Consider the following 144,179-nt stretch of genomic DNA (forward strand, 5'->3'; position numbering starts at 1 on the left):
CTTACCTACCATCTGACATGCATTTTTTACCCTTACTCACAGTCCAGTGGAGCCAAATATGTTCATCCTAAGATAAAGGAAAGCAGCCTGAAGTACAGATGTGCCATGTGCTTTACCCAACACTCTAGTCATTAACATCCAACTATTTGATTAGCCAATCCATTGCAACCCATCAGCGTGAACCAAAAGGATGCCGTGTTGTCTGAGTTTTTCACACTTTGTAAATGTCCTATTGTCTGAAACCTCTGCTATCATCAGGACTCTAAATTAACCTTATTGGACTTGTTCTTTGAGACAAGGCCTTCTGTATATCATGCTGGCCTTCAACTTACAACGTAGTTAAGGATGGTTTTTGAACTCTTAATCTTCCTGCCTTTACCTCCCAAGTGCGATTTATGCAATGATAAAATTGAACCCAGGGCTTCATACACACATGGCAAGGACTATACCAACCCTGCTGCATTCCTAACTTTGAATTTCTTGGAATTTTTAACAATAGAGTTGAATTCCCTGAATGTAAAATACATACTGTTACCATCAAAACTGTAGAAAACATTGTAACTCCTTGTATCTTAATTTCTATTGTTATAAATGTAACTCCACAATTAGGGAAACCCACATAAAATAATATAAATAGACTTGTAGTTTCAGAGAGTTAGAATCCATGATGAAAGAACAAAGGCACGGTGGCAGGAGCAATCTAGAGTTCATATCATGATCCAAAGTCAGGAGGTAGAAAAAGGAACCACACCAGCCTTTTGAAACCTCAAAGTCCACCCACAATAACACACCTCCTCCAAGGCCACACCTCTTAATCCTTCCCAACAGTTCCATCAAGGGTGAACCAAGTAGTAAAATATATGAGCCTAGGTGGCCATCCTCATTCAAATCCCACACCTGGAGTCAATATTAGGGATCATAAACTTTCTTTTTTTTAATTCATACATGTATTATTAAAATTTGTCAATAAACATGCGTGATTTTCATAACTTAAAATTGCTAAGATAAATTACCTTCTGAATGTAGATTTAATGCCTATTTGAACTGATTGCAGAGAGAGAAAGAACTACAGCCACAAAGTATCTGAAAGATAGCTGGGCTAGAGGCACTTGCACTGAGTTAAACATTGGTGTAGCTAACCTGATGCAAGTTGGTCCAGGTGATTTCAAAGTGGAAAAGAAGCTAGGACTTGCAGTTGACTTCTGGGGACACTAAGATGTTTGCTTTTACCATGAGTGCATCACAGTCACCACTCCTAGAAACAACCAATTAAAGTACTAGGTGGCCCAGTACACTTTGAATGGAGTGGGGTCTAAGTAGAGACAATGAAGTCCATTTCTTGCTTCCATCCCACTTGCAGAACCTACTCAAATTATCTTAGGTTCATAGGCTGTAAGTAACAGAGCATTCCATGGGTTCCTTTATTTTCTCTTTATTTGCAACACAGCTACATCTTCTGCTACTGTTCCAACACCTTTGAATCTCAGTCTACTTTTTGCAGTGTGGAGTAGACAGTCATGTTTGGGGCATTAGCCAATGGCTGTGTAGTCTATTAGTTTAAAATTTGGTGGTAAAGCATATTGGTTTTCATATGTGTTAAAGTAACCGTGCCAGCCTGTAATCCCTACAGGCATGACCAGGTGATAGAATCTTTGAATTAGTATCTTTGTATGTACAAACTAAGCACTATTTACATAGGTTTCCTTCAGATACTTTTTTTTTTTGGTTCTTTTTTTCGGAGCTGGGGACCGAACCCAGGGCCTTGCGCTTCCTAGGTAAGCGCTCTACCACTGAGCTAAATCCCCAGCCCTCCTTCAGATACTTATCAACAGTGTGTTGTTCCACAGTACTGGGTTTGGGGTTGGGGCTTGTGGGTATCTGCCAGGACAGTGAAATATCTTATGATTTCTCATGACTTGTTCAATGTGTATCTGTAATAAGCCTGTAGAGGTTCCAGTAGGACGCTAAGAAAGATGTCACTTCCTAGCTTCTTTGGATATAACAATCTTAGGCCACTTGAGATACTGATTGCCAAGGTATGGGGCTTCTAATGTAGTTTGTGAATTATCTGAATGGGTCTTTTGTCTAAGTTCCAGTCTCAAATGTGCAGTTTAATCTCAAGAATAATGAAAAATCTGGCAAGAAATAATCAGCTAATATTTTGGCTTTAGCTACATTAGCTTTTGAGAATTAGGTACTTTCTACCAAGAGATCGAAACTGGCCAGGCGTGTTAACTAGAAGCTCATTTGTCTCCTGGGACTTATCTCAGTGTAGGGAGATGAGAAGACATGATGCTTAAATGGCCTAAGCCAGGGAGAAGGGTTTCTCAGAAAACAACTGATCTCAATAGGCTGGTGGAAAATACAAACCGACTATTGTCTTCTTTTTCTGAAAATATCCTCATATGTTATTTCTTCTGAACCTTACAAAGTTCCCCAGAGTCAGGTAAAGAAGGAGCAAATGTTCTCACTTGACCAGTGAAGAAACTTACCCCCAGAGAAGTAAGATAATTTTTCCCAAACCCCAGCAAATTAATGGCAGGTCTTACAGTGAAACTGAGATAGTCTGACTCCCAAAGCTGCATTCTGTCAACCATATGCTATTTTGTTTCCTGTGATAGTTTCCAGTCTTTTTTCTAAATATTGATTGAGTGCCTCCTACATAACAAAGATTATTGTAAGAACTGAAGATGGGACAGTAAGCACTATGACATTTCTTCCCAGACAGCTCATGTTCCGGTGTGAGGGGACAATCAATAAACTACTAAACATAAAGATGTCATTGTTCAAGTGTCATTTGGGCACCATAAAAAGAAACAAAATGCATGGGAAGTGCTTTTCTTGGTAAGTAATTAAAGAAAGTATCCATCATTAAGATGACATTTGAGCAAAGACTTGCAAGAAAATAATTATAAAACAATATGGGGATAGAGGGAACTTCACACACACACACACACACACACACACACACACACACACAAGCAGGGATGTATATAACATATTTGAGAAAAATAGCAATGAAGCCAAAATCCATTAATCCATTTTCTGTATATACATATAGCCTATTTATTTTAAAGGAAAAAGTAAAATAAAACACAATAATAATTTCATTATAATTTCATCTTTCTTTAATGCTCACGCTCTCACATAACACAGGTGGGCTTATGACTTGTATAATCCATAGATTTTCATAGCATGAGAGAAATTGAGTCACTGCATCAAGGCAGAGGCAAGCTCTCGAAACAGGAAAGCTCTGATTTTGTGACTGAATTTAAAACCACATCTCAATTGAATTCATGTCCAATATTGAGATTACCTTGAGAAGCTCTGAGTTAGTTTGGATTCGCTAACTACAGAAAACAGATGGCATTGGCTCGAGTTTGGATCAGTGTACTCTATTATAGGGCAAGCCCAACAACCACACACATGCACTGAGGTCACAGTTCAGTGAGAGTATTTTGCTTCAATTGGTCTGAAGTTCAGCAAAGGAGTGTGGCAAGCTCTAGTGTTTGTTTCCTAGTTTGGTTCTGGTCAAATTCCAGTGTTCAGTGTTTATTACAAACCTTTTCTGAAGCAGAGGTAGACCTTCTCAAACCATAGGTGGTGTCCTTGATATGGCACTTAAAACAAACAAAACCCAAAAATCCTGAGTTGGTAAATAGGTTTTTTTCCTCTGTTGAGTATTTTAATAACAAAACTTCTTTAAGAGGATGAAACATAAGCTAACCTCAACGAGCTAAAGCAGTTTCCTCTTACTGACTTCATTTCAAAATTTGAGAAAACGTTTCTCTTACCAGGTACACAAAGCACAGAGAACGCACATTCTGAGTCAGGTTGCTGAATATGCTTCTTCCAGCCATTTTTTTGTTCTTCAGTAGCTGACATAGCCATCAGGCATCTATTGGACCAAGCTTCAGAGATAGAAAACTGTTCTCTCAGAATTATAAATGTGCCCATACCATTATGGCATCTGCAGTGAACATGTTATACTAGTCCCCGTGGGCAATATTTACATCATGTAAGTATAGTTGAATGAGATGGGAGTCAGGATATAGATGAATCTGCCTTTGATTTTACTTGCCCTACGTCACCTTTATAGCCTTGAACAATTTGCTTAGTTCCTGTGAACCGCAGTTTCTTTGTTTGCAATTTGGCAGTCATAAGAGATCCCAACCTCCTGCATCAATGTTTCAATCAGAAGATATCACTCACACACACACACACACACACACACACACACACACACACACACACACACCACATGCACATAATTTCTGTTAGTTAATGTATTGAATGTTAATCAGTGGAACAGTCGATCAACAGAAAGCCTAACCTACCATCCACCTAACTGCTAACACTTTGCAACAAATTGTCTTCTAGATATTGCGTCATACAATTATGGTGATGAGGAGGAGGACAAGGGATAATGGCAAAAATGATGATGAGGATGATGATTTTCTGCGAAAAGCCACAGATTTAGTAGTGGGATAGTTTAAAACTGACATTTATTGACTCTTCCGAAAATTAATGATACTTGGAATTGACAGCTGTGGTTAATGTTTTTCCTGCAATGATGAGCTAAAAAGAAATAAATATTTAGAAGTTCCACAGTTGCTTGGTTTCCCATAGACAATCCAGATCATTTCAACAGCCCTACAGCAAACAAACTGCACTTGGCACATACTTTATCTGGTTTGGTTTCTCCTGTGACTGACCAGAGTGAGAGTTAGGAAAAAAAAATCCAACACTTGCCCTTTTGTTACTACTTCTTTGACACTGTGATTTAAAATCCAACACTAGAAAATTTCCTAAGCCCATAACAAAGATTATCAAGCAGCATTGAACTCCTCTGGTTTCACAGCAGGAAGACTTGCCAATGGATTTGGATGAGTAGCACCTTAGGCAGAGTCTAGAGGACACTTTGTTACAAAATGTGCAGTTGCAGTTTGTTATATGGATGGTGTTTGGACTTTCTGTTGATTGACTGTTCCACTGATTAGCATTCAATACATTAACTAATTCTTTTGGACACCAAAAATTACCATGAGCCTCTGGAAGCCAAAGAGGCAGAGAAAGATGCCCTGGGGGCATCTGAAGGAGCCAGCACCTTGATTTTGAACCTTTCAGCTCTATATTTTTTGAGAAGATAAAATTTCTAATGCTTTAAGCCAATAAATAAATATATAAATCATCCTATCATCCATCTGGAAGCTAAGCTTATCTCTATGGAACTGAGCAGAGAAGGATTTGAGACCACATCAGAACCGCAGAGCCTCTGAACAGTGTTTCCATTGCCTATTGTTCTCTTGGAATACATTCAATTTCCTCTTCCAAAGACAGAGGACATTGCTGCGAGGAGTTTCACAATTCAGTGAATTAACATTCACTACTATAAATACCATATGGAATTTTGATTACTTAATATCAAGAAACATAATTTTATGAAGTTCATCTGAGTCTACGGGTACACCAACCACCCTAACACATCTTATTTTATCTGATCTTGTAAGGAATGAATCTGACAAGATAGAGGATTTGGTAATTTTTCAGTTGATAGTTATCATAATTGTAAATTTTTATACTCAGTAAAACTTGGATTAAATTACCTGAAAAATATCTGCTTAATATGAGATCATAAACTGATCCATAGATTAGTAATTTGCTTCTCTCTTATAGAAGAGAATAAATCTGTTATTCACAGAAATGCAATATACTTCACTGTAAAGTCTAAAGACTAAATCTATTTAGAAAGTGTAAGTAAGGACATTCTTAAAACCATAGACTGAATGAAAATTTGTGGTCTTTCCTTTCTACTGATGTGGTATAACTAGGCAACTGAGTTTGTCCAAAACTTTATACTAAAGATGAAGGGAGAATATGCAACATCACGGGCAAAGTTAGAAAGGACAACAATTAAAATGTAAATAAATAAAATAAACAATAAAAAAGACAATGCCACACAAAAGATGCAATTAATCACAAATAATTCATTGGCCTCATAATGAAAGGGGTCATACTATACTGAATAGAATGGCAGACATTACAGAATTAAGGATACAGTACAGTTTCAATAGTGGCTTGCTTGCTGACAGAATTTGAATTTAATAGCTATTATGTACCTGAAACAGAGGAAAATGAAATTCTAGTCCAAGGCTTGCCAATTACCAGCTGAGCAAAATCAGAGAAGTTATTTTCTTTTTGATAATTACTTCCCTAGTCTATGAAATTAAAATTATGAAGTCACAGACATGTAAGACCCTCCCTGCATTGAAATTCTACAAAGGTATTTATTGAAACCATAAAAAGGAACAAGGAACAAAACCAAAATATTTGGGGGGGCAATCAATGGACATTTGGGTACATAACAATGATGTCTATCATTGTCATCAGCTGTTGTGCTTGACCTGATTTCTTAATACATGCAGAGCCATTGCCAAGCAGTTGATACATTGTCCCCAATATTGCTATGAGTCACTGAGTTATTTTCACTGCTGTGTTTATGCCAACTACTACTTGTCATATCTATAATCAGAGTGCACCCTATCTGGTTTCAGTGCCCCAGAAGTTACATGAAATGATAAAGTTCTGGTAAGCACTGTGAAGACACAAAGAAATTTGGAGACATATTCTTCTCTACATTTTCTATGTTATAAAGAAGCTGGTATTTCTTTTACTCAACAGCTCACACTTTAGGACCACAAATGAGAAACTGTAGGTGTTATCCTCACATCCTTTCGGTGCTTTCCATACAATGTCTCGTAGCCAGAATTGCCATCGATAGAGAAGAGTAGTAGGATCAGTCATTGAAGGATTTATATTTAGCTTTAAAATTTAAAATTGGTATTGAAAAGTGTGCTTAGGCACTTCAGTATTGAAGCATACCACATAAGCCGAGCTTAGAAGATGTTGGAAAGTATATAGTTATCAGAATGATATACAGGGAAAATCCAAGAGGAACTGCCGACATTGATATCTTTTCTGACCACAGTTACTACCAAGTTTTTCTACAATTAAAACTTTGTTTCTGTGGGGCCTTATTTCTTATTTCTATGAGGAACCCTAATCTGTAAATTGAAGTGAAGAAAGATGAAATGAGTTAATAGTAAAAGGAGGTAAAATTAAGTGGTTTTGGTAATCCATCTGCCTATAACAAAGAATTAACTATAAACTCTGTTCTAATTTGATGAAGTTATTAAGATATGTGTGATAAAGTTCATAACCTTCTCCTCTACCAAAGAAAGACTGGTTTTGGTTTTCTCAGAGTCTCACCATTCTAAGAACCTATCTTTGGCAAAAATTGATATTTGATCTTTTTTATTTTTTCTATAGGATCCAAAAGAAAAAGCAAGAGTACATGAGGGGGAAGGAGGAAACGGGAAGGGGGTTACATTGCAATCTATGGCAATGACATAAAACAAAGTTCTCAGGGAAAGGAAAATATTGAGAAGAGTGAGTTATCTATGTGAATGTCTAGGATTGGTTGTGGAGTGGTGATATATTAAAGGGAGAGATACCTGAAACCTGTAGAATTGGAAGTTTTTTTTTAAAGCAAGAAATGCCAGGCAGTGGTTGTACATGCCTTTAATCCCAGCACTGATGAGGTAGAGGCAGGCAGGTTTCTGTGAGTTCAAGGTTGGCCTGGTCTACATAGTGAGTTCCAGAACCACCAAGGCTGTTACACAGAGAAACTCTGTCTTATACAAAATAAAACAAACCATGAAAAGAATTGTAGTTTGGTGAGCCATTCTTAAAGTACAGTGTGGCCTTTGATTAATACATTACTTTGAAATTATTTTCAATTACTAGATGCTGTTATACTAGTCATGAAAGTCCTCAACTCAAACAATTTTCAATAATTTCATAAGATCATCTTTCACATAGGTTGTGTGCCTTGGCCCTGTAGATATGCAATGACATTTCATAACAGACCTGAAAAATTGGCTTTTCCCAGTAGCTAAGCACCAACGTCCTCCCTGGGGCCTTAGCGGTCTGGTGACAATAGCACTATTCCTCATCTCTGACATTTGTTTAAAAATTGTAACTTCTCCCATAATGCTTTGGAATCAATTTTCTCTTTGTCCTCTCTCATGGAAACTCTGTGGGATTGTTCTATGGTTCTCTAGTGTAGAGTCAACATATATATTTTTATTGTCTTTTGCCAACAAGTAAATGACAGAGATCACAAATACTTTCTCTTAATCTCAGTGCTCCTTGAGATAACCTTCACAGAATTGGCTACAAGTTTGTCACCTAAAGGAAAACTTGATATAGAAGATGCTTGCAAGTAGACTAAGGTTGTGTTAACTGGCTATTCTAGATTTTCTTTTTTTTTTATTCTAGATTTTCTTTTTTTTATTCTAGATTTTCTTAAATCAGATTATACTATAATAGAAGAATAGAAAGTGACTTATCTAAACCCAAATAATTTTGCTTTCTTGGAGGTTAATGTAGAGAAGATTCATACTGACTTAACATGTGATTTCTATACTCCTTTCCATCCTTTTGAAGAGCGAATAGATTTCCTACTGAGAATTATTTCTACACACATGCTGGCAGGGATGTGGAAAAAGAAGAACACTCCTCCATTGCTGGTGGAATTGCAAACTGGTACAACCACTCTGGAAATCAGTCTGGAAGTTCCTCAGAAAATTGGAAATAGATCTACCTGAAGACCCAGCTATACCTCTTCTGGGCATATACCCAAATGATGCTCTAACATATAACAAAAACACATGTTCCACTATGTTCATAGCAGCCTTATATATAATAGCCAGAATCTGGAAAGAACCCAGATGGCACAGAACAGAAGAATGAATACAGAAAATGTGGTATATTTACAAAATGGTTGTACTACTCAGCTATTAAAAACAGTGACTTCATGAAATTCATATGCAAATGGGTGGAACTAGAAAATATTATCCTGAGTGAGGTAACTCAAACCCCAAAGGACATGAATGGTATGTACTCTTTAATAAGTGGATATTGGCCACAAAAGTACAGAATATCCGAGACAAAATCCACAGAACTTAAGAAAGTTAACAAGCAAAAGGGCTCAAATGAGGATGACTCAATTCCACTTGGGAGAGAGAAGAAAGCAATCATGGAGTCAGGGGGTGGGGGGCAGAGGGAGGGACCTGAGTGGGAGAAGGGACAGGAAGGGGAAGGCAGGAACATTATCAGGTATTGGGGAGCAAACAGCACTGACACCCTGAGAGCCAGTAGAAAGAATGGAAAGAGGTAAGGGAGGTAGGAGGTGAGGGTACCCTCTAGAATGTACTGGAGACCTGGGAGATGAGAGACTCTAAGGACTCAAAGGGAGGGACCTTGGACGAAGTGCTCTACAGTGAGGAGAGGGAGCTTGTAGAATCCACCTCCAGTGGAGGGACACAATATCAAGTGGATTGCCATTCCACAGTCAAAAGCTCTGACCAAAAATTGTTCCTGTCTGAAGGGACTGCAAGGACAAAAATGGAGAAGAGCCTGAGGAAGAGGAGGTCCAGCTACAGTTCCAAATAGGGATTCAGCTCAACGGGAGGTCTGGGACCATGACACTGTTAGTGATGCTGTGGTGTGCTTGCAGACAGGAGCCTAGCATAGCTGTCCTCTGAGAGGCCCAACAGGCAGCTGAAAGAGTCAGATGCACATACTTAGATCCAACCAATGGACGGAAGACAGGGACCCCTATGCTTGAATTGGGGGAAAGCTGGAAGAAGCTAAGGAAGAAGGCGAGCAGTCTCAACTGATCTCTCAAACACTGAGCCAGCAACCAGGCAGCATACACCAGCTGAGATGAGGCCCCTGACACTTATACAGCAGAGGACTGCCTGGTCTGAGAAGATGCACCTAACCCTCAAGACTTGAGGCTCCAAGGAGTGGGGAGGTCTGGTAGGATGGGGGTGGGAAAGTAGGGACATCCTCTCAGAGACTGAGGGTGCGGGGAGATATGGAATGGGAGCGGTCAGAGGCAGACTGGGAGGGGAATGAAGACTGGACTGTAAAAAAGATTAAAGGAAGGGGCTGGGGATTTAGCTCAGTGGTAGAGCGCTTACCTAGGAAGCACAAGGCCCTGGGTTCGGTCCCCAGCTCCAAAAAAAAAAAAAAAAAAAAAAAAAAGAACCAAAAAAAAGATTAAAGAATAAAAAAAAAAGTCTCTGAATTTTGTGAAACTACACTTTCATAAAGAAAATATCAATTATATAGAATCACACAACCAATTCCTCCTTAAATTAAACAGCAGGAAAAAGATCTGTCCACATAGAGAAGCACATATGTATCATTTTACTCAATAGGAAACTACATGACCCACTTAGAAAGAAGTTGTGTCTTCTCACTTATTTATTTGTTTATTTTGAATTTGCATCGATTTGATTTTTTCTTTTATTTACTTACATCCCAAATGTTGCCCCTTGCAGTCTACCCTCCTAGAGTTCTTTTCCCCATCCTCCCCCACCTTTGCCTCTGAGATGGTCCTCCTCCCTGTTCCTTATCATCCCCTTCCCCATTCCCTGGGGCATCAAGTCTCTATAGGATCCCACTCCCACTAAGGCCAAACAAGGCAGTCCTCTGTTACATATGTTCCTAGGGCCTTGGACCAGATCATGTGTGCTCTTTGATTGGTGGCTTAGTCTCTGGGAGCTCCCAGGGGTCCAGGTCAGTTGACACTTCCTAAGGGGTTGGCACCCCCGTAGTTCCTTCATTCCTTCCCCTAACTCCTCCATGGTGGTCCCCAACCTCCCCTCCATCCAATGCTTGACTATGAATATCTGTATCTGTCTGAGTCAGATGCTGTTAGAGCCTTTTCAGAGGACAACCATGCTAGGCTTCTGTCTGCAAGCACAACATAGCATCAGTAATTGTGTCAGGGATTGGTGAACATTATAGGATAGATCCCAAGTTGGGCCAGTCACTGGCCAGCCATTCCTTCAGTCTCTGCTCCTTTTTTGTCCCTGCATTTCTTTTAAACAAGTAATTTTAGGTAAAAATATTTTGAAGGTGGGTTGGTGTTCCCATCCCTCCATGGGCACCCTGTCTAACTACTGAATGTGGTCCCTTCTGGTTCAGTAGTTTCAGTAGGAAACTGCACAACTCACTGGGGAAGGAGTTCTGTTTTCTCACTTATTTCTTTAACTGATAAGAAACTTAGGGTGAAATTTAATGAGCAAATACAATATTTTTGTCACAAGATCTGTCTGAGATTTCTAATACTATTTTTGCCCATCTTTGCTCCTCCTCTGCCTCCTCCTCTTCCTCCTCTTCCCCTCCTCCTCCTCTTTCCCCTCCTCCTTCTCTTCTCTCCCCTCCCCCTCCTCCTCCTGTTCCTCTTCTTCTTCTTCCTCTTCTTCTTCTTCTTTGTTTATTTGTCTGAACTAAGCTGTTTAGTGGGGTTTTAATATTTGAACACTGCTTACATTGTTCTAGGAAGGTATGCAAGGGAGTTATACACCCAAGGTTTCTCAGTAGAAAGATATACTCACATAATGCCTGAAATATTATCTTTCTTACCACTTGATTATTTATCCTCTGTTTGAGTACTTCCTGATAGAGAAGTGAAACCTCTCTCTCTAAAACTCAATCAATCAGTTCTTGACGAGCGTAAATACTAGGAAGTTCTTACTATTTATAACCCTAGATTTTATAATTTGATACAGATTCTTCTGCAAACACATGAACCAAACCAAAAGTTATGGTAACCAATGAACATATTCTTTTCTATGTATGAATGGCAGATGTTTCACTATCAAGCAGTAGCCATCAGAGAAAAAAATAGGTAACAAATTACAACCTAATTTGGCTACTTTGAATTTTATTTGGAGAATATGAAAACAGCAATCTGCTTTGCAAATGTAACTTCCAATAAATGCAACATATACAATAGAATTTGCTTTTAAATAATAAGCATGAAGTTTTATATACAAATATGATGATGATAGAAAGACACATGGATGGAAATACAAGAAAATACTAAGTCAAAATGGAAAAAGTCACAGAGACTAGACATATAGGGAGACACGTAGAAGGACCCATTTATTTCATACAGTCAAATACATACCGAGTGCCTCTTAAATATTATCAGGCATTGCATGAAATAGAAAGAGGAATCAAACATAGATCTAGCCTTCAAGAAGTGTGTAACATTTATTTTTTTCTCTAAATCAAAATGTAATACAAGATGACAATTGTCCAAACACTTACATAAAATCTAATGGGTCCTAACCACTAAAGAAGTACACATAAAATTATTAATAGGAGTCTAGAAATAAGGATACATGCTTAGAAGAAATAAAAAGAGCTTGTTAGAGGGAGTGATATTTAAGTAGACTTTCTTTGAAGGATGGGTGGAATTTGGACATGGGAAGGCAAGGAGACAGAGTATGACTTTTACATAGAAGGAACAGCATGAGGAAAGGTATAGGTGAGAGGACCAGGTTAGAGGAAGCAATAGGTCTGGGGTAGAGTAAAAACTTGGAAGACAGGATAAGGAAAGCTAAGTGAAAGCCAAGGAATCGACGAAAATAAAGAAACACTGAGTTTTTTTAAAGTAGAAGAATTATCAGATCAGTAATCTAGTGCCTCCCCCAAACTACGCTGAAACACGGAGAAAGATTTCCACAGAGAGAAGGGAAGCTCCCTGCAGGAGCACAACCATGTCGTACCATGCTTTTGGAGCGCTATCCCTGAAAAATAATTAAACTAATGCTGCAGTTTCAAAGTATAGGCATAAATGGAGATGATTCACACAAAGGTTTGTCCTTGAAGTAAGTGACTAAAGCTATCCAAATCTGATCGAAGAAGTTCTACATATTAGAAAACATTCTTACTCTGTGTCTAGATGGCTCCTAGATCAAGAGATGCCTAAAAGAACAAGCCGCTCTTGATTCTAAATCACACCAACGACTAAATTAAAATACTGTCGCTGATAAAGAGACAAGTTCCAACAGGCAGTTCTCTAAGTTGTTTCTTTTTATTGCCAATGTGACTTAGAACAATTGCTTTTCCTCTGATTTATAATCCTGGGAAACATGGTCATGAAGAGTTCAACTGAGGCTAGTTCCCAATCTGGGCCCAAACACCTCTGCAACTGCTGGCATCAGTGAGAACAGGAGCAAAAGCTCTCTATTGGCAACATGACCATACTGGGTACACAACTGTAGCCACAACTTAGCCTCTTTCATGGCTCTGATGGATAAAAGTGCTGTTTCCAAGTAGTAATCATATTCAGGGTTTAATCCTACTTTAAAGCATGAAGGCTTGGTTTTCCTCCGTCTTCCCTCATTCAAAACTGTAGCCTTCGTTTGTGTGACAGGCACCTTGAAACTGTTCTTGACATCTGCAGATGTCCAGCCATAACCTCAGGGATTTTTGAGACTCTAACTCTGTCAGACATAAACCATGTACCATAACCTGTGAGTGAACCCATAGGATGAGGCAGAACTGGCGATTGTTTTAGCATCTGTTTATGTCACATCAGCTTAGTAATTGCTGTGCATGAGATTCTGTGTGTGTGGTAAAGACAATTGGTTTCCAAGGACTTCTCCATCTTTTCTTTCTTGCTGACTTGTGATGGTGTCAACAGTTGCACCATCCCAGGCTAAAGTATTCCTGTCAAACTCATGTCTATATATAAAGTTAGAAATACCATCCTTAGGATTTCTATCAAGTAGCCTCAGATATTAGTAGCTGTCTTGAGTAAGTTATAGCTTTGCTTTGGTAAAAATGGCTGATTATCTGGTAACTAAATGGTAACTTCAGGGAAATGGCTTCTCCTTCCCTAAGTCCATTAATTTTTTTCTCTAGTATGGTAGACTTGACACCTCCAAAGGCCCTACCAGGTCTGATTATCTGTGCAGTTTAACTGGGATTAAACACTTTGGAATAGAGTTAGGGACATTTCTAGCCAGTCTAATTTAGAGGAAGCCAGAGTAAGTCTACAAATCAGTGATTACTTAGGCCCTTTGTCTTTCTTTTGAATGCGATTCATTATTGGTTCGCTTATAGCAAATCCAAACTGAAAAAAATACGGAAGACATCAGGGTTTCTGTAAACCACTCCAGAAGAAAACTAACGAAGTACAATTAAATGACATAAATGTTTTATAAAAGCTAGTTTATGTCTATGCCCGAGCTATACCTATCAACTCCTTGACCTGCAAGAGGACATGTGGCAGGAAGACAAAAAACTTTATTGTGTAGACGCTGTTACTTCATTTTTCCTTTTTTTATATTTTTTGTAAAGCTTGCATGTATCACAGGCTATTCTCAAGCTCACTAACTAGAGGACGATGACCTTGAATTTCTGAGTCTTACTTCCGTCTCCTTAGGGCTAGGATTATAGTCATGTACCACCACGCCTGACTGGAGTACGGGCGGGGGGGGGGGGAGGTTAGACATAGCTAGGGCTATGTGCATGCTAGGTAAGCGCTCTACCAACTAAGCTACATCCCAGGTCAGAATCCATTATTTTAATGATCTAACGATCAACCCAGTGGGGAATATTCTTGATTAGACCACCCATGGTTACCTGAAGAAGTTAACATAAATGGTTAAACCTTTGTGCTTTTTCAGCTAATTAATACCGACTTGATTCAACTAAGTGCTTAAGTTATATTCTGTTGCCTGATTATCACATGGACACAAGCACCTAGTGTTGCGCTTGGCTGTTTGCCACTTCCTACTCCTTGCAAGTTGATTCCATTTGAATTGAGGACAACCCAATTGATACGATTAGAGGAGATTCAAGTTAATCAAGTTGTTTGTATAATAATGGTAAGTGTAAGACTAGTCAGTCATGGGAGTCCTTAGACTAATACATCTTGATGGGCTAAATTCATGTAGTCAAGTTGTAGAGCTCAGAAGAGGTAGTCATCAGTTATCTCCTTCTACTCTGTTATACCAAGTGAGAGAAAGAACAAATGGATCACTGAAATCTGCCGACAATATACAAACATCAACTTGTATCATCAAAATATTAGAAACATTGCTGACAGGAAAATACAAGCAAAACAGAATGGTTTGAGAATCGGCTGATTAAGGCTGGATAGATGATATTATAACATGTCATAATCTATTATGCCAAGCCAAATGGGAATCACAAAATAGAATAAATAATCTAAAGTGATGTTGAGCAATTCTAACATCACTTGTGGCTTTTAAGTTTTCTACATTTAATACAAGAAACATATACTGTTACTGTGATCTATAGAGGAAAAGAGCAAAAAAAAAATCTATATAATTCCCAATGGATGATCATTGCAGCAAACAATGTTTACAATGTACAGTAAAACTTCAAATAAAAGTTAACTTGTACTTCATTAGCATTTTGACTTCTTTTTGCAGCAATCCATTTTGAAAAGAGACAATCCACAAGAAAACAAGAAGATAAAATGGTTAGAATAAAACTAACTTAAGTCTCCATTGGAAAAGTCTTAGGTTTCTGAATATTTTTGTCTCATACAGGTAATACAAGCTATTTAAAAATAGTGTACCTGACAGGGACTTAAGTCATCAGCAAGCCTGTTTGAGTCTGACTGAGACCCTCTGAATATACGTTGTGTAGCTCAGTCTTTTGTGGGATTCCTAATAGTGGGGTTGGGGACTGTCTTTGATTTTTTGCCCACCTTTGGGACCCTTTCCCTGCTACTGGGTTGGCTTATCTAGCTTCTGGAATATGAGAATATACACCTGGTTTTACTGTAGCTTGTTATGTTGTAATTAGTTGATGTTCCTGGAAGAACTGTGCTTTTCCTGAACCCACACACCTATGGTCACTTGATTTTTGACAAAGGAGCCAAAACCATCCAATGGAAAAAAGATAGCATTTTCAGCAAATGGTGCTGGTTCAACTGGAGGGCAACATGTAGAAGAATGCAGATCGATCCATGCTTATCACCCTGTACAAAGCTTAAGTCCAAGTGGATCAAGGACCTCGACATCAAACCAGACACACTCAAACTAATAGACGAAAAACTAGGGAAGCATCTGGAACACATGGGCACTGGAAAAAATTTCCTGAACAAAACACCAATGGCGTATGCTCTAAGATCAAGAATCGACAAATGGGATCTCATAAAACTGCAAAGCTTCTGTAAGGCAAAGGACACTGTGGTTAGGACAAAATGGCAACCAACAGATTGGGAAAAGATCTTTACCAATCCTACAACAGATAGAGGCCTTATATCCAAAATATACAAAGAACTCAAGAAGTTAGACCGCAGGGAGACAAATAACCCTATTAAAAAATGGGGTTCAGAGCTAAACAAAGAATTCACAGCTGAGGAATGCCGAATGGCTGAGAAACACCTAAAGAAATGTTCAACATCTTTAGTCATAAGGGAAATGCAAATCAAAACAACCCTGAGATTTCACCTCACACCAGTGAGAATGGCTAAGATCCAAAACTCAGGTGACAGCAAATGCTGGCGAGGATGCGGAGAAAGAGGAACACTCCTCCATTGTTGGTGGGATTGCAGACTGGTACAACCATTCTGGAAATCAGTCTGGAGGTTCCTCAGAAAATTGGACATTGAACTGCCTGAGGATCCAGCTATACCTCTCTTGGGCATATACCCAAAAGATGCCCCAACATATAAAAAAGACACGTGCTACACTATGTTCATTGCAGCCTTATTTATAATAGCCAGAAGCTGGAAAGAACCCAGATGCCCTTCAACAGAGGAATGGATACAGAAAATGTGGTACATCTACACAATGGAATATTACTCAGCTATCAAAAACAACGACTTTATGAAATTCGTAGGCAAATGGATGGAACTGGAAAATATCATCCTGAGTGAGTTAACCCAATCACAGAAAGACATATATGGTATGCACTCACTGATAAGTGGCTATTAGCCCAAATGCTTGAATTACCCTAGATGCCTAGAACAAATGAAACTCAAGACGGATGATCAACCCATTCAGAGCCTGCCCCACATGTGGCCCATACATATACAGCCACCCAATTAGACAAGATGGATGAAGCAAAGAAGTGCAGGCCGACAGGAGCCGGATGTAGATCGCTCCTGAGAGACACAGCCAGAATACAGCAAATACAGAGGCGAATGCCAGCAGCAAACCACTGAACTGAGAATAGGACCCCCGTTGAAGGAATCAGAGAAAGAACTGGAAGAGCTTGAAGGGGCTCAAGACCCCATATGAACAACAATGCCAAGCAACCAGAGCTTCCAGGGACTAAGCCCCTACCTAAAGACTATACATGGACTGACCCTGGACTCTGACCTCATAGGTAGCAATGAATATCCTAGTAAGAGCACCAGTGGAAGGGGAAGCCCTGGGTCCTGCTAAGACTGAACCCCCAGTGAACTAGACTGGTGGGGGGAGGGCGGCAATGGGGGGAGGGTTGGGAGGGGAACACCCATAAGGAAGGGGAAGGGGGAGGGGGATGTTTGCCCGGAAACCGGGAAAGGGAATAACACTCGAAATGTATATAAGAAATACTCAAGTTAATAAAAAAAAAAAAAAAAGAAATACTCACGTTAATAAAAAAAAAAAAAAAAAAAGAACTGTGCTTTTCCGAGGGGAGACAAAGAAGTTGGAATGATAGATCCAGGGAAAAGAGGAGGGGGGCTTGGGTGAAGAGAAAGAAGGGGAAACTGCATTCAGGGTGTAATATATGAGAGAGGAATAAATAAAAATAAAAATATCTAAAAGAAAAAACCCACCACCAACATAAAAACAAAACAAACAATAGCAGTGCTTGGAAAAAGTCATTTGGGTCCCTACCAGCTCTACCCGCTGTGCTAGCAAGCCACAGGCTGATAATCAGTTGTGTATAGAAATCAGACTACACCTCACTAAGTCAATCAAATAGGAATGGAGAATGTATTCCTTCTTCTTATATAATTAATAAATACCAAGGCAAGTAGAAAAAAGTTTAGTTTTGGTTAATGGTAAAGGCATTTATGCAAAAGAAACCAAGGTGAATGGAACAGCTTTACCTAGGAACTCACTTATGATTATATCAAGGAAAGTAAAATGGGATGAGGAAGAAAACAGGCTCGAAAGGTAAATTTGGTTGACATACTGAGACAGCTAAAGGGAAAGAAAGGAAGTAGAGAGAAGGATCAGGCAGACAAGAAGGGGGCATTCGCCTTAGGTCTTGTTGTCCGATGAAATAATTTGACCAGATCAGTGGGCTCAACCTTCTTAATACTACAACCTTTTAATATTTTTAATACTTTCTTCTGTGATGACTTCAACAATAAAATTAGTTTTGTTGCTACTTCATAGCTGTAATGTTGCTACTGTTATTGGTCATAATATAAATACCTGTTTTTCAGTCGTCTTAGACAAGCCTTGTGAAAGGTTCATAGGACCTGCAAAGAGGTTATGAGCCACAGGTTGAGAAGCACTCGGTTAGGTTGTAATTATTTCGAAGGCCTACACATAGGGAAGCCCAGATGGGAACGTGTCTGCGATGATCCTGATCCATAGAACGCTGTACCCAGCATTCTATGCATTACTTAGCACTATTCCCTTCCTTTGCCTCCAATGCTCCATCCATTTTCATAGTAGAGAGCTGTGTTACCTTTTCTGAAAGAGAACCACTGCATGGAATCATCTCTTACTCTAGAAGTAGAGTCTTAAAAGCTCAGCTTCTGACTGACACAAAGAAATGATGACATGTTTGTGTCTCCTTTTCCCTAGAACATCCATACAAAGAATAAGAAACTCATCAGAAGGAAGTAAAGTCAACACTGGCCTTTCTGCATCCTCCTGCATAGTAAGTCAACCACCTGAGGCTGTGACAGCTAGTAATATAGGGCACTTGGATTCAGCACTGGAGGAAAAAGAACAGCTGGGGTTGGCTTTTTACTCCAAACACAGATTTGGGGTAAGTTGGTTATGGAAAAATTAAACAGTGACAAAGGTATCAAATTATACCTTAGGCATTTCTTCCTTTCTAAGGGGTTGTTCTAGGGGTTGGGGATTTAGCTCAGTGGTAGAGCACTTGCCTAGCAAGCTCAAGGCCCTGGGTTCGGTCCCCAGCTCCGAAAAAGAGAAAAAAGAAAAAGAAAAAAAAAAGGGGTTGTTCTAAAAGTATTAACTTCTTTACTGGCTTACGTGTTTGGGTTCGGTTTTAATAGATTATTTTTATAATAAAAGGAAAGAAAAGCTTGCTTAACCATTTTGAACACGCCTATGTCTTAAGCCTTACTGTTTTAGTCCATGTGATGATGGCAAGCCGGTGCCAATAGCCTCTTGAAAATACAACCTTGAAAACTAAAATTATAAAATCACATCATGTATTGAAAGAGATCCCTCTTAGGAACACGCATAAGGGGTTGAAGGCAAGGGAAATATAAGACTTCAAAGAAATTGCTCCCTTGCTTCTGTGATTTCTATGTCTTTTACCCTGACAGTGTCCCTTACATTTATTCTGTCATGGTCAGCGTATGTCCCTGAGGCCCAGGAAGACTCTCACTTAGCAAGGAAAATTCAATTCTATTGTCTAGATTCTAGAAAAACACAATAAAATTTTTGAAAAGATTTTGAACAATAAGTTGTGAGAAGAGAAATTTCTTCTTAGCCTTCAGTTATCCAGATAACACAGTTAGCTAGGCTCTTTTCCTCCCCTCCATTCTCTATGTATTCCAGTTACCTAATATCATGGCATTACAGACATAGGCTAGAAGTCAGCTATCCCTTTCCCTGGATCTCATCTCATGGTCTCTGAGTTATTAGTTATGCTCACTAAAAAATTTATAGAAATTCAAATAAAATTAAAAGGAAAACAAAGTAGTGCCTTCTTTCTGTGAAAATAGAGACCATTTTTTCTTCATCCAAGTTAACCATGCTACTTTGGAATGACTAAACTGGGAGATGGGTGTATACCCTTTCTGGGTCTTCACATCTATTTCTCTTGTATTCAAATAGTTTTGGGGTTTTCGCTTTGCTTTTGTTTGGTTTGGTTTTGGTGACAGCTTGGTAATGAACAAAACCTAGGAGCAAATTTCCTTCTCAGGAGACTCCGTACACTAGGCTTGACCCATCCCTGGACATTAGGCAACCTCAGAAGAACAATCATTCACTAATATCTTGCTCAAGAAGAAGAATATCTTGATCTGTAATGAGCTTCAGCGTTGCTTTGTCAAGAGGAGATTCAAATGCTGGAGTTCTTTCCATCTAGGTAGGAGAAAGAGAAAATAGTAAGCATACTTTCTCTATCTAGCCCCTTCAACAGGGTTTTAATATGACCAATTCTATCCACCACCATTAGTGAATTGCTAAACTTTCCTGAATCCTTAAATGAATATTTCATTATCACATTTGTCAGATTTGCATGAATACAGGATTTATTTTTCACAAATATTGGACAAAGGAAAAAAGACAAATATACAGGTAGTTTTAATTTGCTAATGAATAATTTAAATGAGTTCCTCTATAGACACTGTGATACACACACACACACACACACACACACACACACACACACACACACACACACAGCTTAGATTTCTACCCAGTCTGAAAAGGCTAATTTAATGCACATGGAGCTCCAATCTAATTCTCCTGCTGAAAGCAAAGGATAAGAAAACTTTCTCCCAAAGGAAAGGAAAGGAAAGGAAAGGAAAGGAAAGGAAAGGAAAGGAAAGGAAAGGAAGGGAAAGGAAAAGGAAAAGGAAGGAAAAGAAAGGAAAAGGTTTAAAAGGCAAAGTATAAAGTGATTTTCCCACCATTATACTCATTCCACCCATCTCTCAGAGATTCATGTTTGCCCTGTTGTCCCAATCCTGCCTCTGTGACTCTGTTCTTCAAAATTGCCAGGTTCCTCAATTTCCCTGTCCCAATCAAAACGAAGCTGTGAGGTCCTTCTAAACATAGAGTTCAGTTCACGTCTATGATGATAGTTATGAACAACTAATTTCTTTTTACTCTGCAAAAGGTGGTCCAGGAATAAAAGAAGTGGCCTGTCAATCTCAAATTCACCACAGTTTTTGTAAGGAGGTAAGATGAAAAAGCTGGTTTGGGAAGCTACAAATATTTAAGGATACAAGATGAAAGATATTGAATCAACAATACCTGTCAGGCAGCCCCTGGAACCAATCTACTGAAGCTGTGACCTCTTTCATAACTTCTTTCCATCTTTAGTGACTGACTGATCACACAAGGCTTAATTAAAATTTGTTTTCCCTCCATAGTACAGGTGATGTTTGGCAGCAAGTCAGAACATTCACAGGCATTATGGGACTTTTGTACATTGGGTCTCTTTTGATAAGCCTGTAAATTCACAGAAGTGTGCAAACGTCCTAGAGAAAGTGATCTCATTGGGTGGCATTAATATAAGACATTTAATGAGAAATAAGTGTGATACCTGGGAACTCTTGAAGCCTTCCAGAATTTGTCAAGGGTACTGCCCTTTCTAGAGACTTTTTGTAAATTTCACAGGCAACCAAGGTCAGAATGCTCAATTAACATTATAGTTAAAGCACAAATACAAATAAAGCTTGGATCAGAGGTGGGATCCCCTCCTGGGCCTGTGGTTTCAATGTTTTATATAGCCACAGTGCTGGCTACCCACCAAGGATCCAGATGGGTAAGTTTTGTATACAGTCTAAGCTACATCTGTCTAAGGCCAGAACAGCACCACCAAGCACTCAGCCAATGGTGATGAGTCAGCTGCACTGTGTTCTGCTGCAAAATCCAAGACATCTTTAGGAGTAGACGGGTTCTTCTCTAATGCCTTCAATGTCTGTAGCACTGTTTCAGGGGGAAAATCTTCCAAGAGTTTCCAACCTTTCCTGCGGTGTGAGGGGGAAAGGGGGAAGAAGCAAGGGGAGGGGGCAGAAAAGAGGAAGGAAGAAGGGAGAGACTGAATCTGTGACTGGTGGTATCCTTGTTTCCCAACCCATAGGAAAGAATGTTGCAGAAGTTGGATGACTGTGTGTCCCAGCTGCTTATTTGCTTATGTTGGTCAGCAGGAAAGAAGCAAGCCAGACCCCAGGCGGTTGAGAATCAGGAGGTGGTACTGAAAGGCCAAGATCAGATGCTTGTCAAACAGAACCTTTTTGACTAGTACATAGTACTTGTGATTGTGGCAAAAAAAGAAGATATACTGTGGTTTTCTTTTGACAGAAACCGAGAGTTGACACACTCTAGATGCTAACATGTGGATGCCTTTTGTAGATTTTACTATGATTGTGATTATTCTGGAACATTCTACAAAGCAAGAGATCAGAAGCATACAGAGATACTCTAACATTTTCTTTAGAATCTTCTGATATCTTTAAACTTTTATGACTTCCTAAGGACATGTAGAGAGGGCAGTGGACTTTCGGGGCAAAGATTCTTCCCATAAGAAAGAGAGAGAGAATAAGAAATCGATATACAGAAAAGAAGGAATGAGAGAGATGGCTTCAGCAGTAAAGTGCTTGCCATTCAAGCAGGAGGACCTGAGCTCAGATCACCATTACTCATGTAAGAAGCTGAGGGCAGTAGTTTGCACCTCTAAACACAATGCTAGAAAAACAGAGACAGGAAATTTTCTGGTGCTTGCTGGCCAGCCAGTCTAGCTGAATTGACGAACTTGTGGTTCAGTGAGAGGCCCTGTCACAAAATAGAAAGTGAGGAACAACTGAAGGAGACAGCCATCATCAACCATCAACTGCTGGCCTGCACATGTATATGTGTGCATGTGTACCTGTATACGGGTGTGTGCATAAACACACAAAAACAGTAAAAAGAAAAGATGGTGAAGGAAATATAAGAAAGTAGTATATCCCTCAGATGTAATTTTGTGGTCATGATTATTTTGCTGTTACACCTACAAATTCATCTCATCCTAGAAGGAATGAGAGTTATCCTGAATTCAAGCTATTGAACATATATAGTCTTATTTTTGCTTAGAAATTCCACTTAGAAATTTGCTTAGATCAAGCAGTGTTTCCAGAGGAAATGATGTAAGTATCTCAGGCAATATAGCCATGCCAATGCATGGGTCCACGAAATGGGGGCTATTGTTGTATGGCTTAGACGGATGTAAATCTCTAGAGACCTGCACTGGCTAACCACATGACCCATGTGCTTAAGAATGGGAGACAGGTACACCTGCTTGATAACTAGATAAAAAAGTCACAGTTGTTAGTTTTCAAACATGTTATCAATGTAGAAGACAAAAGGCTCTCTCAGACCATGGCAGCCAATATCCCTCGAGTATAATTCACCTCTGCAAACAGGCATCTCCATGATAAGTTTTTCACCCAACTCAGTGCAGCTTGGAAATTAACCAGCTGTGCTACCTTCTGCCAAAAAAAAGTAAGGTCTAAGACTGGCACACGTGCCAAAGGGAGTCCCAGCTTGGGAAATCTGTTTCCCCACTGGCCATTACCTTATGGCTTGTTTCGCACCAACTGCCTTTCTGCTTTTCTTCTTTGGAATGCTGCAATCTCCGCTGGTTGCAAGCCATGACCCACTTGCCTGCAGGGGCAGGAGACACCAAAATAGGGATAAAGAGAGGATGCCAAAGTGGGGCACAGGAAAGGAATCTGGTGATTAAGTATGAATTCCACTTACCCATCTTTGCCCACTGGTGGGGGTACAGGAAGAGGTTTGGTGAAACCCTTTTTTCCAACAAGCCAGAAGGTCTCCTCTGTGCCTTTACCCTTATTGAAAATATGGAAACATTTAACCATGTAGTGGCCACTTTTTCTAAAAGCATCATTTGGTCAGTAGGATATAACCATTCATTTCAGCTCAAAAATAGTCTCTGTTCTCCCATTGTTACCATTTCTTTACCCACTTTTCTATATGGCTTCCTTACCCAAGGCAAGACGAGCTCCAGATTCAAAGTGAACACCATACTGAGCTGTCTGTCATTCAGGCATTCTGTGTACTCATCACTAGGCAGCTCCGTCTTTGGCAGCATGTGGATTTTTTACTTCAAAGCGAGCAAACATCTGCATGGTCATCTGAGGGTCCTGTTTATTATTTTGAGACTGATCTTTTGGCATTAAGCAAGCCACTGTCTTTTCCATTTAGAGTACATGCATTCTCTATGCTCTACAATCCAACAGCTAGTATTATAAAACCCCAGAGGAGAATACAAATGTGATTTACAACTTTGATTTTTAAGCCTGGGGCATCTCGGTTGCTGTGAGAAGTCTATATGTCTGCAGCATAATTTTTAATGACAAGGTGTTTTTCTAAGTAGAGTAACATCACAAGTATGCCTCCATTTATAGGCAAATTGGTAGGTTGTTAAGAATCACAGATCTTAGAAGACAATGATCATAACTCTACGCTAACCACCACAGGAGCATGTCTTTGATGACTTTATCTCCTCCCTCTATTTTCCCCCACTTTTCTAGTAAAACTTTTTCTTACTGTGCTTTACACTCCTCCTTTCAATTGTTTTTTTTTTTTTTTGGCTGTCTTTTCATTTCCTCTAATTCATTTGGAAAAAAATTATTTAGACAAAGAGCCATATCCATTCCTTCCTTAATAATAATGACAATTGCCATATAAAATAAGCATATATAATTAATATTCTCTAAGCAGATTGTAAAATATATGGTTCAGACAAACCCTTCATGATGCAAGTAGGAAAAACGTACTGCAAATCCCAAGTTGCATTAATTGACAAGCAACCAACCCTAACTTTCATACAGTAAGGCTGTTTGGTGGTCTTCTGATTTCTAAAGAGGACTAAAATGACAAGAATGTACCCTATCACTCATTCTTTTATTTACTATATCCTTCCTATACCACAGTTTTGAATAAGAAAATGGTTTTCTCCTTAAACAGATCACAAAATAGTTAACAGAAAACAACTACCAGGTCACCTTTTCTAAAACATTAGACACTAATTGTCTGCTTTCTTTTTTTTCTCACTGTGGAATGTCTTATAGAATAGTTGCTTAGTAAATGATCAGACAGTTTCATTAACGGAAATTCCTAACCTTTGAGCACTTACAGTTCCTAAGGTTCATATTGTTAGAACTCACACTTGAGGACCCAACCCTTAGCCATTTAATTGTTTCTCTTGAGATCTATAGGTCACTAGGACAGCACATTAACTTCTAGAAAAACTATGAAGAGGTTGGGTGGATCCAGAGTCATTCTGCAATGCCCAAACCATTACTTGGAAAAGAATATGGAAGTGTACAGACTCGGGCAAGCTTCCAAATTAAAAAGGATGTAAAGGAGCTCCGGGGGTACCCTGAAGTTTGGGAGCTCATCCAAGAATCTTATTTTGGAATCCTGGCTCCCTGCTTAAATACCCACTTCCACTAATCTGAAGAAAGAGAAAGAGACAAAACAGTAGAGCAACACACCTCAACACACCCCAAAGCCAGAAGCCCCAGAGGATCCGCCCCCTCCACCTGAAAAATAGCATCATGCTTTGACAATAATACTTTTAAGATACTTGACATCTCCTGTCTTATTTATTCTTTACAGAAATCCTTGAAGGTATCCCTTTTAAAAATATTTCTTTTTTAAGATTTATTTTATACACCGTAGCTGTTTTCAAACACACCAGAAGAGGGCATCACATCATTACAGATGGTGTGAGTCACCATGTGGTTTCTGGAATTTGAACTGAGGACCTCTGGAAGAGTGGTCAGTGCTCTTAACCACTGAGCCATCTCTACAGCCCAAAGGTTTTCTTATTATCAATCTTATTCTACAGTTTGGGACACTGATGTTCATGACACTGAGTGGCTTGTTAATAATTGAATATAACAGAATTGAACCCAAGGCTATCAGATTGAAAATTATCAATGCCCCTTCCCTCCACACTACATGGTACATGGATTTTCCAGTGTACAAGAGTCACAGGGCATACATGTCTGAGGCCAAAAGACAGTTTTTAGGATCTTACAGGTGTGAGACTAATGAGCTTTCTGGTAATCTTAGGTAAGAACACACCCCTGTGTAGACAAGTAGAAACACGGAAAGGATGCAGTTGATTGTCTGATGTCACTCAAAAATTAGAGAACACACCTTGGTCTTCATAAATCTAACAATATTACATCTACATTTCTTAGATCATCTCTCTCTCCCTCTCCCCCTCCCCCTCTCTCTGTCTCTGTCTCTATCTCTGTCTCTCTCTCTCTTTGTCTCTCTGTCTCTCTGTCTCTCTCTCTGTCTCTCTCTCTCTCTGTGTGTGTGTGTGTGTGTGTGTGTGTGTGTGTGTGTGTGTGTGTGTGTGTGTGTTATCGGTTAAGAGAAGGAGTAAAAGATATTGGAAAAGAAGAAAAATCACAAAACAATACTAGTATTTATGAACCAGAGACTCAAATACTATGTAGTGCCAGAAACAAAGTCTAAAAAGGTCCACCTGTAGCAATGAAAACTTACATTTGCTGAGGGAAATCGTTTTAGAATGCACGTTTATGTAAAACTCTCTGAGAAATGGAACTGATATGAAAAAGTCTCTGCAACACGCTCCAAACTTGTCAAGGAAACAGTGACTTAAGTGAACTCAGCTGAGGGAGGGCTTAATAAAAATGTCCTAAATTTTAATAAAGCCATCAGGAAGAGAATACTGAAAATCCAGAACTGTCTATTTAGGCATTAGGAAAATATGGTGCCAGTATAATATGGCAGGAATTTACGTGGGCATTGGGACAACTCTCCAAATAGGCCAAGCTTCTCAACTTTAAATGATTCCTTTCCCAAGCAACCTTAGTTTTCTCATTTGATCTCTTTCTTTTTATAGTCACCGAATCACTATGAGTATCCCATGTAATTATTATATTCTATTGTCTTGCCCAATCTAAGATACTGTGTCGATTCCACTAAGAAAAACAATATAGAAAAAAAAATCATCACTCCAGAGAAGGTAATGTAGTAAGGAAAGAACATAGCTACTGGATTCAAAGGTGGAGTTCAAGAAAAGAGGCTATAATGGAGGGATTTCAAGCTGGAAGGAAAACATGTTTGTAGCCATCAGCTTTGAAATCACAGCTTGCATACGGCAAGCAACAACAGAGTGGATGAAGAGTGGAAATGTGGAAGGAAAACATTCTGAAATGGATTGGCTATGTGATATAGTCAGATTGGGCATATATGGTATCTGTCTCCGATGTACTCAACAACTCCTTTGCCCATCTCATGCTTTACAATGTGTAATTTCTGACTCCAGTGGAAGGTGGAATGAAGAGAAACCAGGGGGCAGGGGGGCTTTCCTTTTTTTTTTTCGGAGCTGGGGACCGAACCCAGGGCCTTGCGCTTCCTAGGCAAGCGCTCTACCACTGAGCTAAATCCCCAGCCAGGGGGGCTTTCCTATGCTCTTCCTTTGAGTCTTCTCTTCTTTTCTTTCAAAATGCCTTCCTTTCCTCTGCTGTCTTTTTTCCTTCCTTTCACTTTCAACATCTCACTCTTACTATGTCTTCCTCATGAGGCTCCTGCCACTCTAAAAACCAGGTACTAGTGTGGCATTTAAAAAGCAGTTCTTCCTCACATTTACTGTAACCATCTTCCAAAAATTCCCAGAGATGGGGGAAACTTCAGGTTACAAAGGGCTCTTTCGAAGCTTAGCCTCATCTGTGTACTTGAAACTCCTAAAGATGTGACTGCTCCTGTCTAGAATCTATAGGGCAATAAAACAAACAAACAAACAAGCAACCAACCCATGGAACTATGGCCAGTATTTTTTCCCCCAGTTTTAAAAGTGAGAGCTCTTCCGTTCTTAGGCTTTTAGGTGAGATTTCTGTACCCAGCAATACAGAGAAAAGTGCTTCAGGGAACCAAGCTGCCTTTGTGCCTCACGGCTGGGAAATGACAGACTGTACAGTAGAATCACAAAGGCCTTGAGCGATCTGATTTGCTGCCCATGTAATAACCCTACCCCATCATGTCATTGTGTGAGTTCTCTGCAGAAGTGAGGAAAAGCTTCTATCCCTCTGTAAGTGCACCATCCTACTTGCCAGAAGGTATTAACCATCTATTGGAAGAGCTGATGCAATATGAGGTAGAAAAAGAGGTGATTGACTAGCATTAAGCCCTCCTATCTTTAACTCCTAAAATCTACTTACATGACAATCACCACCATTAGGGGAAAGCATGCCAATGAGAGGAACAAGCTGAACCCTCTTACTGCCCATTTATGCTTCTTCCCATGAATAATCACTTTAAAATCATCTTCATATACCATGGTGTCATGGAAGCAGTTCAGACTTTTTGAGATCTGGCCTGGTTCTGCTAGTCAGGGACAATGTTATCCTGTGAAAAGACTTTTGTCTTTCTGGGTCTTGACTCTTTTTCTTAAAATGAGCAAGTTAGATTATCAGATTCCTGGAGTCTCACACCTAAGACCTCAAAGCTAGAAGGAAATGAAGAAAATCAAGTAGAAATTCCCAAAGGGAGGGTGAATTATCCTCATGCCAATTTCCAGGTCAAATAATAATAGCCTTGGCAGAGAAAAGATCATATTAAACGTTTGTCTTTCATAGAAGCAGAATCCGTACCAACCCTTCCCCTCTTTGATAACCCCTGGCCTTGGAGAAAGACCTGTGTATATGCTGGGCCAATGGTGTGACTTAAAAATAAGTCATCAAAGGCAGTCACTGAGTGGGCTAAGTGAAAAATCTAAATTTACCAATACTGTGACTATGTTCAGCAGTGCCAAATAGTAAATAAAATGGAAATTAGGCAATCAAAATAATAGCATAACACATTACTAAACCAAATTCTCAACAGTTTTTCTGAATAGAAAAATATAACTTACATTCTTAAAAAAAAATAAAGCAGATTTTCAAGTCTCTCACATCCCATTTGAGGTTAATATTTAAAAAAGAAAAAGAAGAACAAAGAAACCTCAAATGGAATTCCAGAATCTGTCCAACATGTACCTCCAAGTCTCAGCCTCCCTGTGAGCTTTTTCAACAGACCATGACCTCTCAAGGCACAGGTGTGTCCAAGAGGTTTGGCTCCTCAAACAAAAGGTGTTTCTACCTTGAGCTCTGTTCTTCCACGAAGCTCTACTTCATAGCCTTCACTCAGAGTCCGAAGAATTGTTACTGTGCTGAGACTGACATGAATTCGGTATGCTGTAAAAGAAGGGGAAGCATCGCTTTGGCTCCTTTCTCACTGGTAAAGTCAACAAGACATGAACCGTGTGATGAATGTCCCCACTTCAGAATATAGGAAGCTCTCAGAAAAGTTTAGAAAGAGAGAGGCTGGGGGCGGGGGGGGGGAGCAAGAGCTGTAGTCCTAGTTGAGTAAAAGGAGGAGGGGGGGAGCGATGACCTCATCAGCCCCAAAGAAGGCATTAACAGTAGCATTGGTCAGCCTTTTAGAGGTCATCTCAGATGAAAGGTCATGCAATAGTAAGGTGTTAATTTAACTCAAAGCTTGAGAAGGAGAAAGCAACAACCTCCACTGTGCTCTCAGCTACAATGTCTCTTCCTCTGAGGGAAGTTTCCCTTCAGCAGCTTGTTACATGGGTTGTTCTTAAGGCTGAATTCTCCAGATCTATATAATCCTACTTTATATAAAAAGGTGTCTTTTCCAAAAGAGGTACACTGACAGCCATCTCTTAGTATTATCACATTTAAAACATCAGTGAGAAGTATCCCAACTTCTTTCTATCAGTCAGTATTTTGTGCGTATCAGACAATGCTAACATTTTTTAAATGAGCAGTAAGTGCTTCCAGACATAAATATGCATGAGTATTTTTATTCTAGACATGTATTCCAACATGAGCTAGGAGACTTACGTTTGGGTAACTAGATCTTTCAGAATTCATTTACGATCGAATTGTAATTCTTTTCTGAAAACTAACCACTGGTTCTCTCAGATAAGGTCCTTGAGCTTCCTGACAATTGTCACTGTGTGACCTGACAACTTGTTGACATTGAGTCTTAAGTAAAAGTTCAAGATCTGTTCTCATAGGTATTTGCAGAAGCTGGCTACAATCTGAATAGGAAGACATAGGTGCACAGAACAGGACACCTTCATCGCGTATATTTACAGGATATTCCTTTAACAGCTCAGTAGCATTTGTTTCTCTTTTCTATTGGTGCACATTCATCCAAAGCCTCTGCTCAAAAACAGTTGTCCTGTTCCTTAAAACCACATCCCTAGGAAGTGTATCCATTCCCCCTGTGTGTCATTCCATTAGCCTCAGCTCTTCAGGAAGTATTGAAGTAGGCTAACCCTGCCTATGCAGTGGAGCACATAGCTTTAAAAAAAAAAGGTGATTCTAACCACTGTCTAACATGTTAAGGAGGATCCCTTGTAAGTCCCTTATTACCTCCATTCAAGAATCCCAGTCTATTTCATTGGATACAAGGGAGAGACTGACAAAATTGATTTTTTTTATTAAGAACTAGGTAACACACCCTAGTGTCACATCCAACAGGTCAGAGGCTACCTCTTAACAGACCTTCACTAGTGGTGGAGCTTACTGCATATTCCATTCAAAGTCATAAGCCTTTAGAAAAGCACAATGACCAGGTTCCGATGCACAGACATCACGAGAGCATGCTTATTTGTATCCCACACAATGCCAAGCCTGGGCTCAGGAAACACTTACTGTGGGTGATTCAGTGCATTCACTTTCTCTTCCTGCCTGACCACTAGACAAGATGCTGCCCAAATCTCAGCATTCAATTTCTGCTCTCAGCTCTCCATTTGCAAAGTGTAATGTGTGGAGTCTTCCCAAGTGCAGACCAGAATGTGACTTCAGCCTTCTACAAAGCTTACATCAGTCCTAAGCACTGTGCCAGCTCTGCATTGCAGACCCATGACCATTTTCACTCTATATTGGGTTGCGTTTCAAGATAAAGTCATAGGCCCAGTCATATGCACACAGTGTCCCTGGATGACCACTTCCATGGCCTCTGCCATATCTGGGGAGGGGTGGGGTGTTAAAGACTTTCCCAGATGCCAGAAAATTTATTTTGAAAACAGTTTCTAAGTTCCGTGCTGCCTCATAGTCATGGCTGCACAGCCTAGGTTGATCGGTTAAGACTGGACCCATTGTATAAACCTGTTTCTGTATGTGAATGATGTGGAGTGGGGTCGTACAGGGCACTGCCAGCTGTGCTCCAGGCCACCATAACATCAGAAACTAGGGTCAGTATGATGCTGAAGTTGGAGCTGAAGGAGAAGCTTGTCTTGCTTCGTCATCTCAAAGGCCAGGGCTGCTACTGATTTAAATGATCTCTTTCATTCACTTAAAAAAAAAACTCCAAGAACTGTACATAGGGTTCAATTCTATTCTCTATGTTTTTCTTATAACAGCGTGGAGAATTTGCTTTCCTCAACCATGATATAAATAAAAAAACATTATGGTGTTGACTGTATTTCAGTAGAGACAGTGAGTGGTCAGGAAATAGTTGATGAGGCATCTTGCCCGTAGCAGACAAGTGACGGAATGATTTGTACAGTTTTCTTTGCAAATAAAGGAGGAAGCAGAAGTAGAATCCTTGTTACTATGACCATTTTTGATAGAAGCTAAGGATTTTACATACAGGCAGGTTGGAATTAATTATTTTTGAACCTCAAGTTCCTTGGATTGTAGAATTATCACAAGCTAAATTCTAGGGGCTTATTTGATAAAACCAGGAACTCCTGGAGACCTAACCAGTTCAAAAATTAGACTCGAGTAGCAAGCAGCAGTAGCCAGCTGAGAGGCAGCTGGCTCGTGTGCTTTTACAAACTAGTTGAAAACTGAAAATGTCAGTCTGTTACCTAGTTCTCTTCTCTACATGACTCCCTCACACCTACCAGGCTGGCCAATTCTTTCTTTTGCCCAAAAGTCTTTTTGAAGTTGTTTTGATCAAATTGACTGGTTGTTTCAGTGGCACTTAGCTACAGCTTTATTTCCAGAACAAGCTAAGGGACATGTTCGGTCCAACATCACCCCCTACTGGTTTGCTATTAGAGACCAGGGAAATGTGTGATAGACCTTAATTGTCTCGAATTATCTTTCCTTTTTCTTAAAAAAAAACATTAAAGCACCGAGTACCCAATTTTCTTTCTCCACTCTTGAAGAATCACTATCCCAATGGAAAGATGGCCTCACCCGAGCTATCTACAATACTCACGTAGCCCCGTTGATTCCATTCGAGAAGCTGTATTCACAGTATCACCAAACAAGCAATATCTAGGCATGGTAAGGCCCACCACTCCAGCAACAACAGGCCCTGTTGAACAGCAGAAGAGTGGGGCTGGAGTCAGCAGGTGGACATTCAATGCTAATAGGAGAGCCACACAGGCAGGTGGCTGGCTTAGTAGATGAACCAAAGCCTCCATCAAACCATTGCTCTAGAATCTAAAGGAAGACTGGTGATTGAATAATGAGCGCTGGTCTACAAGAAAGTGAATTTACTATGTTCTAGACATGACTGATTTACACTTCTATTCCTGTAAGAGTTCTACTCCAAATGCTGATATCTGTCAGCAAGGATAAAGAAACATCAAAATCAAACCAGAAAAGTCTGAACAAGGACTCCAGATCCAAAATAAGTTTGTTGTAGGGGGAAAACGTGACCATTTCCTGGGCATACGAGTGAGAAGACAGCCCACCTCCCAACTGTGTCAATGAAGAGAATTATTGCTCAGAGAATCAGAAAATGTGTAAACAAGCAGAGCTGACTTTTCATTATCTGTGGTAGGGGTGTGGAAGAACAGTGTACAGAGATGATCTAAAATTATTTCCCATTTGCCCTTGCAGGAATTTTTGTTCTCACACTAGTATGGCTGTGTTACATGTTCAAGATAGCTGAGGAAAAAGACAACTTCAGCAGGTAGGCAGAAAAATGAGCTCAACAGTCAATAGAAAGACCCTAATCTGTACCTTGGTGATTTTTGCTCTTTCTATGTTTAAATTTTTCATTATATCTATGCTGTTTCCTGAATTAAAGTCATTGTTTTGCTTCCAAAGTTTTTTCTACTACTAATAAGAAAAATTGATATATATATATCAATATGCACATATATCAATTATATATATATTCATTTTATTCATGTCTTTCTCATTCGGTAGCAACTACTAGGGTACCATGGTAGGCACTATGGGGACTCAAAAATAAATAATGTATGGTCTAAATTACATCAGATATTCACATCTGAATGAAGAGAAGAGACTGCCAAGCAGAAGGCAAGGAAGCAACAGTGCAAGACAATGTGGCTGAGGCCAAGCAAATTGTAAAGTAAGAACTGGAGTATGAACTGAAGATGTGGAGATGGTTTTTCGGACCTGACTCAGTGCAGAAGTTTCCTATAGACAGGCTTGCCCAGACTCTTGTAAGGTGAGTGGAATTCAGTTACGGGGGAAAGAGCCATACATCAAAGGTTTGTGATTGGGATTTCAACATACGTGGACATTTGGGGAACTCTTAGAGAAAACATTCTACCAATTCATGCATCTGGGGAAAGGTATCAGGTTGAGGTAAATGGGTTTTACAAAATAAGGGCCTTGGCCCACTAGAAAATTTTGAGCAACGGTGATATGAAGAATATCTGTGTCTTTTTTTCCTCTCTAGTCAGTGTATTGCATGCATTGAAGGGGATGGGTAACCTTATAGAAAAGCTTTTAGGCATATGCTGTCATAAAAACAAACACAAGGCTTTGGAAAGGAGGTGATGTGATAAAGTAGGCAGCCAAAGTGGGGACCTAAAACACTTACTTTATGAAAGAGACCCAACGGACCTGTCGGCAGTCCATGACTAAGTTGGCATGGGGCTCTAAGTTTGTGTTGGAAAAGAGAGTTTGACAATTTAAATGTTATATTTGAAATAATTAGGGTACCGAATGATGTTTTTCATTTTTGTTTTGGAAAAAGAGTGATCAGTTGCTATATATGAAGCTTTCAACACAAATATATGAATAAGATATGGTTCCGGCGGCAAACAGCTTAACGAGTTTTGTTTGTTTGTTTGTTTGTTTGTTTGGGTTTTTGGGGTTTTTTTGTTTTTAGAGCTTAATGTTTAATGGCTATACAAACAAGGCAATGTGGATTCCACTGATGCTATGGAAAGGATAAATAGAGGCAAATGAGGAAGCAAAATGATGCTAGTACAATGTTCAATCTAGGAAAGAAATGCTGGTGCCTAGACTTGAGGAGTCTTTGACAAGGTAACACAAAACAGTCTCAAGAAATGTTTAAAAGGACAAAAAGTTTTTAAAAAGTGGTAGCTGGGGCTGGCAAGATGGTTCAGAAGGTAAAGGCACTTTCCACCAAGTCTGACAACCTGAGTTTGTGTTTCAGAACTGACATGATAGAAGGACAGAACTAAGTGTCATAAATAGTCCTCTGACCTTGACACAAGCACTGTGGCACAAACACCCATACAATAAATAAAATAAAATAAGATAAAATAAAATAAAATAAAATAAACCAAGTAGTTGATTCAATACTGAAGTTAAGAGGGAGGACAGAGTCAAGAATAACTTCTGAGATTATAATTAACTCACTGGCAGTAACACTAAATTAAATATAAAACACAGGAGAGAGGGCATTGATAGGGAAAGAAAATCATTCTGTTTTAGACTTGTTGAGTCTGAGGACCAAATGAGACCCTCCTGTGAAAATGTCATCAGAGAAGCTGACACACATATTTTTCTTAAGGGAACCATAGTGTTAAAAAAGAAGCGGTATAATTATATTTTAAGTTCTAAAAATATGTTTATAAAATAAAGAAACAAATTGCCTACAGTCACCAACAGGTATACAGTAGTTCAATTTAAAAAGATGGGGGGGAAGGGCTTGAAGACATTTATTTAAGAGGGGATGAGTGCAGGAGGAAAATGCTTTTGAATAATTATATTATCTTAAACATCACAAATATTCGGTGGTCTTCTAGCATAGCACAAAGAAACGGTGATGCGGAATGAGGTTAGGCTGCAGCATCTGTGGTGCAGTGGTTGAGGGAGAGGAAAGAAGAAAGTCTGGCTAGGCAGAAAGAAGTGGAGCATTTCTGGACAACAGGATAATCCAGCTGTCCACTATCAGAGGACATCTGCATATTTCTTCCTCCTCTTCTAAGTCTTCCTTGAGGCATATAGAAATGGTTTCTGTTGCTTTCACTAGCTTCTGTTACCTGTGTGCAGACCTATTCGAATCCGGACTGGCACCTCTGGCATGTGTCGCATCTTAAAGGTACCCACAGAGCTCAGAATATCCAGGGACATGTTTGCAATCTCAGCTGCATGCCTACTGCCGTTCCTCTTTGGGAGGCCTGAGGCCACCATATAGGCATCTCCAATGGTCTCTACCTGGGAATTATAAAAAGTAGGATTAACAAGCAAGTAACATCTTCATGCTACCTTTTCCTCTGTGGGGTTTTAGGAGTTTGATAGAAGCCACATGTGTAAAGTGAGGGAGGCAGGGTGGGTCTGTCAATAATTCATTGGCCTAGCTGTCCACCAGAATCATTTAAGGAACTCTACTAAGATACTGATGCATAGGCCTCACAACCAGGGATCCTGAAGTAAATATAGCTACTTCAAAGGCTATTGATTGACTCTAGGAAAATATCAAGGTCAATGAATTTCTGTATGAAAAAAGTGGCACTGCCCCTGAGATGCCCCAGGCAAATTATTCGGGGAAAAAGTACCCAAAATACTGTCAGAGAGAGAGCCTCTTCTCCAGCTAATTTTAGGTAAATGGGCAGCTCTGGGGGAAATACAGGGAAGGAAAAGGAAGAAAAAAAGGGTCTGGGCCCTCTACTTGTCCATGCTAATATTACAGTCAATTTCACAAGTCTTTTGTGTTAGGAAAACTGAGTCTCTCCGCACCAATCACCCCCTCGTCTCCAATTGCTATATCATTGAGGGATGATGTGGAGGCTTGAATATGATTGGCCCATGGGAAATGGCACTATTAGGAGGTGTGGCTTTGTTGGGATAGGCGGGGCCTTGTTAGAGGAAGTGTGTCACTGTGGAGGTAGGCTTTGAAATTTCCTAGTGCTGAAACTCTGCTCCATGAGGAAGAGACCCTCCTTTTGGCCACCTGCAGAAGACAGTCTACTCCTGGTTTGCTTTGGATGAAGATGTAGAACGCCCAGCTCCTTCTCCCGTACCGTGTCTGCCTGCAGGCTGCCATGTTTCCCATCATGACGACAGAGGACTGAAACTCTGAAACTGTAAGCCAGTCCCAATGAAATGTTTCCCCTGTCATATTGTCTTCACAGCAATAAAACCCTGACCAAGACAGGCAATAATTCTGGCCTTTGACTATTCTGCAGAAAACAGGTCCCTATTCATCATTTTCCCCATAGAGTATGCTCATTCTTCTAGATACCTCATATGTAGAAGCTCTTCAGGTAAATTCAAATCAAACTGAAAGGACTTCAGTCAAGTATGCCAATCAGACTGACTTACTATGTGTTTGATTACACCTAAAAATCAATGTAATTCTGGAGACAGACTGGCCTGGGTGGAATCTCAAATTCACCACTTACAATCATGGGGCAAATCACTTATTTCCTTTTTGCTCCATCTAGTGTGTCCATCTTTAAAATAAGATAATTTCAATGTCTACCTCATAGGATTTTTAGAACTAAATGATGTAATGTTCATCAAAGCACTTAAAACTGGTCAGGTGGAGATAACATGCAGTAAGGGTAATCAGTTACCACCAATACCATCATCATCACCATTACCACCATTACCATCATCATCACCATCACCAACACCAACACCAACACCAACAAAAAGTATGTCCTGAAGTCTTAGGATGGTTATTATTCAGTTCCAGAAAATGAAGTTTAGGATTCAGCAATAGAGCTCACATTATGACTTTCTAAATAACTAATAATCTGGGCATTTGCGCATAGGACTTTTACTTCGGTGTTCTCCCTTTCAGTCTCCCAACACTGGTATCATTAGGAAGGAAGATTACTGCTGTCAAATGAACAGGACAGAGTGAACAAAAGAAGGAACAATTATAATACAAATGCTATGCAGGTATGGTATGCTAGTGGCTGGCCATTATCAGAGCATGGTAGTTAACCATTTAGCTTTGATAAGCTGTCACCCCAGAGAACCTAATGATCTGAGAACATCAAAAGAACACAAAATCTGGCTCAAATGAGAATTAGAGTGTAGATGGCCATGAGGAATTATGGGACGCATCAATCAAAGAACGGTTCAAGGGAAGCAAGGGCATAGAAAAGGATCCGGTTGAGATGGGGCAGTTGAAGGGATGAATGTGCAAACAAGTCACAGACTTCTGCAGTAGGCTTCTCACATCCATTTTAGATTATCAAGTTCCAGGGGGAGGTGATTCCATTTTTACAGAGAAGGAAAATGAAAATACCCACAGGTTTGGTGACTCACTGATAGTTCAATTTTATTTCCGTTGCCTGTGTTCTTTTTAATAAACAAGCCCGAAAATTTAGATCCCATTTTTGGATTCAGACAGTCCTGTTCCACCTTAAAAACAGTCAACTAACTCTGTACTACAGCCAAGAAGTACCAAAATAGCTAATGGCCTCATCCCCAGGACCCCCAATGATTTTGCCTGAGCAGAATCAGCTGGATTGATTAAACTAGTGGCTGTGTTACGGCCCATGCTGAATCATCTTTGATTTTAGTTTCAACTGAATTAGCTTTCAGCGATTTGTTTTTCTCTTCAGGCTTCTTGAGTTCAACAAGTTTAGACAGGTAGCCCGATTCCATAGATTTTTCCTCCACAGTGGTTTCCATGTGCATCTCTTGATTACTTTGCAGCTCCTGCTGATTGACAGGTATGATGTCTATTTCTGAACCCTACTTAGATTGCATAGTTTAGCCTTCAGGGTCTCTACCTGTCTAATCTGAGATAAATACACTGCCCAATGTGATTTGAGAACTGAACCATTTGAGACTGCTGCGAAGGATCCAATAAATGAAACCACTCATTTTCCAGCTTTTCCATGGATCCTGGGACATAAGAGTTATTTAAACTTTGGAATACTTGCCACGTCTTTTTCTTCTAATATGACAAATATCCATGTTTTTCACAACATGGAAATATCTCTACTAGATATTTTTAGTCATTTTGTACGTATAGACAATAAATATACCACGTACAAAGAATAATAGTATAGAATTGTAGTACCAAAAAGGACGAAAGGAGTCATGTGTCATCTCTCATATTCTGCAACCTTTTATTATTTTTAAAAATAGAACATAACTAGGCTGGAGTAAAGGGATATGGGGAATGGATACTTCCTCAAACTTCAGATCAATAGATATACTTTGGGTTACCCTTTATCAATCCCCAAAAGTCTCATCTGTTAGAGTACTCTGGTATAATTCTATGTTCCTTCTTTTCTAAAAACAATAACTAACAAGAAGATAAAAATGTTCACAACATGTATCATATCAACACAAACTTTACCAAAATGTACTCTGTAGCAGCCATAAACTATGAGAAAATTGCCAATATTTCTATATCCTTTTCATTAACTAGCAAAATATTTGCTCTGTCATCTAGATTCATCCAATGACCTGCAGTGAGTCTCCCCATCTTAACCTATTCTCAGTCCAATAGGTCTCCTTGTCTTAACCGTTTCTTAGTCATAATTCTAAAAAACATCTTGACTAAGAGTGTTCCTAAAAGACAACATTCTATAAACACATCCTTCAATTTTGGACTACAGGTAAATAAATCCCATGTAAAAAGTTTCATGCTAGAAAGCATTAGTCGGCTAATTAACATACCTTATAGACATCATGACTGCCAATGATGGCATCAAAGAGTGTGTACAGGTCATTCAGAAGGTCCACCACTTCAATGGGCTCACTCATGGCTGAGATGGTGGTGAAGCCCACAATGTCACTGAAGTACAAGGTGACCAAGTCAAATCCCTCAGGTTCCACTGTACAGCCCTTTTTGAGGGATTCAGCAACTGATCTGAAAAGGAGAAACCGCTATTCCTAAGAAAAGATTAGCCTCCCTCTAAGACACAAAGTCACTAAAAAACATCACTGCTAGATAATGGGAAAGAGTTTCATCTGGACAGAGCATTAAAGAGATCACTTATTCAACAAGTATATATTGAGTACAAACAATGTGTCAGGTGCTGATGAGATAGGTACTAGATAAGAAAGATCTGGTCTCTGTCCCCATGGAATGTCTTCAGCTCCTGGGGCTTCTACTTTACCCTCTCTCTTTGAGGACTGTTCCAAGGTGATAAGTTTTCCATGAGTTAGTTCAACAATGACCTTATTAATGAGCATACGACTTGGGGAGGAAATGGAAATTTTAGCCACAGATAAGGGAGAAAGTCTACTGGAAACAACAGGCCTGTTTCTTTCCTATGGGGATTCAAAAAGATGCCCGTTTCATTTTGTTTTAAATTGGCTAACTTCTTGGCTCTGTCACAAAGTGACATATAGAAAAATCATGTCCTACGCCAAAACTGAAATGACCATCATGTTCCACAGAAAGAAGGGAGTTGGGATGCACGCTCTGCTTTCTCGCTTTCCAATTCTACTTTGATTTGAAGGTGTGACTCGAAGCCACTGGGAATAGAGTGGAAGGGTGAAGGACAGGGAGGGAACAGTTAGTTGGTGAGTAACTTTTTCTTCATTTTTAAAATGGAGCACACTGTGACAAGCATTTACACTCCTTGGGCATTCGCACATACGGTGGTAGCATCTGTGTTAGAAGCTTTTCCGTTTTCTGTTTTTCAATTTCCAGTTCTTCAGTCCGTTCCCGGATCAAATCTTCCAAGTTGCTAGAATACTGCTCCAACATCCGGAGCATAGAATCAATAATATTAGTTTTTTTCCCTTTGTTGAAAGTTTTAAACTGAAAGTAAAGGAAAAAGAAGCCTATGACTGCTTGGGTTCCAAACTCAGTATAATGGAGCAAACCACCTTTTCCCTCCACCAGGAGAAATGAGCCCAGATATAAATAGGAGAAGTCGATATCCAGTCTTATTGTCATCCCGGTGCATTCAAAGAGCACTTTCCACCCCTAGCACCAAAAGAGTTCCCCCAATTTTTCTGGTTCTTTCAAATCTGAGCACAGGGGTTCAGAGTAACCTCCTTCACTTCTGAAATGCTATCATAATTGTAGCCACTTTCAAGAAAACAAGATCTGGTTTAGAGCCCAAGTCAATTGTGGGTAACATAAGAGGGAGAAAGAAGGCAGGGACTTACATTTTATCATTCAAGTTTTCAACCTATAAAATCACCCTTATCCGCAAATGATACAGTGTCATCAAAGAGGATCTTGACTAAGAGTGTTCAAAATATAACATAGAAAGATGTTCCTCTACTGCTTATCATGGGATCTAACACTAGATGGTTCCATCTAGCACCTAACTTTCATATCAGTCAGGGTCATGTAGACATTCAGGCAACTTTGTCCTGTGCTCCCTGATACTCAAGAGGTAACTGCTTGGTGTGAATGTTCAATATACTCTCTTGGGACCTTATGCATTTACAAACAGCCTATTAACATGAGCATTTGACTCATGAGTGGGTAGCATCCTCCATGGTGCTTTAGTCACCATGAACATAACCAGAAAAGATTGGTAGTGGCTTTATTGAGTAGACATTAAAGGGACTGCCCAACAAACTTCATTCCACATGGCCACAAGTGCTCTGCATAGAACTCCATGTCCCAAAGTGGAGAATAAGAGGCTCTTTCTGAACTCTGTGCACATCTACAAGTCCATCAAAATCCATCAGCCAGTTTGAATCCGCTGAGCTCCCCCTCTAGCCTCACTTAGAGAAGTTCTTTCATCTCGTGCATTTAAGTTGTATTAGATGCAATAAGAAAGAAAGTTACTCTTGTCATCAGACAGAATAAACTTCAGTAAAGCATTTTAGTGAAGGGAGCCCCAGAAATGTTTTGTTTGAGAGTCGCATGATGGGCACTCCTGTCTATCAGTGACTTCTCTGCTGCCTTCTGAAATAACATCTTCAGCATCGACACAAGGACAAATGGCTTTTGCTCCTGCCTCATGATAAGTTTTTAGAAATGTGACCTTTATGGTCCTTTGCTTTTTCCATACCATTGAACATCTGTTAGAGTGTCCTCAAGAACTCCAGCCAGACTAATGGAAGTATTGTTAGCTGGAGGACACGGATGACTTCAAAAGCAGGAACCTTTCAGGCTTTCAGTCAAAGTCTTTCTCTTTTTCTGCCTCACATACCTGCCAGTCATAAGGCAGCTCAGGGCTGGACCCTAGCCAGGCTCAAATGCTTCTGTTCCGGAGCTGACATAGCACTCATGGGGAACATCCACAATTTCTCTATCAAGCAAGTGAACAAAGTTTAAATTACATGCACTCACAGAGGAACTCTGTCTTTTCTTCCATCCTCTTCCTGGATCAGACTCTTTAGAAATGCATATCTTAAGGAGAGGGGTTATCACTTTTCATGTACCCATTCTTTTCAGTAGCTCTCAGGGAACCTAAGAAACCTTCTATTTTTTTTTCTGAGCCTACAAAAACAACCTGGCATCATCTAACATTTAGATGTTTAATAGTGTCCTCATTAGAGTTCCCTAGAAACTTTTATAGAAACATAGCTATGTGAGTATCACATGTGCCCAGGATACTCATGGCAACAATTCCAGTACTAATTCTTCCAAATGACTGGTGCTTCAATTCCATCATTGACAGGCTGATCCCAGCAGATTTGGGTGCTTCAGAAAAGTTAGTCAGGCACAGAAGCACCAGAACTAAGCCTTAGGCTGTAGAGGATGTGCCAGTGATGTTCCAGGCTTTAGGACCTCAAAGCCAGTCCCGGGCTGCTTTTGAAAGTGAAATGACCTTTTCCCCTTATGAAAGGAAGCCCTGTGCACAATATAAGGACCCAGTGAGTTTAGTCTCAGAGAGACTAACTACCGAGCAGTGATTATGCTAATAGTAATTACCTGGTTAAATATTTCATCAAAAGTTGGTCGCTGTTCTGCAGCCTCGGCCCAGCATTGCTTCATCAGCTGGAGACACTCTGGAGGGGCAAACTCAGGAGAAACCACTGGTCTATACACAGGGGGAGGCATTTTAAGTCTGTCTATGACTTCTGGCAAGGCACGAGAAAGAGAAAAGTTTGTGAATCATAACTTTCAGCCAAGAAGGGGATTTGTCAGGAGAAAATAAAAATGAAGAAAGCTTCTCTTTGATTTCTCCTTAGATAGCTTTAATGGTGACATCGCTGAAAAGGCTGTGTCAAACTTTGGAGAAAGGAGCGAGAAACTGATCAATCAGAATCTTAGTATAATTGAGTTATCATGTTATCCTGCTTCTACTATGTTATAGGTGTGGCTTATCTAAGCCCAGTTCCAATACTGAAGCTTTGATATCCCCAAGTCACCTAAGTCTCACAATTACCAGAACAAAAACATTGAGCCTTCTCTGTAAGGCTATAACCACCCAAAGTGGGTCCTGGATAATCACTAAACAAAGGGAACTCTCATGGATGTTGATCAATGAATGCCACTTATTGTATGCCAAGCTATGAAATGGGCACTTGGTATGCGCTGTGTTATTGGATGCTTAGCACAAATGAATGAGGTGAGCATTCAGATTCTTTCTGTGAAGAAGATGGTAAAACTGGAACACACAGAGTATGGGACTTGCCAAAGGTCACATGGGAAATGACAGACTTCCGGTCAGAACTCAAGCAATCTCCACTTATTCTCTGCTTTCAAATACCTCAGGCCTCAACTGTAAGAGCATAGAACCCTGTATAAACTAAGTCTTTTATTGGCCAAAGGCTTATTTATACAAACTGAGTTTTTTTTTCAAAAGTAAAAACTAAATAAATAGAAGAAAATCATTAGTTCCCAATGTCCCCATCAACTCATACTGGGCCTCAAACTAATTTGTCTGTTTCCAGACTGGACTTCTCCAAATCATTCTAAAACTATGTATATAGCCATGTCAATGTCAATTTCTTATTCAAAATTCTCTTCCTGGCTTCTGTTGCCAACAGAATAAAATCCAAGCTCTTTATTTGTGGCCTCTATTTCTTCAGAATTACTGCTCATCCCAGGTCTTCTCATCACCAATGCCCCCAACTTTTAACTTCTGCATCAACAACCAAACTTTGACTGCTCAGTCTACCTCTGCATTGGCTGTACTGAGTCAATAGTGCTGCTGCATATCCAAACGCATGATAGGAGGAGTTCTGCTCTTGCTTCTGATTTATCAGCTCCTTGTACAGCCCTGGATTTGCCTCCTTTAACTCATAGCAGCCCATAATGGGGCTTTCAGTGCCACAGATTCCATAGCAATGAACCTCTTGAAAAAGAGACTGTTCCAGAAAGTCTACTTTGGGCAGAATATATACAGTTGACTGGGTCAATTCTTTGCTAAGGCCCGGCATGGCACATTTCCTGGAGGATTTCATGGTCCAAAGAGATAAGCAAAAAAAAAATATTACAGATGCTTTCACTGGAACAAATAGATACTGATAATGGCAGATGGGGATACCTAACACATACTGAACAAGTCAAAGGAGAATTTCCAGAGTTGGTAGCAGGAGTTGGATGAGGCCAGTTGGAGAGGAAATGAGAGAATTCTAGGCATTATGAATTGCTTGTGAAAAAGCACAGTGGGGGCTGGGGGAACCATGTACTCTCAAGGCACTAACTAGAATGCTAGAAGTGGCAAGAGATGAACTCAGAGAGGCCGGAAGTGGATGGAATATGTGCCCATGAGGAGCTTCATCTAGACAGAGGTGAAGAAAAGACGGAGGGCTTTAAACAAAGGTGTGACAAGGAAAAAGGTGGACGGCGGCAAGAGACAGCTATATAATCTAGTGGCATTGCCTACATTTTTTTTCTTTTTTTTTTCTTTTTTTTTTCGGAGCTGGGGACTGAACCCAGGGTCTTGTGCTTGCTAGGCAATCGCTCTACCACTGAGCTAAATCCCCAACCATTGCCTACATTTTAAAAACCTTTTTCTTTGAAGTAAATTTAGGTTTCCAGAAAAGTTGCCAAAGTACCTCAGTGATTGCCTGCATACTTCTCACTGGGCTTACTGTAATGTTAACATGAAATAACATTGAAGACACTGACACAATTACTACAACCCTTCCTTGGATTTCATCAGTGTTTTCTCTAATGTATTTGTTTTTTGTTCCATAATCTAATTCCAGATCTTTTTCTGCATGCAATTGTTGTGTCTTCGTCTCTTTGAAACTGTCTTCTTTTCTGGTCTGTCTTTCATGATTTAGATGCATTTGATAAGGACTAACCAGTTATTCATTTATTTGTATAGCCCACACTGGCAGGTAACTTGCCATCCCCCTGCCTCACTCTCCCAAGTACTAGGATTACAGCACTGTGCCACCATGCTCAGTTACTGGTTGGTATTGGTTATTCAACTAGGTTTTAATTATTCAACTAGGACTTATCTGAAGTTCTCTAGTGATTCGAAGTTTGTGCTTTGCTTTTGTTTTTGTTGTTGTTTTCATCAAGAGCAGCACACCACAAAAGTGATATACCTATCTTAGTACTAAAGAGCAGAAAGGTCGGGTACTTATATGAGTGCATATTATCAGAGGTACACAATGTACATATGTCTTGTTATAAGTGACGGTAACCTTAATCATTTGATTAAGGTGATGTCACAGGCACTTCACCTTATAAACTTACTATTTTTCCATTTGTAGTTACTAAGCATTCTGTAAGCTTACACTTTGAGAATACGCAGCTCTTCTGTTACCAGTAAAACTTTCATGCAATGATTTTATTCTCCACTGATGCATCTTACCTAACAGTCATAGATTTCAATGGGAGACAGGCATAAAAATCTACGGCGTGCTATTTGAAAAGATTGACAGCACAGAGTATCACGATCTGTAACAAAGTACTTAGTAAAAAAGTAACTCAGGGGAGCAGAGGTACTGCACAGTGGAGATAGTGCAGACTAGAAAAGTGATATAGGTCCTAAAGTCCCTGATTTGTATCCATGTTTGCAAAATGACCAGCTTCCTAGGTGAGGGAATTTCTTCCACATGCCTAAAGCTGTCTGGCTCCAAATCCTACGTTCACAAAACAGGCTAGCCTTTTGCAGAGGAGCAGGCTGTTAACAGTCTGCTAGCAAATCATGACAGTCTAGGCTGGCCTGCTGATATGGAACACAGTGAACCCCTAGTGCCCTTTTCTCACTTCCTGCTTACCTTTGGCAGACAGATCCATCATGCAGAAAGGAGCACCCCGGACCATCACTTCTTGCATGATGATGGCAAAGCTATAGACGTCTCCTGCAAATGAACCTAACCTGATACCCCCAGGGGCTCTTAACAGTTCAGGGGCCGTCCACAGCAGCTCTGCAAAGGAAGAATTGTCTAATAAATGGAAGGAGGATTAACTGACATCTGCAATGCCCTAAAGGGCTCTAAGGGTGCTGTTTTATTAACTGCTTTATATTTTTATTAGACAGACTAGCATGCTAGTGCCCCTTAGGGTCTAAATCTATTAATCTAAGGGATTACACACAAAGAGAGAAAACATACTACTCTCTCTACCCCCCACAACCACACAGTAAGACACAGTATAAAGGTGTGGGGAAGGTCAGGACGCCAGAAGCAGAGACACTCTCTGGTGTTTGCTTTCTCTCTCTCTCTCTCTCTTGAGCCTGCAAGTAGCAGTTGGCAGGTTTCCATGAAAAGGCAAGGGCACCGCCAGACTGGTTGCCATGGATTTGCTGCTCACTAAGATCTATATGTGTCTGGTAATTTGATTGTGCCAGGACTCAGGGATTTACAATTTGCTTTCTCCAGGTCTTCTCTGAACGGATTAGAACATCCTCAGGTCTCCTGTGTTCCTTGCAGAGCAAAATGGTACAGTAGCTACTTACCTGGTTCTGCAAATATGTACCAGGCACTGTGCTGTGTGGAAAAATGATTCCAAGTATGAATCATACCTTCACTCTGCAGAAGAAGAGTTCACAGACCAGAGGACAAGAAAGCCATGTACATCCCTTATTGCAATCAATACAAGAGAGCTAGTGATGAGTACTACTGTATAGTACAAGAAATTGAATTGATTAAAAACCAAATTTGAATAATGACTATGTTCTGATGACTTTAGACCCTATACATGTTAAAAAAAATTATCTTCCCTTTCATAGATTTTACCAGTGAGAACGTTGGAACGCTTTGTAGCAGGCACCTTAATATATAAAGAAATCGATTTTTATAATATAAAGGGGAAAATCAAAAGAGGATTGTTGTTGTTGTTATGGAGCTATATATAAAAATGATGATTTCTGTGAGGTGAAGAATGCTTAAATATGGGTAGTTTCATCAGATATAAACTAATTTCTGTGAGGTGAAGAATGCTTAAATATGGGTAGTTTCATCAGATATAAACTAACGGCCATCTGAACTAGCTAAATTAATCTAGGAAGGCTTCCTGGAAAAGTTAAATCTCAAATGTGCTCTTTAAGAAGGTCAAGGGTGCACCTTCTGGAGCTGAGAGGTAAGGGTTTTGCAGGAAGCAAGAACAGTATGAGCAGAAGAACAAGAGGCGGAAAGGAGCAAATTGTGGGTGGTGGGAAGGTGGTAAGCAGATTAGTGAAGGGCTGAGGAATAATGAGAAGGGAGAAAGGCTTGATGAAGTGGGGGTAGGGAGGGTAGCTAGAAGAATGGGGACAGAGTGTGAGAGGCCCTGAGAGCCAAATGAAGGCATTTGGAGTGAATACAGAAGGCAGTAGGGGTGCTGGAGCTAAAGAGGGATTTGATGAAAACTGTTTGGGAAGATTAATCTGGCAGCCTGCACAAGCTGGATGCAAGAAGAAGGGCTGGAGTCAGGGCGATCAGCTAAGAAGTGGAGCAAGAGCTTGCACAGGGGTGAAAGGGACCTGAGTGGGGGTATGTTGTGGCAGCATAGCCAGGAACCAGATATACTAGAGTTGGGGTTACAATAGAAATGAAATTGACAAGGGCAGGCATCTCCTCCCCTTAGCTTTGTGAGGATGGAGTAAATGCCCTGATAATATAGAGAGGAAAGTTCAAAGAGGAGTCAGGGGTTTTGTTGTAATTGTTGTTGTAGAGCTATAGAAAAGGCACCATTTATAAGAGTTGAAGAATAGTTGAATATGGCTAATGTCATCTGATTTAAACCAACAAATATCTGCGCTAACTAAATTCATCTGGGAAGGCTGAAGAATGCCTGCTAAGGAGTACAGAAGTTAGGGCCAGGATTAAGGCTGGGGACAGCCGACTTTGCATCATGCTTAATGGGGGGATATGAAGATGGGAGCCTAGAAGACAAGTTCCTATGATGCAAGAAGGTACATAGAAAACATGGGATTGTTTGTTTTGCTAGTAAAAACCCAGGGAAGGAGAAAGCAGCCTTAATTTTGGACAACCAAGAAGAAAAGTTTGGAACAAGAACGTCTAGACTCAGTCTTCTTCGTGTACCTGTTTTCTCACTTTGGCTTTCAATTAACAAGCACTTCTGACTTCTCACCCAACACCCACTTCTATGAATGTCTCTGGCACACTCGTGGCAGTTGTTTTGCTCTCATGCCTCCCTCCCTAGAGAGACTGAAGTTCATAAAAATCCTGAAATGGCTGAATGATCCTTTAGTCAAAGGAATGCCTTCTCTGAAGGTGAGATTTCAAGAGGAGGCTGAGGAAGGAGAGCCTGAGTGGATATCTGAAAGCAAAACCAAAACATGGTCTTTGTCCTGGCATGCTCTCCCTGCACATTTAAAAGCATCAGAGGGGGGAACGAACTGTCTGGTAAAAAAAAACTAGATGATTAAACACCATCATTTCCAAATAGTACTCTTAGAGAGCACCAACATCTAGGCTGTTAATGGCTAAAAAGAGCTTGGATCTGGACTGCAGTCAGACAGTTGAAATGGGACAATAATGAACACTCATCCCCATCTTCCAACCTGCTTCCCCTTCCTCTTGTCCACTCCAGAAGCAAGCAACAGCCACTAGTTACTATTACACAAGGGGTGTCAGAAAAACTAGAAGAAATTATTTTGCCTTCTCTTATATAAGTTGTAGCCACTACTAAGTCTGAGCTTATTCCATCAGTAAAGTCAACTTTGAAGAACCGTGCTAATAGAACATTTAATAAAATACAGAACTGCAAGTCAAGAGACCTGGGTTTCTAAATCCCAGCTTGACCAGGAATCAGTTTTAACTCAATTTTCCCAAAGCAAAAGTTGAGTCAGATGACCTTCAAAGACTTTCCAATTATAAGGCGCTATAAGCCTCATCATTTAAGGTAGGAGATCAGTTCCAACATTTTATTCCATCTCATTCATTTGCTAAGCTAATGAATATTTATTCTACTAGAAACCGTGGACTCAAACCTGCTTCTTACCTCCACTGAGATTATAGTTTGGGTGTAGGGAAAAGAAAACCAAGTACAAATCCCCAGTGAATTCTGTTGACCTTAAAGAGACTCTTGAAAAGAAGAACTTAGCTGGGCATAAGGAGTCATAGGAAACCACTCAGTGCAACAGTACTTTAAGCTGAGTCCTAAAGGCGGAGAACTTAGCTATGCTCAGATAAATGCTTATGATGATGAGAAAGGCAGAGTATCCCAGACAGAAAGCACAGCAAATGTAAAAGGGCTGGAAGGAAGAGGAAGCTCGATATATATAAACAACCTGAAGGAGTTCAGCGGGGCTGGATCAGAGAGATAGAGGCTATCGGTATTAAACCCATACCAAATAAGACTCATATGTCATGTAAAGGAATTTGAACTTTACCCTAAAGGCAGTAAAAGGCCATTCAGTGAGGGATACCTATAACAAAATCAGATTTGCAGTCTAGAAAGTTCCCTCCAGGTACAGTATGTGAAGAATAGGCTTCAGTTTGAAGAGTGAAGCAAAATAAGAGTAAGAAACCAAGATACAGACGGAGACTGTAGACAGTGCACACCTACTCACCCACACACACATACACAGAGGCATAGGCACTGATATAGGCACAGTCACACACAACTGAAGATACCCTTTTCCCAGGTTATGACCGAATGTCCCTAAGGTTGAAAGTTTTGTCAGTCTGTAAAATAAATGTGAAATGAACTCTGAAAAGTATTGTGTTTTACCTTTTCCAGATGTCTGATTTGTATAGAATGCTAAGGACCTGCCATCTCTGCAGCTATTCTCCCAACACCCTGTTGTAAGGCAAGGCAAATGGCAAACTAGGCATTCAAACTAGAATTAGACAAGTAATTACAACACAGTTATGTCAGGGACTGGGAGTGGAGGGAGAGGAGTGGGAGAGGGAAAATATCACAGTTGTCACTATGATTTTCAAGACTTTCAACTCCTCCAGAATGTGAATGAACAGAGAAAGAGAAAACTGGGGTTTGTTGAATGAATGAAGACCTGAATTGAATTGCTGTGAAGTAGCCGTATGGTTTGAATAACTCAGGAGCCTCTCTGCTCTCTAATCTGTAAGTGGGAGAGTTAGACTAAATGGACTCCTACAGTTTAGTGCTGCATGCATTTGGTTGGGGAAGTGCAGATATGATGCCCTCAAAGAACGGCTCTCTATCTGGGCATGTGGCTCTCCGTCTTTTATTGTTCTTGCCTCCCAGGTAGGTAAGTCAGCAGTTCTAAAATTTGTAAGACCACTATTTTCTACCCTCCTGTCTTTGGGGGATGGTCTGTTCTCCCACAGCTCAGATTTTTTCTTTTAGTCTTGATGAGTTATGAGTCTGCCAGGAATTCCTTAGTGCTGCTACTGGTGCACTAGACAGAAGACAAACACACACACACTCGCGCGCGCGCACACACACACACACACAAACACACACACACACAATGGATGTCACAAGCATGCCTGCTTACTTACAAGTCTGTCACTCTCTCTAAAGCCATACACACAACCCATAGAGCACTCATTTGCAGGGGGCTTCTTTCTCTCAGAGACACGGTACTGATACGCTCTAGTGACATCCCATTTGAGAATATACTTCATGGGGGTCCAGCTTCTAAATTACTCTCCATTCAATCTGACAAGTATTTATTGAGTGCCTACTGTGTGCCTAGCACTCAGCAAGATTCTCCAGGGACTGCTGGGGTGTCTAAACAATACAGCCTAATCCTGCCTCAGCAGGGACTGAACATTATTGCAATGGCTTTGTTTGGAAGGAAGGGCTGGGCTGAGGTTACAGCTTGCAGACTTCATTCAAGTCCCTTGGCTTGGAAAAGAGGCTGGATTTTCAACAAAAGTGAGGAGTGGAAATCACTCTAAAGCTTTAATTCTATGCATAGTTTCATTTGAACCTTGAAGTTACCTTGTGTACATCCGAGGGTACAATTCATTGCTTACCTTCTTCAGAAGGTTCCTCTTCAGAGAGTCTCAGCATTTCTAAAATGTTATTAAAGCCATAATCTGTCACTTTTAGTACAAAACGTCCGTCTACCACACAGTTCCGAGACTTTAGCCTCCCATGAATAAATTCTCTGTGGTGTAAGTATTTCATTCCCTGCAGATGATACAATAAAACTTATTTAGACACTCACTATTTGATGCTTTTAGGGCCAATTTCTGAGGTCGTTAATGGCATTGGCAATTATGACCAGAATTCAAGCTTTTTCTCTTATTTGTAGGCAAAGGCAAAGTAAACCTTTGACAAATGTTTAGGTCCATTCTAGCTCTAAAATGTTTGGCTTTGATTAAGAATCATAGCTTGCATTTATTTAGAAGTAAGTGCTACTAGGAGATCTATTGACATCTCAAGCACAAGATGGATCCATTCGCATGTAATTGCCAGGAACTGGGAGATTCTGATTTTGCAAAGCAGATCTAATGTATCTTTCATCCATTACCAGCAAAAGTGGGAACTTGGTGTGATTTTGCAGGTTGGCAATTCAACAGGAGCTGCAATTTTTTTAAAATATGTATACTATAGGCTTCTAATTCTTCAGAAAAAGCATGTATGCTTACTTATATACAAACAGAGCAAGAAGAGTGCAAACAGAAGTTTTGATTTTTTATATGGTATACAATTGGAAATAAACTAAATTATCAGTAAGGGAAAGATTTATCATACATTCTTTTTTTTTTTCTGGGGCTGGGGACCGAACCCAGGACCTTGCGCTTCCTAGGTAAGCGCTCTACCACTGAGCCAAATCCCCAACCCCTAATCATACATTCTTAACTGAACATTCTGCAATACTAATAAGGTCAATCCATGTGTACTGATATTGATATAACTACAAACCAAATAGTAAGGACCAAATTGTGACTCTCCAAGTTATGTGATGGCATGTGTATTCAAAACAAATAAAATAGTTATACTAGAATGTAAATAGGCATGGAATGTATTTCAAATCTAGTTTCCAAATTGTTAGCTTTAGCTTAACTTAGTGTAGAGGTGATGAAAGATGAGGGTTGGATAAATGTCAATATTTCCCCACATATATTTATAGCACTTGATTTCAAATGTTAATTAAATGTACTAATTTTAAATGAAAGAATAGCTAAATGAAGAAGAAAGCTAGGTATTTCTGCTCTCTAGGGTTGCTTGAGGGCCTTTACATGAATTTAAATGTGATGCGTGTGAACTCTCCACCAGATGGGTTTAATCCTTCTGCATATCTGTATTTTAGTGAAGTCATCTCAGAATTGTTGATACCAAGTGTCCTTTTAGTGAGCTATTTCTGCTTTGAAACTTGATACCCCTTTGTAGTCCCATGATTTCCATGTTGTCCTCTCAGAGCCCCTATAGTCTCTATATTACTTGCAAACCAAGTCTACAATAGGCAGGATTTTCTCCAGGTTAGCTAGTGCTTGACTATTACTCATATAGGCCTGGGCTAGATGTTGCAAAATAAAGACTGCCTCAGGTAGTCTCTCTGGGGCTCTCTGTGTTGGGGATTTGATTGTGGCCATCTTACAAAGTGAGGATGAGATAATATCTTCCCCTTCTGTACCTCCTTGAAAATGTTTAAGTCGCTTTTCAAAACTCAAGGCTGTGATTAATGTGTACATAGCTCAACAAGTAATCAATAATTCAAACCAATTCCATTAAAATGCACATACACAGAGCTTTATATTATCTTGGAGAGTTCATTGTCTCTATAGAAGCTCATCCATGGACCTTTCCATAAATCTCCATTGTAATGTCCATGGCACACACAATGAAGGTGCTACCTTATATGATCAGTGTCTTTCTCAGAGGCAAAGTTCCACATCCATATAGACATGCAAAGTCTCATCGTCTACTTCTAGACCGTGACACCTTTTAGAAAATGAAACCAAGCAGCTGCTTTTACACAACACAGAAGATTCTAGGAATGGCCACTTCCCTATAGCTACAAAGCAAAGAACTGGAAGGTGGTTAAAAGTAGAAGAGAGCTTGATGTTAAACATGAGAAGAGAGGGAAATCTGGACCCCAAGTTGAGAAGGAACATGTGCAGTTATATTCTGTATCAATACCCTAAAACACATGTAGACAAAAGGGTGATGAAAGGGTGGAGACTCAGGACTTGAGAGACAAGGAGAGTAGGTGAAGTAATCACAACAGCCCATAGGAAAGAACACTCCTCAGTATTTTAAATTCCTAACCTAAAAAGAATAGACTAAAAACAACAGTCAAAATCTTTGTCAGTTTCAAATCTATGAGGAGAATCCAAGACTCCTTTATGTTTGCCATTAACCTTGATGAGGTCAAGCAGCAGTGATGATTTGAACATCCAATCAAGTTTCACATCGTCTTGTGTAAGTATGTCTTCTAGGCTCCTTCGAGAACAAAATTCTGACACGATGGCAAACATCCCCGAATCATAGAAGAAGCCCAATAAAGGGTTGACATTTTCATGCCGCAGGTCCTTCATCTGCAAAGAAGACAGAGACCAATCACAGCTGTCTTGTTTTGGCTGCTGCTCCTTACTGTTCACGGTACTGCACAAAAGGTACAATAAGGATATGCAAAATGTCACGATTAAGACAACTGCTGTTTTATGTGAACTGTAAAGAAATAAATAAAATGTATGAGAAAAGAATAAATACAATGCAGCCACTTGTCCTAGAAGATCTCATACTCAGTGGAAAGTAGCGGGTAAGTGATCTGAAAATTATATTTATCACGTAATGTGTTTTCAATTAGACCATGAAATGCCGAGTGAGCTCAGAGATTAAATATCTCATCTTGACAGTCAGTGGGGGAGCCAGGTATCAAAGGAAGCTTTCCTAAGAACTGATAAGTAGAACACTGAAGAACATAAAAGAGTTGGCCAGTGGATCTGATGGAGGAATACTTCTGAGTTGAGAAAATTGCAACAGGTTTAGTCTTCCCAGACTACAGTTGCAGTGGGGAGGATATGAAATATCAAGCTATAGACATAGACAGGAACCAAAAGTCATGGAGTGAATATCATAATTTCAGTATCGTATGTGACATATAATCTCATAGAGAGCCCTGGTATGAAATATAAATAACTATAATCTATTAATATTTCAATCACATAGATTGTCTTAAGTTAGAGTTTCCATTGTTGTGAAGAGACACCATGATCAAGGCAACCATCATAAAAGACATTTAATTGGAGCAGGCTTATAGGTTCAAAGGTTCAGTCCATTGTCATCAAGGCAGAAAGAATGACAATGTTAAAGCAGGCATAGTTCTGGAAGTGCCAAGAGTTCTATATCTTGATCCAAAAGCAGCCAGAGAAGACTCCCAAAGCCCACTCTCATGATGACACTCTTCCTCCAACAAGGCCCCACCTCCTAATAGAGCTACTCGCTGGGCCAAGCATATTAAAGCTACCAGATATACTGAACATTTATACAGTATTTTTCTTTTCACTCCCAAAACAATACTTTTATGCACACAAAATTTAAATTGTAATGGCCACAAGATAAATAAGACATAATTTAAAGATGGTAGGATGTACACAAGTGGGATACAAAGTATTTTTCTCTTTTATGTAAAAGATTTGGGTATTGTGGATTTTGGTATCTGAAGGGTTCCTGAAACCAATTCCATGAATATAATAAATACAACATACTGGCCATACTTTGTTTTATATATATGTGAGTGTGCACACACTCATGTATACACAGGCTTAGAATAATAGCAACACTGAAGGACTAGGAACAGGTTAGATCTCAGATGTATATTGGAGCTACAAATCACATGCCATGATATGGGAAGTGAAAAAAGACTTCAAAGATTATCATATGGAGTATGGAGAAGCTGCAATCCATTTACTGGTATAGATAATACCGTTAAGACCTTCAACGAGATAGTCTGAGCTACACTATGTTAACCCTTATAGGAGTGAGAACTATGGACTATCTCATTTGCCTATTAAGCATAAAGACCTGACCCTTCGCAATTATTAGTCCACTTCAACCTAAACCAATTAAAGAAGACATGAAATCTCAGCTTACATATAATAAATTAAGCACCTTCTTCTAAGATTTCATTCTTTTATTAACCAAACAACCAAAACTACTGGTCTCTGGAACTGTGTTCCAGAAATAATAAAAACTGATTAGGAAAATAACTCACATCCCCTTTCCTCTATTGAAGCTAAGCATAGCAATATTATTGATGTCTAATCAATAGAATAGAAGAGAAGGGATATGCCCCCATTTCTAGGTTAAGGCTTTTAACCTAGAAGCAAATAATCTCAGTTGCATATTATTTTCCAATTCCATGGTTAAATATACATGTTTACAAGATCATAAGAGATAGCAGAGCCATAATATCGCTATAGCCTGGGTTTTTAAACCACCGCATTAAAGGAGGATCACCTGCCAATCAAGAATAACCATCTTTTGTTATTGTTTGAAAATGTTTGCAGCGTTTAACACAGTAAATGGTCCCAGTGTGGTGGCATATGCTTTTAATGTCAGCACTCAGTAGGCAAGGCAGGAAGATCTCTGTGAGTTCAAGGCTACATAGTAACCTTCAGGCCAGCGGAGGCAACATAATGAAAACCTGTCCCAGAAACAAAACATATGAAGACTGGAGTTACAGCAGAATGAATGACCACATACATGTTTTCTGGGTTCAATCTCCAGGAAAAAAATGGCATTAAATATTTGGGAGAATAACGGCATCTTTCAGATCTACATCTCTGCCTGGACTTTACAACCACCCATCCTCAGCTGCAAACATGAGAGAAGGTCCTGTTTTGAAATTATATAAATACCTACATGCAAGCATGTCCTACGGAGATTCCGAATATGATGGAGAGAAAGTCTGAAACGCACTCACAAGGTGAATGTTTACTAGGTAGACATATATTACTCCTCTACCACGATGCTTACTTAGCAGTTTAACATCAAAATTTCAATGTGTCTTATATCAGGATCTTTGGTATTCACCTCTCTAATATAATATTCTTAAGCTTTCAACTCGCAGAAATACCTGCTTCTGGGTCAAATACATAACCTTAAATACTTCTTTGGCCAATTAAAAAGCATGCTGAAATATGGCAACATCAGAGATAAGCCCATCCCCCTTTTCCCATACTAGGTATTATTAAACTATCCATTGATGCATATTGCAGCAGCAAGATTTCTTTTTCTACCTCAATTGCCTAATTGGCTACACATGTCTGTCTGTTTCTAGCACATTATTTTGTTTTGATAATCGTATAAAGTATTGTTTATATTACCATACTGCTCTACCTACTGCCTACTACCCAAAAGTGAATAGTCATATCGAATATATTATTTAGGTACTGGAAATGGAATTTTTCAGGATTATTTTTCCCTTATTTTAATTTTTAATCCTGTATATCTGTGCATGCTTTTGTCTGTGCTCATGCATGCATGCATGCACACACATGTATATGTGAATGCAGGTCACCTCAGACACATTAGGTCCAATGGAGCTTTAGTTTCAGGTGGTTGTGGGAATCGAAATTGAATTCTCTCAGAAAGCACAGTGTGCTCCTAACTTCTTAGCCATGTTGCCTGCCCCTATATTAGAACTTTTATGATGTAATAGAGCCAACCCAAATACTGCAAGAGCCAGAGGACTTTTTGAACTTTTAAAAAGGTATATATTTTTATTTATGTATCTGATGTATATAAGAATGTATGACACATATGTGTGGTCCCATAAAAGCCAGAATAAATACTGTATCCAGCAAAACTCTCAATTAACATTGATGGAGAAACCAAGATATTCCATGACAAAACCAAATTTACACAATATCTTTCTACAAATCCAGCACTACAAGGGATAATAAATGGTAAAGCCCAACATAAGGAGGCAAGCTATACCCTAGAAGAAGCAAGAAACTAATCGTCTTGGCAACAAAACAAAGAGAATGAAAGCACACAAACATAACCTCACATCCAAATATGAATATAAAGGGAAACAATAATCACTATTCCTTAATATCTCTCAATATCAATGGCCTCAACTCCCCAATAAAAAGATCATAGATTAACAAACTGGATACGCAACGAGGACCTTGCATTCTGCTGCCTACAGGAAACACAGCTCAGAGACAAAGACAGACACTACCTCAGAGTGAAAGGCTGGAAAACAACTTTCCAAGCAAATGGTCAGAAGAAGCAAGCTGGAGTAGCCATTCTAATATCAAATAAAATCAATTTCCAGCTAAAAGTCATCAAAAAAGATAAGGAAGGACACTTCATATTCATCAAAGGAAAAATCCACCAAGATGAACTCTCAATCCTAAATATCTATGCCCCAAATACAAGGGCACCTACATACGTAAAAGAAACCTTACTAAAGCTCAAAGCACACATTGCACCTCACACAATAATAGTGGGAGATTTCAACACCCCACTCTCATCAATGGACAGATCATGGAAACAGAAATTAAACAGTGATGTCGACAGACTAAGAGAAGTCATGAGCCAAATGGACTTAACGGATATTTATAGAACATTCTATCCTAAAGCAAAAGGATATACCTTCTTCTCAGCTCCTCATGGTACTTTCTCCAAAATTGACCATATAATTGGTCAAAAAACGGGCCTCAACAGGTACAGAATAATAGAAATAATCCCATGCGTGCTATCGGACCACCACGGCCTAAAACTGGTCTTCAATAACAATAAGGGAAGAATGCCCACATATACGTGGAAATTGAACAATGCTCTACTCAATGATAACCTGGTCAAGGAAGAAATAAAGAAAGAAATTAAAAACTTTTTAGAATTTAATGAAAATGAAGATACAACATACTCAAACTTATGGGACACAATGAAAGCTGTGCTAAGAGGAAAACTCATAGCGCTGAGTGCCTGCAGAAAGAAACAGGAAAGAGCATATGTCAGCAGCTTGACAGCACACCTAAAAGCTCTAGAACAAAAAGAAGCAAATACACCCAGGAGGAGTAGAAGGCAGGAAATAATCAAACTCAGAGCTGAAATCAACCAAGTAGAAACAAAAAGGACCATAGAAAGAATCAACAGAACCAAAAGTTGGTTCTTTGAGAAAATCAACAAGATAGATAAACCCTTAGCCAGACTAACGAGAGGACACAGAGAGTGCGTCCAAATTAACAAAATCAGAAATGAAAAGGGAGACATAACTACAGATTCAGAGGAAATTCAAAAAATAATCAGATCTTACTATAAAAACCTATATTCAACAAAATTTGAAAATCTTCAGGAAATGGACAATTTCCTAGACAGATACCAGGTATCGAAGTTAAATCAGGAACAGATAAACCAGTTAAACAACTCCATAACTCCTAAGGAAATAGAAGCAGTCATTAAAGGTCTCCCAACCAAAAAGAGCCCAGGTCCAGACGGGTTTAGTGCAGAATTCTATCAAACCTTCATAGAAGACCTCATACCAATATTATCCAAACTATTCCACAAAATTGAAACAGATGGAGCCCTACCGAATTCCTTCTACGAAGACACAATTACTCTTATACCTAAACCACACAAAGACACAACAAAGAAAGAGAACTTCAGACCAATTTCCCTTATGAATATCGACGCAAAAATACTCAATAAAATTCTGGCAAACCGAATTCAAGAGCACATCAAAACAATCATCCACCATGATCAAGTAGGCTTCATCCCAGGCATGCAGAGATGGTTTAATATACGGAAAACCATCAACGTGATCCATTATATAAACAAACTGAAAGAACAGAACCACATGATCATTTCATTAGATGCTGAGAAAGCATTTGACAAAATTCAACACCCCTTCATGATAAAAGTCCTGGAAAGAATAGGAATTCAAGGCCCATACCTAAACATAGTAAAAGCCATATACAGCAAACCAGTTGCTAACATTAAACTAAATGGAGAGAAACTTGAAGCAATCCCACTAAAATCAGGGACTAGACAAGGCTTCCCACTCTCTCCCTACTTATTCAATATAGTTCTTGAAGTTCTAGCCAGAGCAATCAGACAACAAAAGGAGATCAAAGGGATACAGATCAGAAAAGAAGAGGTCAAAATATCACTATTTGCAGATGACATGATAGTATATTTAAGTGATCCCAAAAGTTCCACCAGAGAACTAGTAAAGCTGATAAACAACTTCAGCAAAGTGGCTGGCTATAAAATTAACTCAAATAAATCAGTTGCCTTCCTCTATACAAAAGAGAAACAAGCCGAGAAAGAAATTAGGGAAACGACACCCTTCATAATAGACCCAAATAATATAAAGTACCTCGGTGTGACTTTAACCAAGCAAGTAAAAGATCTGTACAATAAGAACTTCAAGACACTGAGGAAAGAAATTGAAGAAGACCTCAGAAGATGGAAAGATCTCCCATGCTCATGGATTGGCAGGATTAATATAGTAAAAATGGCCATTTTACCAAAAGCAATCTACAGATTCAATGCAATCCCCATCAAAATACCAATCCAATTCTTCAAAGAGTTAGACAGAACAATTTGCAAATTCATCTGGAATAACAAAAAACCCAGGATAGCTAAAGCTATTCTCAACAATAAAAGGACTTCAGGGGGAATCACTATCCCTGAACTCAAGCAGTATTACAGAGCAATAGTGATAAAAACTGCATGGTATTGGTACAGAGACAGACAGATAGACCAATGGAATAGAATTGAAGACCCAGAAATGAACCCACACACCTATGGTCACTTGATTTTTGACAAAGGAGCCAAAACCATCCAATGGAAAAAAGATAGCATTTTCAGCAAATGGTGCTGGTTCAACTGGAGGGCAACATGTAGAAGAATGCAGATCGATCCATGCTTATCACCCTGTACAAAGCTTAAGTCCAAGTGGATCAAGGACCTCCACATCAAACCAGACACACTCAAACTAATAGAAGAAAAACTAGGGAAGCATCTGGAACACATGGGCACTGGAAAAAATTTCCTGAACAAAACACCAATGGCTTATGCTCTAAGATCAAGAATCGACAAATGGGATCTCATAAAACTGCAAAGCTTCTGTAAGGCAAAGGACACTGTGGTTAGGACAAAACGGCAACCAACAGATTGGGAAAAGATCTTTACCAACCCTACAACAGATAGAGGCCTTATATCCAAAATATACAAAGAACTCAAGAAGTTAGAGCGCAGGGAAACAAATAACCCTATTAAAAAATGGGGTTCAGAGCTAAACAAAGAATTCACAGCTGAGGAATGCCGAATGGCTGAGAAACACCTAAAGAAATGTTCAACATCTTTAGTCATAAGGGAAATGCAAATCAAAACAACCCTGAGATTTCACCTCACACCAGTGAGAATGGCTAAGATCAAAAACTCAGGTGACAGCAGATGCTGGCGAGGATGTGGAGAAAGAGGAACACTCCTCCATTGTTGGTGGGATTGCAGACTGGTAAAACCATTCTGGAAATCAGTCTGGAGGTTCCTCAGAAAATTGGACATTGAACTGCCTGAGGATCCAGCTATACCTCTCTTGGGCATATACCCAAAAGATGCCTCAACATATAAAAGAGACACGTGCTCCACTATGTTCATCGCAGCCTTATTTATAATAGCCAGAAACTGGAAAGAACCCAGATGCCCTTCAACAGAGGAATGGATACAGAAAATGTGGTACATCTACACAATGGAATATTACTCAGCTATCAAAAACAACGAGTTTATGAAATTCGTAGGCAAATGGTTGGAACTGGAAAATATCATCCTGAGTGAGCTAACCCAATCACAGAAAGACATACATGGTATGCACTCATTGATAAGTGGCTATTAGCCCAAATGCTTGAATTACCCTAGATCCCTAGAACAAACGAAACTCAAGACGGATGATCAAAATGTGAATGCTTCACTCCTTCTTTAAATGAGGAAAAAGAATACCCTTGGCAGGGAAGGGAGAGGCAAAGATTAAAACAGAGACTGAAGGAACACCCATTCAGAGCCTGCCCCACATGTGGCCCATACATATACAGCCACCCAATTAGACAAGATGGATGAAGCAAAGAAGTGCAGACCGACAGGACCCGGATGTAGATCGCTCCTGAGAGACACAGCCAGAATACAGCAAATACAGAGGCGAATGCCAGCAGCAAACCACTGAACTGAGAATAGGTCCCCTATTGAAGGAATCAGAGAAAGAACTGGAAGAGCTTGAAGGGGCTCGAGACCCCAAAAGTACAACAATGCCAAGCAACCAGAGCTTCCAGGGACTAAGCCACTACCTAAAGACTATACATGGACTGACCCTGGACTCTGACCCCATAGGTAGCAATGAATATCCTAGTAAGAGCACCAGTGGAAGGGGAAGCCCTGGGTCCTGCTAAGTCTGAACCCCCAGTGAACTAGTCTATGGGGGGAGGGCGGCAATGGGGGGAGGGTTGGGAGGGGAACACCCATAAGGAAGGGGAGGGGGGAGGGGGATGTTTGCCCGGAAACCGGGAAAGGGAATAACACTCGAAATGTATATAAGAAATACTCAAGTTAATAAAAAAAAAAAAAAAGACAATAAAAAAAAAAGCCAGAATAAAGTGGTAGATTCCCCGGAACTGGAGTTACAAAGGATAATGAGCCACCCAATATAGGGACTAGGAACTGAATTAGGGTCCTCTTGAAGAAATGCCATTACTCTGAACTGCCAAGTCATCTCTTCATCCCTGACTTTAAAAATTTTTATACCACTTTTTTTGTTTCCACATCTTTCTAACAGTGTTAGGAATATATCAACTATTAGGAAATATAAAAATCATTACAAATAGTAAATGTGATAATAAATATAAAAGTGTGTTTTATTTTATTGATTTAGTTTCTATAAAATATATAAGCATTTAAAGTAAAATCTGACATGGAGGTAATACACATTCAAACTGTAAAGCAAGGAATATAGACAAGGTAAAAAGAGCAACAAGTTCACAAATTCCCCATATTTTAGGAAAAATGGTATAATATTAACTCTAAGTACATTATGACAAATTAAAAATGTATTCAAGACTTTCTAGAACAATTAATTAAAAAATCCAATAAAGTATACCTAAGATGCAAATATAAAAAGCAAACTGAAGTCCCTCCACATATTTTTAGTCCAAAGGCAAGAAAAATGAACCAAGTAAAACAGAGGAATAAATGAGATGGAGGAGAGATAGCTGATCAAACTTTGAACAATTTCAGTTGGTGCCCCAGTGTACTAAAGACTGTTCTTACCGGCTAGAGGTTGCAGAATAGTGTGGAGAAGGGGCAAAAGGAAACAAATGCATGTTCCTTGACAGAAGTGAATATTAAAACCCAAAAGATGTTACAGTAACATGATAGGAAAATAGACTACACAAAATCAAATCAGAAAAATAAGTATTCCCAGAGCTAAAAGTGAATGTTTTATAATAATAAAAGACCTTGCTATCATAAATGTGCATGTGTAGCTGTGTCCTGGAGCTGAGGAAACAAATTTTACAGAATTCTTTCATTACATAGGTAGGTAAAAATAGAAAAAAACACGCATAATGAAAGTATTTACAAAACCACAATCAGAAAATACTTAAAATTGGTTATTTTTCACATAGACATGCAAAGTATTTACTAGTACACTAACTTGTATACCTATAACATTAGAACATCAAAGAATGCAAAGAAAAATCATGGAATTAATAAATAGGGAAATTTTAATAGTAAGTGAAAACCATATTGACAAGAGTATGGTAAAGATACATAAGATAAAGAATGATCCTATCAATAAATATGGCAAAAAAAAATCTCTAAAGTATCATCCAGAAGTTCTTGACAGTGTTCAATGAACAAGTGGAATTTATCCCAGCTATATTAAAGTTTATCCAATACTTATTTTAAAACAATGTAAATTACTATATTAACCGAATAAAGACATAAACAATAGCCATATCAAAAGGTAAAAAAAATGGTTTTGAGAAACTTGCATGATAAAAATTCATACACACACACATATGTGTGTGTGTGTGTGAGAGAGAGAGAGACAGAGACAGAGACACAGAGACAGAGAAAGAAACAGAGAGACAGAGAGAGAGAGAGATTTACAGTTAACATGAACTGTATTAAATCCTTTTATTTTAAAACCAGAAATATGGCAAAGATGTTGACCTCCCTAACCAATTGGAAAGCTTTTTATGCATGCATAATGATTGAAGAATAAAATGTAAATAATAGGGAAGAAGGGAAGGATCTTTCTTATAATAAATGTCAACCAATAAGTACAGAAAATTTTAATCTTACAAAATTATCAACTAGTAAGTAAAATACTGAATAAGACTGGGCTATACAAAAATCAAAAAGACCCAAGCATGATGTCTCACACCTTTAATCTCAGTTCTTAGAAGGCTAAGGTAGGATTATTGCTATGATTTGAGGGCCAGCCTGTACTACAAAGTGAGCTACAGGCCAACGTTTTTTACAGAGTGAGATCCTAGCTCATAAATCCAAGCAAACGATCTCTATGATTCAAACTGTGTAAAAACTTATGTATTAATTACTGTGAGGAAAAGTAACTCGTTGGCAAGGAAACCATGTAGCTCAACAAAATACTCCAAGTTAATATCACCAGCGAGAAATTGTGTGCCTTTTGGATAAAGTGCACAGAAGAAGACTACATCACTCCTCAAATGATCGGACTAAAGATGCATAAAGCAAACCATAAGAAGATTAGGCAAAACCAGGTGGAGGGTTGATCTACCAGTAACTGGCCAGAATTCTTTAAAAATAATAAGGTGAAAAGTAGAGAACTCTTAGAAGCTCTCGTATTAACAGACCCCAAAAAGACATATAGGAAACTACAATATGAGAACAGAGAGTGTAAACTGACATCAGAAAAAATTGCTTTATAATTGTTTTCTATCACTGTAGCCCAAGTAAACTGAGCAAACGGTAAGCAAGTGCCAATCTGAGCAGAGTCCACAAAAGTCCCCGAAAGATTCAGGAGGGTTCGTCCATAAAATTGAATTATGCCAAAATTAAAAGTCAACACACACAAACACACACACACACACACACACACACACACACATACACACACACATGCACGCACACACACACACACAGGAAAAAATGGTGTAATGCACAACTCCTACTTTGGCTCATCTGTTTATTCACACTCTTGTATTTTGTCAACTTCCCCCAGTTTGAGCCACTTTGTCTTTTTATTTTGAATATAGATTTGGGGAGGTTAGCCTCTCAGGTTATAAAATCACTGAGAAATGGACTGTTTCAGCTGCCTTGGTCCTCTCGAATTTATCTCCAATTATTTTCCCTTCAGCTCCAGGCACCAAAATCCTATGTAACAGAAATACCATATCATGATATTTCATCTGAAACTTTAGGACACACCTTGTTCCCCACAGGTCATACCCCTTGTTTCCTTTCTTTTCTCACTTGCACTTGGTCTGCATACAGCCGGTCCTCATTCAGATTTGTTGGAACGATTTGCCTGCTTTGCAAATGTGGATAAATTTACTATTACTAGTGTTTGAAAGAACCAAAGACAATATCCACAAATCTTTTATAGACTCCAATCCAAGTTCAAGGAGGAGACAAGAATTTAAATGGCTTAAAAGAGATAATGCCTGACTTATTTATAGGCTGCTTTCTTAAGTAAACCATCCAAGGACACTTTGAACATAGCTAGTGGAGTTAGGAAAATAACCATATTCTAAACAATAATTAGCAGGTGAGTCTTCAAGGTCTGAAAAAATGGGCTTGTGAATGATTATGGTATGCTTAGTTGATAATTACCTTAATAGGCATCATTTTATAAAGAAGTTATAAGCCAGGAATTTGCAAGAAGTATTGTATATATTGTCTCTTAATTCTCTTCCCAGCATAGAAGGGAACGTAGTAAACAGACATTTTGCAAACAGAAACGTGAAGGCTCGGGGCTCAAGTTAAGGAAGCTCCTTCTTTGATTCAGAGTAAGCGTCTTTCATTTTCATGACTTTGCCACTGTGTCACAGGATTGTACCAATCTCACAATAACAACTATGTACTTGCTCTAGGTTTGTAAGACTGTCTCCTACCTACTGGCAGTTCCTGGAAGAAAGAAATTTATTTCAATGGGAATATATATAAATGAGGGGTTCTCATACCATTTCAAACACATCACTTGCACTTGATTTGATAGACTTAATGTCCCCAAAATCTCCAGGAGGGAACTTTTTCAGCCATACCCAGTCACCCTGGAAAGAAAAGGGAAAGAAAGCTGATGAGATGCAGTCGTGAGCAGCCAGAGCAAGGTCTCTCCCACATAAAAGACTAAGAGTAAGAATACCAATAAGAACCGATGTCTTTTTCTCCTTCCCCATCCCCTACCCCATGGAAACTCTGTATTCTAAGTTGAAATGAACTCACGCAAAGAAGTTAAAGTTAAAAGTATCAAAGTACGGCGAGCAGGAAAACAACCCACAGGGATACAGATCCCAGGAAATGCATGGATACCACTCTGAAACGACTTCCTTAACTAACCGCAGAAAGGGTCAGGTCATTTCAGTTATCCATAGCTAAGTGATGTAGCACACAGCTTGCTTCGATTAATGGCGATATCTGTGATTGCAATTTCCACTGCCTTGAGGCGCCTGTAGTAGGAGATGTAAGGCAGGAGATGGAGTACCAGGAAGGTTTGCAGCATTTACCTTGATTCATTCTGCTTTCTTGTGACAGACCATGGGGCTGGACGTGGGGCCTCTCTCCCACATTAAACCTGAACTGACTGATTTAAATGTAGATTAAACATTTTTTATTTTGATTCATACATGTGCCGCCATAGTAAGAGGTCATCTAGACCCTTTCAAAAGTCCATTCCCAACTTTTCCCATTTGTAATCATTTTATCTTTTTGAGTTTCAATGTCTGTGGGGAGAGTGTGATAATTTGATACATGTGTAAAGATCAAATCTAAGTAATTAGCATTGATTCTTAACTTTTGAAACACAAAACTACAATTTCTATGGTCGCTGTCAATTCAAACTCAATTATTTCATTGTCTTCCTTCGGTTCACTGCAGGCACCTGATAATTTTCTTCTGCATGCATAGCCTCAAGGAGTCATCGGTCATCAAGACCTACTTAGTTCTGTCCAACCAAAAAAAAAAATTAAAAGCAATATAAATAGAGATTCCTTTTTCTCTGTGATAATGGTAATGTCTTACACTGTGCTCCCTGGTTTTCAAAGTGCCTGCACGTCTATTACCTATAGCCTGGAGATTTCATTTCCGGCTGCACCTACTTGTCACCAAGTAGAGATAATAAAGCAGAGAGCTCTGTGCTATCGAATTGTGAAAATAGGAATGTGTAACCTAGGAATATACCCAGCTATCGCAGCTCATCTGGAAAGCTGTCAGAGGCAAAGGGTAATGGTAGCTATAGGCATCTCAGTAACTCCCCCGCACTCTGTTACAAAGCCTCTCCTAGGCAAGGAGTTCAAAGCCCCGTTCAACTAGGAAATGACTCTAGGAGACCTTGCAGAGCTGGACAATCTAGGAGAGGCAAGCTCCTTGCCCATGAAGCTTAGCAAGGCACCGTAGCATTGGTGGTTGGCTGTACCAGAATGGTCAAAGTGTGACCCCGGACCAGCTGCATCAGGGTCAGCTGGGAACTGTTCAGAGGCACCAAATAATTGAGTTCCACAGAACACCTAAGTAATTGTAAGGTGTAGGAAAGGGACCTGCGGTGTGAATGTTATAGACTCTTCTTTGTATCTCTAATCCATGTTCAAGCTTGCAACCTACTGTCCAGCCTTTTCCCTTGCCTTATCTCTACGATGCTCCCTTCATTCACAGCCTTTCCACTGACCTCACACTAAGCCTCTCTTATCAAATTCTGCTCTCAGGCAGAGATCTAAAACTCATTCACAGAAGTCAAGAGGACCTGCCATGAGATTAACAGTTTTATTTTTACAAAGGATTTTATCCTTTACAGCCATCAAAGGTTAAGCCTTAAGCCGATAGAACAAAAGTCTAACTGGAATTCTTCAAAATGAGACAATGGAGAATATACACTGGTGGATGAAAGAGCTTTCTCAGCTTTCTGGCAACTGTCACTTGGCCCTTAGTAACTACCAGCTGCTATGGCACCATAGTGCTAATTAGATAATGATGTTTTCCCTCAGGTGTAAAAAGACCAGGGTAATTTTTTGAGTATATAATTGTGCACTCTGTTTTGGGGCAGCAGCCTAAATGCATGTGCTTTTTACAAGCATGCATGTTCCACACTCGCATTTACTCACACAACACCCTGGTCACGAGGGAGCACATCTCAATGGTAGTGTGTGCATTCTGCATATCACCAAGCTCTCCCTGCCAAGGGAAGCCTCTTTTAGGAGGGGTAGAGTGGTGCTATCAGGGTGGAAGAAAGAAACTTTGCTCTGGGTTCCAAGAAAAACACAACTTAAAGGAATTTCAGAAGTATACTCAAAATAATAACTGAGTAATGTGCATAATGAATAGGTAATTGTGGTGTAGATGGTATAGACAGATGTGAAGCTTGACACCCCACCCAAAACTAGTCTGGGAAACCAGAATGCCTGCATCTCCTTCTGTACAACTCACATTTGAGTTAGAACATGTCAGTGTGAATGTGATGTCCTCATATGGTGTATGTCTGCTCTGACCACCTTGTAGATTATACATGATACCTCCTTAGTGGAGTTTAATCAGAGACATAGGTTGGCCTTCTATTTGGTCTACTCATGCCATGATAGCTAACAATGGGTTTTTCCTGTCAAATTATTAAATTTGAGAACTGGAAAGGGTCTTATGTACACCTGACTCAGTCTCATATGTCCATAAAGAACCCAAGAGCTAAAACTACACCAATATCTTTCCAAGCCCAGTCCACTCCTCTTTTTCTCTGTCAGGCTTCCTGTGTTTGGAGGATTTGGTTGTTTAAATTTTAACTCTCTCACATACTCCATAAGGAAATTTTTACTGAGTCCGTGTGCATCTTCACTCATGAAAAATGAGGGAGAAGGAGGAAATGGGCAGTTTTATCCTCACCACACACGGGCTAAATAGCTTTGTTTTGGTCTCTTAAAACAGAATGATAAAATATTCCACTTATCACTTGCTTTTTAATTAAGAAAAAGAAACATCAAATTCTACTTGGGAAAGTTTTCTGAAGTAATTTAAAGTCTATCTGTTTTTCAGTAAGGCCATTGTGAATTAGCTTAAACAAGAGAGCAAGGTCTTAAGCATGACTCGGCTTCTAGCCTTAGCATATCCATTTAACTGGCCTTGTCTTCACCTTCCCGGCCTTTCTAATCACATTTACCTGGTAATTTATAAAGGCTTTTTAACTTTACTGACCTATACTTCTGTGATGAGAGACCATGGCTGGGGGGAAAGAAAGAGGTTAAGTGTTACAGGAAGGAGGAAAAAGCAAAAGCTCAGAGAAAGATAAACAAGTGCATAGAGAAAGGAGAGCCAAGCAGGAGCCCGTAGGGTGAGGCTGAGAGTTGAAAGGTATCAAAAAATGAAGCAGAAGATGAACTGAATTCAGGGACTTGTCCATGATTTGAGTCAAGATTGCATCGCTTCCTACCTCATCTCTCCAGTCCCACAGACTATGGTTATTAGAGCAGATCATCTGCTGTTGTTGTTTTCTCCCCAATGGTCAGCTCATCTGGCTCTCCTGCCTGTATTCAAAAGGTATCTATGGAAGGCTATATATCTGTACACGAATTAGAATACATATATGTGTCTTTGTAGGACAATTTAGAGAACCACCTAGAAACACCCATCTTTGGCTAGTTAGCATCTTATCTGGGAATTCCAGGACTCCCAGGAACAATTCTCTGTCTCATTTGATTGGTTGGTTGGGATTGTTTCCTTCTTTCTTTGGTTTTAAGTGTGTGTGTGTGTGTGTGTGTGTGTGTGTGTGTGTGTGTGTGTGTGTGCGCACGCGCGCTCATGCATGTATGTGTGTTTTCATGTAAGGGAAGTCCATGTGCATGTAGAGGCCAGAAATTGAAGTTGTATCTCTTTGTCAGTTGCTCTCTGCCTTATTTTTTGTGAAAGGATCTCTCACTGAATATAAGGTTGCAAACGAAACTGGCCAGCCAGAAAGTCCCAGGGATATCTACCTGTCTCTACCTCCTCAGTGCTGGGATTATAAACACACACTGTTATACTTATTTTTTGAATGGTTCTAGAGGATTAAACAAAGTCTTGATGCTTCTGTGGGAAGCAATTTACTGAGTCATCTCCCCAAAAGAGGGTAGCACTATGCAGCTTTTACTTGTTTGGTAATGATGATGTAGCTCAGCCCATCCTTGTAACAATCCTCCTTACCTAGTCTCACAAGTGTTGGGATTACAAGTATGTATCATCATGCTTGGCTATAGAACAAGTATTGGGAATCTGACTTATTGAAACAGAATCTACTGATGGTGGTACAATTTCTAATAAAGGAGCATTTGAGAAAGCTGCTGGATGACGTTGTTGTTGTTTTTGTTGTTGTTGTTGTTGCTGCTGCTGTTATTTCCAATTAAAAGGCTCTTGTATCTCAGATATAAATTGAGCACAGCTATTACCATTCTGTAATTTATAAGGTATAAGATACATTTAACACCCAGTCCATCATTTTGTCAATTAAATAGAACACTCTGTTATCTATCCTAACTTTAAAAAGGCTTATAAACCCAAATTTTGTTTCCTGATTAGCTTGTATACTATCTGAAAACTACCTTCTCAAATATATTCTTTCAGTGCTAATTAGACTTGTTGGCTATGAGACTATAAGTGGACTTTCAACCCCATCAGAAATCCAAGAGCGACCAATACTATCTTATTCTTATTCAATTGATTTATACTCCATCTTAGAAACCTCTTGAACCCTAGCCAGGCAGTTATGAACATTTGTCTTTCTTCCTTTACACTTTATTCTTAGTCTAATATTGACTTCACTGTGTGGTGTTATTGTTATTAACACCCTTCTGGGGCTAGAGAGGTAGTTCAGAGGTTAAGAGTACTAGTTATTCTTCCAGAGGACCAAGGTTCAAATCCCAGCACCCACATGGCAGCTCAGAACTATTTATAACTCCAGTACCAGGGAATCCAACATTCACTTCTGTACTCTAAGGCCATGCACAGGTGGTGCAGATGCACATGCAGGTAAAACACCCCATACACATTAAAATAAATAAATAAAATATTTTTTAAAAGATCCCAGCTCCCAGTGGAAGGGGAAGCCCTGGGTCCTGCTAAGACTGAACCCCCAGTGAACTAGACTGGTGGGGGGAGGGCGGCAATGGTGGGAGGGTTGGGAGGGGAACACCCATAAGGAAGGGGAGGGGGGAGGGGGATGTTTGCCCGTAAACCGGGAAAGGGAATAACACTCGAAATGTATATAAGAAATACTCAAGTTAATAAAAAAAAAAAAAGATCCCAGCTCAGGAATTGACTGAGCAGCAGCCAATTATAAAAAAGCAATCTAGCTAGCTCTCTTTTCAACTTCCAAAACACAGAAGTATCTGACAAGATCTTCAAGGCCAGTAACAAGTTTTTTTTTTTTTAATCTTTCTCAATTCTACACTGTAACCTTGTAATCCAACCAAATAAAGCACACTATGATCCAACACATAAATTTGTCCACTGAGTCAGAGAATCATGGCAGACCCATGCCAGATGTGGCCTTAGAGGCATTTCTGTCTAGCAATTGCCACACCTTGCTACACATATCAAAAGCACATCGTTGGACTTAAAAATGTATCAGTGCCTGGTTACAGGTTCCTACGAGCTGAATACCAACAAGACCCAATTGGTGAGAATGAGAGTCTGGGCATAATTTTTTTAATGAGCCCTCAGAATTAAGAACTCATTTCAACTTCTAATTTGGTAAATGAAAATCAAAAGTCATTAATATTCATTTCAGAATCTTAATGGCGAATTGCAACTGTAAAGGTCTAAATTCATTCTGTTTGACATTCCAAAGCTATCCAATCATTTTCACCTTTAGGTTTTCAGAAAGAAGATTCATTAGAACCCCAAGCTCACTTGGAAACAAATCCCCTTTTTCATTTTCATTAAATTATGGTAAAATCCAGAGGTTTTTTGCTTCAAATTAAGATAAAACCCTCAGGTATACTGAAAGACCATATGCTAGGCTAATTCAGTATGCAGGCCTGGGTAGTACACTTGTGAAATTGGGCAATTTATTTAAAAAAAACAGGAATTTATTCATCAAAGTTCTAGAGAGTGAAAAGTTTAAGATCAAGGGACAGTAGGTTCAGTTGTTGAGTGAGAGCTGTTGTCTATGTGCAAGATGGTGGTGTCACATCCTTTAAAGTAGAGAAACATTATGTTGTGACATAGTGGAAGGCAGAAAGGCAAGTGGGCCATTGTATGAAGTTTTATTTGTAAGGGCTTTACTCACATTGATTTTATCCCTTTAAATAACTCATCTCACTTTATTGACAGATATTTATTGTACACAGTGAAGGTTTCCTAAAGAGTTCTTTTGAGAATATTCTGTACCACATTCAGGTCCCCATACCCTACTTCTTCCCCTCTCTCCCAGTAGTCTCCTCCCTTCCCCCAGTCTTTCTTGTACATTCATGTCAAATATCTCTATATATGGCTTATATATTTATAAAATCTAGGATCCATAATGGAGAGAAAAACACATATTTGTCTGAGTCTCACTTTTTCACTGAAAATCTCAAGCTCTTCTAAATGTCATCGTGCTGGTCATTAAAATTTAACACCTAAAGTTTGGAGGGTAATATGTTCAATCCCTAGGAAACCCCCTGTGAATTATTTATTTGATAGAGGAAAATATTCCCTTGGAAAAATCCATTGCAGTCAGCACTGTAAATTCTTCCCTGTTTTAGATTTTCTTTCCATTTACTATTCACAATGAAAGTGTCTACTGCTTCTCAGGATTGTCTTCAAACACAAGGAAACCACACTGGGAAAGCCTCAGCTAGGAGGGACAGAAGGACGGTAGAGTTTCCTCCTTACTGTCTGCTTAACTCTTGCCTGCTGAGAAGAAACAGCTCATCTTTACAAGAGATGCAAGATTTGTTCTGGTTGCCAAATTCCAATATCTAAGAACAATAGCGAGGAGGTGACCTCCCTATTGAAGTTTCAATCTTGAAAGACAGAAACTTCAAAGGGGATTTCTATTTTGTAAAGCAGAAAGTAACCTGTTAGTCCTAAAGATAGTACAGGTGACTAAAAGGAAAGGATTTTTAATGTTTCAGTGTCACCAGACAAACGTAAAGGAAAAGCAACCAGACTTTGACTATTACCTCCAAACACTACCCCACGTATCTGTGTCTCTGGACATCTCAAACCCAAAAAGTAACTCAGAGATTCATTTCTTCTGTTACATAGAGTGCTGAGAGATGATTGGCACATTTTAGCTACTTGCATCTCAAGTCTTTTACACACAAACCTAGTAAATGCACCAAGTTGAAGTATTAATGAAGTTTCAAGTAAGAAGATGAGTTGGGGGGGGGGGAGATCACTGCCAAAAACATCAAACAAGCTTGTAAATGGATGCAGACAGAAAAACTTGCAGGGGGGAAAAGCCTCAATATTTTCACCTGAAGACTCTTCAATGGCAGCCTCATTTTAAAACTGAGAAAGCTGCAGATTAAAGAATACTCCAGCTGTCTTACCTGGTAGATTGCTATGTTGGAGTTCTCATAAGTAGCTGGAGTTAAACTACCTGAAGAAAATGACAGCCTTGGAGACCTCCCACTTTGAACTTCTGAGATAATCTGGAAGCTTACACTGGCACGGCTTCCTCTCTGTGAAAAGATTAGGGGGAAAAGGGTTGAACAAAATTGTCATTATTTGAAACTAATTCATTCTAATCATTCAGAACCTCTTTTAAGGATGCCATTGGAATCTTACTTAAATCCTATATACCATCAAGGAAAGGTGAACTTCCCATTTTAAGTCCCAGATAACTTTCTTGTTTTTATTGTTTGAAAATAAATATAATTCCATCATTTCTCTCCTTCCTTTTTCTCCCTCCAACCCCTTCCTTTGCATCCCCAATTGCTCTTTTCAAATTCATAGTCCCTATTTCTTTAGTTGCTAATATGTGTGTGTATATATATATATATATATGCACAGAAGGATATACATATATATAAATACATCTATTTATATAGCTATACATTCCTCAATGTATAAATACAACCCTCTCAGTACCTAAATTGTTACTTGTTGATTGGTTGCTCGTTTGGCTGGTTGGTTTTTGGTTTGGTTTTTGTTTGGTTGGTTTTTTTGTTTTGTTTTGTTTTTGGTGGGGTTTTTTGGTTTTGTTTTTGAGACAGGGTCTCACTGTGTGGTCCTAGCTGGTTTAGAACTCATAATCTTCCTGTCTCAGCTTCTCAAGAGCTGGATTTACAGGTGTGCAATGTATCATTCCTGGTTTCTAGAAAAATTCGAATTATGGACATGTTACACAAAGAAGAATATTACTGTTGTTAATTTGACATGGAATTCTCTTTTTTAGACTTGACATTTAGACCCCAAAGGTGAAATTAATTTCCAAAAATTATCTACTCAATGATTTAGTGAAGAGAACTGTGAGTGTAGAGAAAGCAAAACTTTAAAAAATAGAACTAGGGAATAATTCCAGATCGTGACTCCAAATACTGGCTCCTTTTTATTCTACTCTGCCAAATACCAATGTTCTTTCTGACGGAAGACCTCCCACAGAGCAATTAAGAAGAAATGTAGTAAATGGGTTTTAGGCCATGATAAGTTCGAGACTGAAGTAGGTCAGATCCTTTACTCCTTGATTTTACTTGGATACATATTCCGAAAGAGGGAGATGCAAGCTTCCCACTTGAAAGACAAAATGAAGAGAGTTCCCTGCAATCTGTGTTAACCTTTAAAGATAAGCTTCCATGCCCCCAAGTAAGCCGGGAGATATAATTTATGTGAAGATGGAGTAAGTCAACAGGTACCTCAATAGTATTCTCTATATTTCTGTAAATGTCTTTTAAAAGGATTGTAATGAATATAAAGAATTAGATACCCTCATTATTATCTAGGCAAGGACCCTCGCCCAACACTAATATCACCCACTGACTCATTTATCATTAATTACTTTTATTACTAGTAGTCACGGTAGTGTTTTCATTATTTTCAGACAGTCTCACAAAGACTCTATCATGTATTACAGAATGGCCTTAAGAACACAGTCCTCCTGCCCCTGCCTTCCAGGACCAAGGTTATAGGCAATACCACCAATATTCTCTCTTTTTATAAGGATGAAACAGACAGCTAAAGAATAAAGGGCTTGAGCAAAGATCTGGTTGTTATACATCCCTATCCTGTGCTCTTACCACATCATGCTTTTTATCAGACTTGCTTGCCAATAAGAGTTAATCTTAAATCATTTCTGATGCTGTGATTACAATGGTCTTTGATCAACTGGTTGCTTTAATCTTGACTTAAGTTCTTTTCCACACCAAGTCCGAAGAAAATGTTCTGAAATGTTAACAGCTCAAGACTTGGGCAACATGTAAGACCTGACTCCTCACATAACCTCTTCATCAACCTGCACTCCCTCAAAGAAAGCAAGGCCAGGGAGCCATCTACTTCTCTTATTTTCGCGTCTCAGCAAGAGCACGTAGATATATATTAAGACACAGCCCTCTCTATAAAGGGCAAGGGAGAAAATGATAAATTCTGCCAAAATCCACATACACTTGGATTTCAGCTTCACTTCCTTATAAAATCTTCCTTTTCTGACCTGCCTTCTCCTGACCTGCCAATTTTTCTAGACTGAATCATTTCTGTATTCTCAAAGAGTTTACACTTTCAGACATTCCTTTTGGATGGAATTCTTGGCTTGGTTTCTTGACTGATTAAACACAGCCAGCTGCAAGTTTGTGACTGCAGAGCAATTAAGCAAAATATATGCTTCCCCTATCTGTTCCACTCCGAATCTTTGAGAGAAGCCAAATCCCTAAAATGGACAGAGAGCTATGTTCTTCTGCTTGGGTAATGCCATTCTTTTCCACTTAGACCAAAACACTTAAACAAGCAAACAAGCACCAACGTCCCTTAGGGCTATTGATATTTGATGTCTTTTCATTTTTATACTAAGAATCGCAATGATGTTTTTATTCTCTTCAGGGTCAAAAGGTATGCATAGATGAAATGACCTGTCATCATGAGCACTGTCTCAGACCCTAGGCAATCTGTCTGTCTGACAGTAGCACTAGTGTGCTCTTTGTGGCGTTTTCCAAGTGCTGGCACAATTTTGCAGCACAGGCGAGTTTAAATATTAGTAGATTTCACTAGGCTAATACAAGGTCTATGCATTGGAAAGACCAACTTAGTCCATAATTGGATATATTTACTGTTTTTGCTACTTTACAGCCCAACATCCAGGCAGCTATCAGGAACTGTCAGGTTGACATGAATAATACCAAATTAATAGGAGGTTTGAGAACAGGTTTTTATCTTTTGATCAAGACTTCAGCACATTTAATTCCCTTTTCACAAGACTTTATCAGTGATCACATTTCTAGATAAAATATTTTTGACCACCGGACTGAATTATTTTGTCTTGGTATCAAGTTATAGATTGATATTGCCTCAGAGCTTTGGCTTTTATGTCTGATTCAGTTGGGAAATTCCATACAAAGAATACTGAGTGGAAGACCCAGAGTGACTCCCCCACCATAACTGCTAGTCACCTCTGGTAGTTTCAAAAAACAGAAACCAATTATTAGTGTGTTTCGGGGCGTGGGTATAGAATACAGCCACAATGATAGTTTTGTCTTTCATCAGTACATATCTAGGAAGGTGATATTCACCTAACAAAATCATCTAAGGATTTAATCCAGATGATTTTCAGTGGGAAATGAATTAAATAGCTCATCAATTCATTTGACTGACCATACAGGACATTACCACACAATTCCATTCCTCACATAGCCAACAAATTCAATGTAAGTTTTAGGATCATTTTTAAGGAACTGAGCAGTTTGCAACCATGATAGCTAAGTTCTCAAATCTGGTGTAGTAAATTGAAACAATATGATGCTTCTTGTATCCTCTTTCTACATCTTGCCACCACTACAAACTATGCGAAGATCAATATCATTATTGCAACCAAAGAGGTTAGCATAAGGCAACACACCAGCTCTCTTAGCAAAATTGTCCCGCACATGCTTTCTTTTCTATGCTTCTCTTTAGGCTGTTTCCTCTGCCTAGGGTATCCCTCAGGGCTAGGAAGACAATAGAAAAACAGGATGGAAACTGTATCAAACCACAGAAAGTTAGTCTTTAATACTACTACTACTACTAATAATAATAATAATCCAAAAACCAATAACCAATAACCAAATTTTGACCAATCCCAACTTTTTAAAATATATATTGATACATAATACTTATATAGGTTTGTGGGATACATTATGATGCTATGTTACATACATTGCATATTGCTCAAATCTGGGTAATTAAGCTGCCTATCATCTCAAACATTTATCATTTCTTTGTGATGAGAATATTCAAAACCCCCTATTCTAATTACTTTGCAGTATATCACACAACAGTGTTAGCTTGCAATCACCCTTCTGTAATAAATACCAACACTTACAAGCCAAGTTTTTAAAAAGCTTATAAGTTCAGTTTTTCTATTTGCAATTTCAAAGCTTACTACTAATTTCTCCTGGGAGGGTCAAAGAAAAGTGATTGATAAGTAGTCTGTAATCTGTGACATAGACAAATTCTACCTTCCATTCTTTTAAGACTCAGCTTTGGATATGGTTCTCTGAAAGGCTCCTTCTATTGATCTGACTTTTCTAAAGTCCTATTCTATTTCCGGTTCATTTGTACAATTTGGCACGTATTGGTTTCCTTGCAAGATTTCATTGTCTTCAACTTGACTGTAATGCCCTAGGAGGTAAGGAAGATACACACACACACACACACACACACACACACACACACACACACACACACATATATATATATGTATATATATGTATATATATATGTATATATATATATAATCTCACAAAATGCATCCCAGACACAGTAGCAGATCCTTACACAGACTACCTACTATAACACAAATACAACCTGTACTCTCATGTAACTCAACCCTCTTTGATGAGTTGAACTATGTTTCTCCAAACTTTTATTAGTACATTTACTAGTAAAAGCACTGTGTTGGGTGTGAGAGGCTAATGTAAAATTTATCTAAAAGGGGTTATAGGAAGTCAAAGCTAAACTCTTGCCCAGAGTGGATTGTATTCACATTCGAAACAGTTCTAAGTCATCATTATCTGAGATATATCACGAACTATATATGTAATTATAATTAACAATTAATATTGATACATATATCAGGGTATAAAACTGAATAATTGATATGTGTACATAATACATGCTGAAAAATGAGAGTTATTAGTATTTTGATATTCTTAAATTATATATATAAAACATTTCTTTTTTTTAAATGTATTTTTATTTTGTGAATTGGTGTATAGGTGTATGTGTACCTGCTACACGCATATAGGTGCCTGAGGAGGCTCAAAGAGGGTGTTGGACCCACTGGAGCTAGAGTTATAGGTAAGCCACTGGCCTTGGGTGCTGGGGAATAAATTCAGGTCCTCTGCAAGCACAATACAGCTTTCAAGTGCTCAGCCATAGGTCTAGTCCCCTTTATCATTTCTTTATGTAAATAAACTTTACATTCCTTTGTCCATCTTCTTTCTTTTTCTTTGTCAATTATGCAAGAAGTTGTAAATTACAGTCACCCAAGTGTTCTATAGGATGCTGGAATTTATTCCTCCTGTCTAACTGTATTTTGGTACCATTTATCTAATATCTGACTATTTCCCTGTCTTCTACGCTTCTGACCTTCTGGTGACCATTAGTCCATTCTCCTAATTGTACACATGAGCAGGCTCGTGTGAGATTGTCTTCCTCTTTCTGGCAAGTGTTCCAAATACAGTATGTATTTTCCTCTTAGACTGTCGGTTGTGATAGCCTAGCCTTTAATCTCTGCAGCTCATAGATTTTACTCTTACAGCAAGTCATAATTGAAAGTAATAAATGGCATGCATTCGATGCTAACCTGTAGCTTCTGCCTATGACATGAGACAATACAGCCAGAAAGGGAGCTACTTACCTTACTGCCAAAGTGGGGGTTAATAAATGTCACATCTTCCAAAGTCAGCAGGATTCTGTTGGGTCCTTTAATCAACTGGATTTTATTTATACGTCGCCTGAAACAAATATGAAATAAGACGTCAGGGAGGGGATGCTGATGCTTGGTTTTAATAGAGGTATAGCTATAGGTACACATTATGAATGAAATATATGCATCACATTACATGGATCTTTACCATAATATCTATAGCAACAAACTTAGTTATCACAATTTACAAAGACAAGATTTACGCACATGAAAATATTATTGAAGTGGTATCTAAAAAAGAATCAAGGGTAACGTATAGGGATCCCAGACTAATAAAATAGTGATCTCACATCAGGGGCACATTCCAAGCTCCTCCAGCTCATTTTAAGGAGTTCTGCATATGCCTTATTCACCCTACACATCCTAATAATCTTGGAGCCAAAGTCATTGATCCCCAGTTTATAAACAAAAACACATTAAGGAAACAAAGCAAAACAATGAAAACTGTGTGAGATTCCCTAGCCTTAGGCAGAGCTGGAACTGGAATCCTTGGCCCCTGGCTGTAGGCCCAGATTTCTGCCCATAAGACCACTTGTCTCACGAAGTTGCAGGCGCGCGTTGCCAAAGCAACAGGTTGAAAAGTGGGGGAAAAAAATCAGTCAGTGGTTTGCTTTGTCTACATGATTCTATACAAGTGGGCTGGCTGGGTTTTTTTCCCCTTTTACTGAATTAGTCTGTTGTCTGAGCATTACACAGACACAGTTTAAACACGAGTCTCTCTAAACATGCCCATTAATTTGCAGGCAATATAATTATTTAACACAAATCAGTAGAGGTATGGGAGTGTATGATGTTTACCTCACACAGTCAGGTAGGTCTACCAGGCAACTTAGGCAACTTAAGATCAGGAAGGAACCTTTGTCTGTCTGTCTGTCTGTCTGTCTGTCACCCTCCACCTCTTTCTCTTTCTCCTCCCCACTGTCTCTTTCTTTCGTTTCTGCCTCCTATCTCCCCCGTCTCCCTCTCCCTCTCCCTCTCCCTCTCCCTCTCCCTCTCCCTCTCCCTCCCCCTCCCCCTCCCCCTCCCCCTCCCCCTCCCCCTCCCCCTCTCCCTCTCCCTCTCCCTCTCCCTCTCCCTCCCCCTCCCCCTCCCCCTCCCCCTCCCCCTCCCTCTCCCTCTCCCCCTCCCCCTCCCTCTCCCTCTCCCTCTCCCTCTCCCTCTCCCTCTCCCTCTCCCTCTCCCCTGTTTCTTTCTTGGTCTGCTCACAGGCTTTTCTCTGTCTTTCTTTTTCCATTATTCAATACTGCAATGTGTTCATTGCAAGAGCCAGGGTGAGAGAACCAACTAGTGAATCAAAATGCTTTACCAAACTGGTCTGAGGAGACATCTATAACATCACTGTGACTTTAAGTACCAGCAACCCAATTGTCTTGGTGATGTCACTAGTTTGGAAACAAACAATGTGTTTCTCATTGTCTGGTGGGAGCTGCTACCCAACAGTGAAAATTAAAAGAATCCTATAGTGACTTCTTGGGTAGAGCACATGAATTTTTGGCAAAGTAAAATATCACTCCCTAACTTATCAGTTTCATATGTGTAGAAAATTGTCTACACATTAAAACAGGCACACCTGTGAAAATAATTGTACTTCGCAATACAGTCTAGTAGAAAGCAAATTAGACTCCCAGTTTGGGAGGGAGGGGTACAGTACTGATTCTGTCATTAATTAGCCAGGTGCAGGTGACCTTGTATAAATCATTTAACCCCTTCCTGCCTCAATGCCTCCTGTCTAGCTGAATAACTCTCCTTATATTCCCTGCCGTAGAGAGTTGTTTTGAAAATCAAATGAGATAATGTATGTGAAAGTGCTCTGAAAAGCAGGAAGCACTAGGGAAGTATCAGGACTCATTATCATCATTATCATCATTAGTATCAGAAAGCTCAGCAGAGCTTTACAGAAAGACAATGCAATCTGGTTCGAGGAGTAAGTAAAAAAGAGAAGTTCAAAGGATCCTTTGTTTTGGAGCAGTTAGGTTCTTTTCACGTCTTTCTTTTTCTGGAAAAAAAAAAACCTTAAACAATCAAAACACACAAAAAAAGGAAGGAACAGAGAGTCACTCTCCTGCAAGTAATCATCTATTACAGAAACTCATCAGCTGCTTGGCTCTTCTGATTGCAGCCGTGGTGGGCAGAGAGAGAGAGAGAGAAAGGCAGCGAAGAGGGCACATCTTTTATGCTTTGTTAGGTGAGGAACCAAGGACCAAGTGACTCTGGGAAATGATGTGCCACTCTCTCATCTCTCAGTTTTCTGTGACCACTTGAAGTACCAATTGTCTCAAACTCATTTTCCTCTCCAATCATTTTCCTCTCTAATCATGTCCCTCTCCAATCATGTCCCTCTTCAGTCTTCTTTGCCCTTCCGCTCCAAAGCTCCAAACAAGTCCCCCACCTTTGTGGGCCCACTTTTTTTCTTTTTTCCCTTCTCTTCCTAATGACTAATGGGTTGAATTCACTCAAAACCCAGAGTGCCAATCCATTCTGTTTAAAAGACAAGCAAGAATTATCATTTGATTAGGAATAGAAGCAGCTGACTCTGAGTCCATTTTTACCTTGACATGAAATGGTTAAATAGTGAGTAGAAAGAGCCTGTGACTCCTAAAATCTCCTTGGGTGCGGGTGCGGGTATTATTGGTCATCTATTGTTGCTGAATATCTAAGGATGTTGAATGAATATTAAATTATTTGGCAGCATGTCACATTCAGACCAGTCTTGAAAACAGGTCATCAAATTAGAGGACCACCTGTTAAGGGATTTGAGGGTGGAAGACAGACTTAGTGATGACTATGATGTTGACGAATGAAGAGGGTGATGTTTAATCTAAGAAAGAAGAACAGTAAAAGTGCGGATTGCAATACAGTGGACTAGAAGCATGGGTGTCCAAATGAAGATCCTGGCTTCTCAGCAATTACCAGGAGAAGTCTACTAACGGTTTATGTTTTTCCATCTATTGAGTAACTACTATAAAATCACATACCGAGGTAAGTGCTTTATTCACTTTTACTTCTTTATTTTTAATTATGTGTGTGTGTATGTACATATGGGTACCTGCATGAGTGCACTGCCTGCAGAAGCCAGAAGAAGGCATCACATTTCCTGTTACTGGAATTACAGGCAGTGTTGAGCTACCTGACGTGGGTGCTGAGAGCTACTCAGTACCCAATCTTATCCACTAAGCTATTCTCTCTACACCTTCGAAAGTATTTGTATGTATCCTATGTGTGTGCACGGTGAGGAGGAAAGAGGAGCTCACATGTGCCACAGCGTGCATTTGTTGGTCAGAGGACAATTTGTGGGGGTTGATCCTCTTGTTTCACCATTGTGGGTCATAGGACTCAAACTCAAATCTTCAGACTTCGCAACAATTGCCCTTACACACTAAACGATGAGGCAGGACCAGATATATGACTTAGCACCGCTATGCAAAGAGTTTCAAAAGTCTAAAGTACAGTATTCCAACTCCATCTGCTACCATACCAATTCATGGAGAAGGTGTGGCATATTTAAACAATAGTAGAAAGGCTTAAAATCCTGTTCTCTTGTCTCACCATCATATTGATCTACTCATAGGCAACATCACCACTGACAGTACAACTGTGAAAGTTTTTCTTAGCATCATAAAAACATTTCAGTCTTAAATGGGACCAGTAGGGATGGTAAACCACTGTGGAAAAGAAAAGCAGTGGGTCATATAATGGGGCAATTGTACTGAAGCATGATTTCCTGGAAATCAATATTAACAAGGCTGTTGTCGACTTCTATTTTGTATATACAAAAAGAACCCAAAAAAGTACCTGATAAAGTAAGCAAATCCATTGATAGACAGCAAGGCTAGAAGCAAAGCAAAGCAGACCATCATGGCTAAGGCAGGGTCAATACCTGCTCAGAGAGAGAGAGAAGAAAAAGAACAACATTAAAACAGAAAAAGCAGTAAATTAAGCACACTATAGAGAGACTCCTCATGCTTTCTGGTGACTCTAAAATCAAGCCAGATGTACCTAACCTAATTCCATTTTTTTTTCCTACAACATAGTCTGTCTTGTTGACTTTATGGACAAGAAAGCAATTTCACTGTTCTGAAGCAAACCCACTCACCACTCTGACAATAATGAATCTCTTGAATTAAAGCTGACCAGGGTGTTTTCATTGGAAGAAAAAAACGGAAAACTCTGAGTGCATTCATTTATGTAGGAAAGCAATAACATTCTTGAGAATAGGTGTGGTAGCTTACCTGTGAAGGGTAAGTGTTATGTTTTCTATAATAAAAGCCCTTCTTAATCTGAGTCCAATACCTCATGAATTACATAATACTTGTCCTTCAAGAGTGAGGTAGGGGCAATTTATGACAATTAGTGCTTTCATAAGCATATAAGTTGGTCTCATGAAATCTAAATGTTAAAATAGACTGCAAATATTTCAAGAGAAAATATTTGATGATGTGAGTGAAGAGGCAGTTGGATGTGTCATGTTAACGTAAAATCAGAGTCAAACCTTAGTTCAAATAAGTGTACATATTTTTGGAAATGTATAGGCAGGTACTTAAGTCAGAATAACATGGGTACTTCTAAAGGTAAGCACTGGCTGTCAGAGATTTGATGAAGTTTACCTCTTCCAAAAGCTAGGAGAGACCTACCAGCCAATCAAATTGCTGGACTGCTGAGGCACATCAGAATCACTAACTGTGGTCCCTACCCTCGAGGAGCAGTGTAATACATTCAGAGAATGGGGAGCTGCAACCTCTACATGAGCAACAAGTAAAAGGTGATTTTGTGCTCAGCTGTAAGGCAAAGAATTTTAATGAAATGGTAGGCAGTTCAGTGAGGAGATGGTGTAAATATGGCATTCTTGTAGGATCTGACTGACAGACAGAAGTAAGATATACAGGTGATCTTTCTGGTAGAGGATAGCAACCACAGGTCACAGGCAACTAAAGTCAAGGGAGGAAAATGTTTTCCTTTCATTAAAGTAATGTCTTTGGAAAAGATTGAGGCCTCTTTCAGAACCAGTGATCGGTTAGCTTTTAAACTGTGAAGGAATCTTTAAGACTAGAAAGTGCCTCTTGTGGCTCTGATTATTTTTAAGTGAAGAAGATAAGGTGCCAAGATGTTTGTACAACCTGAAATACAGATGTCTACCCTTCTATGAGTGCTTCAATATTAAAATATACCTTGTCTTAAAGAAGCATCCCTATAGCCCACGATGAACTAAATTGATGACCAGTCATTTCCCACTCCTTACCTCCTTGGCAGATCTTCCCTTGTGCAAACCAGCATTTTGCATCTGCGCTAGTAGGCCTGCCACCTGGGAAATGAATGGGGGTCCCTCTGAACCTTAGCAGTTCAGTTTCCATGTCCACAGTGTAGGTGCCACGGAGTTCCCATTCTTTCCCATTGGTGTCCAGGATTACGTATTCAGAAATTCCATTTCCATTTGAGTCTGTCCTTATCAACTGGTTGAATCCATAGAACTGCATGTTTCTGGAATGCCGAGTCAGGCTGGCAGCGCTAGCCTGTCCATTTTCTTTCAGAGCATTACTCATGGCTTGTGCGATAAAGTAAATTGAATTGTAGATGGTTCCAAACAACGGTGAAACCTATTTTTAAAAATTACAATTATCTTGAGCCCTACTCACCCTAGAGCAATTTTAGAGTATATTCCAAGCTTCTCTTCATTATTATGTGCCACACGTCTGAATGGAGCAGAGCTCTGAAGACCCAGAGGGGGGAAATATTTCTGAGGACTTGCTTGGTTTCTTCCCTGAATTTTTCTGTTTTCCCCCAAGGCCCTAACATCTTTAAATATATCAAATATGACAATTTTACGAGCAAACCAAGTCATATACAGTATATGTTTATGCTACTCAACTAAAAAATGTGATTTAGGATTTAAAAAGAGCACTAAAAACCAAGCATGAAACTAGACAAGGGGAGTTCCGGGGAAATTTACCAGGAAAATTATTGGTGTGCTATGCATGATAAAATCACTCCCTTGCATTACTAGAGTGGTAGGTATATATGACAAGTTTGTAAATAATTGGTCACCACAATCCTTGTCTGTGTCATGTCTCCCTGTCTTTGTCCAAAATGCCTAGTCTATTAGACACATACTCCTCAGAGAAAATGGCCACTAGGATAGTTTTAAATGCATATTCACATACTAGATGACTTGAGTTTAAATCAACAAATCCTACATCCAATTGTCTAGGAAAGTGGCAAAACTCTTTGGAGAAACCACCATATATCAATAGGTAGGCTACAGAAAATCGAATGTCTATGCCTGCTACAAAATCATTCCGAAGGCATTGGTATTTGTATACCATGCCTGATGTACTATTCATTGTAAGTTATTTTTGGAATAACTCTTGTATTTTTATCATAAAAGGTGAAGAGAACAAACAGCCCCCACTACTCTGCAGCCCCCCTACAGCCATGGCCACATAGTTTCCTATCGCATTTCAAATCAAGTATGGAAGTCAAGAAGTTTATGATCATATCGTTTTTACCAAGCTTTGAGGGAAGCTGATTACTCACAAGTTTTATATCCTAACGTCTACAGAGCTAAACTTCTGTGAGAAGCTTCATGTGTGAGGGAAAAAACAAAAACACTTAACAGTTAACTGAATTGTTAGTATTAAAAATGCAAGTCAAGGGGTTGGGGATTTAGCTCAGTGGTAGAGCGCTTGCCTAGCAAGCGCAAGGCCCTGGGTTCGGTCCCCAGCTCCAAAAAAAAAAAAAAAATGCAAGTCAATATGCAGAGAGGTGCATAGCTAGCAGGATAGCGCCATGCCTTGTTTTCATAAAATATGGCGGGTCAACCATGACTACATATTAGCATCACCAAACTCATAGTAACAAATTGAGGTGCTAATTTGGGGTTTGTGAACAACCTTGAGGAGATTCTAATATATCTAAAAGTTGTAAAAGCAATAGACTATTCCTAAGGAAAGAATGTCTGGGTGAGTCATACTTTACCATACATAAATGATAATACAGAATTATGGTTATCATAACCTTTTATAACATTTGATTAGGTATCTTTATAGTTAGAAAAGGAAGATCCAGAGGAGCTAGGCTATCTGACAAGTTTACTTATTCAAACATAAAATTGGACTCTTATATCTTGGATTAGTCTTCTTGAAAAAAAAAAACATTAGCTATAGTCCCTTCTGGTTTGGATCTCCTCTAAAAGTTTTTGACTTTTAGCTTAGTCAAGAGACTAAAATTAGCAAGTAAATATTTTTTGGCCTAAATATGGGTTCTTATTTAGCTTTCTGTTCTCTTCATATTAGAGTGCCCCAAACTCAGGTCTTTAGCTTCCTGTCTATCTACACTCTCTCCTTACATAGCCACTTTTAATTTTATTAATTGAAATAGCATATCTACCCTATAACTCTCAGATTTAAGATTCCAGTTCAGACCTCTGTCCTGTAGTCCAGACTCAAATAGCCAATTGCTCATGTCATTAACATTACTTGAATGCTATATTTCAACATACCCCCATTCCACATACAATAAGTACCCCTCCTTTTTCTAAATAGCTATATCTTCCTCCAGCTTGTTAGACTGCTGAGTTTCAGCCTCCTGAATTCTGTCTCAGTGAACTCTTTCCACTATCCAATCCCAATACGCACTCTTCAGAAACACGTTAGAAATACATCAAAACAGGATATTCCTTCTTAGTGAACGAACATACACAGGTCACTTTACAAGTTTTCAATAATCCCCTATCCTGACTTTTGTGGACAGTTCTTGCCTTTAGAATGCCTGCAAGAGCCCAACTACTTTCCTAGATATTGGTAGGCTATGAGAAAAGGTGAAGGAAAGAAGGCAGAGTCCAAAATCAATAATAGTAAAATAAAAACTAGTTTTTAAATCCCCACAGTGCAGCAACCCCCTGAAAGCAGAGAAGAACACTGTGTTCTGTTGTGACAGGCATCGAGCCTTCTGGGAAAGAGACCATATCTCTCTATGATGGAAAAAAATCGAAACTCTTAAAAAACACTTCTGTTCTGAGATGACACATGACACTGTTTTCTGCTGGCCTCTGTGATCTTAGGTAGACCGACTGGTAGAACTGGCTGACAGCAACTCCCTATGATTACTGAAACTTGAAGATTGGGATTTTTCTCACCTCTTTCATTTCTGACAGACAGACAGACAGACAGACAGACAGACAGACACACACACACACACACACACACACACACACACACACACACGGAGCGGGGCTGCTGCTGTAAGTGCTCTCATAGCCACAAAGGTGTAATGGAGAAGGGGCTTGAAGCCGAGAAAAAAGTTTACAAGCCGTATGCAATTACAAACAAGGAGCTGTCACCCTGGCCCACATTCCATAGGAAAGCTTGGGTCTGTTTCACCCATTTAGCTCCTTAACAATGGTTTTGCCCTTCACATACATAAGTCCGAAGTCCAAAGCATGATCTATTGGTATCAATCACAAAAGTTCTCTAGCAAGTAGTTCTCTAGCTAGTTCTCTTGCTAGTATTTGTAGCAAGTAGTGAAAATAAGTAGAGGAAGAAACAAGGGATATCTGAACATGCTCTGTAGCCCTATCCTCACTTCTCACTAAAACAGTTTTAAAAAGTGTGGTGGTTTGAATGAGAATGCCCCCCATAGGCTCAAATTTAAATATTTGGTCCTAAATTGGTGGAAGTGTTTGGGAAGAATTAGGAGGTGTGTCCTTGTTGAAGTAGATGTGATCTTTTTGGAGAAGGTGGTTTACTACTTTTGGCCTACCTACCTACCTACGTATCTATCTATCTATCTATCTATCTATCTATCTATCTGTCTGTCTGTCTGTCTGTCTGTCTGTCTGTCCGTCCGTCCGTCCGTCCATCTATCTATCTATCTATCTATCTATCTATCTATCTATGTATCTCTCCACATTGGGGATCAGATGTAAGCCTGTTGCCATGCTCCCTGCCATGATAGTCATAAACTCACCATCTTATTATACTGTAAGGTCCATTAAATATTTTCTTCTATAAGCTTCCTTGCTCATAATGTTTTGTCACAGGGACAGAAAACTGACTAAGACAAGAAGCAAGACAGAATGGGCAGGAATAACTGACAGACAGATGACTTTGTTGACCTCACAGTCCAGAAGGAAAAAAAACATTAATTATTTGTGCTATTCTTTTTGCTTACTGTGTAGATCCAAATCTGAATAATTGAATTAAGAATAAATGGTAAGGGGTTGGGGATTTAGCTCAGTGGTAGAGCGCTTGCCTAGCAAGCACAAGGCCCTGGGTTCGGTCCCCAGCTCCGAAAAAAAGAAAAGAAAAAAAAAAGAATAAATGGTAAGTGAAACATAACACTGGTTTTTGTTTCATGACTTTAAATAACTCTATTCTAAGCTTTTAAGAATCTTTAAAAATGAGAATAAGGTCACAGTAAAGAGCGGTGCTATCTAAATTGTTTTCAGCAGTTTATGCTGGAATAAAGTTGATTGTCATCACTTGGTCTTCAGAAGTGTACATTAAAACCTCCTTCTTCAAACAATCATTATTTGAATAAAATAAATTGCAGCACCATGTTCCCCTATGTTCATAGCAGCCTTATTTGTAATAGCCAGAAGCTAGAAAAAAACCCAGATGTCCCATAACAGAAGAATGGATACAGAAAATGTAGTACATTTACATAATGGAGTACTACTCAACTATTAAGAACAAGGACATCATGAGTTTAGCAGGTAAATGGATGGAACTAGAAAATATCATTGTGAGTGAGGTAACCCTGTCAAAAAAGAACACACATGGTATGCATTAACTGATAAGTGGCTATTAGCCAAAAGAAAGTACAGAATACCAAGGATACAATCCACAAAACTCAAAAAGGCTTACAAACTAAAGGGCCCAAGTGAGGATGCCTCAATCCTACTTGGGAGGGAGAAGAAAGCAATAAACAGGAGGGGAGGAGGGATCTGGGTGGGAAAGGGGACAGAGAGGGGAAGAGGAAAGCATGATCAGGTATTGGGGGGAAAGGACTGAAGCCCTGAGGGCCAGCAGAAGGAATGGAAACAGGTAAACTTGGGAGGTAGGATGTGGGGAGACCCTCTAGAATGTACCAGAGACCTGGGAGGTGAGAGAACCTCATAACTCAAAAGGAGAGAGACCTTAGATGAAATGCCCTACAGTGGGGAGAGGGAACTTGTAAGGTCCACCTCCAGTAGAAAGACAGGGCATCAAGTGGAGAGATAGGATTGCCATCCCATAGTCAAAAACTCTGACCCACAATTGTTCCTGTCTGAAAGAACTGCGGGGACAAAATTAGAAAAGAGCCTGAGGAAAAGAAGGTCCAGTGACCGGCCCAACTTGGAATCCATCTCAAGGGGAGATCCCACGGCCTGACACTGTTACTGATACTGTTGTGTGAGTGCATATAGGAGGCTAGCATGGCTGTCCTCTGAGAAGACCAACAAGCAGCTGAAAGAGTAGGATGCAGATATTTACACCCAACCAACGGAGAGAAGCTGCTGACTCCTGTGGTTGAATTATGGAAAGGCTGGAAGAAGTTATGGAGGAGGGCGACCCCATCGGAAAACCAGCAGTCTCAACTAACCTGGACCTCCTAGATCTCTCAGACATGGAGCCACCAAACAGGCAGCATACACCAGCTGAGATGAGGCCCCCAACAAATATACAGCAGAGGACTCCCGAGTCTGGCCTCAGTGAGAGAAGATGCACCTAACCCTCAAGAGACTTGAGGCTCCAGGGAGTGGGGAGGTCTGATGGGCTGGGCTGGGGAGATCCTCTTGGAGACAGGGGTTGGGGGGGTGGCCCTAGGGTGGAGGAGGTGTGGGATGTGGAACAGTTGGAGGGTGGACCGGGAGGGGGGTAAGTCTGGACTGTAAAGAAATATTAAAAAATAATAATTTTAAAAAAGTCAGCACCACTTTCAAACAAGAACCAGGCACATGAAGAGACTTAAGAACTTTAAGTTAATTGAATTTCTGTTGTTAAAATGATACAATAATTCATGATCAGAATCCTGTGACTTGGTCAGAAGCTCGATGAATAAGCAATGCTTGGTGTGACGGTCATGAGGACAATACTCTAAGAGCAAGGTAGACAACTGCGGTCATTGTGACACCTGGGAAATCTTTCTTTACAGACTTTTGAAATGTCTCCTAGGCTTCTTTCTGAAATGTCCAAGCTGCTGCCTGTCTCCCCTTCAGCTCAGCATGCCCTGCCAAACATCCACATTCAGGCTAATGAAGGACAGTAGGTATAAGGACCATAAGCTCCCCACGACGAGCATCCTAAGAAACCTGGAGGATTCCCTTTGCCTAACCTTATAAGGCCACACTTGAGGAAAATATCCAAAGTGTATGTTCTAGCAATGTGTGCTTGTAGCCAACAGAATTTCATTCAAAACAAACATTAAAGTATAATTTTGAAAAGGGGGGAGAATTCAAGCATCAATACCTAATTTCAGAAGTCTATTTTGTGCCAAAGTATAAAGGTACATAGTGATAATCCTTGCTCAGTCTTCCTGAGACCATATTAGGCAGTTTGTCAGTGGGTTTCCATCCCTACATCTCTCTATTTTAGATGAACTGTTCCCTTTTCATGGCACCTTGTAAAGACTTACTATCTCCTATGTCCAGGGAAAAGAATCCAATAAACATGTTCAGATCAAAATATCAGTCACTTAGTTCCATTACTTTCCTTTAGTAAAGAATAAGCATTAGCTACTCACTAGCTATGTATAATAAGGCCCGGTGTGATGTGTGGTCCCGTGATCAGGTTCTGGTAGCAATCTTGGGTGGAATCCCAAGTCTATCACTTGTCTTGACCTTGAGAAAACTGCTTTGAGCTTTAATTTCCTTACTCATAAAATATAAACGTTAGTGTGTAATTTGTGAGTTGTTGAGGATTCAGTGGGATGATTATGAAAACTACTTAGTACAGAGAAAACATTGAATGTACAATACCTGCTATTGTTTGCATGTATGAGAAGTAGCTTCTGTCTCTGGCAACATCATCCTGGAAATGTGGTGGTTTTGCCCTTTTCCAGTCTGAAATCTGTAACCAGTTATAGTCTCCATGTCCCCAAATGGTAAAACCATTACTTCTTAATTGGAACGAAGACCTGTTTATATTTTGCTTCTCATTACATCCCCTGCAGTAATATTCCTGAGTCACAGTAATATTAACAATGGCTAATTTATTAATAGTATGACTAACATTTATTAAGGGGTTACTAGTTATCAGGCAAATTCATTAATGTCTTCACTCATTTTATTCTCACAGTTCTGTGAGAGGGTACCAATATCAACACAATTTAAAATAAAGAAAAGATACAGAGTTTAAGCATACTAAAGTCTCTTTGAAGCTTTAAACCAATGTGCTATGTTTGAGCTTAATAAATATTGTTGAATTAATTACAAAGCTGTGGCAACAACAAAAAGGAGTATCATGTGCACCCTTTTGTGACTTGTTTTGTCCTACATTATTTGTCCATAGACTTCTTAATACAGAGAGAAGAAACAGAACATTAGTGTTTCGAAATTAGTATTATCAAAGACCTCTGCAAACCTGGGCCAGAGAACATGTAGGAGAGAAGGCTGATATAGGAGCAGTAAGTGATTTTGCATCATGGAGGCCAACCAAACTTAGGTTGATTGATAAGCAGTAAACAGCTGTGTTTTTGTAGAATACTAGAAAAGAGTATCAGTTAGAGTTGTTTGACACTATGCTAGTAGGGCTAAGGCTGAGCATTAATGAGAGAAAGGTCTTTAAATATCTAAGGAAGGAATACTTAGACATCTCCCTCTCCTGACAGGTACTGAAAACAGACAGACCCCTGCAAAAATGAAACAAAAAATAACAAACAACAACCAGAAATCCATTCTGTTGTTTCACAGAAGCTCCAGAATCAAAAATGGTGGAAACAACGAAACTTGAAATTGAGGTGGAGGACAAAAAAGGAGTGGTGAAGTTACAGTATTCATGAGACTGATAGTGAGAATCTCAGTTTTTTTTTTCACCAAAATTTGTGCCTAGATTCTGGCAGTGAAAATTTCTAAGTCTTTTCTCTGAAGACTGTCTTGGACCCAAGGGTCAGCATATATTAATCAAAAACAAACAAATGAAATCAAATTGAACAACAGCTTGTTAGCTAACTGCTCTCTCAGAAGACCTCTAAGGCAACATATCTATTTCATATCTGCTGTTTAGAGCTTCATTCTTAACTACAGGCAGACATTCCCATTGCTAGATGTCTGAGCAGAGTTTCTAACAGTAAATAGAATGATCAGAACAAAGAAACATGAAAAATGAGGAACTAAGGGGAAAAAATAGAAGTGAGCTTCAAAGAAGCTATGATACTTTTAAAGAAATAAGAACTCCTCGTGTCCTTGAGTTCCATATCTACAACTTCAACCAAATGCTAAGCAAAAAAAAAAAAAAAATTCAACACACACACATACTTGCATGCATACAAAATTGTAAGCATGTATCTGTATGCATATATACTGGAAAATGATGTGTGTGTATTTGAAGCTTTTGTTATTTTCCATATAATATAGTATAAGACATGTATAGCACTTGTATGAGGCATCATAAATGATCTAAATGTGATTCAAAGTATGAACGAGGATCAGCATAGGATATATACAAGTTATACCATACCATTTTATGTAAAGAACTTGAGAAAACATAGCCTTTGATATCTGGAGGAGATTCTGAAACCAATATTCCATAACTACTGAAGGACAATTGCAGTTTGTCCTTGATGAAACAGAACACCACTAAAATAGAATGGACTCTTAGAAATAAAAATGTTGAAACTATGCATTTTTAAAAAGAATTGGTAAAAGGCTAAGAGCACACAGTTGGGCGATTCGATAAGGTCAACTAAATCAAATAAATGGGACATATAAGAGAACAATAAAACAATTAAAAGATCAGCCCAGCATATAGAGAACGAGAACGCAGATGAAATGCTTACAGCATTATTCAGAATCGGCAGAATAGCAAAGCAAGCCAGATGCATCCTCCCAGCAGATGAACAGATAAAGAAAAGGAAGCACATAGAACACTCATCCGTTAGAGATAAAATGTTGTCATTTGCAGAGATATGGACGGCAATGGAGAAACTTATCTTAGGTAAGACAAGCCAGAAATATAAATACCATATGTTCTTAGTCATTTAAGAAAAATAATAAATCAACTCGTAAGCGTACATAATAGAACAGGGGTCTCCAGGGAAAGGGAAGGATAAAAGGAAGAAAGGGCCAAAGTAAATGAAGAAGTACTTTTAGGAACTGTATTTAGGGGATAGAGGGCACAGACCCTGTGAACACATCATGGATGTGCACATAAAAATACTAATTTGACATAGGCGAATGCCAGCAGCAAACCACTGAACTGAGAACAGGACCCTGGTTGAAGGAATCAGAGAAAGAACTGGAAAGCTTGAAGGGGCTTGAGACCCCATATGAACAACAATACCAAGCAACCAGAGCTTCCAGGGACTAAGCCACTACCTAAAGACTATACATGGACTGACCCTGGACTCTGACCTCATAGGTAGCAATGAATATCCTAGTAAGAGCACCAGTGGAAGGGGAAGCCCTGGGTCCTGCTAAGACTGAACCCCCAGTGAACTAGACTGTTGGGGGAGGGCAGCAAGGGGGGGAGGGCGGCAATGGGGGGTAGGGTGGGGAGGGGAACACCCATAAGGAAGGGGAGGGGGGAGGGATTAGGGGGATGTTGGCCTGGAAACCGGGAAAGGGAATAACAGTTGAAATGTAAATAAATACTCAGGTTAATAAAGATTAAAAAATATTTTAAAAAAATACTAATTTGAATTCCACTAATTTTTAAAATATGCATTAAAATTATAGTAAAATAGAACTAGAAACTAATCTGCCTTATTTATTTGTTCATCATTTTGTGGTTTTGTTTGTTTGTCTGTTTCACACAGGCTCTCATGTATCTCAGGCTGATCTCAAAATCCCTATGTAACCACAAATAACTTTAAACTTCTAATCCCTCTGCTTCTACTTCCAGTTCTGGGATTAGTGAACTGCAGTGCTGTAGGTTAAACCCAGGGATTTCTGCACACTGGGTATGGACTCTGCCACCTGAGCTGCGTCCCTACTTCCTTGTTACTTATTTAGATAAAATATTCCAAAATCATAGGGCACCAGTGGAAGGGGAAGCCAAGACTGAACCCCCAGTGAACGGGATTGTTGGGGGGAGGGTGGCAATGGGGGGAGGAAGGGGAGGGGGACACCCATACAGAAGGGGAGGGGGAGGGGTTAGGGGGATGTTGGCCCAGAAACCAGGAAGGGGAATAACAATTGAAATATAAATTAGAAATACACAATTTAATAAAGATGGAGAAAAAATATTTTAAAAAATCAATCCAGAAAGTCTTTCCTCCCTACTTGCCTTCCTAAAGATAACTATGACAAAAATTATTTAAAATAATGTCAAATAAATAATAAAACAAAATCTCCCAGGAAGAATGGGCTTCTAGACCAAAAGGCTCTACCAAAGGAATAGTATACAATATGTGAAAGACTCATACACCATCATGGTTCATAGCATCAGAAACAAAGATAGGTAAGGCTGAAGATTTAGCTCAGTGGTAGAATGGTAGCTTAGCAAGTGTGAGGTCCTAATGTCCATCCTCAGTAATGCCCCCTATCCCAGAAAAACAGCAAGTGAACTTCACGGAACTGAGAGAAATGATTTTTCTCCAAGACTGATATAGCAAAGGATGGACTAAAGACTTTCTGGACACATGATACTTTAAGTGTCTACCCAACATGCTTTCTTCAGAGGCTACTGAGAGATGTGCTTGACAAAATAAATGAGAAAACAAATCAAGAAAAATGGGTGTCATGGGAGTTAGGAAATGTAGTGCATCCAGAACAGAGAAGTGAAAAGGAACATTTTTTTAAATGTAAAAATTGAGATTTCAGACAAATAGTTGTGGGACATTCTTAAAAGTGTATAGGCTTACACCAGACTAGAAAGACAAAGGGCCTCAAGAAAAATAAAGTTGAGAAGGGATTTTATGGGCTTTACCATTTATAAAATTGTTTGAGAGGATTTTACAGTCTTATCAGGAAGCGTGGAATTACTATGAAATGCAAATTAAAGTAGGTTTATTTTGTGTGCAAGGTAAATTTTGCTGGTATTGTAACATATGCCCCACATACACTTTTGCTTTTTGCAATCTTCATTGAATGATACTGAAATCTATCCACTGTGTGGCTGGGACCAGAGCCTAGCAGAATCAACATCAAAGATACCAGAGAGACGTCACTCTGCAACTGATGGGAGCAGATGCAGAGTACCACAGGCAAACATTAGGAGGAGCTCGGAGAGTCCTGTAGAGGAAGAGGAGGAAGGATTGTGGAAGAACAGAGGAGTCAGGGACATCACAAGAACATGGCCCACAGAATCAACTGACCAGGACTCACAGGCACTGGGGGGAGATCAGGTAGCCTGTAGGGGTCTAACCTCTGCACACGTGTTTTTGCTGAGTAGCTTGGTGCTCTTGTAGGAATCCTAACAGTAGAGTGGTGGCTGTCTCTGATTCTTTTGCATATGGGCCCTTTTCCTCCTACTTGCTTGGCCTTTGATGCCATGCTATGTGCCTGGTCTCATTGCACCTTGTTGTGCTGTGATTGGTTGATGTCCCTAGCAGATTTACTATTTTCTGAGAGGAAGAGGAGAGGGGTGGACCTAGGGGATAAAGGAGATGAAGGGGAAAGAAAGGGGGTGGGGAGGAAATATGAAATATTTGAAAATATATGAAAAAAAGAATAAAAGACATAATAGGAAGAAAAAAAAAACACTGATGGGTGTAGCAGCCACTAATAGAACTAAGAAAATCAGAAGTCCACAGCCATCCTCCTTTGTCACATGATAAATGGACTCATGAGACTGTCTACAAAAAAAGAGAGAGGTGACGAGTAAAATATACTTGTATTTAACTAAATATATGAACATAAGATGGAGGATTGGAAGAAGGATAAGAGTGTTTTTAAAAAAAAAAAAGCCTAGCAGTCTTCCTCCACTGTAATAGGAATGCAACAAGTGACCCACGCTGAGAAATCAAGATAGATCAACGAGTATGGTAGAATAAAACAGGCATGGGAGACAGCTCTGCAGTTAAGAGATCACACTGCTGTTGATGACAATCTGAGATTGTTTTCAAGCACACATGTCAGGTAGCCTTAACTCCAGCCTAGAGCAACTCCCCTGCTCTGTATTCACAAGTCCATACCCACAAACACACAGACAGACATACACACACACACACACACACACACACACACACACACACACACACACACACACACACAGGGAGAACGAGGGACGGGTTATACAAGAATCAAGACCGCAGGCACATGATAGTGAATACGTCTGAAGGAGAAGATGAAATTTTAAGGTCTGTTTTTTATTGTTGGTGTGAACATTTCAGCATCTCCCTACTTTGAAATCTATGTGCTCTCATCTCTTTCATAATTTACTTGCTTAGTTTTACTTTTATATTTTGCCTTTTAAATAAATTAAGTGTACTTGAAGTCTTTGATGGAGGTAATGAAGCCTATGTAGAGAAATTTCAATTCCATTGAAAGTTATTAGCAAAAGAATTTTAAGGGTGTATCTATTTGATTTAGGTGTGTGTGTAACCCTTCATGAGTAAACATGTGCCACATGTGTGCAGGAACCACAGAGGCCGAAAGAAGTGTCATATTCCATGGAACCAGAGTTGTAGATAGTTGTGAGCCACCATGGGAAAGAAATCCAGGTTCTCTGCAAGTGAAGCAAGTGCTCTCACCACTAAACCTTCCTTCCAGACTCAATACCCCTACTTTTTAATCAATCACATTATTTTAAGTAGGAACTATCTTTAATACATTTGCAAACCCAGAACTCACTTGTTCCTCATTCACTCAGTTATTTTATCTCTCTCTACTCCTAGAATGTAAGCCTCATGCAGCATAACAGGAATAGCAATAGGTTAATAAATGTTTAACATTGATTCTACAGACACAACAAGAGCTTCATCTGCAGCATTTTCAAGTTCTAGTCATGTCAACGTTCTTTCCATACCTAATTTCAAGCTACCAAAATGGTGTCAGTAAACACTGAATTGGTAGCAGATACAGCATATTGGCTCTGGTGACTGGCTCCACCATACCACTGAGAGAAACTTTTCCTGTCGTGTTCCTTTTCCTCTCTCTGCACTTAATCACAGTGCTTAACACATGCTGACTCAATAAGCAGCAGTTTACCTGTTCACTGAAACGGAATAAACAACAACAGCACAGAGCCTGGCCGATACCCATCCAAAGAGAACAATACAAAAAAATAAAAAAAACCAAGAGCTAGTTCTTTGAGAAAATCAACAAGATAGACAAATCCTTAGCCAAACCCACTAAAGAGCACATAGACACTATTCACGTTAACAAAATCAGAAGTGAAAAGGGAAACATACCAACAGAACCTGAGGAAATTTTAAAAAATCATCAGATCCTACTACAAAAGCCTGCACTCTACAAAACTGGAAAATCTAGATGAAATGGATGATTTTCTACACAGATACCAGATACCAAAGTTAAATCAAAATCATGTAAAGTATGTAAACAGTCCCCCATGACCCCTAAAGAAGTGAAAATAGTCACCAAAAACCTCCCAAACAAAAAAGCCCAGGGCCAGGATAGCCAAAACAATTTTCACCAATAAAAGGACGTCAGGGGGAATCACTATCCCTGAACTCAAGCAGTATTACAGAGCAATAGTGATAAAAACTGCATGGTATTTGTACAGAGACAGACAGATAGACCAATGGAATAGAATTGAAGACCCAGAAATGAACCCACACACCTATGGTCATTTGATTTTTGACAAAGGAGCCAAAACCATCCAATGGAAAAAAGATAGCATTTTCAGCAAATGGTGCTGGTTCAACTGGAGGTCAACATGTAGAAGAATGCAGATCGATCCATCCTTATCACCCTGTACAAAGCTTAAGTCCAAGTGGATCAAGGACCTCCACATCAAACCAGACACGCTGAATCTAATAGAAGAGAAAGTGGGAAAGAGCCTCAAATTAATTGGCACTGGGTGAGGATAGGGGGTATTTCCTAAGCAGAACTCCAACGGCTCAGCATCTAAGATAAAAAACAATTGATAAATGGGACCCCATGAAACTGAAAGGCAAAAGACACAGTCAATAGGACAAATTCAAATTGGCAACCGACAGATTAGGAAAAACTCTTCACTAACCCTACATCTGACAGAGGACTAATACCCAAAATATATAAATAACTCAAGAAGTTAGCCTCCAAAAAAAAAAAAAAAAAAAAAAAACCTCAAATAACCCAATTAAAATGGGATACAGAGTTAAACAGAGAACCCACAACAGAAAAATCTAGAATGGCTGAGAACCATCTCATGGGGGGACACCAAGGCCTGACACTATTACTGATGTTATTATGTGCTTACAGACAGGAGCGTGGCATGGCTGTCCTCTGAGAGGCCCTACCAGCAGCTGACTGAGACAGAAGTCTTTTCACAACATTGGACTGAAGTCAGGGACCCTTATGGTTGCATTAGGGGAAGGATTGAAGAGGCTGAAAGGAAGAGCAACCCCGTAGGAAGACCAGCAATCTCAATTAACCCAGACAGCAGGAGCTCCCAGAGACTGAGCCTCTAACAAGGAGCACCCAGGGGCCAGTCCAAGGCCTCAGGCACTTATGTAGCAGAGGTCTACCGGTCTGGCCTCAGTGGGAGACAGCGTGCTTAACCCTGCAGAGACTGGAGGCCCCAGGGAAGGGGGAAGCCAGGTGGATGGGGAGCACCCTCTCGGCGGCAAGAGGGAGGAGGAGTGGGATGAGGAACTGTGGGAGGGGGAACTTAGGGGTAGGCAATGACCAGAATGTAAACAAATAAAATAATTTTTCAAAACATAAGCACAGAGATAGACCAACATTGAAATGAATAAAATAATTTAAAAAAAAGTAAGCACAGAGGTCGACCACCATTGGAATGAATAAAATAATTAAAAAAAAAATAAACACAGAGATAGACCAACATTGAAATGAATAAAATAATTTTTAAAAAGCAAGCACAGAGATAGGTCAACATCGAATGCATGCAATTTTTTAGTCTGCAAAAACTGACTTAAAATTCCCCAAGCCGAAGAAAGTCAAAGGCTAGATTTTGTGAGAGCAGAAAAGACACTGTCTGGGAAGTGGGGTGTAAAAACAATGAATAGGAGGGGTAAGAAAAAACAAGGGAGAGGATTGCTCCAAGCAATTATATACTTGCATGTAAAGAACCTTATGCAACCTGATCAGACAAAACTTACATTACATTGTCAAAAGGTAAAAGCTTTCCAAATTTGAAACAAAGAAAATATTAATAGCTGAAGTCGGACTGGTACTGGGTCACCATCAATCTACAATGGCACACTGGCCTCAAGGGGGGAAAAATAGGGAAGATAAGAGTGAGCCAAGCATTCAGCTATTCAGTTTATGCATGCTACTTTGTTTAATCACCACAAGAATCCCAAGAGATAGGCCTCCCCATTCTACAGATGGGAAAACAGAGTCATCAATTGCAAGCAACGTTCCCAAGATAGGAAGGAAGAGATCTGGTTTTGATGTTTTTATTTTTGCTTGCTTTTAACTGACACATTATGACACAAAATTATGCATGAACATGTGATGCTTTTATACATGTTTACCTCTATAATGTAATCATTGTAACATCAGATAACTAACACATATAAGCTATCATTCGATAATGAAAATATTCTTAAAAAATCTTTTCTTCTACCTTTTGAGAAACATGCTAGAATATCTTATCTATAGTCACCTATTATGCAACTTCTTACTTCTATCTTGCTGTAACTGAGTCTTCATTGATCCACCTTCCCCGGAGAGCTGGGATTTAGACCCAAGTTTGTTTAGCTTCTCATTATAATCTCTTCCTGCTATACCAGCTACCTTCAAAACTACCCTTTTAAAAGAGTTATGTTTTAAATGGGAGTTTTGCTTAGAAGAGACAGGAGGCTAATTATCTAACCTCCTATCATTCTTTACATCCTTTAGTTATACAGTTTAGCCTAGGTACCTGAAAAGTGGGAGTAGAAATGCATCCAAGAAGCCTTTAAAAAATAAGCTCTGTATTCTTTGTTGTAGCTCTCTATTTCCTTGTCTAAAGCAGAATGCAGGCTGCCTAGCAACCAAGCTAATGGTGTCTCTTTTTTGCCTTAATTATCTTATGTTTTGTACAAGCTCAAAGGGATTGAATCAAATATCTAGAGTGCAAGGTCTGAGTTTTTATATCAATATATGTGTTCATACATATGCATAGCACACACACACACACACACACACACACACACACACACACTCCTCTTCTTCCCTAAATCCAATAATCATAGGAAAAAAAGATGAGTTTTCAGACTATATTTATATGATGCTGTGTATCATTGGCTTAAATGGCACAAAAATTAACAACCTAGTCATTTGTGAATGTCTGGTCTGACCAACAAGTCTTATTAATCTGAGAGAGTCCTGTGGACAGTTGCTTTACAGGTGTGCGTGTGCGTGTGTGTGTGTGTGTGTGTGTGTGTGTCTGTCTGTCTGTCTATCTGTCTGTCTGTCTTTGTCTCTGTCTCTGTCTCTGTCTCTGTCTCTGTCTCTATGTGTCTGTGTGTCTGTATATCCCCTAAGAGATTTCTAATCGACGTATCAGCAGTGATGCAGAATAAATCCAATACTATCAGTATTTTTGTGAGTCAGTTTTCTTAAAAGAAAACCAATTTGAGAAATCTTTGCTATCAAGGCAGGAAACCATATGCAATCCTAAATTTGATCTGAATCACTTATTCATAGAAGAACAAGCAACTGGACAAATAAAAGCTGGAATGAAAGCATGCCATTGGAGAATGTAGCCATTAGGCACAATCCCCCTTCTTCTTTGCTAGCTGAATTTAGCTTAGTTCATAGTCTGCCAGCATCTATAGACTAAATCACAGTGGTCTCATTCCTCTCTCCAGATTATCGATCAAGGCATGGGAAAGAGACACAATTGTAACAAAGAAGGTGTGGGGGAAAGTCTACATGAGTAACTTCTGAGAAAATTTTCCCAATCTTGAACACATTACAAGAAAGGAACATTTCTGTTTGGCATTTCTGAATATCCATACTTGTGTACAATGTCCAGAAATGGGGCAGTCATTCGGGTACCATAAGGAAAACCAGTTTATGAGTGAAAACAAAACTATCATGACATGACTTGAGAAGGGTAACAGTGAAAACAAGCTGATTCTTGGATGACTTTATAGATTTCCTGGGGTGACCACCCCCAGAGCTCTCTGTTTTACATTTTGCAAAATTAATAATTATTTAGTACAATGTTTGTGGGGCCCTCTGTAATTAATAGTGAGAATTAATAGAACTAATATTAGTAAATTCTTGTACTTTGAAATATATTCACATGCCATTCTAGCTACTTTTATAAATGCATACTGTGTGCATATAACGTATAATCTATAGAAGCTACCATATGAGCTGGAAATGGGTACACACAATTGGAATTCTAACACTTGGGAAGTAGAGGCAAGAGGATTGCAAGTTCCACGCCTATGCCCGGTAGAGCAAGACCTTGCCCAACAAGAAAGGGAGGGGGGGTTGGGGATTTAGCTCAGTGGTAGAGCGTTTGCCTAGCAAGCACAAGGCCCTGGGTTCGGTCCACAGCTCCGGAAAAAAGAAAAAGAAAGGGAGGGGGGCAGAGAGAGACAGAGACACAGCGAGGAAAGCAGGCAAGGAAGCAGGCAGGCAGGCAGATGGGAAGGAAGGAAGGAAAGAAGGAAGACAGGCGAAAAAAGGGAGGGAAGAAGAGAGGAAGAAATTGAGGAAGAGAGAGAAAAAGAATGGGGGGAAGAAAAGCAGGCAGGGAGGAAGGAGGGTAAGAAGGAAGGAAGAGACACAGGGAATGTGGAATAGAGGGAAGAAGGGAGAAATGGCAGAAAGGAGAAGGAAGAATGGAGAAGGGAGAAAGGGAGAGAGGGAGCTTGCATGTATATTTCTCTAATGTAAGCAGCTCCTTTGCCTTCCTGTCTTCCCCTCACTCTTCTGAGTGTAGTCCTTAAGTGACATGAACCTTCACACACACACACACACACACACACACACACACACACACACACACACACACACACTCACTCCTAAATATACCCTGCTCAGTTTGTATAATGTTATTTGTATGTATGTTTACAGGGAGGGCCATTTGGCCCTAGACAATGGATTGGTGTGCTTACTGGGGAAGACCATCTCTCCCACTCCCAGGTTTCCCCAGTTGTCCACAGTTATAGCCCACAGTTATATCCCACTGTCACAATTTGGTGAATTGGTTCCAAACTTGGGTCACAAAAAAAGACCTCTATTTTATTAGTTTCCATTGAACAGCCCCACCACATGCTGAATGCTTTTCTTTCCTTCTTTCTAGTCACCAGAGAGAAGAGAAAGCCAGCAGAACTGGGGAAAATGTTGGCAGCTATTCATCTGACAGGGAATTAATCCTCAGAATATTTGGTAAAGGAAAAAAGCCATTTGTTTTCCCTTTTTTTATGTTCTCAGTTTATGACACAATTTGTGTGTCTGCACTTACTTGGTGTGAGTCAAGCTTCTCAGGAATCTCTCCACCGGCTGCTGCTTCTGTAAAGGCTTCATAGAAGGTCTTTTCATGGGACTCCACTGTAATAGTCAACACAGCATCATAGGCTTCCCGGAGCTTTTGATTGTTCCTCAGGACCTGGTAGGGGCTGTGCTTATAAGGTAAACTGTAGAGCAGTACATCATAGGGGACAAAGACGTAAGTCCCATCCGTCATTTTCAGATCATGAGCCAATTCCAAGAAGTGTGTCTGAGTCTCTCCCCCAATCAAGGCTGAATGCATACACATGATGATTACTGAAACAGGGGGGAGGGGGGTTATGGTAGTAAAACATAGAATCAGAAACCAAACAGGAAAAAGAAAGAAATGTGCTCTAACCAATCATTTAGAAATTATTTCTTTCCTATTCCCACAGGATGGGAAAGATACTAAGGTCCTAAGTTGAGTCTGGGTCATATGTGGAACTCTCTAAGTTGTATATAGAGGGAAGAAAGACAGAAGGAGAGCCTAATCCTCAACAGGAATAATAGTATAAGTTGGGGACAGCAAACACAGAGGCCTTGAGGTTGAAAGGTCTATTAAGTTTATATCCTGATAGCACGAGGTATTAGCTGTATACTTCTGGGAAAATGACTTGTCCTCACTGTGCCTCCAGATGTCAATAATTCATGGAGAGGTAGTGATAATTCAAGGAGAAAATTCATATGATGAGTACATAGCACTAGATGGATAGTATCTACTCTCGTGTAAGAAGGCCCACAGCCACTATTGCTTTCTTGCTGTCCACTCATTACAAATGTGCACTCCAGTGTATTTTGACTAATGTTCCTCACTCTTACCAAAGCCATTATAGAAAATGAATGGCACTAACCCATACTCATCTATAAATGGTACTAAAACTGTGGATGATATGCTCAACTTTTTCAATCTTACTTCCCTATAATTGGAATTATTTTGCACTCAATTTAATTCTTCCCAAACTTATGAAACTATGTTGTTTGGCAAGGCTATGCTAGAATAGACTGGATTAGAGTAGGCCACGGTTGAAGAATGGCGGCTAGATCATGAGACTGAAAGTCTTATATCCAATTTTGTCCTTGGCATGCTAAATGAGTTTAGTTTAAGCCCACTTGTGCTTCAGTGCCCACATCTTTAAAATGCAGATTCCAATGCATTTCACAGGTACATTGAGTAGTTTAATTAGATAATGCCTGGCAAGCATTCTGAGCTCCTTGAAGAAAAGCAAAAGTCCTATCACCACTGGTAAATATTAATTATACATGCTTCCATGAAACCTTTAATCTCAGGAGCTAAGTGTGCTTAACTACATTCAATGACTTGTCTTTGGCATTACTGTATTGCTTCATGTGTTTTCCAAAGCTTTCTTTACACTTTTTAAAGACTCCTAGAAAGTTTGGATTTGGAATGAGAGCTACCACCTCTCAATTTTTAATGCACCAAGTAACTTTCAACATGGATTTTAAAGACACACACACACACACACACACACACACACACACACAAAATACACATACAATCCAGGCAAATTTGAGTTCTTAAATGACCATTGCTTCCTACAAAACAAATACCTTAAGAGGACCTACATGTATTCAGATGCTCACACCTTCCTTTGAACTCTCCAAAGAGATGTATCTTTGGAGCTGTGTCTTGAGCCACACAAAGAATTCTGAGATCACACACTGTAGAAATGGGGAAATGCGGTACCAGAGATGTTTGGCAATGCAAGAGTTGGACTTGGGAAGAAAAATTAAAACTAGCATCACCCTTTCTGCTTGACCACACCATCAAACATGAATTCATTTGACCCAATCGGTCAAGTCACAGGTCCATTGGGGTTGGTAGGATATGAACTTTCTTTAGTTAGTTGGCTAGTTCGTGAGTATTCTTGGCAAGAAAGTCAGTTGGCATTTCTCCAGCAAAGGCAGTGATAAACTGACTTGATCAAGGTTACCCAAACATTTAATTCCCTTAAGGGATATTGAAATTACTGCATGGAAAACATGAAATAGAACAAAGTACTTTGTGTTTGTTAAGATACAAATATTTCAGTGCATGAGAGGGAACTATTATGGTTTGCCATCCAGACACACACTTAGGACTGACACACGTTCCCCCTAGCTGCCGAGAATGTCAGTATGTAAGAGCTAATGCTTCACAAATAATTAACCTCAGCTGAAAAGAGCCACCTCTCACAAGGTCACATGCCTTCAGCAGGGAACTGAAGCTGGCTGGGGTTGACTTACACTGAATCTATGGTTACATTTTCAGGACATCTGTAATCCAGTAAACAACATGTTATTAGCTTGAAATTGGCCATGGTGATGGTGATTTACTCTATGGAAATCAGCAAACTACAAATCAGGGCTTTTGCACTCCCGGGAAGGTGCTTGCTAAAACAATTATTAGCACATTATACCCTTTCTTTGTGTAGGCCTACACAATGAGCTGTCTGCACATAGTGGTGGAGAGCTGCAGCCTCTTTATCTCAATTCTGGTTGTTCCAGCTCCAGAGTACCCTTATGGATTGGATTTAGCCTTTTTTGTTTTGTTCTTTTTACTTACTTCTCTGCTTTCTCTCCCTCATGAGTGTTATACTTGAAAACACTCACCAATAAAGTTCCTGGACTCAAAGATACATCTAGCACCAATTTGAAGTTACAACTATACCCTAAACTGGCTTCTACCATGATACCCACTGTATTTCTTGCTCTAATTTGTATATGACAGCATCTTCTATGAAACTGTAGACTTCTTAAGGTCAGAGACTGTGTCCTATTTACCTTTTATCCTGATACACATGAAATAAACACACACACACACACACACACACACACACACACACACAAATCATTGTTTAGATGGATGTCTGCATGCTAGCAAATTCCTAGGAAGAAATAACCTGCATTCAAACATTTTTTTAAATGTTCTATGAAGTATATAAGAGACATGGGCACATTTATACTGTCAGAAAAACAGAACAATTGGAAGATATATGCCTACATGAGTAGAGACTAGCAAGCTTATACATAATACTGAGTACCATTATCTTACCCCTCAATCTGAATCTCTTTTTTTTTCTCGTTGGCACATATGAATGACCTTTTTAACCAAATTTCCAAAACTAGAAAGACAACTTAAAAGTATCCAGCCCAAGCTTCCCCTTTCATTTTCGGATAAAAAAAAAAAAAAGAAACGTTGAAATTGAATGATCTCTGGCCTCTATTTTTGCAAGGCAAGAACTTGTCATTGGACACAATTAAAGTAGAAAGCATAAACACTGAATTCAAACAACAGCATCTTAATTTAATAGATTGAGTGCTTCATGCCCAGGGATTTATGGATGCATCTGTTCTACAAGATGGTTTTTACTAAATAGCTTTATTATCTCAAAATTACATTCATTAAAATGGGACTTGACCTCTAAGTTGTTGTCAGGAAAGGATTAGTATACAGAAAAGTTAAATCCTAGACAAGGTTTAGGTCAACAGGTGGTCATCAAATAATATTAATTTGTAAGTTTCCATCTTGATTGTTAACAGTCAAGACATGTTATAGCCAAAACAAGGACCTGAAAATACATCCTGTGGAGATCATATCTTACAAGGATGAGTCAAGCACTTTCTCTGGTATATGCACAACTCCACTTGAGCTGCCGGAAGCCATGCCTTCAGACTGTGGGGCTCTCCATGCAAAACTCTGTAGGAACCTCCCTCCCCTCAGTATTCCTCGAAAGGAATGTCATGAATGAAAGCCTGGGTCCTCTACTCTTCTTTTTCTCTTCCTACACTATTTCCTCGAGGTAGATGATTTATATTCTTCAAAGGACAAAAGTTGTCAGACAGTGTTCTGCACTCCTGTGATGCCAGCACTAGTAAGAAGGTCATGATGTGGTATCACAGTGCACAGGCTGAACTATAACAAGTTCAAGGTCAGCCAGAGGCACAGGAATACACTGTCCAAAAAAAACCCTCATTTTTTGTCCTCTACCTGCATTTTTGACTTTTTTGTGCCATTTTCTTCCACTGACATTCATCTTAGCCTGTTTCAGTTTAATGATTTGTAAAGACTGACTAGAGGGAGGGAAGAGTATAGGAGGGAAGAAATATAGACAACATAGATGTAATGTTCATAAAAGCAGGCAGTCTTCTTGCCAATTATATTTCTGTACATTTACATTTATCTATAGCAAATTTTATATAAAAATCTCTATCAGGATTAACACCATTCACCACAGTCTTACCAGTCTCACTGTTATTAGTGTTGGAGATGGGACTTAAACCTTGCACACTTGAGGATACTTAAAATAATTCATCAGCGGCCCTTTAAATTAAGAAAGAAAATCAGAAGTGCCGAATTATACGTGATCAAGAAAACACAGACTCTCCAGTGTGTGTGTTTTAGGAGCATATCTCAAGCAGAGATGAAGCAGTAAAGTCCTTTCCTAGGTCAGTTATCAAAGTATATAGTCCGTGGGCAACCAGGGTGAGCATCACTTAGGAACTTACTAGGAACTTTCCCCAGCCTCTCCGAGTCAGACGCTTTGGAGAAAAGAACTCAGCAAAGTGTTTGAAAAAGCCTCCCCCCCCCCCCCGGGAAATTCTGATGCTCACTTAGATTTGAGAGCCACTACATCAGATAAACCTGAAGGCATATCTCTTTGCTTTCCCATCCACTAGCTGTATGATGTCTGGCAAGTTCTTTAACCTTGCTGCCTCAGAAGTCTTATGCATAAAACTGGGAAACAGTAATTGGCCTTATTTTATAGGGACGTTGGAAGAACTGAATGAAAAGTCCTTTCCAAATGCCTAGGATATAATAAACTCTCGATAAATATTAGGTATTATCAATTATTCTTTCATGTGGAGGAATGTAATCAATGGAAAGAAGCCAGTCAGGCCCCCTGGCCATAAAGAAAGAAAACTGTATCTAATTTGGGGAGAACAAGAGAAGGGCATTTTGACTGGCACAATAAAGCAATTCCAATTTGGAAGGATTTAAAGGAAACTCCAATTGGTGGACAACCAGGTAAGCTTAACTTGAAAGGACTTCAAAATAAGAAGACGGGAGGAATTGAAATGGTCATTTGAAAAGGCCTCTGAAGAGCAAGAGGTAAGGCTTCCTGCTGGCCTTTGTAGGAATGGGAAAGGGAACCCCTCCTGGGTGGACGCAATCCCTCAGGTGCTTTGCCTTGGGGAGTGAATGCTCCTTTGTGTCAAGGGACAAAAACCTCCAGCAGGGCTCATGGGTAGAGGAGCAGAGAGTGGATGGAATTGTGGGCCCCCTTATCCACTCAGTTAGGTTTCCCAGGCACAGGGCAAAACCTACATAATCCTACACAGGATTTCTGACTGCAAATTGAGGTCTTTGTCTTTGATCAATACCTCCACTTGACTTTGTTGGAAATAAAGATAATTGGCAATCACTTCCAAGATTTAAAAGAAATGGCTTGCTAACCTTGGGAAGGCTGAATCCCCTACTCTGAGGCTGCATCGCCCCTGTTATTTGATACCAATAATGCCTACACCTATCTACTTGTTCTTGTGAGCCTCACAGATACTGTAAACTTTGAAGATGAAAACAACTATCTCCTGGAAAATACTGACAAGCGAATTGGTCAATGTGTACATACCTTGTAAACTGTAGAATGCAGTTCAGATGTGAGGTAGAATGAATTGTGGTTGCTTTTATTGTCTCTGTGACCCAACATCTAAGGAAACCTCTACAGCTTTCCCTTCCAAAAGTATTTAGCTTTATCATTACACCATTGTTTAATTAACCATTGCCTTTGTACTGTGCAAACATGATTCAGATTTGTTTCTCAGAAAAACACTCCTTCTAACTCCAATAAAGGACCAACAATATGGCCTAACTGGAAACATTAATTTGTAAGGAACAGAAATAGTACATGCAGCAGTGCCCGATCTTCTCTTCCTTCTATCCCTATTGCCCCCAGTACCCACCACTGGATACCACTGTCATATAGAAATGTCATCACTTGATTGAGAAGCTAATTAAAAAAAAAATGGTGCCAAGTACCACAAGAGTAACAGAACTGTGCTGTTTTCTCGGGTTTTGTTTTTTTACTTTTTTTTTTAATGGAGTGTGCTGGATGTCTCTACAGTTTTGTTCAGATGACTGCAGAACCTGGAAAAGCTGTTGCTGCTGTTGATGCATAACACACTGCTATTATTGGTCTTTTTATATAAATATAAATATATATATACAGATATATAATTTGAATTTTTTGAAACTTTACCTGTGCTGTCAACTTTCGAAAAAAGTATCCCCGTTTACTGTGTTGAGTTGGCACTGTACAGAAATTAACAGCCATATTGGTCTAGAAATGTTGAACTTAAGTTTTTTCCATTTGTACAGGGGTAACACACTGTATTAAATATGTAAGGTCTTAAAAAAAAAAAGAAATGTCATCACTGTTAATGTGATACAGCCTTACAACTATTACCAGGTCTCTTCAAAGGAATGGGTCTCTTCTCGCTGTATTCAGAGCTACAAAGTATTTTCCTAGGAAAACTCCTTATTATTGAGTCCCTTTATCGTCCTGTAAAGAACCTAGGTTACAGTGTTGGGAGCTCTTGGTTTCAAGGCATAACAAGACCTCTTTGCATTGACCCAAAGATTGATTTTCTCAAACTCTCACTTCTCTTTTCCAACTCCTACTACCATATCTCACCCACTGGTTAGGACAGACTAAAATCTAGTGTACTTAATTGTACCAGTTGCAGGAACCCCGTACTCCTTTGCTCGCTCTACACAGAAATAACACGACCTCACACTCAGTCTACAACCCAGCCTACAACTCAATTTCTCTGTTTCCATACCTCATCATATTGTGACTCACTTGAGTTGGCTTATGTTTGTCAGAAATAGAGAAATAGTATTCCTGGAGCATACTGATTTATCGTCACCTCCAACACTGTCTCTTTCAGAGTCTCCTTCCTCCACCTGCTTCTGCCACCCTTACACAGGCGCTTCCACTGCTCCTTAAACAGTCTCTGTTGGGTTCCCCGTTCGTTCCCATGAATGGGCTAACACATATCATCATCAAAAAATACATTCTGACCAAACGAAGTCTTATTAAGGCAAAGATGACAGTCACTTCAAACGAGGAACACTCATTTGAAGAACTTAGTATTTAGAATGAGTGGGATATGAGCCTTATAAGAGACACAGGTCTTCATGAATCTCTGACATAAAATACTGACACTAAGTATGTTGTTTTGTTTCTAACATAGCTCCTCTCTGGAAATGTTTTCTTACATTTAAAAAATAGTAATTCTATCCTAGTAAGAGCACCAGTGGAAGGGGAAGCCCTGGGTCCTGCTAAGACTGAACCCCCAGTGAACTAGACTGTTGGGGGGAGGGCGGCAATGGGGGGAGGGTTGGGAGGGGAACACCCATAAGGAAGGGGAGGGGGGAGGGGGATGTTTGCCCGGAAACCGGGAAAGGGAATAACACTCGAAATGTATATAAGAAATACTCAAGTTAATAAAAAAAAACTTTGTAGACAATAAACAGCTAATATATATAAAAAAATAGTAATTCTGTGCTCAACAGGTTCTAAGTTCTGCTATGAAATAATCAGAGCCACGCTGATTGCCTCGGACGGAAGGTCTTACAGACTGGAGCTTGCAGACTCTAGGACTACTGTAGCTCCTGGAACATAGACCTCTGCCTTCCATCTTCCTTCAGTGATCATAATTAAGGTGCAATACTGGAGACACTTGAAATTTAAAATGGATTCTGGCTATAGGCCAGACCTAAGATGGACCAGTTTCTAGCAAGACCATTGCTATGTTAAGGAAATGACTGGGACCAGGACTAATCCTAGAAGCCATCAGTTTGACTAGTGGGTTCTGAGCTACAGGTCCTATCATGGTGAAGGGGTTAGAGTTTGGCATGAGCATCATCATTCCCATATATCACTGCCACTTCCAGTGGAAGGTAAAGAGGAAATTTCTTTTAAAAAACCAAATAGTATATAGAAGAAAAAATTTAAAACCAAGTGTCAGAAATGTAAGAGAAAAAACTCTGATTCTAGAGAACTAGGAAGGTTCCCTCCCCAAATTAACTCAAATCCTGTTGGTAATTGAAGCTTCCGTGAGTCAATTCCCCTGGGGCACATTTTGCCTGCCTATTGCCTCTGGGAAAATTATTTCCAAGCATAAAGCTTCCCTTGAAACAAGAGGCGAGCGAACACAAAGCATGCTTTGCTCTGCTTTCATTTGCCACCTAAGTGCCCTCCATACCAATGAGCTGCATTCTGCAGGGAGAAGTGCCTGCTTTATTAGGAAGGAGAGAGAAGGACAGGGGTGATGACAAAATGGTACTGGGCACCCATGAAGGAGCTACTCAGAAGGTACATCTCCACTCGATGAGAAAAGAAACCAGAACATAAAATAACCAAACAAAAATGAGACAAAACTTTCGGAGGGCATTGCTGTGGTTAGTCTGAAACTGCTGTGGTCCTCGGGACAAAGACAGGATGTGCCTACAGGACTCTTGATGTCGTTCTTCCATACCAGCCACTGCAATCAAGTGCTGGCCCATTTGACCATAGAGTTCTTGAAATCTCTATTAAGTCCCTAAGTTTGGCTCTGTTGAAGCCACAGTCTTGGGGTCTGATTATGGGTGAAAGAAGGCATATGCATAAAGAACGAGGGGATAAGGTGTTGGCCTAGGGTATGGAGGCAGAAAAGCTTTCAGAGATTGTCATGCTTTTAACCAAAACCACATTTAAACCTTAGCCAGGAGCGAGCACTCACTGCGAATTCTGTCTGCCTGGCGAATCTGCTGCAGAGCTTTCTGAATGCTACGGCTGTCTTGTCCCGAGGTCAGGACGACCCCTACAGGTAGGCCGTGGCTCCGAAGAGCACTTGAGACTTGATTGGCTGTATGCACCCAAATGTCTTCATCTGAGGAAATGACCCCAGCATGAGCCCACTGGAAATACTTCATGACGGTTACAAGCACCCGGATAGGAGAAGGAAGTGTCCGAGAAAAAGTCGGGTAGCTATGTTTGTTATCTAATTCATGATTCACACAAGCCCAAGAGAAAATCCCTTTGTCCCAGCTGTTTCCCAGGAGTGAGGCTGCCTCACAGTAGCCAGGGTTGGCAGGCCCAACAAATCCTGAGGCCATCTGCTGGTGGGAAATAAAACTGGTGAGGGCCTTTGAAGTCTGGCAATCTTCGTTAAGAATCACATATTCGAAGGAGTAACTTCTGTCAAATGACATGTCCCGGCTGATTCGTTCAATTGCTAAAGCGGCAGCAACCTCAGGCAGGGCCTTGGAAAAGAACGGATCACATGTCCAGGGACCTATGACCCCTATCTTGTAGGGGAGTGCTTGCCCCCACCATATGAGAGGTAATAGGGCCAGGAGGCACAAGTATCTCAGGAACTTGGAGGAAGTGAGGCCATGCTGTCCTGACAGTCTGCTGGAAATGGCAAACCAGGACAGAAGGCGAGAAAAAGGCCAGGGTCCGAGGAACATAGCCTTGCTGCCCTTCAGCAAGTTAGTGATGAGATACTGGAGGATTACTCTGCCCTCTGGACATGAACAGTGGTGTTTCTGAGTGCCTGTCAAGCAGAGGGAAATATATGTTACTCTATTTCTGAAGTTTCTAGGGCAAAAAAAAAAAAATCACTTTTGAAACAATGCAGCCTCCCAAGGTGAAACTTTCTGTTCCCCACCCCAACCAAAACATTTCCTCATCTGGTCCTCCTTACCTCATAGTAGATGGCAACATCTCCTTCCACTGTTTATTCACTTGCTTCAGTCAAAAACTGTAGTATTATGGAGGTTCCTCGTTTGCTACCCCTCCATATTCAATCCATCACCAAGTCCGGTGGATTCAACATTAATAAGATTTATCTACCTCACACTTTTGTAACAATTACAAGGGGTGACATATGGGAAGTGCTTATAACATGGCCTGAATAATCATCAGAATTAAACTTGGTGTATTATTATACACATGATGGTTTACAAGACGTCCATTTACCCCCACACTGCCTTCCTAGAGACAGACGGGTGAAAACAGATGGCAGCAGTGCAGAGAAGTGCTATTTGAGGTAGCTCGCACTGACAGGAGCAACTGGGTAGAGGGAACGTGAGGAAAGAAGAGAACAGGGAAAAGGGGTATCTCTGGGTGTTATAAAAGATATCTTCCTGTTTGAGACCTCTGCACTCTGCACTTAGAGCACTTCCTACTTTCAACCACAAGAAGGGAGGGAGCAAACAAGGGGAAAGTTAGAAGGCTTTCAGGGAGTTTCGTTTCCTTTTGTTTCTTACACTGTGTAGAATGCATCAGAGTTGAAAATATGTGAATTTAGCTGAGTGTAGTAGAGCATACCTTTAATCCTAACACTAAAGAAGCAGAAGCAGGAATTGCTCTGAGAGTTCAAGGCCAGCCTGGGCTGTTAACAGAGAAAACCCTGTCTGAAAATAAAACCAAAAACAGTGTACATTAGATTCCAGAGTTTCAAACTATTTCTTCTGCCGACCTTGATTTATGGAATCAATGAAAGCAAAGCCCAGATCACTAAGATCTGTATATCATGAGTTTTCAAGCTTCTGACATTGTATAAGACATTGTCATCTACAGCGTTCGTGCTCCAGAAATGTGTGATCCTGTTACCCACCCCCCAAATCACAAAATAATCTTATAACATTTTAATATGTGTATGACTTGTTCTATCTGGGCCAACCTCATAGCTGTCCCAGCTGTGTATGAGCCTGGCTAGTAGATCAGACATGGCTGCTATCTGCAATGTGGAGAATGGTCTGGAAGGGTGGCAAGACTTAAAAAAAAAAAGACAGTTTGCAAACACCCATACAAGACATAACAGGGGGGTTGGAGAAATGGCTCTGTGGTTAAGAGCATTGGATGCTCTTCCACAGGATCTGGGTTCAATTCCTAGCACCCACATAACAACTCACAACTGTCAATAACTCTAGTTCCAGGGAATCTGGCACCCTCTCACAGACATGCACGCAAGCAAAACACCAATGTGCTGAAGAATAAATAAATCTTTTTTAAAAAGAAAGAAAATGAATAAAAGAGATGTAACAGACCAAGAGCATAGGAGTGAAGATATAGAAGAATTAAGATGAATTTCTCCAGGATGAAAAATACCAAATCTCTGAGACTCCACAACACTTAAAAGACAATCAGAAAGGAAATAAGTCATAATGACTTACAAGCTCCTAAGGAAAAAAGAAAACCTTATTGTATACTCCAAGGATGATAAAACTTTGAGAACACAGATTATTTATCTGTATCACACCTCAGTAAAATCAAGTAAGTGAAAGATAGGGGCCTAGTAGACTTGCAGTCAGAAGAGTAGGGATGCAAGTTTGAGGACCACAATGAGGAAATAAAGAAGAATGAATGCATGACTTAAAGTCGGCAAGCATGGAGAATCCAAGAAAACAGATGCTAAAGATTCAGTCTTTGCCTCTACTCTCCCCCCATACCCTGCCCTTCTTTCTTCGTGCTCTGAGAAAGGTCGTATAGTTCTTCTGACACATGTCACATCATCTGACAGAGCTAAGATTTAGGAAATCTCATGCCTTCTGTGTGTAATTCCCTCTTCTCTCTTCCATTGTCTCCTTTCAGACTCTTTTGATGAACTCTCCCTTTAAGAACCAAGTGAAGTGTTTCCCATTGTGTGCTACCTTAGAAAACCCTCCCAGGTTGAATTCATTGCGCCCATGTTCATAACTTTGAGAGGAGGTATTACTCTCATTCTAAGCTTCTATATTTCTGGATGGATAAGGACACTGGACTGACTGAGTTCTCTGCACTCACAGAACTTCAAATGAAATAAGCCACGATAAGGGTGGTTGTATGGAGAAGAGGCCCTGCTTGACTAAGATTTCCTGTAGCCAAGTACCCAGCAAAGAAAATCAGATGAATGTGTGTGAAATGGAGAAACAACACATTCAAGTTAGTCCCAGGCCAGGAATACCTTAAATACCTCCAATTAATTTCTCGTTACTGTCGTCACAGCATTTAGGAAGCTAAGTTAAAAAGACTGAAGTAAGTTCAAGGATAGCCCAGTGTACAGACTGAGACCCTCAAAAGAAAATTAATTTCAAAAAACATATACATTCAAAAACATTAATTGCTCAGGAGAGGTGATAATGAGGAAAACCATTAGTAAACACTTAACTTGAATCAAATGTCAGAATAATGCCTTGGCCCTCCTCTGGGTTGATAATTAGCATAGGTGTACACTGATCATGTCAAACTATTTATTATTATTATTATTATTATTATTATTATTGTAATAAACTATAATTGTTTTCCTTGTGGTAGCCCCGTTGAATGTTATCCTGGCTCCGACACCTAATTTTGTGAGAAAGCCTAACTGTGGCACACCTGGTAGATCTTTAAGCATCAACAAGCTACTGTGGCTAACATTCATACACCAGTGAAAGTTGTTTTAAAGGACAGTGGTGGTAACTTGGGAAATTAGGAAGATCAAAAGTAACATACTGAAGACAGGGGTGTAAGCATTAGAAAGAGAAGCTTTAGGGGTAGAGAAAAGGTGCCTCTTGGATGGCTATATGTCTGAAGATCTCAGATTCATTGCTAGGCCCTGAAAGATAATATGCTTTAACCTCTCTTTCATTAAAAACAAAAAAACAAAAAAACAAAAAAAAAACAAAAAAAACCCACCTCGCATCTGGTCTGCGTGCTATGGTGGAAACATGCAGGTAAGACACAACCTAAAGTGGTGTGGCTACAAGCTGAGATCTGACAGACAGCCATGTGCCTCTCCTCCCACCTTCTTCTCCTTCCAAGGTTTTTCCATTTTACAGGACGGGTTCCTGTCTCAAGTACGTTTTGTGACAAAGATATTGGATTGCATACCCCTTAACTTACAGGTCCTTGCTCTTTCAACCCCCAGGAATGGACCGCAATGAACGCAATTCCTTGTGGTGAACTGGCCCTCATTTATAACAAGGCGAACTAAGCTGCTGTTATTCATAAGGAGCTTGTGCATTACAAACTTCATGGTGACGCATCATCACCAATGTACCACCAGTGTCATGGTGGAACTTTTAAGAGGTGAATGGGTCTTCAGGAGGGATTGATGGGTTTTGGAGTTACTTAGTGTTCCCATAGGGATGGATGAGTTCTTGAGAAAGTGAATATATTCTTATAAAGTGAGTCTGGTACCTCTTCCTAGTGTTTTATGCCATGCGATCTCTTATCTGTGCCCCCTCATTCAATGTCACCTGAAATATTACAGTGTAGGCCGAAGCCCATAGCCCACGCAGCTGCCACATCTTGAATTTCCTGATTCCAAAGCTGTGAGCTTAATAAACATCTCTCTTTGCAAAGGACTCAACCTCAAATATGTTGTCATAGCAACCCAAGGTGGACTACCAAGACAAACAATTGGTTCTTTTAACCCAAATACACCAATCTGATGAGTTCTGCTCCATAACCTGTATATTTAAATTAAAAATCAGCACCCCAAATAATAAAGGCTAACATTTACTGAGTTTTGAGTATGTGAGAAACAGTTAGCTATATCCTTTGCATGTAGTATCTTATTTTAATAGCAACTTAATTTAAAGACTTCATTTGAGCTTAGAGGCACCTGCTGTCATAATCAATTATAGATGGGGAGAGAGTACTGAGAGGACACCTTGCCTGAGGGTGCACCATGGTAGACTGAGGATTTACACCCCCGTTGATTAAGCACTGCGAAGGAAGGCTTACAGATATCCCCTAATCTATAAAATAATTGAGATCACCTCATTATACTTTCTCTCACACTCAAATTGAGTTTTATCGACTCATTTGTGGTTTAAGACTTCTTTAGTTTCCCCCACCCCCCTATGAAAGAATAGATTAGACCAAGAGGTATAGAAACAAAGCAAATTGGAAAAAGAAAATCACCATCGAAATGAAAGAAATCTGTGGTTTATGTTTAATCCTCTCCCTGAAACAACCTGACTTGAAGCACAGTGCTTCGGGAAGAAGTGGGGGTCACTAGTACCTCTACACTATATAGCAAGCCTACGTAGGTGTTCAGGGATGTCTTGGGAGAATATCTCTCACTGTTTCCGTTTCTTCATCTGCAAAATGTGGTTAAGTGGAATGCAATTCTTTGAAGAGAGCTAGCTAAATAAGTTATCATGCTCGGCACACAGCAGTCTTTTCATTACCCTGGTTCCTCTTTGCTGCTTGCCAAGTGGGCCATGCTGCCAGTCACAAGGCCAGGCCTCTGGATCCAGCTCTGCTAGTGACTCAGTACCATTCAACTGTCACCAAATTGCTTCCCTCTCCCCCCTAAACTGGACTTTGGGATCTTAAATAATCTTTTTTTCTCTGACATCCTGACTTCTCTGCTTCTTCCAGACACTGATTCCCAAGCATACCACAGTTAAAGTGCTTGATAAACCAGTCAACAACACTACCCACCCCCCACCCCCCACCCCCCATCCCCCACCCCCTACCCCCGTGAAAGGCCTTTTTCCTCAAAGAAAGCTTCTTCCTCATGTCACACACCCAACCTTTATCTACTGAGTGCAAACTGGCAGATCCAGTTTTTTAAATTTTGATTTATAATCCTTGATAGAAACCCTAATATGTGAAGCCTACTTTCTCTTTCAGTGTGAGTTATACTATGGCGACAGCCTGGATTTCTAAAGCTATCACTTACCATATTGCTCCTACACATCTGTTTAGAACCTGAGCACCTAGCACTGTGCCTGGGACATAGAAAATGCTCAATAAATACTTGTTGAGCAATTGGCAAAGAGGATTAAACAGCAGCCATGAGATGTTTTTACATTACTGTGTTCTTGAAACAGCTCTATTTTAGAACTTGGTAAATAGCTACCTTTGCAAAATAATCCAAAAACTTGCCCCCTTGTTTTTTTCTCATTTCTCTCTGGCTTCTCCATTAATAGAGAGAAAAGCAACTCTAGAGAAAACTGTCTTTAAATAATCTGCATGGATATGTAAAAGAATTAGAGGGGTTGGGGATTTAGCTCAGTGGTAGAGCGCTTGCCTAGGAAGCACAAGGCCCTGGGTTCGGTCCCCAGCTCCGAAAAAAAAGAACCAAAAAAAAAAAAAAAAGAATTAGAACATTTGATGGCTTCTCCTACCCTTCTCAAGTGAACAGTGTTTGAAAAAGTGGTGGAGGCATGTTCATGCCAACATTATTAGTATTAATTTGTAATACATTGCAGGTACGTGAAGAGCATTCACATTTTAAACAGGGAAATTCGAGCCTGTGGATCAAAGCCATTGGCTGTCCTCTCTGGTATAAGCCTGGCATTGTAATGATGTAATCCAGGTCAGTCTTCCTAATGCCTGCCCCATCTCAAGTTCTAAAACATTTGGTTTTCTTGAAGCATTTTTCAAAGTTTACATGCACATATAACATAGGCCCTTCCTCTAGCCATGGGTCAGAAAGTGTCCCTTGCCCATTGCTGCAGCCCTTTTCCTTCATGAACTGCAAAGTTAATGCTCTACCAAGCTGAAGATCTGCCCTCACATTCTTTCTGTATGTCATGCATTAAGCATGGCTGCTATTAATGCTAGGTCTCCCTGAAGAAGCAGAACTTTCTATGTTGTTTTAGTATTGCATTTTGTTTCCCCAACTCAAGATTTACAGAAGGAAATCTTACTCTTTAAAGGGGGGAATGCATAGAGGAACTAAAGGAGGGATGGAGATGGGGAAGTGAAAATAAGAAGAGGGAGGAATGAGGAAGTAAGAATGCCTTCACATGTTGATTTTGATTTAAAGACAAAGTATAAAATTCTTATATAAATGACCTCTGTTCCTCGCTTACAAAACAAGCCTGCTGTAGGGTTCCCTGGGGTTAATAGGAAGCCTAGACACAACCAAAAGGAAATCTGAAGTTAAGTAATTTTGGAACTAGAACACTACTGACCCAAAGTTCTGTGATTATTGTGTAAGTAACTCAGGTATGAAGATCTACACAAGGGTTCTGCTTCCACAGACAATGCTCAGAGCATGGGTAGCTTCCCCAACCTCTGGGCAGCCTGGCTTCGCAAGGACAGACACTGTTCTCTAAACATACACAAAGAAAAGCTAAGACGGATAGAACTGAGGGAAATGACTCCTTATCTTAGCTCGTCAAGCTGGGGACTTCTCTGGAAGATTGATCTGCGCAGTTACAGCCTGAATTAAGTTAACAGCTTGGCTAAGACAATGTCAGGAAGAAATAAAAGAGCCATGGGAGAAAGTAAATGAAAGCTTGGAGGAGAGTTTTTAAATCCAAATCTTGATTTAAACGTGTCTTGAACTAACCAGCTCCTCCTCTTACCCTCCCTCTCTCTTTCCTTCCCTCCCTCCCTCTCTCCCTCTCTCCTTTCTTCCTCCCTCCCTTTGCTTCCTTTCCTTTCTTCTTTTCACCACATATTGCAATAAATGTAACATATCTCAGGTAGTGTCTGAGCTCACAAGTGGACCGATTTTCTTTCCCCCATTACAAGCTTTCCCATAGACAAGAGTTATCAGCTACTTACCATGTAAATCACCATTCAATCATCTCCAGTGGACAGCCTGAACATGCAGATCTCAGGCACAGCTACTCCAATGCACCCATCTTTTGGGCTGTCATAATCCCACCAAGGACTCCAGTCTGTTGACAAATTCCATTGAAAGAGTAAATAATTGTGAGGCATTGTAAACCTTTAGAAAATCACTTGCGGTATCCCCTCACCAAGACCTGGATTAGGATTTAGAGTGACACTTGTAATCCTTTAAATTGATCCCACCTGTAGCCGAGTTAGAGCTGACCTAAATGCATTGACCCAGAGATTAACAATTTGAATCCTCTAGACATGTGCATCCTCCACAGACTACTGCCTTCTACCTTTCTAGCTAGGCTCACATAGCTTTGCAGTTTGCCTGTGTGTTCCTCCTCCCATCCCCCGTCTGTCTAATAACTACAAAGCCCCCTTTCTCCAGGAGAGCTCTAAATGCCAGAACATTTATCAGCTGTGATGCTGGTCTGAGATATGAGTGATGATCCAGGCTGAGTCCTGAAAATTTCAAAGGAGATGAAATTCCTCTCCCTCTTATAGCCCTCCCCCTTAAGGACCAGCACTTCCTTTCCCTGCAAGAAAGGCTTTCTAACTTTCCTGCACTCCGGCCCTCCCCCCCTCCCCCCCCACTTAGACTTTAGATCTGTGCTTTTCCCTGTCATCCCCCTCACCTTTCCCCAGATGCCTGCCACCATTCATTCAGGACTCTATTCTGCCATCCAGACTTTAAGAGTTGAGATATCAAGGAATAAAAATGACTTGTATTAAGTAAAGTTTACTACATGACAACCATTTTACAATAGCTTAATTCTGTTATAATTCACCTATCATATTTACTTCCCTGACACACATTAGAGGTTTTAAATATATCCACGAGATTGTACAATGATTACCATTCTTTCATCCCAGGACAATGTTCACTTTCTCTACAAGACTTGAGTAAAAGCAACTCAATCCCCTTTCTTCCCATGCCTAGGGAATTACTGATCTGCTTTCACTTTCTGTGGATTGCCTATCCTGTAGATTACATAGAAATAGAAGCATGCAGTATGTGGCCTTTTGAAACCACCTTGTTTCACTTAGCATTATAGTTCCAAGATTTATGCTTGTTCTATCATTCAGGAGTATTCCATTCCTTTTAACGATCAAATAATATTCCACTCACTTGGACATACCATATTTTGTTTACACTCTTTTGGACATACAACCATATGTTTCTTCGCACCCTCTTGGATGCACCGCATTTTGTTTGTTTACACCCTGTTAGACATACCACACATTTTACACCCACTTAGACATAACACATTTAGTTTACACCCTCCAGGACATACCACCTTTTACTTACCTTGGACATGCTACATTTACCATCAGATGATTGATATTTTGGTTGTTCCCACTCTTCAGTCATTATGAAATGTTCTATTTTATGTGAAATGGTTTTCTCTGGGGATCATGTGCTTTGGGCATAAATGTGGAGGTGTGTGTGCATATATTCAGAGACAAGAAGGTGTCTTCCCCAATCACTATCCACCTTGTTTTTTAATATGGGGTTTCTCACTAAAGCAGTCTTTGGCTAGAGTGGTAACCAGCAAGCCCAAGGGAGTCTCTTGTCCCCGTCTCAACATCACTGGGATTTCAGGAGCAAGCCACAGTGCTCCTCTTTTTTATGGGTGCATTAGGAGATAAACTCAGGTGTCCTTGCTTGCACAGCAAACATTTTATAAACTGACCCATCTCTGAAACTCGAATTTCATATACAAATTTTAGATGGGCAGAGACGTGGTACCTCACACCTTTCATTTCAGCTCTCAGGAGGTAGAGGCAGGTGGATCTCTGAATTTGAGGCCAGCCTGGTCTATAAAGTGAACCTCAGGACAGCTAAGGTCACACGGAGAGACCCTGTCTCTGAAAACAAAACAAAAGACCAAGTGGAAGTAGTATTTTCTTTTCTCTTGGGTATACACAGAGAGAAGTCCTAGGCACAGTCGCCTTGCATGTCTGCAGAGGGAGACCATTCTTTCCTTCACTCTAGATAAATTCAGGTGATTGAACTCTAGGCTTCTAGGGTTGCTTGGGGAGTCCCTTTATCTACTGAGACATCTAGCTGACTCCTATCGTCCTTTGTAATCATAACTACAAACAAAAGAAACTACAGTCTCTTTCCATTCAATGGTGTTTTTTCTACTAAACACTACTGAGAACTTCAAAGACATTTATCATGAAAAAGTAGCACAGGCTTTATATGACATTAGCCCACAACCCTCATATTCCTTTCATGACTGGGACGCAGGCTAGAGCGTGGGCTATAAAAATAGATTCCTATTGGCAAGCCCCTGATTAATCATTCAGAATGAAGCCTTCGATATGTTCTCTCATCAAGTCAGGAAATGGTGGGTTAACCTGGGAAAAATGTTGGGGAAAAATAAGTATGAATGAAGAGGAAAGCTACTAGACAAGATGTTAGACACCGCACATGTCCACAACCCCCTCTATTTCCAATGAGGGTATTTATTGGCAATTTTCAACCTTTAAAAATTGTTTCATGTGGCCCATACCACCGAAATTTTTTTCTTAAAATAGTTTTGAACAATCATTTAATATTTTTATGTGTATGGAAGTTTTGTCTACATGGTGTACAACATGTATGCAATACCCATGGAGGCCAGAAGAGGGTATCAGATTCCCTGAGGCTGGAGTTCAGATGGTCATGAGATGGCATGTGGGTGCTAGCAGTTGAACCCAGGTCCACCGGAAGAGCAGTCAGTGCTCTTAACTGCTGAGCCACATCACTGACATTTCTTTAGTACAATTAGTAGCAATAGCAAAGTTCTTTTTGCATTTGTCACATTTTTCATACTTATTGTGCTCCACAGGGTGTACATTAGCTCTTAAAAGAAAATGATAGTCTCAGCCTAGTGTGGTGGCACTTGGGAGGAAGAAGCAGATGGATCTGAGTTTGAGGCCAGCCTGGTCTACAGAATGGATTCCAGGAAAGCCAGGGCTACATAGAGAAACAAAGCAAATGAAAAAGAAAGAAAGAAAGAAAGAAAGAAAGAAAGAAAGAAAGAAAGAAAGAAAGAAAGAAAGAAAGAAAGAAAGAAAGAAAGAAAGAGAGAGAGAGAGAAAGAAAGAAGAAAGGAAGGAAGAAAGAAAGAAAAAGAAAGAAAGAAAGAAAGAAAGAAAGAAAGAAAGAAAGAAAGAAAGAAAGAGAAGGAAGGAAGGAAGGAAGAAAGAAAAAGAAAGAAAGAAAGAAAGAAAGAAAGAAAGAAAGAAAGAAAGAAAGAAAGGAAGGAAGGAAGGAAGGAAGGAAGGAAAAGAAAAGACGATACTGGGGTTAGGAACAATATCATAATTACCAGTTACTGTGCACATCCTCACAAGTGGCACTGCAAATGTATTATTTCATTGATCTTTCAGAGCAACTCTAAGGCACAGGGACAATTCCTAACCTCACTTTACATATGGAGAAACTGAGTGATCCTATACAGGTTATGTAGCTTGAATAATATTACATGGTTAGTAAATGGTGGGGTCCTATAGGAAGTGTGGTTTGAGAATCTGTAACCTTGGGATGTGGGATTTCTGGAGGGGAAAGGGGATAACATTTGAAATGTAAATAAAGAAAATATCCAATAAAAATAAGAGAGAGAATCTGGAACTTTCTAAGTTCACTATATTTCTTCAGGCTTTATGGTGCGGGGGATGGAAAGTAACTTTCATGAATATATTATTTTGTGAACATATGTATTTATCTGTGACATCAGTAATGGTTTGTTTTTCTGTACTTGTATAGGTGGAATATTGTTCATGCTATCTTATTTAGTCCAGAATACATGGCCAGAACAGATTTCAGTGCTGACCTCTAGTGGTCAGCTTTGCAATTGAAATTAAAACTAAGGCTGCAATGACAGCAGGGAGCCACACGATGTCACTATTACATCATCATGACTACAAAATTCCTCTAACTTGATGCTGACAATATTTTGTGATGGAGAACAGTACAAAATAATTAAAATATGTCGTTTCTATTAGATGTCTTATTTGTGTGCACATTTACATTTTTTGAGAAAAGGTCACGCTTTACAGACTGGCCCAAACTTGAGGCAATCCTTGTTCCTCTGCCTCCCAAGATCTGTGATTAGAGGCACCACACTGAGTTTATATTTTATACCAGGATGGTTTGGAACGCACAGACCCGCCTAATTCTGCTCCCTAATTGCTGGGATTAAAGATATGCACCATTATGCCCAGTGCAGTTCATTTTTATCATGATATTATGACATATATGTTCTCATAACAAACACAGGCTATGGTGTCAAACTGAACCGCTCTTCAAATACCATCCCCACCTTTCCTAAATTTCAGAACTGGAATCAGATGTGTAAATTCCTTACATCCTGGGTTTGCCTGTGTGGATTAAAGATGATGATTCCAGTATGCAGCAGGAGCTCCAATAATACTGTTTTGTACCAACCTATTCCCCTCTCCCTTCGCCTCTCCCGCTCAGTTCCCTCGCTGACTCTTCCACCTATGACCAGTTTCTTTTTCTAAGAGTGATTCAAACACTCTTACTTAAGCCTTCCTTCTTGTTTAACTTCTTTGGGACTGTGGAATATATATCATGGGGACTCCCAGGAGTCAATGCAGGTGACTTTAGCCAAGATGCCTGATATGTTTTGGAATACAGCAGCAGAATGCAGTGGGAGAGGGTGCCTTAGCTGACCCATGCTGAGGCACCACTCACAGCGGTACCAGTCACATGATGGGTTTAGAATAAAATGAAGTTTATTTGGGGCCTGGGAAGGGGATGAGAAAGGAGTGGAGGCAGAGAAAGAAAGGGAACGGAGAAGGACAGAAAAAGAGGAGAAATAAGGGAAGAAGGGAAGAAGTGGGGTGATGTGGGGGAAGGGAGGGAGGGCCGGAGGGAGGGAGGGCCAAGTTTTTTTTTTTATTAACTTGAGTATTTCTTATTTACATTTCGAATGTTATTCCCTTTCCCGGTTTCCCTGCAAGCATCCCCCTAATCCCTCCCCCTCCCCTTTTTTATGGGTGTTCCTCTCCCCATCCTCCCCCTATTGCCGCCCTCCCCCCCAACAATCTAGTTCACTGGGGGTTCAGTCTTAGCAGGACCCAGGGCTTCCCCTTCCACTGGTGCTCTTACTAGGATATTCATTGCTACCTATGAGGTCAGAGTCCAGGGTCAGTCCATGTATAGTCTTTAGGTAGTGGCTTAGTCCCTGGAAGCTCTGGTTGCTTGGCATTGTTGTTCATATGGGGTCTCAAGCCCCTTCAAGCTCTTCCAGTTCTTTCTCTGATTCCTTCAACTGAGGTCCTGTTCTCAGTTCAGTGGTTTGCTGCTGGCATTCGCATATGTATTTGCTGTATTCTAGGTGTGTCTCTCAGGAAAGATCTACATCTGGCTCCTGTCGGTCTGCACTTCTTTGCTTCATCCATCTTGTCTAATTGGGTGGCTGTATATGTATGGGCCACATGTGGGGCAGGCTCTGAATGGGTGTTCCTTCTGTCTCTGTTTTAATCTTTGCCTCTCTATTCCCTGCCAAGGGTATTCTTGTTCCCCTTTTAAAGAAGGAGTGAAGCATTCACATTTTGATCATCCGTCTTGAGTTTCATGTGTTCTGTGCATCTAGGGTAATTCAAGCATTTGGGCTAATAGCCACTTATCAATGAGTGCATGCCATGTGTGTTTTTCTGTGATTGGGTTAGCTCACTCAGGATGATATTTTCCAGTTCCATCCATTTGCCTATGAATTTGATAAAGTCATTGTTTTTGATAGCTGAGTAATATTCCATTGTGTAGATGTACCACATTTTCTGTATCCATTCCTCTGTTGAAGGGCATCTGGGTTCTTTCCAGCTTCTGGCTATTATAAATAAGGCTGCTATGAGCATAGTGGACCACGTGTCTTTTTTATATGTTGGAACATCTTTTGGGTATATGCCCAAGAGAGGTATAGCTGGATCCTCAGGCAGTTCAATGTCCAATTTTCTGAGGAACCTCCAGACTCATTTCCAGAGTAGTTGTAACAGCTTGCAATCCCACCAACAATAGAGGATTGTTCCTTATAGGAAGAACAATATCAACCAACCAGACTACCCAGAGCTCCCAGGGACTAAACTAAAACCAAAGAGTACACATGGCACCAGTCACATATGTAGCAGAGGTTTGCCTTATCCTAGCATCAATGGGAAGAGAGGCCCTTGGTCCTGTGAAGGCTTGATTCCCCAGTGTACAGGAATGCTACTCTGGTGGGGCAGGACCCTCATAGAAGCAGGGAGAGGGGGAGGGGAGAGGGGGGAACAGGGAAAGGGGATAACATTTGAAATGTAAATACATAAAATATCTAATAAAATGTATTTTTCTCCAAATTGGAGGAAATCAAATTTTCATTTGCAAATGGTTATCAATACAAGCTTGTTTCTGCGTTAGGGATGGGAGCATGTGACCTCTTTTTTTAGCTCTAGGAACCTATCTGCCACAGACCCATGCATGTACTATGCATGCTCCATCATTCTCTATGAATTCATATGTGGATTGATCATATTGATTTAAAGGACTTTGCTTTCCTCATGTTTTCCATCCCTCTGACTCTTAGACTCTTTCTGCATTCTCTTTTGAGCAGTTCTCTGGGTACTGCAGAAACGGATTTCATGGAGCCATCCTATTTTAAGAGGTCTCTTGCTTCCTGTATCATGTCCTGCTGTGGGACTCTGTATTTGTTCCCATCTGATTTAGGAAGCCTCTCTGATGATGACTGAGCAACAGGCTAGCAGGATATTATTAGGAGTCATTTTAAGTTACTTTTAAAAACAGTAGTATTTGGTTTTATCCTAGGACCTGAGATATCTAGACTTAGATTCTTTTATTTTACACTGTTTTTTTCTTTTAAGATTTTAATGAGTGAGTACACTGTAACTGTCTTCAGACACACCAGAAGGGCATCAGATCTCATTACAGGTGGTTGTGAGCCATCATGTGGTTGCTGGGGATTGAACTCAGGACCTCTGGAAGAGCAGCCAGTGCTCTTAACCACTGAGCCATCTCTCCAGCCCTAGACTTAGATTCTTGATCATCCAAGCAGTTTTGAATATGAGTTTTATCGTGTGCAGTGGGCCTTAAGCTAAATCAGACATTGGTCAGTTACTCCCACAAGCTTTGCACCACCATCGCACTAGCACATCTTTCAGGCAGGACACCATTTTATATCAAGAGGGTTGTGGATGGGTTCGTGTTTATATTAACCCTTTGGTAACATGAATACTTTCCTGTACCAAAAATGCTACCATATAGGAGTGAAGGTTCTATGTAGGCAGAAACTCTACTTCTTCAGATTTAATGTTTTGTATAGGTATTGTGTTCAGCAATGGAGCCTTCCTGTCAGTTTTTCCATTGCAATCTATGGTCTTGTCCACATCATGGGATATTTGTGAATTCCCATAGGCTCTTTGGTCTAACAACTCGAATAGAAAGTTCAATAAAGTGCTGAGGAAAAGATATATTCTTCTGTTTTGGGTGAAATTCTCAGTAAATATCTCTTAGGTCTATTTGGCTTATGTCTTTTAGGTCCAGCATTTCTCCGTTTAGTTTTTTTTCTTGGTGATCTGTTAATTGGAGAGAACGGTGTATTGTGTGTAAGGGGCAATACATGATTTAAGTTGTAGTAGTGTTTCATTTGCAAACTTGGATGCCCTTATGTTTGAAGCATACACGTTAGGAATTGAAATGCCATCCTGGAGGATTTTTCCTGTAATGAGTATGGAGTGGCTTTTCCTAGTTCTTCTGAATAGTTTTGGTTTGAAGTCTATTTTGTCAGATATTAAAATGGTTATACCAACTTGTTTTTAGGTCCATTTGCCTGGACTATCTTTTCTATCCTTTTTAACTTGAGATGTTATCTATTCTTGATATTAAAGTGTGTTCCTTGGGTACAGGAATCCATTCTATTAGTCTGTGTCTTTTTTATTGGAAAGTTGAAACCATTGGTTTTGAGAGGTAACAATAAGCCATGTTTGTTAGTTCCTGTTATTTTGTTGTTTTGGTGGTGATGGTGGTGGTGGTGGTGGTGGTGGTGGTAGTGGTGTGTGTGTGTGTGTGTGTGTGTGTGTGTGTGTGTGTGTGTGTGTAGTTCTCTTTCTTGATTTTGCTTTTCTGAGATTATTTATTCCTTCTTTTTTTGTTTGTTTTTTTTTCTTTTTTTATTAACTTGAGTATTTCTTATATACATTTCGAGTGTTATTCCCTTTCCCGGTTTCCGGGCAAACATCCCCCTCCCCCCTCCCCTTCCTTATGGGTGTTCCCCTCCCAACCCTCCCCCCATTGCCGCCCTCCCCCCATAGACTAGTTCACTGGGGGTTCAGTCTTAGCAGGACCCAGGGCTTCCCCTTCCACTGGTGCTCTTACTAGGATATTCATTGCTACCTATGGGGTCAGAGTCCAGGGTCAGTCCATGTATAGTCTTTAGGTAGTGGCTTAGTCCCTGGAAGCTCTGGTTGCTTGGCATTGTTGTACTTTTGGGGTCTCGAGCCCCTTCAAGCTCTTCCAGTTCTTTCTCTGATTCCTTCAATAGGGGACCTATTCTCAGTTCAGTGGTTTGCTGCTGGCATTCGCCTCTGTATTTGCTGTATTCTGGCTGTGTCTCTCAGGAGCGATCTACATCCGGCTCCTGTCGGTCTGCACTTCTTTGCTTCATCCATCTTGTCTAATTGGGTGGCTGTATATGTATGGGCCACATGTGGGGCAGGCTCTGAATGGGTGTTCCTTCAGTCTCTGTTTTAATCTTTGCCTCTCCCTTCCCTGCCAAGGGTATTCTTTTTCCTCATTTAAAGAAGGAGTGAAGCATTCACATTTTGATCATCCGTCTTGAGTTTCGTTTGTTCTAGGGATCTAGGGTAATTCAAGCATTTGGGCTAATAGCCACTTATCAATGAGTGCATGCCATGTATGTCTTTCTGTGATTGGGTTAGCTCACTCAGGATGATATTTTCCAGTTCCAACCATTTGCCTACGAATTTCATAAACTCGTTGTTTTTGATAGCTGAGTAATATTCCATTGTGTAGATGTACCACATTTTTCTGTATCCATTCCTCTGTTGAAGGGCATCTGGGTTCTTTCCATTTTCTGGCTATTATAAATAAGGCTGCGATGAACATAGTGGAGCACGTGTCTCTTTTATATGTTGAGGCATCTTTTGGGTATATGCCCAAGAGAGGTATAGCTGGATCCTCAGGCAGTTCAATGTCCAATTTTCTGAGGAACCTCCAGACTGATTTCCAGAATGGTTTTACCAGTCTGCAATCCCACCAACAATGGAGGAGTGTTCCTCTTTCTCCACATCCTCGCCAGCATCTGCTGTCACCTGAGTTTTTGATCTTAGCCATTCTCACTGGTGTGAGGTGAAATCTCAGGGTTGTTTTGATTTGCATTTCCCTTATGACTAAAGATGTTGAACATTTCTTTAGGTGTTTCTCAGCCATTCGGCATTCCTCAGCTGTGAATTCTTTGTTTAGCTCTGAACCCCATTTTTTAATAGGGTTATTTGTTTCCCTGCGCTCTAACTTCTTGAGTTCTTTGTATATTTTGGATATAAGGCCTCTATCTGTTGTAGGATTGGTAAAGATCTTTTCCCAATCTGTTGGTTGCCGTTTTGTCCTAACCACAGTGTCCTTTGCCTTACAGAAGCTTTGCAGTTTTATGAGATCCCATTTGTCGATTCTTGATCTTAGAGCATAAGCCATTGGTGTTTTGTTCAGGAAATTTTTTCCAGTGCCCATGTGTTCCAGATGCTTCCCTAGTTTTTCTTCTATTAGTTTGAGTGTGTCTGGTTTGATGTGGAGGTCCTTGATCCACTTGGACTTAAGCTTTGTACAGGGTGATAAGCATGGATCGATCTGCATTCTTCTACACGTTGCCCTCCAGTTGAACCAGCACCATTTGCTGAAAATGCTATCTTTTTTCCATTGGATGGTTTTGGCTCCTTTGTCAAAAATCAAGTGACCATAGGTGTGTGGGTTCATTTCTGGGTCTTCAATTCTATTCCATTGGTCTATCTGTCTGTCTCTGTACCAATACCATGCAGTTTTTATCACTATTGCTCTGTAATACTGCTTGAGTTCAGGGATAGTGATTCCCCCTGAAGTCCTTTTATTGTTGAGGATAGCTTTAGCTATCCTGGGTTTTTTGTTATTCCAGATGAATTTGCAAATTGTTCTGTCTAACTCTTTGAAGAATTGGATTGGTATTTTGATGGGGATTGCATTGAATCTGTAGATTGCTTTTGGTAAAATGGCCATTTTTACTATATTAATCCTGCCAATCCATGAGCATGGGAGATCTTTCCATCTTCTGAGGTCTTCTTCAATTTCTTTCCTCAGTGTCTTGAAGTTCTTATTGTACAGATCTTTTACTTGCCTGGTTAAAGTCACACCGAGGTACTTTATATTATTTGGGTCTATTATGAAGGGTGTCGTTTCCCTAATTTCTTTCTCGGCTTGTTTCTCTTTTGTATATAGGAAGGCAACTGATTTATTTGAGTTAATTTTATACCCAGCCACTTTGCTGAAGTTGTTTATCAGCTTTAGTAGTTCTCTGGTGGAACTTTTGGGATCACTTAAATATACTATCATGTCATCTGCAAATAGTGATATTTTGACCTCTTCTTTTCCGATCTGTATCCCTTTGATCTCCTTTTGTTGTCTGATTGCTCTGGCTAGAACTTCAAGAACTATATTGAATAAGTAGGGAGAGAGTGGGCAGCCTTGTCTAGTCCCTGATTTTAGTGGGATTGCTTCAAGTTTCTCTCCATTTAGTTTAATGTTAGCAACTGGTTTGCTGTATATGGCTTTTACTATGTTCAGGTATGGGCCTTGAATTCCTATTCTTTCCAGGACTTTTATCATGAAGGGGTGTTGAATTTTGTCAAATGCTTTCTCAGCATCTAATGAAATGATCATGTGGTTCTGTTCTTTCAGTTTGTTCATATAATGGATCACGTTGATGGTTTTCCGTATATTAAACCATCCCTGCATGCCTGGGATGAAGCCTACTTGATCGTGGTGGATGATTGTTTTGATGTGCTCTTGAATTCGGTTTGCCAGAATTTTATTGAGTATTTTTGCGTCGATATTCATAAGGGAAATTGGTCTGAAGTTCTCTTTCTTTGTTGTGTCTTTGTGTGATTTAGGTATAAGAGTAATTGTGGCTTCGTAGAAGGAATTCGGTAGGGCTCCATCTGTATCAATTTTGTGGAATAGTTTGGATAATATTGGTATGAGGTCTTCTATGAAAGTTTGATAGAATTCTGCACTAAACCCGTCTGGACCTGGGCTCTTTTTGGTTGGGAGACCTTTAATGACTGCTTCTATTTCCTTAGGAGTTATGGGGTTGTTTACCTGGTTTATCTGTTCCTGATTAACTTCGATACCTGGTATCTGTCTAGGAAATTGTCCATTTCCTGAAGATTTTCAAATTTTGTTGAATATAGATTTTTATAGTAAGATCTGATGATTTTTTGAATTTCCTCTGAATCTGTAGTTATGTCTCCCTTTTCATTTCTGATTTTGTTAATTTGGATGCACTCTTTGTGTCCTCTCGTTAGTCTGGCTAAGGGTTTATCTATCTTGTTGATTTTCTCAAAGAACCAACTTTTGGTTCTGTTGATTCTTTCTATGGTCCTTTTTGTTTCTACTTGGTTGATTTCAGCTCTGAGTTTGATTATTTCCTGCCTTCTACTCCTCCTGGGTGTATTTGCTTCTTTTTGTTCTAGAGCTTTTAGGTGTGCTGTCAAGCTGCTGACATATGCTCTTTCCTGTTTCTTTCTGCAGGCACTCAGCGCTATGAGTTTTCCTCTTAGCACAGCTTTCATTGTGTCCCATAAGTTTGAGTATATTGTATCTTCATTTTCATTAAATTCTAAAAAGTTTTTAATTTCTTTCTTTATGTCTTCCTTGACCAGGTTATCATTGAGTAGAGCATTGTTCAATTTCCACGTATATGTGGGCATTCTTCCCTTATTGTTATTGAAGACCAGTTTTAGGCCGTGGTGGTCCGATAGCACGCATGGGATTATTTCTATCTTTCTGTACCTGTTGAGGCCCGTTTTTTTGGCCAATTATATGGTCAATTTTGGAGAAAGTACCATGAGGAGCTGAGAAGAAGGTATATCCTTTTGCTTTAGGATAGAATGTTCTATAAATATCCGTTAAGTCCATTTGGCTCATGACTTCTCTTAGTCTGTCGACATCACTGTTTAATTTCTGTTTCCATGATCTGTCCATTGATGAGAGTGGGGTGTTGAAATCTCCCACTATTATTGTGTGAGGTGCAATGTGTGTTTTGAGCTTTAGTAAGGTTTCTTTTACGTATGTAGGTGCCCTTGTATTTGGGGCATAGATATTTAGGATTGAGAGTTCATCTTGGTGGATTTTTCCTTTGATGAATATGAAGTGTCCTTCCTTATCTTTTTTGATGACTTTTAGTTGGAAATTGATTTTATTTGATATTAGAATGGCTACTCCAGCTTGCTTCTTCTGACCATTTGCTTGGAAAGTTGTTTTCCAGCCTTTCACTCTGAGGTAGTGTCTGTCTTTGTCTCTTAGGTGTGTTTCCTGTAGGCAGCAGAATGCAGGGTCCTCGTTGCGTATCCAGTTTGTTAATCTATGTCTTTTTATTGGGGAGTTGAGGCCATTGATATTGAGAGATATTAAGGAATAGTGATTATTGTTTTTCTTAATATTCATATTTGGATGTGAGGTTATGTTTGTGTGCTTTCATTCTCTTTGTTTTGTTGCCAAGACGATTAGTTTCTTGCTTCTTCTAGGGTATAGCTTGCCTCCTTATGTTGGGCTTTACCATTTATTATCCTTTGTAGTGCTGGATTTGTAGAAAGATATTGTGTAAATTTGGTTTTGTCATGGAATATCTTGGTTTCTCCATCAATGTTAATTGAGAGTTTTGCTGGATACAGTAACCTGGGCTGGCATTTGTGTTCTCTTAGGGTCTGTATGACATCAGTCCAGGATCTTCTGGCCTTCATAGTTTCTGGCGAGAAGTCTGGTGTGATTCTGATAGGTCTCCCTTTATATGTTACTTGACCTTTTTCCCTTACTGCTTTTAATATTCTTTCTTTATTTTGTGCGTTTGGTGTTTTGACAATTATGTGACGGGAGGTGTTTCTTTTCTGGTCCAATCTATTTGGAGTTCTGTAGGCTTCTTGTATGTCTATGGGTATCTCTTTTTTTAGGTTAGGGAAGTTTTCTTCTATGATTTTGTTGAAGATATTTACTGGTCCTTTGAGCTGGGAGTCTTCACTCTCTTCTATACCTATTATCCTTAGGTTTGATCTTCTCATTGAGTCCTGGATTTCCTGTATGTTTTGGACCAGTAGCTTTTTCCGCTTTACATTATCTTTGACAGTTGAGTCAATGATTTCTATGGAATCTTCTGCTCCTGAGATTCTCTCTTCCATCTCTTGTATTCTGTTGGTGAAGCTTGTATCTACAGCTCCTTGTCTCTTCTTTTGGTTTTCTATATCCAGGGTTGTTTCCATGTGTTCTTTCTTGATTGCTTCTATTTCCATTTTTAATTCCTTCAACTGTTTGATTGTGTTTTCCTGGAATTCTTTCAGGGATTTTTGCGATTCCTCTCTGTAGGCTTCTACTTGTTTATTAATGTTTTCCTGTGTTTCCCTAAGTGTGTTCATGTCTTTCTTGAAGTCCTCCAGCATCATGATCAAATATGATTTTGAAACTAGATCTTGCTTTTCTTGTGTGTTTGGATATTCCATGTTTGTTTTGGTGGGAGAATTGGGCTCCGATGATGGCATGTAGTCTTGGTTTCTGTTGCTTGGGTTCCTGCGCTTGCCTCTCGCCATCAGATTATCTCTAGTGTTACTTTGTTCTGCTATTTCTGACAGTGGCTAGACTGTCCTATAAGCCTGTGTGTCAGGAGTGCTGTAGACCTGTTTTCCTCTCTTTCAGTCAGTTATGGGGACAGAGTGTTCTGCTTTCGGGCGTGTAGTTTTTCCTCTCTACAGGTCTTCAGCTGTTCCTGTGGGCCTGTGTCTTGAGTTCACCAGGCAGCTTTCTTGCAGCAGAAAATTTGGTCTTACCTGTGGTCCTGAGGCTCAAGTTCGCTCGTGGGGTGCTGCCCAGGGGCTCTCTGCAGCGGCAGCAACCAGGAAGACCTGTGCCGCCCGTTCCGGGAGCTTCAGTGCACCAGGGTTCCAGATGGTCTTTGGCTTTTTCCTCTGGCATCCGAGATGTGTGTGCAGAGAGCAGTCTCTTCTGGTTTCCCAGACTTGTCTGCCTCTCTGAAGGTTCAGCTCTCCCTCCCACGGGATTTGGGTGCAGAGAACTGTTTATCCGGTCTCTTTTTTTGGGGGGTTCTTTTTTTCAGAGCTGGGGACCGAACCCAGGGCCTTGTGCTTCCTAGGCAAGCGCTCTACCACTGAGCTAAATCCCCAGCCCCTTATTCCTTCTTTTTTTGTGTTGTTAACTCTATCGGTTGGAGTTTTCGTTATAGTCCTTCTGTAGGGCTGGATTTGTAGATAAATATGTTGGAATAATCTCTTGTGCACTGTGCAAAGAGGGGCTTTATATTATTCAAATACTGATTTTTGTACTGACGGTTGGTGAAGGCCCAGACTTTGGTATTCTTGCTATGAAGCATCGCCTATCTTGGCATTTTGTAAATGTCGTCTCCTTCACCTTTTGAATAGTTTAATAAAGAGCTCACCAGCCTACAGCAAAGCATAAGCAGGACTTATGGAACTCTGCAGCATAAGCAGGCCAATAGGAACTCTGGGAAAAATAAGGTGTGAGAAATTCACTAGCCAGATACAGAGGAACAAACAGGTGCCAGGACTGAGGAGAGCTAAGAAGTCACATGGCAGAACATAAATTAGTATAACTGGGTAATATACAGAGCTGGTCAAAAGCCTGAGCAATCAGGCTTAAGCTTTTATAATTAATAAAAGCTCTTTCTGTTATTACTTGGGAAGCTGGAACGTTGAGACATTCTGGCAATAAATGGTGTCCAACATGAGGGCATGTATATCCAAACTAAGGGCCTGAGAAAGGTTCCAGATGGAAGGCAGGGAAAATATTTCCCTAGCAGCCAGAGGCTGCTCTGAACTGACAAGAGACTAATTCTCTTTAAGAAAAGGCAGAGAGAAGCATCGGTGCAAGGCATGTAAGGGAGGAACTTCCCAGAGCTGTGACAGAGCTGCTGGCACTCACTGGTGCCCCCGGCCATCATGAGGCTTGGCTCTCACAGGAGAACACACAGCAGCTCAACCCACAGTGTGGTATGTGGGCCCAGGGCAGGTGGTGGATGATGATAGGAGGGCACGGTAGCCCAAGGAACATTGCTGGTTGCCCGCAGACAGACAGTTGCTGCAGCCAGAGTTGGAGGGAAGACAGAGCCTGTGAGCTGGCAGCACAGTGGGAGGAATAGGTCCCAGTGCACAGAAGCCATGGTTTCTCCACTTGGCTGTTATGGGCCTGAAGCAGCCGAACCAGCTATTCCCTGTGAGCAGAGGGAACGGCTGGGACTGGAGCAAACAACCAGGGCCATGGTCTAGCTGAAAAAGCCTGCACCTGTGGAGAGGGTGTAAGGTGCAGAAACTTGGTTGGCCAGAAGGCACACCAGCAAAAGTACAGAGGGAGAAGTCAGGCAGAAAACTGCCAGGCAGTAAGCATCTCGCACAAGCAGAAAAATCACACCAGACATGTGGAAAGGGCAGGAGATTCTGAGAAGTTATCAGACTTGGAAAGAGATAGAGTTAAATTATATTAACACAGGGTGCTTGGATTCTATATAATGCTACATAAGATGACTTAAAAATAGAAACAAAGCCCGGCCCGCAGCAGCTCTCTGCTCCCAGACCCGGTGAGAGAGAGACCCAACCGCCTGGTCAGGTGGGCACTCCTGAGGCTGCAGAGCAGAAGAGACCACCAACTCTGCTCACCCCTGCCCACATCCCTGGCCCAAGAGGAAACTGTATAAGGCCTCTGGGCTCCCGTGGGGGAGGGCCCAGGAGCGGCAGGACCCCTGCCTGAGACACCGCCGGAACCTGAAAGAAACAGACCGGATAAACAGTTCTCTGCACCCAAATCCCTTGGGAGGGAGAGCTAAACCTTCAGAGAGGCAGACAAGCCTGGGAAACCAGAAGTGACTGCTCCCTGCACACACATCTCTGACGCCAGAGGAAAAAGCCAAAGACCATCTGGAACCCTGGTGCACTGAAGCTCCCGGAAGGGGCGGCACAGGTCTTCTTGGTTGCTGCCGCTGCAGAGAGCCCGTGGGCAGCACCCCACAAGCGAACCTGAGCCTCGGGACCACAGGTAAGACCAAATTCTCTGCTACAAGAAAGCAGCCTGGTGAACTCAAGACACAGGCCCACAGGAACAGCTGAAGACCTGTAGAGAGGAAAAACTGCATGCCAGAAAGCAGAACACTCTGTCCCCATAACTGACTGAAAGAGAGGAAAACAGGTCTACAGCACTCCTGTCACACAGGCTTATAGGACAGTCTAGCCACTGTCAGAAATAGCAGAACAAAGTAACACTAGAGATAATCTGATGGCGAGAGGCAAGCGCAGGAACCCAAGCAACAGAAACCAAGACTACATGGCACCATCGGAGCCCAATTCTCCCATCAAAACAAACATGGAATATCCAAACACACCAGAAAAGCAAGATCTATTTTCAAAATCATATTTGATCATGATGCTGGAGGACTTCAAGAAAGACATGAAGAACTCCCTTAGAGAACAAGTAGAAGCATACAGAGAGGAATCGCAAAAATCCCTGAAAGAATTCCAGGAAAACACAATCAAACAGTTGAAGGAATTAAAAAGGGAAATAGAAGCAATCAAGAAAGAACACATGGAAACAACCCTGGATATAGAAAACCAAAAGAAGAGACAAGGAGCTGTAGATAAAAGCCTCACCAACAGAATTCAAGAGATGGAAGAGAGAATCTCAGGAGCAGAAGATTCCATAGAAATCATTGACTCAACTGTCAAAGATAATGTAAAGCGGAAAAAGCTACTGGTCCAAAACATACAGGAAATCCAGGACTCAATGAGAAGATCAAACCTAAGGATAATAGGTATAGAAGAGAGTGAAGATTCCCAGCTCAAAGGACCAGTAAATATCTTCAACAAAATCATAGAAGAAAACTTCCCTAACCTAAAAAAAGAGATACCCATAGACATACAAGAAGCCTACAGAACTCCAAATAGATTGGACCAGAAAAGAAACACCTCCCGTCACATAATTGTCAAAACACCAAACGCACTAAATAAAGAAAGAATATTAAAAGCAGTAAGGGAAAAAGGTCAAGTAACATATAAAGGGAGACCTATCAGAATCACACCAGACTTCTCGCCAGAAACTATGAAGGCCAGAAGATCCTGGACTGATGTCATACAGACCCTAAGAGAACACAAATGCCAGCCCAGGTTACTGTATCCAGCAAAACTCTCAATTAACATTGATGGAGAAACCAAGATATTCCATGACAAAACCAAATTTACACAATATCTTTCTACAAATCCAGCACTACAAAGGATAATAAATGGTAAAGCCCAACATAAGGAGGCAAGCTATACCCTAGAAGAAGCAAGAAACTAATCGTGTTGGCAACAAAACAAAGAGAATGAAAGCACACAAACATAACCTCACATCTAAATATGAATATAAAGGGAAGCAATAATCACTATTCCTTAATATCTCTCAATATCAATGGCCTCAACTCCCCAATAAAAAGACATAGATTAACAAACTGGATACGCAATGAGGACCCTGCATTCTGCTGCCTACAGGAAACACACCTAAGAGACAAAGACAGACACTACCTCAGAGTGAAAGGCTGGAAAACAACTTTCCAAGCAAATGGTCAGAAGAAGCAAGCTGGAGTAGCCATTCTAATATCAAATAAAATCAATTTCCAACTAAAAGTCATCAAAAAAGATAAGGAAGGACACTTCATATTCATCAAAGGAAAAATCCACCAAGATGAACTCTCAATCCTAAATATCTATGCCCCAAATACAAGGGCACCTACATACGTAAAAGAAACCTTACTAAAGCTCAAAACACACATTGCACCTCACACAATAATAGTGGGAGATTTCAACACCCCACTCTCATCAATGGACAGATCATGGAAACAGAAATTAAACAGTGATGTCGACAGACTAAGAGAAGTCATGAGCCAAATGGACTTAACGGATATTTATAGAACATTCTATCCTAAAGCAAAAGGATATACCTTCTTCTCAGGTCCTCATGGTACTTTCTCCAAAATTGACCATATAATTGGTCAAAAAACGGGCCTCAACAGGTACAGAAAGATAGAAATAATCCCATGCGTGCTATCGGACCACCACGGCCTAAAACTGGTCTTCAATAACAATAAGGGAAGAATGCCCACATATACGTGGAAATTGAACAATGCTCTACTCAATGATAACCTGGTCAAGGAAGAAATAAAGAAAGAAATTAAAAACTTTTTAGAATTCAATGAAAATGAAGATACAACATACCCAAACTTATGGGACACAATGAAAGCTGTGCTAAGAGGAAAACTCATAGCGCTGAGTGCCTGCAGAAAGAAACAGGAAAGAGCATATGTCAGCAGCTTGACAGCACACCTAAAAGCTCTAGAACAAAAAGAAGCAAATACACCCAGGAGGAGTAGAAGGCAGGAAATAATCAAACTCAGAGCTGAAATCAACCAAGTAGAAACAAAAAGGACCATAGAAAGAATCAACAGAACCAAAAGTTGGTTCTTTGAGAAAATCAACAAGATAGATAAACCCTTAGCCAGACTAACGAGAGGACACAGAGAGTGCGTCCAAATTAACAAAATTAGAAATGAAAAGGGAGACATAACTACAGATTCAGAGGAAATTCAAAAAATCATCAGATCTTACTATAAAAACCTATATTCAACAAAATTTGAAAATCTTCAGGAAATGGACAATTTCCTAGACAGATACCAGGTATCGAAGTTAAATCAGGAACAGATAAACCAGGTAAACAACCCCATAACTCCTAAGGAAATACAAGCAGTCATTAAAGGTCTCCCAACCAAAAAGAGCCCAGGTCCAGACGGGTTTAGTGCAGAATTCTATCAAACCGTCATAGAAGACCTCATACCAATATTATCCAAACTATTCCACAAAATTGATACAGATGGAGCCCTACCGAATTCCTTCTACGAAGCCACAATTACTCTTATACCTAAATCACACAAAGACACAACAAAGAAAGAGAACTTCAGACCAATTTCCCTTATGAATATCGACGCAAAAATACTCAATAAAATTCTGGCAAACCGAATTCAAGAGCACATCAAAACAATCATCCACCACGATCAAGTAGGCTTCATCCCAGGCATGCAGGGATGGTTTAATATACGGAAAACCATCAACGTGATCCATTATATAAACAAACTGAAAGAACAGAACCACATGATCATTTCATTAGATGCTGAGAAAGCATTTGACAAAATTCAACACCCCTTCATGATAAAAGTCCTGGAAAGAATAGGAATTCAAGGCCCATACCTGAACATAGTAAAAGCCATATACAGCAAACCAGTTGCTAACATTAAACTAAATGGAGAGAAACTTGAAGCAATCCCACTAAAATCAGGGACTAGACAAGGCTGCCCACTCTCTCCCTACTTATTCAATATAGTTCTTGAAGTTCTAGCCAGAGCAATCAGACAACAAAGGGAGATCAAGGGGATACAGATCGGAAAAGAAGAGGTCAAAATATCACTATTTGCAGATGACATGATAGTATATTTAAGTGATCCCAAAAGTTCCACCAGAGAACTACTAAAGCTGATAAACAACTTCAGCAAAGTGGCTGGGTATAAAATTAACTCAAATAAATCAGTTGCCTTCCTATATACAAAAGAGAAACAAGCCGAGAAAGAAATTAGGGAAACGACACCCTTCATAATAGACCCAAATAATATAAAGTACCTCGGTGTGACTTTAACCAAGCAAGTAAAAGATCTGTACAATAAGAACTTCAAGACACTGAGGAAAGAAATTGAAGAAGACCTCAGAAGATGGAAAGATCTCCCATGCTCATGGATTGGCAGGATTAATATAGTAAAAATGGCCATTTTACCAAAAGCAATCTACAGATTCAATGCAATCCCCATCAAAATACCAATCCAATTCTTCAAAGAGTTAGACAGAACAATTTGCAAATTCATCTGGAATAACAAAAAACCCAGGATAGCTAAAGCTATCCTCAACAATAAAAGGACTTCGGGGGGAATCACTATCCCTGAACTCAAGCAGTATTACAGAGCAATAGTGATTAAAACTGCATGGTATTGGTACAGAGACAGACAGATAGACCAATGGAATAGAATTGAAGGCCCAGAAATGAACCCACACACCTATGGTCACTTGATTTTTGACAAAGGAGCCAAAACCATCCAATGGAAAAAAGATAGCATTTTCAGCAAGTGGTGCTGGTTCAACTGGAGGGCAACGTGTAGAAGAATGCAGATCGATCCATGCTTATCACCCTGTACAAAGCTTAAGTCCAAGTGGATCAAGGACCTCCACATCAAACCAGACACACTCAAACTAATAGAAGAAAAACTAGGGAAGCATCTGGAACACATGGGCACTGGAAAAAATTTCCTGAACAAAACACCAATGGCTTATGCTCTAAGATCAAGAATCGACAAATGGGATCTCATAAAACTGCAAAGCTTCTGTAAGGCAAAGGACACGGTGGTTAGGACAAAACGGCAACCAACAGATTGGGAAAAGATCTTTACCAATCCTACAACAGATAGAGGCCTTATATCCAAAATATACAAAGAACTCAAGAAGTTAGAGCGCAGGGAAACAAATAACCCTATTAAAAAATGGGGTTCAGAGCTAAACAAAGAATTCACAGCTGAGGAATGCCGAATGGCTGAGAAACACCTAAAGAAATGTTCAACATCTTTAGTCATAAGGGAAATGCAAATCAAAACAACCCTGAGATTTCACCTCACACCAGTGAGAATGGCTAAGATCAAAAACTCAGGTGACAGCAGATGCTGGCGAGGATGTGGAGAAAGAGGAACACTCCTCCATTGTTGGTGGGATTGCAGACTGGTAAAACCATTCTGGAAATCAGTCTGGAGGTTCCTCAGAAAATTGGACATTGAACTGCCTGAGGATCCAGCTATACCTCTCTTGGGCATATACCCAAAAGATGCCTCAACATATAAAAGAGACACGTGCTCCACTATGTTCATCGCAGCCTTATTTATAATAGCCAGAAACTGGAAAGAACCCAGATGCCCTTCAACAGAGGAATGGATACAGAAAATGTGGTACATCTACACAATGGAATATTACTCAGCTATCAAAAACAACGACTTTATGAAATTCGTAGGCAAATGGTTGGAACTGGAAAATATCATCCTGAGTGAGCTAACCCAATCACAGAAAGACATACATGGCATGCACTCATTGATAAGTGGCTATTAGCCCAAATGCTTGAATTACCCTAGATCCCTAGAACAAACGAAACTCAAGACGGATGATCAAAATGTGAATGCTTCACTCCTTCTTTAAATGAGGAAAAAGAATACCCTTGGCAGGGAAGGGAGAGGCAAAGATTAAAACAGAGACAGAAGGAACACCCATTCAGAGCCTGCCCCACATGTGGCCCATACATATACAGCCACCCAATTAGAGAAGATGGATGAAGCAAAGAAGTGCAGACCGACAGGAGCCGGATGTAGATCTCTCCTGAGAGACACAGCCAGAATACAGCAAATACAGAGGCGAATGCCAGCAGCAAACCACTGAACTGAGAATAGGTCCCCCGTTGAAGGAATCAGAGAAAGAACTGGAAGAGCTTGAAGGGGCTCGAGACCCCAAAAGTACAACAATGTCAAGCAACCAGAGCTTCCAGGGACTAAGCCACTACCTAAAGACTATACATGGACTGACCCTGGACTCTGACCCCATAGGTAGCAATGAATATCCTAGTAAGAGCACCAGTGGAAGGGGAAGCCCTGGGTCCTGCTAAGACTGAACCCCCAGTGAACTAGACTATGGGGGGAGGGCGGCAATGGGGGGAGGGTTGGGAGGGGAACACCCATAAGGAAGGGGAGGGAGGAGGGGGATTTTGCCTGGAAACCGGGAAAGGGAATAACACTTGAAATGTATGTAAGAAATACTCAAGTTAATTAAAAAAAATGGGGTTCAGAGCTAAACAAAGAATTCACAGCTGAGGAATGCCGAATGGCTGAGAAACACCTAAAGAAATGTTCAACATCTTTAGTCATAAGGGAAATGCAAATCAAAACAACCCTGAGATTTCACCTCACACCAGTGAGAATGGCTAAGATCAAAAACTCAGGTGACAGCAGATGCTGGCGAGGATGTGGAGAAAGAGGAACACTCCTCCATTGTTGGTGGGATTGCAGACTGGTAAAACCATTCTGGAAATCAGTCTGGAGGTTCCTCAGAAAATTGGACATTGAACTGCCTGAGGATCCAGCTATACCTCTCTTGGGCATATACCCAAAAGATGCCCCAACATATAAAAAAGACACGTGCTCCACTATGTTCATCGCAGCCTTATTTATAATAGCCAGAAACTGGAAAGAACCCAGATGCCCTTCAACAGAGGAATGGATACAGAAAATGTGGTACATCTACACAATGGAATATTACTCAGCTATCAAAAACAACAAGTTTATGAAATTCGTAGGCAAATGGTTGGAACTGGAAAATATCATCCTGAGTGAGCTAACCCAATCACAGAAAGACATACATGGCATGCACTCATTGATAAGTGGCTATTAGCCCAAATGCTTGAATTACCCTAGATCCCTAGAACAAATGAAACTCAAGACGGATGATCAAAATGTGAATGCTTCACTCCTTCTTTAAATGAGGAAAAAGAATACCCTTGGCAGGGAAGGGAGAGGCAAAGATTAAAACAGAGACAGAAGGAACACCCATTCAGAGCCTGCCCCACATGTGGCCCATACATATACAGCCGCCCAATTAGACAAGATGGATGAAGCAAAGAAGTGTAGACCGACAGGAGCCGGATGTAGATCGCTCCTGAGAGACATAGCCAGAATACAGCAAATACAGAGGCGAATGCCAGCAGCAAACCACTGAACTGAGAATAGGTCCCCCGTTGAAGGAATCAGAGAAAGAACTGGAAGAGCTTGAAGGGGCTCGAGACCCCATATGTACAACAATGTCAAGCAACCAGAGCTTCCAGGGACTAAGCCACTACCTAAAGACTATACATGGACTGACCCTGGACTCTGACCTCATAGGTAGCAATGAATATCCTAGTAAGAGCACCAGTGGAAGGGGAAGCCCTGGGTCCTGCTAAGACTGAACCCCCAGTGAACTAGACTATGGGGGGAGGGTGGTAATGGGGGGAGGGTTGGGAGGGGAACACCCATAAGGAAGGGGAGGGGGGAGGGGGATGTTTGCCCGGAAATCGGGAAAGGGAATAACACTTGAAATGTATATAAGAAATACTCAAGTTAATAAAAAATAAAAAATTAAAAAAAATTTAAAAAATAAATAATGTGGATTCTTCTAAAAAAAATAGAAACAAAATGGAAAAAATAAATGAATTAACTGAGATTGGCTCAATGATGATTATGTTTACTACCATTTCGGTATTTTACATTTCATTATTAATAGCCATATGGCTTTCTGTGCCCTCTCAAAGATACAGGAAAAATAAAAGTAAAAAAGGTGACTTGATGAAAGACAGCCCTTAGAAGAAAAAAAGACATAAGTAAAAATGAAAAAGATAGTTGGACAGAGACAGGGGTATTAAGACAGGAGCCTATTGCATCAACATATAATGAATTTAAAAGTCAGCCAAAAGTTGTTAGAAAAACAGTGCGATTGGCTAAGATCAAAAACTCAGGTGACAGCAGATGCTGGCGAGGATGTGGAGAAAGAGGAACACTCCTCCATTGTTGGTGGGATTGCAGACTGGTAAAACCATTCTGGAAATCAGTCTGGAGGTTCCTCAGAAAATTGGACATTGAACTGCCTGATGATCCAGCTATACCTCTCTTGGGCATATACCCAAAAGATGCCTCAACATATAAAAGAGACACGTGCTCCACTATGTTCATCGCAGCCTTATTTATAATAGCCAGAAACTGGAAAGAACCCAGATGCCCTTCAACAGAGGAATGGATACAGAAAATGTGGTACATCTACACAATGGAATATTACTCAGCTATCAAAAACGAGTTTATGAAATTCGTAGGCAAATGGTTGGAACTGGAAAATATCATCCTGAGTGAGCTAACCCAATCACAGAAAGACATACATGGTATGCTCTCATTGATAAGTGGCTATTAGCCCAAATGCTTGAATTACCCTAGATCCCTAGAACAAACGAAACTCAAGACGGATGATCAAAATGTGAATGCTTCACTCCTTCTTTAAATGAGGAAAAAGAATACCCTTGGCAGGGAAGGGAGAGGCAAAGATTAAAACAGAGACTGAAGGAACACCCATTCAGAGCCTGCCCCACATGTGGCCCATACATATACAGCCACCCAATTAGACAAGATGGATGAAGCAAAGAAGTGCAGACCGACAGGAGCCGGATGTAGATCGCTCCTGAGAGACACAGCCAGAATACAGCAAATATAGAGGCGAATGCCAGCAGCAAACCACTGAACTGAGAATAGGTCCCCTATTGAAGGAATCAGAGAAAGAACTGGAAGAGCTTGAAGGGGCTCGAGACCCCAAAAGTACAACAATGCCAAGCAACCAGAGCTTCCAGGGACTAAGCCACTACCTAAAGACTATACATGGACTGACCCTGGACTCTGACCCCATAGGTAGCAATGAATATCCTAGTAAGAGCACCAGTGGAAGGGGAAGCCCTGGGTCCTGCTAAGACTGAACCCACAGTGAACTAGTCTATGGGGGGAGGGCGGCAATGGGGGGAGGGTTGGGAGGAGAACACCCATAAGGAAGGGGAGGGGGGAGGGGGATGTTTGCCCGGAAACCGGGAAAGGGAATAACACTCGAAATGTATATAAGAAATACTCAAGTTAATAAAAAAAAAAAACACACAAAAAAAAAAAAAAGAAAACCAACCTTAGCTTATCTTGTTACTATATGATAAATGCTAGATGATGATAGGCACCCCCAAGGTAGAAATGTGGGGTTTAAAAAAATTTAAAGAAGGGAATAACACTCGAAATGTATATAAGAAATACTCAAGTTAATAAAAAAAAAAAAAAAAAAAAAAAAAAAAAATTTAAAGAAGCTGCCACTTCATATAATATGCATTCACCATACATGAAGAAGATACTTAGGTAATTCAAAATAGAGTAATCCCCCAAAACTGGAATGATATTACAAAAGCAATATTAGAAGTTAGTGTTTCAGCCAGAATACAGCAAATACAGAGGCGAATGCCAGCAGCAAACCACTGAACTGAGAATAGGACCCCCGTTGAAGGAATCAGAGAAAGAACTGGAAGAGCTTGAAGGGGCTGGAGACCCCATACGAACAACAATGCCAAGCAACCAGAGCTTCCAGGGACTAAGCCACTACCTAAAGACTATACATGGACTGACCCTGGACTCTGACCTCATAGGTAGCAATGCATATCCTAGTAAGAGCACCAGTGGAAGGGGAAGCCCTGGGTCCTACTAAGACTGAACCCCCAGTGAACTAGACTGGTGGGGGGAGGGCGGCAATGGGGGGAGGGTTGGGAGGGGAACACCCATAAGGAAGGGGAGGGGGGAGGGGGATGTTTGCCCGGATACCGGGAAAGGGAATAACACTCGAAATGTATATAAGAAATACTCAAGTTAATAAAAAAAAAAAAAGTTAGTGTTTAGTTATAATGTTGACATGGTGATAGGAAGAAGTTAAGGAGTTAGAACAGAGAAATTGGGCCATCAATATCAATATTTCCTCAAGATCAGTTGCTAGGTGAAGGTCTACATGCTGAGGTACAAACGCAGGTTGAATATGACAATGCCACCTTGGTGCAGTGTTCTATGGCAGCTTTAAATGCCTTTGACAAGGTTGAAGAAACAAGAAAAGGATCTGAACCATTTTCTAAAATTATAAAAGCTGCAAAGGAAACATACACTGACTTTCTACAAAGATTAACATTAGCTGTAAATAGAAGAATATCTAATCCAGAGGCAATAATTAATTGAATCTTAGACTTTCAAAAACGCTAATTCTGAATTCAAAAAATAATTAGGTTTCTAAGACAATATTAGCACCAATAGATGAATGGATTAGAAATATAGCTGATATTGAATCTCAAACTTATGATTTAACTTTACTAAAAGTAATCTCTAAAGACTTTAGGAAAAATCAAGCGGTCAGATGTCTTGGGCATAGCAAGAAAAGTTGTTTCTAAAGAAATTGTAGACAAAGACAAGATAACTTCAAAAAAGATCTGAGCCTACGGA

At 40.0% G+C, this 144,179-nt stretch overlaps 1 protein-coding gene across 1 annotated transcript; it reads right to left on the reverse strand.

Annotated features, from left to right (window-relative positions):
• Positions 1–19,990: 19,990 nt before the first annotated feature.
• On the reverse strand, positions 19,991–117,825 carry Gucy2f (guanylate cyclase 2F). The gene is made up of 20 exons (NM_053831.2): positions 117,655–117,825; positions 109,895–110,710; positions 101,085–101,386; positions 82,652–83,006; positions 81,208–81,292; positions 77,347–77,443; positions 71,852–71,983; positions 64,325–64,414; positions 52,511–52,687; positions 50,177–50,333; positions 45,044–45,193; positions 41,790–41,938; positions 39,547–39,710; positions 38,618–38,810; positions 35,011–35,185; positions 32,013–32,111; positions 28,914–29,008; positions 23,529–23,617; positions 23,344–23,432; positions 19,991–20,141 (listed from the first exon to the last, which is right to left on the reverse strand). The coding sequence occupies exons 2-19, from the start codon at positions 110,622–110,624 to the stop codon at positions 23,345–23,347; spliced, it is 3,327 nt and encodes a 1,108-aa protein (NP_446283.1). The 5' UTR covers positions 110,625–110,710; positions 117,655–117,825; the 3' UTR covers positions 19,991–20,141; position 23,344.
• Between the last annotated feature and the right edge of the window lie 26,354 nt (positions 117,826–144,179).

Source organism: Rattus norvegicus, chromosome X, assembly GCF_036323735.1.
Source record: "Rattus norvegicus strain BN/NHsdMcwi chromosome X, GRCr8, whole genome shotgun sequence".
Taxonomy (NCBI): Eukaryota; Metazoa; Chordata; class Mammalia; order Rodentia; family Muridae; genus Rattus; species Rattus norvegicus.

Excerpts from the sequence above, each read along its gene's own strand:
- Gucy2f (NM_053831.2), bottom strand. The coding sequence starts at position 110,624 with ATGTTCCTCGGACCCTGGCCTTTTTCTCGCCTTCTGTCCTGGTTTGCC. Across the intron at positions 35,186-38,617 it reads GCAGTCATGATGTCTATAAG|GTAGAGACCATTGGAGATGC; the intron begins GTATGTTAATTA and ends TATAATTCCCAG. Across the intron at positions 29,009-32,012 it reads AATGGAATCAACGGGGCTAC|CATACCGAATTCATGTCAGT; the intron begins GTGAGTATTGTA and ends CTTCTTTTACAG.